We start from the raw sequence: 144,179 nt of genomic DNA on the forward strand, positions 1-144,179 counted from the left end.
TTTCTTCAATAACCCCCACATAGAGCGTGATACCAGGAAAGAACCTGGGACACCCGATACAGTGAAGCGCTATATGGACAAGATTCCAAATTACTTTTTCATAGTGTAACTCTGCCAAAAAGCAACATGTCAATATATTGCACAAATCAAATAAATAGATAAATAAAAGACAGAGTAATGAAAAGGGTTGTAGTTAATAAAAACCCCACATAGTTTGTGTGGGTGTACATCTTCATCATTACTGTACTGGTAAAGGGACTACCATGGTAAATTCAATTCTTTGGATTATACCAAATATGGAGAAAATGTGATTGATCATCAGTGTTGTCGCTCTCTTGGATCCAGAAAGCATCCAATCCATCACATTATCAAACAGATAACAGCTCACGTTATCTTATTCCCATGTGATGACAATAATATTCACTTGTAGGTCAGGCCAGAGCAAGATCAAACCTCACTTTAAAAGTGGTATCTGTGTGTAATGATATGATATATGATATGATAGGATAGGTTATTTATAACATGCTTCATACCCAGAGGTTTCTAAGAGCAGACCTGTTCAAATCCAGAATGTCAACAGTCTATTGAACAGCAGGAAGAATATGCTCCTTCCTAGTGCGAAATTGTGTCATTTCTCACACCTGTTTTTCTCCCAATAAATGTTAAATCAGGAAGTTCTCTGCTGTCACTAATCCTATCTTCACTAGTTGGTTCGCTTTACTTTTTGCATCTTTCTCATTACCATGCACTTCGGAATGCCCCCCGATCTTCTTCCAATAGTTGGCCATCAGATTCCTAGTAACAAAATCATGAATAATATGAAGAAAGATGACAGAATCTGCCATATGGATGTGAGTAGCTGTGCCTTCCATGTGAACAAAGAAGGATACACATAGGAGGAAATTATGGCTTATTTATCCTCCATATCTGATGTCTGACTTTGTGGTTAGTGCACAGTCATGGATCACTGGTAAGACTTGATCTTTTTGTTTCTGCTACATTTGATCTCTACCCTACTTTGAAACCTTGCATGGGTTGAGCCATTACCTTATTCTAGACTAAGACAAGTTAGCTATTTAATTACTTCTTTGGCATGTGTGCGATCTTAATAATTACCCATTTAACTTTTACTGTACAGTGTGAATGTTGTAACACCCAGACAGTGGTCTGCTATGCCTTTTCATATTCATTGAACCTCCTCTCCACTTGTGAAAGTGCCTTGCTATCATAACCTATTACTTAGTTGTCAGTCATGTTTTTGATATAGTGATGTGGATACAAATGTCTCAGAAAATGCATTCCCCTATGATGGTATGGTTCAGACTAAGGTTTTTGGCCAGACTCTGTTTGAGTTTTGCTGCTACCTCACTTGTTTCCAGCCCCAATTCCTGATACAAAAATGTCATCACTGGTCCTGCAATCTCAGCTTGTCCACCCAGCATATTTCTCAAATGTCTCTGATTTGTGGGTTCCTTCAATTTCTTATAAGTATTCATTGGACCTACTGTGACCTAATACCCCAAGGCACTGGATTTTTCTGAACATCATTGCCATTTTGCAAACTTTTGCCTTTTGAAGTCTGGTTAGTACATGATGCTCTTGTGAACGCTAATAGTAAGTTCCCTGCCTTTGAGTAGCATATTAGCCACATAGATGAATACCCTGTGCTCTGTTCCATTGGGCATAGCCTTATGAAGGGAAATCTCAAACTTAATTGCACTACTTGCAAACCCAAATGGCATGCAAGTCTATGAAAATTGACAACCTTTGAAGGTGAACATGAACACATGTTGAAAATATGTGGATAACAAGACATCAATATGCTGTTTGCATGACGAATATGGTGAAGAACTATGACTTTTGGATGTCTAGTAATCTCTGATCAGTGAATCACAGAGGCACCATAACACTCTTAATTAGCTCTCTCAAAATGACCCACAGATGTGAATGATCATTGTATTTCATTTCCCCAATATATCAGTGTTGGAAGTGCTATGCAAAGGTCTAATAATCCCCCTAGACCCCAGGTTATTGTATAACCTCTGACAATGGGTCCAGACCAGCAAATTGGATGTTTTCACTGTCAAACAAAAGTACAACCTCATAATCTTCAGGCAATGTAGTAACATGTGAATCTTTCTGCCCACAATCATAAGCATAATAGGCAAATATGCTTTTCAAATCTATGAATATTTTCCTAGTTAGTTATTCAATTGCTCACTCAGTAGAACAAGCATTCACCAGCTGAACCTGCTCTTCTACCAATTGTGAAAACTCCAGTAAGTATTCTAGTGATGATATTTCTGCATTCTCTAGTGATTGGGTGGGTGTGACTTAATGAAATATCCCTCCTTATCATTTTTGTATTGAAATACCATGTTGATATTCCATGGATGACATATCACATACGTGGCCTCATTTGGCTATCAAGAGATGTGATGTAAACACCTCTTCTGGTTTGGAATTTCTAAACTCAGGGACATTGTCCTCTTTGACACAAGGTGCTTCAGGCATGTTGCATATAGCAGCATTGCTTATTTTCAATTGGTCATGTGATTCATGGTTCGGCATTCCAACTGGAGCTCTCTAAGCTTTACGAGTTAGAACACACAATGCTAAATATTTAGAGGGACGTGTTACTTAGCAATGTTGGGACATTTCATTGTTGTATGTTTGTTAGATCTATATCCCAGTCTCATACAGAGTAGGGATCTACCCTCCAGTTACTTATAACATAAAGAGAATGGCAGATTAGCATGCGTAGGACAAGTTATTGTAAATATGGCATTAATAGAGGTTTAGAGGATATTTCTCTGATGGGATGGATTTGTCCCTGTTTTCAGGTTCTCACCAATTTGTCTACAACAAAATACATCAACAAAATTGTTATATGCATGAAAATACTATTTATTGAACACATTAATATCAAGTGTTTTCAATTTCTCAATTTACAGCTATTGGTTCGGAAGAACAATCTGGATGTTGCATTGGTTTAGTAGGAGTATTAGGAATCTGTGCTTCACGATGCGCACGGCAATGCTCCACAGGAGCATGCAGTGTGTGCTTCAACCGTTTCCACAACATCTTCAGCTTTCTCCAGCTTCACCTGCCCTTCAGCCAGGTCCAGAGAGGCATCTGTAAACGAAGAGAGCAATGCATTACAGGAATGGAAATCGAAATCAGTTTTGAAATTCATTAAAATGTGTCATTCAATTAGCCTTAAAGATACTGTCTCAAATCAGTAAAAGCAATTTTAAGTTGAAGCAAGATGAGATAATTTAGAAAGATTAAAAGAAAAGTTGTCATTCAAAGTGCATTTATGATTGTTTATTAAACAAGCCAAATATCTTAAAGTTACGATGCGTATTGAGCCATGGAACCGTTCCAGCATGATGGGTGAATATACAAATCACCAATACATAATTAACACTATTGTTTTAACAGAGAATTACATTTTCTAAACTTCTCTATAACTTTAATAACTATGACTTTGTGGAAGTCTATGTTACGGGAAGTATGAATGAAGCTCTTCAGGTGAGATTGACTGATTCCTGCTTTGCCATTTCAACTTTGAAGCAGGATTTCTTTCAGGAGGAATCCTACATGCCATTCTTTGGAAGTGTCATTCACCCCTCACCTAGCTGCCCTGTGTTTTTGATACATTTCTTTTGATGAAATTACAACATACATCCATAAAAAGGTATACAGTTATATACTCAATGGAAAAACTATAGTTAAGGAACAGTTAAGGTGATCAGACATAATGCAACAAATCGACATAATACAAATGTAAATAACATAACAAATGAATAGATAAATATAAAAAACCCTTGAAATTCAGCGGGTGTGGGAAGTGATGATTACCTTAAATTGGTGTCCCCCATTGAGGACCACTTGGATCTAATAATGTGTTATATATAGCGCTTATGGCCAAGCACTTTCCATAGAACAAATCTAGATACAAAGTTACCCAACCAGAGTTGGTACTTATTTATCGACTTTGGAAGGATGAAAGGTTCAGTTGTATCTGTTGGGATTCAAACCTGCAACCTGTATATCACACACAGATCGCAGCAGCGAGCGCTCAACCCATTGGGCTATCTTGCGGCCCTCAAATTTTGTGTGTCATTATGAATCCAATCTGTTATGTATGTACTCATGAGCTTTTCAACAGGGTGGATGCTGAGTTAAGATGATCATCACTTCGCACATCAGTTGAATTCGAAGGGTTATGTTGCTTTAAATCTTATCACCTTAACTGTCCCTTAACTAAATTTCTATTCAATGAATTTCAAGGGTTTTGTTATACAGTAGTTTATTCAAGGGCCACTAGCCATGGTTCTCAGTCCTGGCCACTGTATATGTTGACCAAACAGTTTTCTGTAGGGCCCACTAGCCGTGCTTCCGGCCATGCCCAATTTATATTTTAAGACACTAGGTTTCTTTCAAGCTGGCCTTCAGCCATGGCCGCTGAACATGTTACACTTTTGGTCCCACTGGACAGGGCCACTGGCACAAGGCCCCATTTCGCTCTACATTGTAGATGTGATCACAACAGATGTCCCCCATTTATTTATTTTTCCTCAGTTTCCATTCCCCCGATAATACGTTCCTTCCTTTTCCCTAGGTCCCCCACCCACCTTACTTGATTTTTACCTCCCTGTCCCCCTTCCATTATTCCATTTCGCTCTTTGCTTTGTGTGACGCATTTTTGTTTTTGAGCGCGTCATGCGTTAATACCAGAGTAATCACGTGAGATTCCCCTGGGATTTCATTGATAACGCGAAAACCTCTGAACTGTAAATGGCTCCACAGACCACCTCCAACTCCCTAACTTCACATGATGTCCTCGTTCTCCCCCGCCCCCTAGCCTGATGAGATTTCATCCTTTCTCTTCCTCCAAATAGGTTTTTTGTACTTGCTTGTATCGAGCAAAAATAATAGCGAATTTTTATTTCTGAAAATCGTCTCTGCAACAAAGTAAAATGGGAGAAATAGCTATATTTTTGGGAGAATGGTGCCCACCTTTCCCTCAAATATTTTCAAATCTACTGGACAGAATAACCCAAAACCTGTCCCAGAAATTAACTCAACACTTCGTGCCTAAATTGTTTCTAATTTGGTCCAATTCCCTCAAGCAGTTTTTGTGCTTCTACGTGATACAAATTTCGATGTTTTCCTCTATGGGAAAATTAATGGTAATGGGCCAAAAACAGCGTTTTGCTGCTTCCTTAATAACCTTTTCATTTTTTGAAGAATCTTTACCAAGATTTCCAGTCTGGGGATGAGATGACAAACTTTTTGTTTGGAAAATGTCAGCCAAATCCTTCAACAGTTATTTGCAATCTAATTTTCGGATTTCCTAATGCTCATGTCATACGCCTTAGCTATAGTTAGAAAATCATGTGTCCTGCACTGTGAATAAAGTATTTCAGATGAAATGTAAGCTAATCAACTTAAAGCTGGCAATTCAAGTGAATTGATCGACATGGGTCAACTACTAATGCACCAGGCTACCTAGAACTCTTACAACTGTATGACTGTAAACTCACAGACTTTGCCTCAAGGAAACCCTGAGACCTTCATCAATCAAGTATAGATTACCAGTGGTCCATTTACAGGGTAGCACTCTTATAAATTAGGCAAACTATAAACTTACCAGAATTTAGGCAGTGGAAACCAACAGATACCGGTGCAGTTCTGATTGGAGAGCATCCTTTCATGCAGCGCATAACTGGGTTAATTGAGTAGCACTTAGAATTCTCTCCATTAATGACAATGGGTTTTTCAAGTTTGACAAGCGTGCGCTGTAGTTTACAAGCTGAAAATAAAAAGCAGAGTATTAGTCATTATATGTTAAATGTAAGGGGACACTTTATCAGACACTGATCTATGTTCATGCCTCATATTGGGAGCAAAGGATCATTAAAGTGCACCAGACTGAATTAAAATTAAACATTTGTGTTTATGGAATGTATTCTGTGACAGAGTGCATTTCCTGCCATATTGAATAATGAAGTGTGTAATTGTCTTCCATAAATTTACCGTAATAAGGCCTATGCTGCGTTCCCTCTATAGATGTCAGCGGGGATTGACCTTTGAAATTGATGACTGTGTGCATGAAGTTCTTACATACATTCAAGTACCAAAAGTGAAGAACGTGTGCTGGAAATGTGGGTTCTAGGGGTACTTCATAAGAAAAGTTGCAATGCATTATACCTCCAGAGCAGGACTCATCTGAAAGAATCCACGCATGGCCGAAGCTCTCCTCATCTTTCGCAACAACACCATCAGGCATCTGATATTCCTGTTCCGTCTCATCGTCGTGGTGACCACAAATTCCACATGTCTTTCCCTTCATCCACAGAGCTGTGGCAACCTTCATTAGGACAAAGCAAAGAGAGATCCAAGATATGCATGTCTGTTTATCATCATGTGAACATGGCCGACCTGTGGGTGTTGATAAAGCATTAGAGTACCTTGGCTGTGAGTCCGTCGTAGTACAGCTTCTCAATGCCATAGTCTTTTGCTATTAGTGACAGGGCATCGCCTTCCTTTTCAATCATCACATGAGGCTCTGCAGTTGAAAGAAGAGGTGATGTCCTCTTTTACCAGAAAGAAATTGCTCATGCAGCCCATGTTGGAGAGTCGGCATAATGTACATATGATTGCATATCATATATGTATGTAATTATGTAGCTATTTGTTTGTGTATGTTATTGTGCTTACCTAAAGTAGGGTATACAATCCAATTAAATTCAAATTAGCTTTATTTCAGCACTAGGCCATAAAAGCATACAGTTCAAAAACATCATTTAAGGGTTAATACACACAATAATTTTAATTAATTTACAGCTAATACACATTTAAAACAGTATTGGCAGTATGTGGCCACCACTTTTTAAAGTGCGATTGTTACCGTGCAGTTCAAATCATTTAATCATTTTCCCCTGCAGGCCTTTTGTTACCCATAGATACGAGTGGAATTTTGTTTATCAGTAATCATTTGGCAAACACATAAGGCACATCACATTTCATGGGTCGTCAGATTTTAGATGGGCGTGGTAGGGGAATTATGCTTATTGGGTTTCAAGGGCCCCTCCTTTCTTGCCTCCCCCAGCCTTCATAACCCATAACCGTGTACACCATGCTTGGAACAGATAGGTTGCCATGAAGTATACAATGTGAATATTTTGCCAACAACAAAATAACAGCAAAACGTCCCTTGTGCGACGTGTGCCATCATTATTGCACAACAACTTTAGGTACTTGTTCTTCTGCTTGGCATACCTCCGGCAGAAGAACAGGAAATGGGACTGAGTCTTCTTTGCCAAGACACAAACTTGATAATTGTCATTTCGCGCTGCATCCTATTTGCATGTACGATAGATTTATTTGTCCCTTCCTACATTTCGTATACACATAATGTGCATATGGGGGGATAACCACATCGAAATAGCTCTCAATCCCTGGGAGCAATTTACCCTCCCGGTAGAAAGCCGGCATGGCCAGCCTGCTACAAGCATTCCATATTTGATTCTGTATCCTTCCGCACCATGCTTTTCAACCTAGTAGCTAGGCCCGCTGGGAAATCTGCATGGTTATCCCAGCAGGCCTCTAGGTGGTATTTCGCCAGGAAAGTTTTGATGTGGGCAAACCACGGCAGAGATTTGCTGCCCTGGTGCTCCAACACAAGTATTATAGTGCTGCAATATATCTTGAGCTCTGGGGTTGTCCATACCGTGACGCAAAACTGGCCTTAGGGCAACATCCGCACTTATTGGCCTGCAGCCCAACTCTAGGTAAGTTTGTATACCCAGACTCGAAGATGGCAAGCCAAGCAGGCGTTTGAGAGACCCTCTCTCTACCAACCCTAAATTGTTAGCAGCTACATATCCCCAAATCTCTGCGCTGTACTTTGCCATAGACTTAACTTGGACAGTCTACATGGTAAGGGAAGGTGTAATAGCCCCCCGACCTTGTGCACAGTAAAGTCTCCATGTTGTGCCACTGTATTTATCTATGGTTGCACTAGATTTAGCCAAATGTGATGTCCAGCCATCTCTGTCATAGAATCTAACACCAAGGTAATCAAAACTGAGCACTTGTTCTATCAGAATGTTGCTAATGTAGAGTTTGACCGTGGTGAATTTTTTAAATTTGGGTTGCAAGACTAGTGTTTTTGTTTTCTCTCAGTTAACCTCCAGTTGGAGTTCTGTGCACTTTTCGACAAAGGATCCCAAGGTAACTTCCAGGCCCCTGATGGACGTGGACAAGAGGACTGCTCTTGGATCTGACATGGCGTATGACTTTGTCAATATACAGCATAAACAACAAGTGGGCATGGACACACCCCTGCCTCACCCCTCTTGTTACTTCAAATGGTTGAGACAGTTCCCCTCCCAGGCCCCATCGCACCGTTGCTGTTTTACTTGAATTCAATTGAAAGATAATTTGCAGGAGATTTTATGGGATCCCGCTATCAGCCATGATGAACCACAGCGTGTCCCGTGACAAGTAGTCAAAAGCGGTCCGGAGGTCTGCAAAGACAGAATACAGATTCATGTTCCTCAAGGCCATATACTTCTGCGTGACCAGGGAACGGAGCAGGACCTGATTTGTAGTACTTATTTTAGTGATCAATAAAACCCTCCTGAACAACTCCTGTTTGGAGATGCTCATATACATGTATCATGGGGAGGTCTGTGGAATCTGGTATATGTCTAAGTGAGTGGGAGATTTTTGTAGCAAAATAGTGAGTGAGTGAAACCATGAACGAGTGAGTGAACAAAAGATCAAGACAAAGACACATTGAGATAACAAGTAAATGATTGAGTACACACCTTGCTGTAGAACACTACATAGCTCAAGGTTCTATGTCATTTCATCACTGTATATTTCAATGGCATTTAAACGTGTACATTGTAACGAAAATGTTCATCTAATAGTTTTTTTGGGGGGTGTCCCCCCCACGGCCCACCTTTGCCCACCGATTTTTACCTTTTCACTAACCACTCAAACCCTTATCTGCCCTTTCCCACCCCTCTAATAAACTTGAAAGACATTTTCATTATAATGTGCACATTTAAATGCCAAACTTTGAAATATACAGCGATGAAAGGACAACATACTGTGGTCTTAAAAGCAGTGATATTTAGTTCTGTTGGGGCGATTAAAGGACATTTTATGAGATTACAGACACCAAACTACTGTTAACAATGTTTGCTTAGGCTATGCTGAGTGGGCTTTGTTGCCCATTACTTTTTTACTCTCTTTAATGATCATGTTATGTAATTATAATGACACTTTACTTAACAATATTAAAAGTACAGGACTTGGGATCAGGTGATTCTAAAAGCTTTTCAGTATGAAATTAATGATTTCTCAAAAAAACAATCCTTTTGCAACTCTTAATACAGTGATGGTATTACAGTATATTTCTTTTCATCTATATTGCTACTGTGACAACATATCATGTTTGAGGTTAGAAGATGGGACAGAGGAAGCCATGGAGGGTGCTGATCAACAACCGCTATGTCAATTACATCCTGGAGGATGTAAAACAGGGTCTCCCAGTCCATGACTAACCTTTTATGTTATGTGGATGTGCTGAAACAGACAACCTATTGCTAATTTCAGAGGGACCCTTTACCCAAAGATGTGCTAGTGATCATGTCCTAAATGTGCATAGCAAGGTGGACGTATTTCCCTGTGACCGCCAGCACAAGAAGGCATATGAAACCTGGAAACACAAACCAAATACCAAAGACTTTGATTGGAAATTGCTTTGGCAAGACTTTCTTAAGGAGAAACAAATGTGAGTTCCTGCTCCTCGGAGACTGTACTTGTGTGAGCATCAGGAGCAGCGAAACAGACTGGCAGCGATGAAAGGAAGGTACAGGACATCAACATGGTGGATAGCAATAATGAGAGATACATCAGGGGATCTGGGCGCAGCCATGGAGGAAAGTAAAAACAGCTTCAGACGAAAAATGGGGAACCAGTCCCTGGGCTTAGATCAAAGAGGAGAACAGCTGTATAGAAGTCTTCTATTTCAGGAAGGTATAAGAGCTCTGAAGGAGCAACAGTGAGTAAGGAAGAAAGGTTTTGAGGTTCAGTGGGAGAGAGGTTGCAAATCAGTGCAGTGAGGAGGTAGAAAAGCAGTGAAAGAAGTAGGAGGTCGAGCAGGAGGAGAGAGAGAGAGAGAGAGAGAGCAGAACTGGTAGCGTACACTGAGGTGACGAAAGGAGAGCAGAAGCAAAAAAGGAGTTCAGAGCAGGTAGAAGAGATCAGGAGGAAATGGAAAAAAATGAGGACGATGGTAAGCAGAAAGGCAGATAAAGAGTGGAGGAGTTTGGAAAGGATCAGTTAATACTGTAGAAGAATTAGGGGCAAAAAGGAGCTGGAGGGGAGAGAAAAATTGAGAATGTTGTAGGTGGCAAAGAGGGGTAGGAATTTGATGAGGTCTAGGAGAGGTAGCTGAAGCAAGCAGTGGATTTGATGGATGGCAAACTAACAGGGAAAGTGTAGGAGAAGAGATGTTTGGAGAGGAGAAGCAGGTGGTAGGAGAGAGGAGGGAGAGTTACAAACAGATGAAGAGAGCTAAATCATTGTGGTGCTTCACGGAGGAAGAAGTACAGAGCAAGAGACTGGATGAGGAGAGAAAGAGTACATGGTTGAGTAGATGGTGGTAGCACTCAACTGGTGGAATACCTATCACCCGGTGCTGGTGAGTCTGTTATAGCATCTGTCAATAACACAAACTGGGTTCCACATTGTGAAATTCGCCTGCCCCAAGATGTCAAGTCCAAGGTGTTCCGAGTCTGGAGGTTTGTCCCACGATCCATGGGCCTCATGAATACAAGATGGTGGAACCAGCTACTAAGAAGAGCAATAGCCTGACAAGTGTGGCAAAAGAACAGCCTAAAACACATGAGAGGAAATAAGGGTCATGGGCACTTAACAGCCCCAAAGACTGACTCGCAGAGCAAAAGGGGAGAGAGGGATGAACTGACAAACTATAGTCAGCAAGCAAGTTAGAATGGTTCTTTTTTTGTTTTCATGAGTTCCCTATAACTTTGGTTCCAGTCTACCTAGAACCCTTCGCCAGTTTTTATTTGTAAAATACCTTCTTTGAACTTTATATTTTGTTGATATGAGTTGTCTGTTAATCCAATAGCCACGACAGTACCAAATTTCCTTCTAATAAAGGTTGGTTGCCATAACAACACACAGTCTCAGACGGATTGGACTTTCCTTCTAGTGGGTAAATACAAATTGGAGCCTCAGCTTGAAGCAAACCTTGTGCAAGACATTTCATATGGTACTAAATGTCTAAATGTGCATGTGTACAATTAAATAGAAATTAAAGTTTAGTATGTTGTTGCTATATATCTAATTCAACAAACTGGATGTTATGAGCCTGTAAACAGTTGCAAATGTTCCATATTTTTCACCTGGCTCTGGAGACCTTATTATTTATAATACATTGCATAAAACAGGGGGCCTGCTACAGCTCCATGAATTACCAAGTCACTTTTTGCTAATATAAACAAACATGTTTAGCTGTTAATCATGAGAGATATACAAATGCATTGTCCAAATTTAAACACACACATTGTAATAAATATAAAGCTAGTTGGACACATATCTTTATATCATATCACATTTGTTAACAGTTTCCTGCCATAACAACTGCTGTTTTCAGACATTGGGGCTCATTATATGTTTGGTGGTATCCCACCAGTAAATCCGGTATGATACCACCAAACGGAATTACTGTTACCGGCACTTGGTCTGCCAGAATTACCGGCGGATTACAAGTACCAGTAAGGGTAAATTAAATCCCCATTCCGTAGAGCCCCATATGACTCTATTGGGGGATTGCTGGCATTACCAGAACAGGTAATCCCGGTGTCAGTAATACCAGCTGCTTTTTGTCAGTGGGGTGCCTGACTTGCCTCCGGCTCTTGTCAGGAGGTAAATCAGGCCCGCCACTGGCAAACTCGGAGTATGCTGGTGCGGTAACGTGCCAATAAAAGGAAATACCGGAACGTTAACACTGCAGTGGCATTCTCCCAATGAGGCCCAATTTTCATTGGAATTAACTAAACCCTTTTGTAGCTATGCATGCTTGACAGTTTTACTGGAAATGGTGGTATTTAATATAATTGTGTGCAATCAATGTGATACATGGGTGTAGTACAAGGCATGTGCCGTTCAGGTTCTCATTTAACTTACGTTTTATTAGATTTTTAAATAATATTTTTAACCAACAGTGAACTTGGTCCGTATCATGTATTCACGTACCTGAATGAGACTGATAGGGCAAACTTGTGACTTCAATTCCATTAATCGTCACCTTCTGGGAGTCACCGGATGGCGACATGGTGATGTCACTTAAAAATGAGGAATTCACAATTGTGTTAAGCATTGTCTTTGAGTTTGAGATACAAGACACCCGAATGACTCAAGCCCTGACATGGTGAGCTAATCAGGAGAAAGAACTATGGAAACTTATCAGGGCTACGAGCGAGGAAACGTGTTCTCCAGTGATGCTAGGGAAGGCAAAGCAAAGAAGAAGAAGAGGACAGAGAGATTGAGGTTTGTGGATGGCTCATATCTGTTAAGATGTTCTACATATCAGAGAGTGGATAACAAAAAAGGACAGAGAATTTAAGACATGCCCTGAAGGAATAAATATTAGATGCCAGAAAACATAGGATGACAATGAGCCCTCAAACCACTGCAAACATCTGTATGCATAGTACATTGTGTGCTAGCTGGAGCCCTTTGCCTCCTGTGAAATTAGGCTGTGAGTTATTACTCTGATGATAACACTGACCACCAGGATGATGTGAACATTTGGTCTCCCATTTAGAAGACAACAGGCAGTAGGTACAATAAAAACAGGCAAATGCGGCACAATCTAGTCCGGGGATCTGCCTACTCTCACACATTTTGGGTGGTGTTATGTCCTGCACATTTTTTAAAACTTTTCCAGAGGTTCAGCCAAGGGTATAACATCAAGGCCCTGAGTGGAATGGAAGCAGAGCACACAACACCTTTTTTTCAATCTTATGCACTCCTGTGTTGGCAATGTGGAAGTTTCTGAAGAAATGTATATTCCACTTGCCAGAGGAATGCTGAAGGCATTACTGGCAAGATTGGAGAGAAATTGCTTGTCTACAGGGAATATTATTTCCACTGCTATGAAATAGACATAGTAATTTTAGCATTTAAAATAGAAATATAGTATAATGTCCAACAATGTACACTAATCCCACAATAAACATCAACTTTATCCGCCTAGCGCCTCTAGTCTTCCCAGAGTAAACACATTATTGTGTGTTCATATTCACATGTCTGTTTATAAGGGCACTTAGTCTCACACAATCAAATAATTATTCCTTTTAAGTCCACCTTCACATTAGTAAACACAGAATGTTATAAACCTCTGTCTTTCGTATGAGGGAAACCAGATACAAAATAGCCTGAGCCACATCATACGACTATACATTATATATTTCATGTTATGTTAAGGTGTGTATTAAACTGTTTGGCCAAATAGAGTTTCTTGATCTCTTAGAATATGATGTAATCCCACTCTAAAAATATCTAGGAAATGTGTTGCTTGATCCATTTGGGAAGGTCATATATAAACCAAATTTAAAGAAATCAATGCATTAGATGCAATGGCATTCTAAAGTCTACAAAGCCAGAGTTCCATCTTGCAAGTGAGGTGCACTGAAACTATTTACTGCTAAAAGCCGGCTTAACTAGGATCTGTATTTACCAACCTCTCCAGGAGGGGGTCAGAAAATGGTGACTCTCTGGACGTTCTTGACTATGACTCCTGCGTTCCCTCACCGTTGACTATGCTGGCTAGTGTTGATGAGAGTTATAGTCCAAAATATCTGGGGAGACAAAGATTCCTGACCCCCATGCCCAGGGTGCGGCCAACTCTTTGATGACTCCTTCAATAAGTGAAATGTGTGAGGTAATGTAAAAAGCTCAGATATTTTCAGAAAGATAGAGCCAGAGATAACAAGTTTACACTAGCAGACAGAGACGGGGCTGGCCATTGAGCAAGGTTCATGGATATAATTATGCACAGGCATTTGCTAAACAGGCGCTGACATATAGTGATAAATGCTGCTGCACAAAATAACTGGAGCATGTACTGTACTCCGGTGAAACTGTATAATGTAAACCAATCATGCATGGCTGGAGCTGTGCTGGGGCACTTGTAAGATACGTGCACATGCTCCTTCTTGACTGAGTGATTTGAGAGAAAATGTAATAACTCTTAATCTAAATATTCAATTATCTCTTGCTGTGGAGCATTGTTTGATCATCTCTATTGATTTATCAGAATGTAAGATGTGAAACAAATTGGCAAAGCTCTACTTAATTGACGCAATTATGATTAGGACGACAATAGCACTGAGCAATCAGAAGGGTAATAAATCACTAAAATGTACATATACATCTATGAATTACACCAACTAACATTGCTTAAGTGTACATTATTAAGCCAGAGGAGTTCAGGACCTATTTGACAAACATTGATGCCCCTTTATGGAAACGTATGGTTTAGATTCCTGACACCAGCACATTGATTTCTTAAGAAACATCAGTATAAGCCCCATTAATGTTATTTTCTATAAGAAAGGTTGTTTGATCTTATGGTACACTGCCTTCATTGCTTAAAATTGTGTGTGACATTGTTGCTTCTCAAAAAACTATTAAATATTAGGAAAAGGCATACAATCTTGCCTCAAGAATATTCCCCGGAAATTGATCTTTCTTTTGAATTAATTTGGTAGTTCCTACACCAAAAGAAGTAAAGAAATGTTCTACCAATGTTGATACATTGAATATTAAATAGGATACATTTGTGCTGTCTTGCATTTATGCATAGGTGATTTCTACTGCTTGAAAAAGCATTACCCATGTGCTGAGAATTTAAAGGCTTATTAGGAGATATACAATGTGAACATCTTACTCAATGGCAGTGATCTTAAAATTGTGGGGAAGGACCCGAAAGATGGCAAGGGGAGTGCAATGCTCTTCCAAAAGGGAATTGATTTCAATAGAAAACATGAGCAGATATGGCATCTGAGGTCCGGCAACACTATTTTTCATCAAGGGAGTGTTTGACATCAAAATGTTTGAATACTACTGCTCTATGGTATTGCTAAGATCATGGCCCCCTCAAAAAGAATGTACATATCAAGCAAGATGCTGGGCATGCTACCACTGCAGACATTTATGCACTGTATGATAGCTGTGGCAACGGACATAGAACTGTCATCACTTACTAGCTGCCAAGCATGACATTGATGGACTTATGTTCTGGGGACTCTTCCGCTGTCTTCATCATTACCAAGAAGTTCAGCTCAGGGCTACAATCCTGGGCTAAGACATGATAGCAACTTCCAGGCATTGAGTAGTTAAATGTAACGTCGTTGAAGGTTGTGATTCTATTTTGTGACACTGTGCAGTGACCTAAAATAATAACATGCATTATTTGCATTGACAAATATTGTTGTATACATTTCTATGTGAAAGTAATGTGCTATTCATTGTTAGTGATCTTTTCACATGTCCAAATACTAAAGCTCTTTAGTGGTTATATTTAGAGATCAGAATATTCATAGGCTGAGCCCAAAGTAAAAATGTATTTTAGTATAACATTTTTCCATCTATATGAATGTGTACTTGATTAATATAATATCTTTTGTCCGGAAAATAATTAATTGGTTACGGTTTTGCAAGTCAGATCTATTGAACATGCTATGAGCTATGTTCAATCGAAATTCCAATGGAAATCATACACAAGAGGACGCTGGTGAATGGCCAGCATGATAAATCTCATTGCAGGCAATGACTTGTTACTTACCTCTCAGTTTGTCTAGCAAGAGGTCAGGGACTTCAGTGAAGATATTCCAGCTGGGGGATTGAATGGCAGAGGCCTGGATATGTGGACCAGCAGGAATCGCAACTGGGAGCTCAATGGATCTGCGATATAGTGTGAGCTGCAATCGAATGAGAAGAAATACATCATGAATGGCTCTAAATGTTATCCCAGATGGTAATGCGCTATCTGTATAGGTTTTAATAAAGTATTTACCCTTGGCACTTGGATTAGGGTGTCCATCCTTCTTGACGAGCTTAGCGAGAGGATGACCTTTGCTTCTTTATGGGGATTTTTCTGGAACTTTTCATAGAATCCCACCATAAATGCTGCTCCTGGAATAAATTGGGCAGCCCTGCAAAATAATGTTCTTCTTAAGAGTGCATATTTCTTATATATGTTTAACACAAATGTTGGTCATGAAATGCATTTGTGATCATTTGCATTTGAGTATTAGTATTGCGGAAGGATGTCGTATACACTGCTCATATGCCCTAATGCTCAAAAGAAAATTGGTAAGAGATGCAGGAATTTATGAACTGGATAATTGGAAGATGTATCAATTGCACTCATGGCTCGAACAGATACATTTGGAGTTATCATGGCTATCATCATTAATACTCAACTATTTGTATTTACTGAAAGCTGTGTTATGGATTTGGTTGATGAATTGGAACATAATCTTTGGAGGCTGGCTTGATTGTATGGCTCAGGAATGTCCTCATTTTTGGGAAAGTCTAATATAATGAATCTCTCCTTTTACCACAGACCTCTAAGAAAATTATTTCTTTCCTTCAGAATTTGGCCCTTTGGTAAATTTCTAGAGATTGTGGGCATTCCCTTCTCCACGCACTCTACTTGCAGTCCATGGCATCCCGCAGGGTTTCCATGGAGAAGAAGACTGTTTGCCTACAGAATATTGTAATAGGTGTATATTCATTTGAGGATGTATGGTTATATATGTTGGTTAGCTGTAAACCCCTCTTTATCTTGAAATGTTCATCCTTATAATGTGTTTGCATCTTTGGAAATGTTTTTTGCGTGAATTAATTCAAAACCCTACACCCTTTCGAGTAGATACCTTGTTATTTTTGTTAGTTGTTTGTTAAATGTAATTATACTGATGATAGCCTAATGATCGTATTGTTTCCTTATTAGGGAGGTAAATGGTATGCTAATACTGAAAGCATTACTTATCTTTATTTTCTTTCCAAAAATCAAATATCCATTATTTATGACATTGTATAGCCGTCTCCACTGTAATGAAGAAGCCGCATGAACAATGAGGCTCAATAGAAATTATTGGTCTCATAACAAATATTATCAATTCTAAATGTTGGCAAATATAAGGGCCTCTGTTAATGCCCCATGCAATGGTTTGTTGTGTCGTTGTGTTTTACATGACAGAGGATATTGGTGTAGGGAATGTCCTGCAAAGACTGTTTGCTGACAGTCATAATGTTCATTTGAACAGTCATAATGAGCAGACACTAAAAACATAAAAAGTAGACGTGTTTTGTCCATTGCTTTCCTCTACATCAATTGACCATGCCGATCACTTAGAGGTAGGCACTGTATAAGGCCTTCATTACAAAATGAGACCTCAAATGCATGGGCCCATAACAGGATTGGTGATATCTTGTGGTAAATTCACTGAGATGCCACCCAACTAAATTACCATTACCTCCACTTGGTCTGGCGAAATTACCACTGGATTACAAGTGATGGTGTTAGTTTCCATTATTTGGAGTCCATAGGACTCCATGGGGACTTTGGCAGAATTACCGCAGGCAGTAATTCCGTCAATGTTGCTGTTTTATTTGGCAGAAATGTGGCGGATTTACCTCCAGCTCTTAGCTGGAGATTAATCCTACATCTCTTTGCCAACCTCATAGTATGGGTGTGCGGGAATGCAACAGTAGCATGGCAGTGACATAATTACCACCACATTACCACTGAATTTGCCTGCACCGCCATACTCGTAATGAGGCTGAGATACTTTTACTTATAAAATGTAGACTTCTCAGGTCAGATGAACAAAGGGATCTCATCCCATTGAGAAGAGAAAAATATGGGCTTTAAAAATGGGGACACCGAACAGGGATTGGTCTGGACTCTTAGATCAATGATCTGAGAATGTTGTATTGACCTTACCCCTGGGGGCGAATTGCATTTTTTATGGAAAGACAGCCCAAGTTCATGACATGGTCCTACAGCCACTCATACATTGACAGGGAATTTGCCGGAACCGCGCTTTCCAGCGAAGTGGTACACTTAATGTTAGACATCGGATTACACACAACGAACAGAGAAAGCACGCCCGCGCACAGGTAGGAATCCTGATTGGGTTGTAACACGCCTACCGATACAATAGAACAGTACGCATATCAGTTTACTAAATATACTGCATATTTCTAGGAAAGAATCCCCCTTACTTTCGAGCAAGGCGGGAATTCATACGTCTTCCGTGACTGGCCCTCACAGTAAAACACCACAACTAAGTGAGGGTAAGAATATTTTTATTCAAGGAAAATGCATGAAGTCAGATTGATTGGTGTGTGGTGACAGGGGGACCCAACGCTATAGTAAGTGCCTGGTCCCTCTGCGCCACACGTATAACTACTCCTATTTACATTGATATATATTTACTTTTTAGTGATCATATAATCTCTATGTGTAGAGATTTCCTGATTGAACTCCAAATCCAGCACTGAGGTTTGTGTTATTTTGCACCTATACATGATTCAGTATATTGATTAAAGCACGACTTCCAAAGAATATTCATTTAGTTTTTTTGTCATTGATTGCAGGTGATAATTAAAGAACAGTCATCCAATATTTAAACCTGAAGAAGGGCGGAACTCGCCCGAAACACATAGTTAGATGAGAGGACTACTGTTACAACGATATCAGATAACTGATTCCTACTCAAATATTAGGACTTGAATACAAAGCTTTATGAGAAATTTTCTGTGTCAACAATATAATCAAGTGATGTACAAAGAAAACAATTTATGTTACAACATTGAAGTATATTTGTATTGAAACAAAATCTGTGTATGGCATTGAGAAATACACGAATATTATGATTTCAAACATATTTTACAGAAAAACTGATTTTTTGCGACTCATGAATTATTTAAACTAGCTATATATCTATAAAATTAGTGCAATTTGTTTGCTGGTTGATGTGCCCCAGTTTATTCATCGTGATTAGCAGTGAATCTCCCGAGTTTCTATGGTCCTACAGCTTCTCTAGGATTCTCACTGCTCTTTGTTCATTCCCGACAATGCTTATTATACTCTATATTCATCCCCCACAGCACTGAACCCACTGGGCAATGATTAAGCCCATGGACACTTTAGACGAGGATGGCACAATATTTAAAGATTGAATTAGGATTCTTCAGATACAGGCGGCTTGCACAGGTATTCTGGGAGATATGCATAGCATGGAAGAATACACAATATATACTCAACTGCAGGGGAGGCATAGTTAGATGTTAAAGAAGGGGTGATGTACAGCAGTGAAGAGGAGAGCAAGTGGGTCTGAGGGAGAGACTTGATAGATGAGGGTTTTACTTTAGTTCCTCCCTGAAAGTCTTAATTGCGGGAGTGAGTCGGGTTTTTTTTTTTTTTTGGTAACGTGTTCCACGATGAACTCCAGGGTCTAAGCATGGAATCCATCTGCTAGGTGCTGTCTTGCTTCCAAGAAGAGCATGTTGCCCCTGAACTATCCTCAGAGCTTTAACGACTAAGCACAATCCTATGTGTGTAAATTATAAGTCTTATAACTGTAGGTGAATTCTTTAACAATATACTGATGTGTGTCTTGGCTAAACTGGTGCAATGCAGGCAATGATGCATTACTAGATATAGTTATCCTTCAAAATGTTGACACTGTGTGACAGGGCAGCCTGTCATAGGTAAACAGCTGAACACCTTTACAATGGCTTTTAAATGGCCATAAATAAATAAAATACTTATAAAAAAACTGTTTCTATGCATTAGTCGATTTCTAGTAATTAGGCCATCTCTTGGATTTCGGTGTTGACTAGAAACTGGCCAGTGTGCAAGAGAACATGGCACATAAATGATTAGATGATTGTGTGCCACATGCTAATGGACAAATAACAATATCTCTGCACCACAAAGTTTCCACATCTAGGCCCCATATGTTCCATGCATTAAGAGGAAGGAAACATGAAATATTACCATTTCCCAGCTGATTTCAGTTTGGAAGGGATTCTTGGCCACTCTACTTTCACCCTCAGGGCTGGCTGACTGCCAAAGTGGCCAGTTTCAGCCTTTGCAGCAATTTTGTAGTCCTGGCAATTCTGGCCCCATTTCAGAGAAGCCTACATCATAAGATAAAAAATCAATTCAGTAAATGTAGATGGTTGGAGGAGATGTAATTTTCCTCCTCCCCATGACTTGTGTTTCTCTCAGAGCTCTTCTTTCTGCCTCACCTGAGCCTCATGAGAGTTGACGACCACAGCATTAGCGCAGGCTCGCCATTTACTGGCACCAGCGATTTCCACCACGTAGGCCTGGATCTGGGGTTTGGAGGAGTGGTAATTGGCGTATAAGATCACCTGGTACCCTTGCTTCTTGTTGTCATTTCTTACAGCCTGAGCGGTAATTGCCAACATTGGGGGCTTGTTGTCTCCCAAAAACGCAGGCTAAAATATGGGAACAAAAGTGTAAATATGTAAATATACATATATCAAAGTCAAATTTCCATCAGCTCAAGCTAGGAGATTTATTTGTTTATATATAAAAATCAACAGGTGAGCATCTGAGCACTTTGGCTTAAGAAGTATAGAAGAGCTACCAATTAAAAAGCCTTCTCTTTATGACCCTGCAGAATTTCAAATCAAAGAAACCCAAACAGAAAAAGCATGGTCCATCTACCTGGCACTTGTTCCTGAAAAATTGCAACCATTCTGTACTAGAATGAGCATAGCTATGGAAAATGATTGGCCATTTTGTCAGACATAATTCTGAGGCCCATTCCATGCAGAGCACTTTTGCAGCACCAATCTGTCATGTGAGTATGAGACCAGAGCCTAATAGGCCCCCACAATACCTAACCTGCTCTACTGGATTAGGACATGCCTCTAAGGCCGCTAGCCAATACATTGAATTCCCCATGCAAGTTCTGTGGCCAAAGACAATAAGCTCTGCTTCTGATGGAGTCAACTTCAGCCTATTCTTGGCCTGCCAGTCAGCTACCTTTGCATGCTTCTACTGAACGAACATGTCGAGAGCATCTGATTCCACTGTGAGTGGCGGAGGTTCTACATTCCTGGAAGGATAGCTCAGGGGCAACACTCTGGTCTTGCAAACAAGACTACTCTGGTGAGTCAGAACAAGGACGAAGACACTGGGTGAACATTTTCACTTGTTATTTAATAAATAATAAGAAAAAGGCCTCTAACTTTCCCTATTGCTATTTGGGTGTTCACTGCCTATATAAATAACTAAGTTGCTCGTCTGTCATCAGAAAGTCATCAAAAGAGAAAGTCCACTGTTCAAGAAACTAATTCTAACTGACCCGCCCACTGTTATACCAAAGTAAGGTCAGGAGAATGTCTCCCTTCACCTGATTGGCCTCCTGGCAAGGTTTCCCCTTTTCTTCAGACTTTTTGTTAATAGGCTCACTTTAAATAGTCTTTTGTTACCATCTGTACAAGTACTTGTAACACTTTCACAAGCTCTTTGGTTTTTACCTCCTCTTCAGGTATTTTCTTCCAGGGCTCCCTTTTAACTCTCTTTTTGCTCTTTTGTTCCATACTGATATTTCTTTTGTACTTCTGTAACTTATATTTTCTTAGATGGGATATGCTTTCCTGGTGGTTAATTCCCCCTTCCCACTCCAAGGGTGGTTGGTGTTTCGTAATGTTTCTCTCAAGGGGTTTGCTTTCCCTTTCTTTGTAGAATTCTCCTTCTTATTTGTACCGTCTCTGCCTCTTAACATATTTGGCACTTTCCCCTCTTTCAGGTGTATTTGCGCTCTGCTCTTAATGCTCCCTCTCTTTCATGTTTACTCAGGGTTCTCTTTTTCTCATTAGAGAATTTTCCCTCTCTGATTTAGACCCACTCTTCAGGTATTTGTGAGTTACTTTCCCTTTGCAGGGTATGTGTGCCCCACTCTGAATGGTCTCTTTTCCAGCTTGCGTTGTGATTCTCTTTCTCACATTATTACAGTTCCATTTCATCAACTTAACTGTCTCGTCAATTTCACTGGAATTAATTTCTCTTGTTGCATAACGATTCCTTAGCAGCCTCGCTAGCCTCCAGATCTCCCTGTTACCTTGAAATCACCTGGAGATGTCTTCAGGGCCTCGGCTTGCTCGGGTTCTCTTCCATCGTTCCAGTTATTTTCTCTTCTTGTTTTCTCTGGTGTCCCGCTTTCGGTCATCTCTCTCTCTGTGCAAACCAGTTACACTGCGCTTAAGTGGATGTTCCCTTATTTCTCTGCGTAGTGGTTTTGGCGTTGTTGGACGGGCACCATGCCCACCATGAAGTCGTTTTGGCTATGACACAACCAGAATCTAGGTTCTCTTCTCCTCAGTTTCTCTCTCCATACCAATGCTGGGCATCCAGCATTTCGCTCTCACTTTCAGAGTAGTTCTGAAAGTTGCAGGCACTGTGGCTCTCCTTGGCTCCACCTCTCTCAGGTGTGATGCAATCATAGGGCTTCCCCTGGTTGCGTATGCATCTCTCTGCTTTGCCTCCTCTCAGTATGTGCTCTCTTTGTAGCCTCCTCGTCTCAGTTAAATGGGGGTCTAATTTTAAAGAGACAGATCCTCTTTCTTGTTTGTAGCAGTATTTTTTAGTTTTGTCTTCACCTAAGTCTCTGAATTTTATCCTGTTCGTCACCTCTGATAGTCCCATGCCACCATGGGGAATGGCTTAGATGGTTATTCATAGGAACAGGAGCCTTTGTCCCCAAAAGTGGAGTCTCTCTCAGTAATGTCCCACTTGCCTCGACCCCTTGGGAGGGTACTCACCATCCCTAGCATCAAAGAGGGGCTCCTCTTGGGGAGAAGGGATGAATACCTGCAATTCGTCACACTACACTGAGCAGCACAGGTTCCTTTCCCAGTCCCAGTACATGAAGCGCAATATAAGAAATAGATTTCATTTGTAGACAAAATTGTTTTACTTGTCAACAATGGACATGTTTAATAGGGGCAAACAAAGAAACAATCTCATTGCAAGATTGAAAAGAAGGTACAGTGATAAGCTGAGATCAACCGTCCAGTTAGACACGGCAACTGATCAACATTTCCGGAAAGACACTATGGAGGATTTAATGGAGATTATTGTTAAATTCTATTGACATTGTTGACACAAATAGTGCGTACCCATGTCCAAACTCATATTATCTTGGATGAATACTTTACTTTTATATCCCCCTTGTAGATAGATCACTCTCTTGCAAAGTTCAGCCAAATTTCTCAATTGTAAAAGATCTATGCATGTTTGCAATTTCTATTCTCATAAGACAACCGTCACTCATGTGGAGCTATGGAAATGATTCTGCATTCTAAGCAGGACCCATGGGCCAGTAAGTACAATTTTGAATCTTGCATAATAGAAAAGACGCAAGAGGACTTCAGGACGTAGAAGAGGCTGAGAGTGGCCTTTATTGGCAGCATGTCCTCTACCTACTGCAACCCCAAAAGGACGTCATATTTCTGCACAACACTAATGTGAACATTAATCCAACAGCACTGCAAACCGCTAAAATACAGAAGCAAGGGTTACATTATTATTTATTTATAGACATATATTACATGTAACATTAGCTCAATCATCTTGTGAGTACTACAATGGATATCATAGAGACAGTGAGAGAGAGAAAGAGAGTGAAGACCCTGCCGAAAAAGTGCTCTCTTTGGTTATGATGAAAGTAATATTTGGCCAATCTGGAATAGGTTGTTGGCATACTCAAGCAAAGAGTTAATTGGAGATATGACAACAAGAAGATGTAGAGTGTGGGAGTATTTGGAAGGGAAGCATTCATGTAAGGTGAGAAATGCACAAGGAACACAAGTTTGAAGCAGTAGAAGCTAGAATGAACCCAAATAATTTGTTTTCTGGGACTAAAGGTAGGATTTATTCTTTGGCAGTGTTCCCCTTCCACATATTGGTAATTTTTAGCGTTTACTGGAGAGAACGCATAGTGTTTCTATAACAATTACTGTTCTAAGGAAAAGCAAAATGAGGCATGGCATTCCATTTACAGTGTGATTTGTAATGGTGAATAACATGATTCAGGTAGTACATGGGGATAATATAGTTATGTGCTGAGAAGGGCAAGGTTAGAGGTTAGGCTGGAGGGGTGGTGCAAATGTAGGTCTTTGGTGCCATGTCCCTGGATTGGATGTGCTTTTTGACACCAGTCTTAATAGCAAAGAGTAGGTCATTTCTGTGGTAGGGATCAAGAAGTGGGAAGTAGCGGACGCATGATAAAGAGCAGGGTGAAGCGGGACTAGAGAGGTTGAGAGGTGCTTTAGAATGCAAAGGAAGAACGAGTCGGGAGAGGTAGAGATGGCCAGGTATTGGGTGGAAAGGATTTTGAGACAAAGAGTAGGAATTTGAAGACGAGTGTTGGCAGCAAAGGTGATTATTTCTTTGCCTGGCGCAAAAGAATAGAGGAGAGTTCCCAGCAGGAGATTGAATCATAGCCTAGTCTGGTGAGGCCAAGAGTGGAAATTAAGCTTGTGGGGGTGTAGCAGGTAAGATGGGGATGGATTTTGCAGATGTTCAGGAGGTTAATCCTAGCAGCTGTATACATGATGGTAATGCACAATTGGAGTTTAAGGACCACATTTCGGAAAACCTTCAGGTATGGTGTGAGGAGTTCTAGTGGGAGGATATAGGAGAGAGGCGAAGGAGTAGGGCTTTCACAGAAAGTAGACAGCTGATTTCAGAATTAGAAGAGTTTAGCATTAGGCAACAAAGTGCCAACTAGTGACATACGGCAGCAAGCCAGATAGAAATATGAGGGAAAGGTTCGAGGATAATGGAGTGGGAGAAGAGGATTTGTATAGAATCTTAAAAATGTGGTAGAAGAAACCAAAAGACAATGTACATTTGTCTAGTGGGGAGGTGCAGGGGAATTCAAAAACAGACAGGTCCTGAACCCTGATGGACCATCAGCCGAGAGAGGGTTGCAGAGTGGGTTCCAATGTTCCAAGAGATAGAATCATGGTAAGAAAGAAAGTAGAGGATCCGGGCCATGGCAGTGCCGTGAAAGGCAAGGATAGATATATAGGAGAAGAATAGGATGGTCCACCAAGTCATTGGCCACCGCTGGGTCAGGAGTATAAGCACAGAGGAGCTTGCAATGGTGAGCAGTGGTGAGGAAGTTAGCCATGTGGCTAGGTGTTGTGCATGTGTAGTGACTACTAAAGACCCCAAATTGAAGGGAATCTCAGGTGCTGTTGCACTCCTGGTACTGAGTGATGCAGTTAAACAATACACAGTCATGAATTCTGTAGTAGTGAGGCAGATGCAGAGAGTCCGGAAGTAAGACTACATTGCTATATCAGCTGAAGGGTTTTTCAATGATATGAAGAACAATAACACACTGCAGTAAACATGAAGATTCATTAAGTAAATGATTCAAGAATAAAGGAAAGAGGATGTAATAGGTGCCAGTTTGTTGATTATTTTTGTTCAGTGAGATCATACAGGACACAGCATAGCTTGGAAACATAAGGCTGGGTGCCTGTTAAGCTAGGGTGGTGAGGGGAAATGATTGCAGAGTGGATTCAGTGGGTGTGAGGGCTAGTGGAGTGGAGGAAGAAGAAGAAGAAGGGATGGTGGTTAAGGATTCTAATTGTAAAGATTGATAGGAATATCTTATTCAGAGTGAGCCAAGGGGATGGAACAAGGCACCAGGCAGCATTTTCTAGAGTGTGTGGATGGATGAAGAGAGTAAAGAGGATGGAGAAAATATAAAGAGTTTGCAGTCTATTGAAGAGAAGAGGCGAAGAAGAGTTTCCTTTTATAATTCATAGAAGGCAAGACAGTGTTTTAGTGCCACAATGCCTATGCAGTCATATGGTCACTTAACACTTTTCGTTCAGAATGTTGTTATAGTTCGGGGTGAGGGAATGACGGAATGAGCTAGATTGTGCTAATCAAAGGGACTGTGAACCATAGAGTATGTTGGTGGAGGGAGACTTAGACAAAGGCAATCAAGGTTCTAATGTACATGGCAGAGTTGAATAGCGACTAGAAATAGAATTGCAGATCAGCATCAACCTGAAAAATGTATTAACAGGCCAGTAGAAAACACAGAATTTAACACAGAATTGACATTATAGGTCAATTTAAACTACAGAAAGTACTAACAGGCCAGTATGGACCATGAGAGTTAACATACAAGCTGGAACCAACCACAACACTTAAATCACAGGCTGGTAACAACTAATGAATTTAAATTACATGCCAGTAGTGACCACAAACGGGACCCTAGAGTCCAGTAGTGACCACAGAAGTTAGATTACAGGTCGTTAGTGGCCACAATTCATTATTAGCAACAGCAGGCTTTAAATTAAAAGCCACTAGCGTGTATAGAAATTAAAGTACAGGTCAGTTGAGAATACAAAGGTAAAATGATAGGTCAGAAACGAAAAAAGAACTTACAAGAAAGTAGCTACAATAAACATAAATTCACAGACCAGTAGCACATGGAGTGCCACACCAATTACACCAGCTTGCAATTCGAATCTGGATAAGGGTGATGTCAGTCATGTCGGTGAGGGCAAAGGTGTGTGGGTGCATTGTACAGGTTAACAGGTGTTATACTTGCATGGCTGCCAGTTGCCTGCCCTGTTCTTCCCAACCATCAACTCCCAACTTCAGGAGAAAGGAAGGCCACATACTTATAGGTAACACTGGGCGACATTGGCCTGGGAACGTACAGGAAAGGGAACCATTTCTCAAAAGAGAAATAAGTGGCAACATGTAAAGGTTGAACAGGATATGAGATAACCTGGTGCCTAATGGGACATCATGTGGCACTGCAGTAGTATCAGCAACCGTAGGAATTTAGAATGTACTTTTCAAATGAATAGATTAAATGTTACATTTTAAGAATTGATTTTTTAAATTCCACTAGTTCTGAAGACTGATGCTGATCAAATCCAATCATTTTGTACCTTCCAAACAGCCAAGTGTCATTCCATCAGGTTTGGAGAACTTGAACAAACCCAAAAAAGTGTGATGCTATGTCACAGTTACCATGGCAACCTTACCCGCGATGGAGATCTCCTGTTTCCAGAGTTACTGCTGCTGCTGGAAGAGCTGGAGCTGGACTGGGAGGAGACTCTTCGCCCTGAGGTTCTCTTGTTGGGATTCTGTTAAAAAGAAGTTGCACATGCTACTTATTTAGAAAATACTTTAAGCTCTTATGATAGCACAGATATTGGATTATCTTTCAGACATTAAATTAGAAATCATTGAGCTAAAGTCTTTTGGAATGTATTGTATTGCAACTGATGAGACCCACAATCAATACTCCATCTTTCATCCACTTATTGCTGTAACCTTTACATAATAACAATACATTTCTATTTAATATTTACTTCCTTCTCTGCCAGTTTGTCTGATTAATAGAACCACTCTTGCACCTAGTGTCTCTGACCTCCTGTTGGGTGGTCTCCCTATTACTGATGGGTAGCTTGTGCTCTCTGTAGCCAAAAAGAATGTTCTCTCTTCTTTCACAGGTCCTTCAGTTATTTATTTTTATTTTTTTATTTTTTTTGGTTTGGCTGATTAATTCAACCTTTCAAACAGTATAGTTTACATCATCAACAAAAGTTTCATACGTTTTAAATCTGATTAAAACTAGTTTTGACACAAAAGAAAAGATAAAATTGAATATGTACAAATGTGTAAATTTACAAAATCTTGCATTCTTAGCTTAATTGCTCAGGGATCACATAGTTAACAAACTGAACCAACGCAATTTGGACAGAGGAATCCGTATTGGTCAGTTATTATGTTCTGTGCTATGGAAGGTGGTTTAATTTTCGCTGGACGCCTGGAGAGACGGTTGCTAAGGCAGGCCTATCTGTGAAGCAGCTATGTGGGATTAATTTCATATATCACCATACAATCTCTTGAGTGGAACAGATGTTACAGTTGCATCACAAAACATATAAACTACAGAAATGTCCAAAGTAACTTTGACTCTGCCACGACCAGGCACTCTACATGGCATTGCACAATGAGCCAACTGTCATGGAAAATAAACTTTTCAGAATAATCTTTGTGATGTTCTTGGGCCCGGTATTGTGTTGCCCATAAAAACAGATGAAAGTAAAGCTCAACATATTGACCTAGTCTATCTGGAGTACTATAGTGTTTCTTTAGCTGTGTATGTTGCTGTGAGAACTGTGGAATTGTGCATGTTATATATGATGTTATATATTCAGCTTCATGCGCAGTGCCTGATGGGGTCCAGGTTATGGATATCCTGCTAACCACAACTGACAAAGGTCTGTTTTTTAGTGTTTGCAGGCACTGCAGGGAAAATAGTGACGGTTTTTCAGCTAACAAAGGGGTTCTCAGCATGTAATTGTTCTAAACTGGTTTTGGAGGGTGCAGAGGTTCAGGATGTACTCTCAGGTTTGTGAGGGGTTAGGAGGGATACAGTAAATGGTACCTTGGGAGGTCCTGTTGTGGCACCCTGGCATCTCCCACCTTTCAACATGCTTACATGCAGATGCCCAGGCTTGTCCCATTCCCACAAATGTATATGCCCACCGAGTGTATGTTGCTATGTGTTTTCTCAAATATTACAGTCAGAGGCATTTTTAAGGAAACAGAATGATATCATAGGTTCGAAAGCCAGACACATGGAATTTGTAGAGCTTTGGGCTGATTTGCAATGCCTTCCATTGAAGGCTTGGGGTTTATTTTTTCCACATCCGTCCAGCATCTTGAGTAATCTTCACCCTGGTGTCTCTGTCTTTATTTCTACATTACTATATGCCATCCCCCTCCCTTTCTGCAAAATTGTACTATTTCCTTCTCTTACATCAAAAGATGTCTGTTTATTTCATGGTGAAACATTCCTTTGCCAATCCATGAATACCTTCTTTCTAAGGAATTTCCTCAGGACACACAACTAGTGAGTGGTGGGATAACACATCTTCCCATGACAGTGTTTCATGTAACCTTCCAAGCAAACACACACTGTGACAGTGGGTACCTTTGCAGCAGACCACAGTCTGTTCCTGTGCTATGCTGCATGGTGCTAAATTGAGCTCAGACCATGCTGGTGCCGCTCGCCATTACGAACAATGGCTGGTTCTTCTTACTGCACTTGGCATTGGTAGTCCTGTACATCCTCTCACATGCTATTAACTAAAAGTCGCAAAGTAGAGCATGGACTCGGTCAGAAAATGTGCTTATAGCCCTTCCCACCTTCTGTGTGCCTGGAGCAGCTGAAACCATTCAAAGTACCTGTTCAGCGCCCCACATGATTTACACTATTAAATCCCAAATCAGACGTGATTCACCCAAATACATGTTGAATGAAAACTTACCGCATTTCTGTTTGTTGGGTTGAATCGAAGCTCATAAATCTCAGGAGTGTTCTGAATGCAAAAAAAGAAAATTGTTATTGTTTTAGAAGTGTGTGAGGTGCAGGCCATCTAACAAATTCTGCAGACTTAAAACCAATTTCCATGGGGTCGGTAAATGAGCAAAGGTTCATGAATGCTGGCACATCTTTTTCTCTGCACAGGGGAGAAACTGATCAGCAAGTTAATGCATCTGTGCTGGGAATGGCACAGGAACATGTGACTCCGCAGGGTTACGTGCCTTTCACCATAAAGGACATAGGCAGTCATTGATGATGTGTGTCATATAACCATGCACATGGCCGAGAACTGTAATGGATTCTGCCATGAAAACCATGGTCAAGGAAATCTGCAGAAATCTAGCTGGTGCACAGGGAACAGAAGAGTGATCCCCAAAGAACAGCATGAAGATTCCCCACAAGGTGTCGTACACTCTACATGGAAATATGGTTCATTGGTTTCACAGTCTGTATTCACACATACTGAGCACATATCTCACAGTATTGCACTGCTCTTAAAAGATGGTAGCCCAAATGCGGGCTATCCACACTCTGTACAGGGCTCCGCTGCTCTCGAGCTAGGCCCGCGCTTTGAACAATAAAAATAAAACTTTGCAGGAAATCATCATCGCTATAGAATGTGTCCATGCATTTCTTACACCTCCACCTCATTCAGACTGAAAGCTTTTGTGTTATAAATAGGTGTACACTTACAATTTCACAATATTTGATGTCACATTTTGCCTAACCCCACAAAAAATAAGTTCAAGCACACTGGAAGAATTTCCTTTCACAGTATTATTGTCTCTAGACATCCCTTTTCCTCTTTATCACCACAAAATGCAAACATGTTTCTTCATTTGCCGAGTCCACTTATACTCCCAACAGTTCTTCCTAATAAATTAGCGTTCATTTTCAGTTAATGCCTGAGGAAGAGGCCATCTGATCATGAAGGTTAGCAGATGCAAATAGTAATGAACCTAATCAGGTCATCCTCTATGTAAGATCTTGCACCGTTTTTGATATTTTAAAAAGAAACAACAACCAGGACTTTCACAGAAATTAGGACATTTAAACTTAGCTCATGATTTGTTTATAAAAAAGCCTACCCGTTTCCTGGCAGACTCGTTGCTGCTACTGCTGCTGCTGCTGCTGCTGGCACTGCTAATGCTCCATTGCTTCTTACGGTCCTGCTGGTGCTGCTGTTGCTTTCCATGGCGAGCACTTGTTCTATGACCTCTGTGTCTGCTCTCATTGCTACTGCTGCTGCTGCTGCTGCTACTGCTGCTGCTACCACCCCGATTGCCAGGAGTCCTTTCTTTGTTGCTCTTATTTTGATGATGCTGATTCCTGTTTCCATGACGAGCACTTTGCTGGCTGCTGCTACTACTACTGCTACTGCTACTGCTGCTGCTACTGCTACTACTGCTACTATGGCTACTGCTACTGCTGCTACTGCTGCTCTGTCTTCGGTGCTTATCTGCCTCTCTGTCATTTCGTTTTTTTTGCTGACTGCTGCTAGACGGGCTGCTGGATGATGATGAAGAGGAGGAGGAGGAGGATGAGGAGGAGGAGGAGGAAGAGCTGGATGAACTAGAGGAGCGCCGCTGCTTTCGATTCGTTGCCACCTCTGCCACATTTGGTACCACTTCTTTGTGAGGTTTAACGTGTTTCTGCTTCTTTTGCTTTAAGCTTCCATTTCTCACCTGTAAATAAAATGCCAATAGATTATCTTCCGTTACCTCTGAATAAAGGTGAACATTATATCTACTTGTTTTAATCTAGCTGAACTGCAGAAAACCTCATCTTTAATTGCTCTAGCAAACAAGATCATGTTATGTTTCATACAACATATTTTAAAGCGTGCTGTACAGAATAACATAATTCAAACTGAGCTTTAAAAAATAGGTTTTAGAGATTCAAACTCAGTGTTAGAGCAGCTGAGCATGTCTCACATTTTCCAATCATAATAGTAAAGGCCTAATTTGAAAAATACCTAATTATTAGTTGAGGTGTGAAAATGTATCACATCATCATATATGCAATAAAAATGTATTTCTTGAGAGGTATTGCCTATTTTGGATTGAATTCAAAGGTGCTAGTCTGTCTGGTAGTAAAGTATTGCTGTACAAACCTGCCTTAAATTAGGAATTTTATCTTTAAAAATCTGAGGACAGAATTATCGTTTTTAAGATTGCCTTTCCGAAAAGCTCCAATATTTATCAATTTATTAAATGTAGTTTGGTAATTATTTTGTTTTACAAAACGTAACTTTCACTTTCATTTGGTCAAGTGTAAGCTTCCTCCACAGGACTAGTGGTGCAGATGTGGTCACAATTCTTTTTGTTCTAAAATGCATTAATTTGCAGACCAGTTCAGGCCAATCCTAATTTATTCATGTAAGGATGTGTAGTGATTAGCAAAATGAATCCAATACAGAAAGGTGTGACGCAAATACCCTTATGGCTCTGGAAATTGGCCTGACAAGTTGATGTTGATATTGATATTTTATTTCTATTGCGCTCGTTCACAAGTGTTTCAGAGCGCGACAAGGCAAGGGAGGGGAACAGGGGAGAACAAAAATAACGATCTTACTAGGCCCAGTGACATTGAGAACGCGCAAATGCACAAGAAAAGGGGGAAAGTGCATGGAAGGGGGAGAAGTGGAAAGTGCGGAACAGAGGAGAGAACAGATAAATAATAATAAATAAATAATAAGGCAACAAACAGTGATAGTGCAGCCAGCAATTCACAAGTTCTGTGATTAAGGCAGCAGACAGGGTAGGTCTGATAAGTGCAGGAGGAAAAAGGGGGTGACTGTATGGGTACAGATACAGACACCAGTGCAAGGGGTAGCCCGGAGGCAGTGTGGGGGGGTGGGTGACCGGGTGAGCAGGTACCTGGGCCCAGAGGACAGAGGGTGGCCAGGTGCACGAGAGAACAGATCAGCAGGGGAGAGGGGGAGCGAAGGCAGAAGCAAAGAGGAAGGTCTTCAGGTGCTTCCGGAACCGGAGATGGTTCTCCTCAAGTTTTAGAGTAGCAGGGAGGCTGTTCCAGATGGAGGCCCCAGCCAAAGACAGAGCTCTACCCCCAGCTTGTTTCTTTGAAAAACGACTGACCCTGAGGGAGTTAGAGGTAGAAGAGCGAAGAGCTCGAGGGGGGAGGTATTTATAGAGGGATAACTGAAGGTATTTTGGACCCAGGCCCCAGAAAGCCTTGTGGACAATTCAGAGGGTTTTGAATTTAATCCTTGCATCCACTGAGAGCCAATTGAGAGATATCAGAGATTGAGAGATACGATCCCAGGGGTTGAGGCCAAGGGCAAGTCTCACATTCCTGTTCTGGATTAGTTACAGAGGGCAGAGAGTAGAGGCAGGTAGATTTACAAAGAATTTGTTACAATAGTCCAATCTAGAGAGAACCAGAGCTTGGGGGCCATGAGCTTCTGGGGGAAGGATAGGAAAGGAAGAGTACCTCTGAAGAGGTGCAGTAGGAAGTTTGACTTTTTAGAGACCTCAGAGATGTGGGCGGAGAAGGAAAGTGTGGAGTCAAAGAAGACCCTGAGGTTCTTAGCCTTGCGGGTGGGCGTAGGAGGAGGGCCATGTGAAGCCGGCCAGAGAGTGAGGGCAAAGGATGGCGAAGGAGTGCCGATGAGAAGGATCTCTGTCTTGCTGGCATTCAGACAAAGATCATTGGTGGCACACCAGTCTTGAATGGCAGTTAGGCAATCAGAGATGAGAGGAGGTTGCCGAAGGCAGCCTGAAAATGAGTTGATTTTCATCAGCGTACCACTGGAAATCTTAGCAGAAAATGGCAATGCAGTGGGCGAGTGTTGCCAGGTATTGGTTGAAAAGCCAGGGCGACAGGGTAGACCCCTGGAGAACACCACAGGTAGAGAGGAAGATAGATGACAGGAAGGACCCAAGTTAGACGTGGGAAGGTCGATAAGAGAGGAAAGAAGTCAGCCAGGCCAGAGCCTGATCAGTGATAACCAGGCTATCACTGAGACGGTTGAGCAGGATGGTATGTTTGACCGTGTTGCAGGCAGAGGAGAGATCAAGGAGGATGAGGACAGAGGGAATGTTAGAGTCAAGGTTGGCGAGCAGATCTTCACGGATGTTCAGGAGAGCAGTTTACGTGCTTCTGGAGCTCTGAAGCCAGATTGGTGGTCATGGAGACAGCCAACAGAATCGGAATGAAGGTTAAGCTGAGAGATGGCCAACTTTTCCAGCAGTTTGCCAAGAAAGGGAGTAATGGAAATTGGCCGATAGTTAGCCAGACAAGAATGATCAGTTGTGGGTTTCTTGAGAAGAGCATGCACAAGGGAGTGCTTCAGAGGGGAGGGGAAGGATCCTGAGGTAAAGGAGTGGTTGCAAAAGTCAGCAAGGGCAGGAGCGAGGGTGTCAATGTGGTCCTTGATGGTTTTAGAGGAACAGGGATGAACCTGTTTTGATGAGGCTTTCATAGATCAGACTTGTCTAGCGACCTCATCAGGGGAGAAAAGAGGAAAGGACAAGAAGGAGGGTGGGGGGTGGCTGAAGGAGGGTCAGCAAGCACAGACAGAGAAGGGAGAGGAGGAGGAGGGGTGGAGAGGGTGGACAGGATGCCCTGGGTTTTTTAGATAAAGTGATAGGCAAGGGCATTGCAAAGAGCCTGGGTGGCAACAGGAGGGTAGAGTTTGGCTGAGTTGTTAGATGCCGCAGAGACATGAGCTTGAATGTGGACTCTCTTCTTGGTGAGGACAGAGAGTCGGTATTGCCTTTGGAGCAGGCAACAGGCCAGTTTGTCAGAGGATGAACAAGAAGCACTCCATTTCCTCTCAGGTGCCCTACACTTACGTTTAAGTGTAGGTAGGTCAAAGTCATACTAGGAATTGCACTTGGCTTTGGACTTCAAACAGATCCTCATGAAAGGGGCAAGAGTAGAGCAGAGACAGGACTGTGTCAGGATGTGAGACAGCCAGAGGTGGAGGGGGGAGAGAAGGTGGCCACAAAAGCCTCAACTGACACACGCTTCATGGGCCGGAAGTGCGAGAAGGTAGGTGGCAGTGTTCGGGTAGGCTTGGCTTGGGGAAAAGAGAGGGAGAGATGAGAGGAGAGGAGGGAGTGATCACTCCAGGAGAGAAGAGTGGTCAGAGGGATGGAGAGGGGGAGGTCAGAGGAGATCAAAAAATTTAGTGTGTGCCCTGCAGAGTGAGTCGGGCCAGAGGGGAGGATGGACAGGGAGAGGGTGTTGCAGAGGTTACGGAAGAGTACAGTTAAACTCAGTTAAACTGGGCAATCAGTTCATAAACTTCACCTGGGTGAAAGTCACAATGTAACATGTTGGGGCTTGAACATGTGACTCTGAGCATGCCCAGAACTAAGCACTGGCTCCTAAACCAGCTGCTATAGTTGGCTTCCATAACTAGCCAGTGGTTGTAGTGGCGGTCCTGGCACATGTAGAGACCAGGCTGAATTGTGGATTCCTAATACCACTGCACACTCTCTCCTCAGCTATGGTTCTGCAGTAAGTCTCTACAGGAACTTCACTGAATGAATAGAGAGTATTCACAGAATTAGATCACAAAGCCTCAGCTTTGACAATGATTCCAGGGAATATTAAAAGTCATGTACAGAAGACAAGTGGTTGTATGTCACTAGGACAGAGACCAGTCAGAAGAGAATTCCTTTTTGGACAGTTCCTGGGAGATCCTGCAAGGTCAGCAGCAATCGATGTGGATGTAAAAAGCATTTACCTTATAATCCTCGTCAATTCCCAGAATCTTCTTCAGCTTCATTTGAACCACAGAGTCTTCAAGTTCTTCATCTTGGTTTCCCTCCATGGTTACCATGGTGAGAATCTTAGATGCTGCCTTTGGTCCTGCCTGGATCTCCAACAGTATCTTGTCGATGGCAGCTTCTGTGCGTGCTGGAAACAGAATGAGCATTGCATTATGTCATGCTCTACTACCATCAGCTGCTTTCATGCTTTCCAGGGTTCACATAAAGAATGAAGGAATGTGGATTTTCTTTCAGCAACAATCTTACCTGGCTTTATGATGATCTTAGCTTCATGTTCTCCAACTACTTTGTAGAGAGGTGTATTGCGAAGGAATGCTGCACTTTGTGCTTTGGTCTCAAGGCAGGTTTGGAAACCAAAAGTGGTGACCTTGGCACATTTACGATAGGCGATTTGACTCACTGCCGCAGTACGGTGACTTCCTTCCTCCGTAGAGTAGGCATACTTCTTGGACATCAGTTCCGAGGATACATCCTGTATTAAACAAAGACAAGGACGCTCACAGGTTAGACCTTTTTGGTAAAAGATATCAACCTGCTCAATATGTCTGGTGGCTGTTTTTGACATTATGATGTCTTTGGACACAACTAGAAGACCTCTGTTAAGTCTGTAAAGAGAACATCATTATTGCATCAGGTCACTGATATTTGCGTCTAACGTTTTCTAATACACTCTATTGATATGCGTACAAACAGCAAATATCTGTAAGTAAACAGAGTAATAATAAACACAGTACCCTATGTTGCCACCAAGGATTTAGGTAAACACAGTGCATTCATTTTGGCGGGAGGGGCTAAGAGGTTCCCAATCACTTTTATCTGGCTGTTAAATAGTCTGCACCTAAAGCATGCAGAAATGCAAGGAGACATGTCAGCAAATGCATAAGCATCTGGAGACATGCAAGGCCAAATCTCTTTTGCAGCACAAATGCAAGATTGACATTCATTGGGTAAAGCAAATGGTACTTCTGTGCTGCAGCTAATTACCATAGGAATACTGCGTTCTTCTGAGCACTTTCCTACTACAGGTAAGAAAAAGGGACAGTGTAAAGTACAAAATAAACAGGTCATGATCTGATAGTTGAAATAGAACTGCCGGTACTTCATTTCTCAGTTTTTCTCTTTTTTGCTATTTTGATGCATGTGCAGAGGACGGCAGGGAGTTGTGTGTCCGACATACATACAACATAGGCAGCTGTGTCACGAGCGTGCATCGGAACTGTCATGGCTGCAGCCAGACACTGTGCCACTCATACTATATTAATAGGTGGGTAGCACAACTGCGTGCCACTGCTCATAAAGGAACTAAGCAAAGCAAAAGAGACACTTTTGGTAAGGAAATAGTATGGAAGTGCACACTCCATGTGCTGACTGTACTGCTGGGCCTACAGTGGTGGTAAAAAGGCATGTGAACAACAATAATTAAGTGTACTTTTAGCACTGGAAACTATGAGCCGTGATGAGTTGAAGTAGCTATGATGCAGATTGGAGTTCAACATGACTGCCTCAGAGAGAGCTTTAAAATCAAATTGTCTGAGGAAGAAGAGCCTTTAGAATAATGTTGCATTAATCAACACTGTGGGGGGTGGGATTTGCTGGCAATGACTCGCCCTCCTGAGCCATGGTAGGCCTAAGCAAAGCCAGGGCTTCAGCGCGGGCATAGGTCCGTTACCGACCACCCACCATAGCACTGATTAATGATATTAACAGTGCAAGCATGATTATCTTTGAAAAAACAAGATGGTCACCACACAATGTAGGATAGGGTATAAGTCCCTTTTCAATGTTGATGCCCACCAGGCAGGCCCGGACTGACCTACCGGGACACCGGGACTTCCCCCGGTAGGCCTCAGGGACCTAGGGCCTCTTTTTCTTTGTGGAAGGATACATAAATTCAATACTAACATAATGATTCATTGAGGACAGTCGGTTGAAGCCTGGGTGGTTCGCTGCCTGCCTGATTCTATCAGGTCCACCTGTAGCTCGCGCTTGCTCCTTGTGTGGGGGCACTGCCAGGGCATCACTGCACGTGCCTTGGTATGCACGCATGCGCAGGTGAAGCCCCGCCACCCAATTCCAACCTGCCAGTGCTCCAGCAACGACGGAGTGAGAGCTGCCGCCTGCATCAGTTCCAGTTCCACAAAATGGTATGTGCGCTAGCTGGGGGCGGCTTGCACCATGTAATGTATTGTGCAAAAGATTAATATTAGACAAAACGTGCGCTGCAAGCCCACGGGCGTCCCATCGATCTCTCTGGCTCTGTCCAGCCTTTGGTGCCAGTCCTCTAGGTATTCATGCCCAGGCTATAGGCCAGTCCGAGACTGCTCACAAGGAAATTGGTGGTTCGTGGTGGGGGCGCTGAATGCTGAGCAGTTAGGCTCTGGTTTCAAAAACTGGCTTAAAGAACCAGGCCAGTGAGCATGGAGGAGGAGGCAGGTCTAGGTCTGATGATTTAAAAAGCTGCTGAAACCTGTCATGACGAACATTTTAGGTTTCGTTGCTGCAACACTTTGAGTAGTGGCAGAAAATAATGCCCTGTGCTATGAAATGATAGTGGGGCCGCAATAGAGTCCTGCTGTATTTAGCAGCTTCTGGACTGCCATGCCAGTGCTGGGGGTGACCTGAGCATGTTTAGGGTCTGGCACTGGGGGACAGGTGGGGGCACTTCTGGCATGGGAAAAGAACCCAGAGCAGGTGAATTGCTATAGAGCAGGTGCTGAATAGACATGCTGGGCAAAACAAGCAATTTGAAGTAAAGCCTTATGCAGCCGGTGCTACGACTAAGGACCTTTTCCCCTTTGTGGGCTGCTAAGTAGCAGTGAATGCGAAAAATGTGTCACTATGTTTTGGTATAGCTCCGGGCTCCATTGGCAGCCTTCAAACAATACCGAGGGGAGAGGGGCAGGGGGGAGGGGGAGGGGGGAGCAGCGCGAAGCATTGACATATAGGGGAGTTCTTGAGGGGATAAACCGAAGAAAAGAGAGGGAGAGAGAGGGGCGGAGTTGGGGAGAGGAGTGATAGTAGACAAATGGGACTTGTAAGCGATGGGCGGGAAAGGAGGAAGAGACGAATGGAAAATGAAAAGTGGCGCAGAGTGAAAGAGGGAAACGGAGGAAAGAGAGAGGTCAAGATGGCGGCAAGTAGGAGTGATAGAACGAGACAAGGCAGGGGGAAAGGAAAAGAGGATATGGGGAAGCAGGAGGACGAGTGAGAGGATATGGGGGAAGCAGGAGGACGAGTGAAGATATGGGGGAAGCGGGAGGACGAGTGGTTATGGTAGGGAAGAAAAGGGATATGTATGGCAAAAGGACCCAATGGCCGTTCAAGAAGCAATGCAAGCAAGTCATTGTACAAAAGTACTGATACATTCGCAGAGCTCTCACAATACACCTCTAACCTGGACTATATCATTCACTGGTCAGGACTGATACGCCCACACAACTCCCACAATGCACCTCTATCCTGAATTTTAACATGCACATTTAACGCTGCTCCCATATTTCTCACCTTTCCCATACATCGCTGAGGCATAATAATTCATAATTCGCCTCTGCCTTGATTGCCGTGTGACCAGTAGAGGGATTTATAGAGCTCCCATAGTTCGCCTTCATCCTGATTTGTTATACCCCACAGGCATTATGGGAGCTCTTACCATTCACTGCTACCTTGATTTCCATTGCACCCTGATTTCCAGTCACGCAGTGCATTGACAGAGATTTAATAATTCCCCAGCAGCTTCACTTGCAGTGTGTCCTGGTATCCCAGTAGAGACATTCATATATGCCATAAAATACACGCATGCACTTATATCAAACTTGCATCATGGACTGAATACAAGTACCGAGCCACCATGCTCCATTTCCTCACCCACACTGCTAGGGCACCTCCATTACTCAGCATGCACCTATATATACCCTAACCTGCAGTGCACCTTTAACCCAGAGCTGAAACCACCACAGAACCATCACAGCACACCCTGGCTCGCATTGTGCACCAGCATCTCAGCACTTTCATAGTCAGAGTATCCTTAAACATCTCATGTTCCAGTCCCAGGAATGCAGGGCTGGACTGGCCTATAGGGAACTCTGGAGATTTCCTGGTAGGTCTTTTCACCCTCGGCCTCTTTTATGTGGTCACCTATTTTATTTTCACTTTTCCCTATAGAAAAAAGGGTTGGGCTTGCTAAAAATGTGAATATTGGGGCCACTTTGAAAATTACTTCCAGGGCCTCTTTTGGTTCCCAGTCCACCCCTGCCACCAGGAACGGGAGTCAGAGCAGATGGCTAAAAAGGTGGCAGAATCATGGTAAGTGGGTAAGTGCTAAATTGGGATGGTAGAGATATTGGAGGTGAGCGCATGGCAGAGATGGGGGAAATTGGACAGGCTGAGTACTAAATAAATGGTGTTATTGGGTGGGCTGTGGTGCCAGAGCTCTAAAGGAACATGAGCTTATGCCTTTGGTGCAGGTTCGTGTTTCTAGCCTCCTAATTGGTTGGGGCCATGCCCCTGTGTGTTACATTTTCCATCATTAACCATCAGTTAATTGGGCCGGTGAACAAATGGTTGGAGACTGAAGAGGTGAGCATGGGAGAGTATGGTGTGGATTTAACAATCAAATCTATATTTAGAAACGTGTCCCTCTTCGCAGCAGACAGCTTTCTAACCTGGTCGAAAAGGGACAGATGCTGGATAGATCCACCACCCACTATGGAGCTTACCATCATGCTGGCAGCTTCCGCCGAGGACTTTCCAGTTGTCTCAAAGTGTTTCTTTAGAATGTTTGGCACTGCTCCTTGTGGTAAAAGGGGGGTCTTTTTAGCTGCATCCAAGTCTTCTACGTTCCTCGTAACAGCAAACACCTGAGCCCTGAGAATACAATATTGCAAATAGGTCAAAAGGTGCCCGGGACATTTAAGACATTCTTATTTGGGCTTCTCAGACTGACGTCATTTTTAGTAAAATACAAAAATGTTGGGTTTGTCACATTCATAAACAACATATCCCAGTTAAACAGGGACTCCTGAAACAACATAGCTGAGGAACTATATACTAACAGACATCATAGAGAAAAATGCCATAATATTGAAACAGAACTCTTTGCAAGTTTATATACATTTAAAGTGATTGCCAAGTGCATGAGGTGTCCTTTAACCCCTTAAATGCTAAAGGTGAATATGCTTACCTTGCAACAAAGATTTCATTCTCCTGCTGGCATGGCGTGGTCTCCACTTTGATGTTTTGGGATTTCATGTCTATCTTGGCTCTGAACCTCATTGGGGCATTGGTGCGGAGTTTGGCATGAACCTCAATTCCAGTCTGGATCAGGTGGGTGTTGATTCCCATCACTGCCACTGTGTGTGCAGACATGCTGAAAGAGACATTCAAAGCACATGTGTGATATGGTAATCTGATTTGCATATAAGGAAACTATATGGTTTAATTTTGGTGGGCTGTGATTAACCTACAACATAACCATGTCCAATGATTGTACTTTCTGGTTATGGTGATGCATACTTCCCAAACTCTCTAAAGTACACCTGTGTTGAATGCCATATCATTCTGTATGGATAGGTATCATATCACTGCATACTAGAGCTTCAAACGAAAGTTAGGGCACTTTAGAATTGAATGAGTAGGGCTGGGCGAACTTCCCCAAAAGTGAATCTTGAATATTTTGCAGGTTACCAATTCAAACCTTCTGTTATCTGCAAATATGAATCTGTCATTCTAAGAGCCCCTCTGCGCTCTCCTAAAGAACCCCTCTGTCCCGCTCTGAACGCCCCCTGAGCTTCCCATGGACTGCACCCAACAGCACCCAAAGAAGAGTTTTTATTTTATTCCTTTTTACAGCGCAACCGAGCTGGAAATAGTACAAATATTTTAAATGTCCCTTTTTCCTCTGTGGGTCATGAAGGCTCCATTTATTATTTGTATTATTATTATGGTATTTATTGAGCGCAGACCTGGCTTCGAGAAGCAACATAGCGCTTTAAAAAGGTGTACAACAGTACAGATGCATAACAGAGCACTTTACAGAGGTTTACAACAGTACAGATGCATAACAGAGTGATTTCCAGAGATAACAATGCAGATATACAGTGGGGGGATTGGATACAGATGGGCACATAAGAGGGGTACAGCTGTACCATGTGGCGGGGAGGAGAGGGGCAGGCGGCCTCTAGTAAGTCGATGGCCCGAGGGGCGATGTGATGGTGTATGTGTTGAGGCAGAGAGATTCCCTGAAGAGGTAGGTCATGAGTTATTTTCTGAATTGTAGGAGCATTGGGGCCAATCTGATGCTGACAGGGAGGAATTTCCATATTGTTGGGGTGTAGGCAGAGAAGGCTTGTTTTCTGGTCCTTTCCTTTTTGCAGCTGCGGATTTCAAGTCTGCACATGTCCTGGCTTCCTGGTGATATGCTGTCCTCCGGAGATGCTGAGATTCTCGCAAGGTAGCTTGGTGACTTATGGGCGACTGCCTTATAGATGATGTAGCAAAACTTGAAGGTGATTCGTGCCTGCAGTGGGAGCCAGTGAAGGCCGAAGAGGGACCAGGTGATATGGTTGTATCTGTGTAGGCCCTTGATGAGGTGTGCAGCCGTGTGTAGGACACTCTCAGGGGCGCAAGGGAGGACGGGATGCCTTTGAGGGGTGCACTGCCCCATCCAGGTGGAATAAGACCAGTGCTTGAACGGTGGATCTAAAGCTGTATGGAGGGAGGAAGGTCTTGACTTTCTTACGGGAGGGAGAGCTGATACCAGGCTGTCTGAGTTTTCTTAGCTATGTGTGTCTTGAAGGAGAGGTGTTTGCCAATATGGAACCCTAGGGATTTGGTGTATGAGGTGAGCTCATGTGTGAATCCCTTAGAATTCATGGTTGATAGCCAGGGTGTTTGGTGTTGTTGGTGAGGAGTAGGAATTTGGCCTTGGAGGGGTTGAGTTTCAAGTATGCACTGGGCATTTCTCCCTTGTAAGGCCCTAATTTCTTATCCTATTTCCTCTGACCGTTTTGCACAGGCACACACATGAGCTATTCAAACCACAAAGTGGCAACGACTGGGCACCTTTTCATACAGAACAGGATGCTACTTCAGAAATGTCAAACTAATCGTTTTTCTGTTCCTAAAACCATTTCCCAGGCCACTTAATGATATTCAAAGGAAAGCAGGTCACTTTTTTTATGCTGCACCGAGTGGCGCTACAAAGCTTCTTTTGAAGTATTTTTTTACAGAGCATCAGAGAAGAGAAGCGAGGCACCTGAGGATATAGGGATTTGAGCACAGGTTTTCTGATCCAACAACCATCTCTTAGACATCAGACCACATCTTGGCTTATTGATAGAACACATCATGGGCAGTCACGGGTGGTGTCCAACCTATGGTTGGCTTGGTCATCATAACTGGTGAATGTGTCTGCTTTTTATTTTTTGCTCTGAAAACAAATCGTTATTTCAAGTGAAGGTTTTTCTGTGAATTTTTAAAATATTATTAAAGAAGGTTATCTATAACTCGAGTAGGTTTTTTGTTATTTGTTTATTTTGATTTAATGATCTACACTAACATACCTGCAGTGGCCACTGTAGACACTTGGTCTGGGGCATGACCTTTGGCCATGAAGAGTGTACCTCAAAGAGTCATAAATTACCCACTGGATCTGGCCGTTGGCCATGCCCAGCAAACCCTTTGCCAGTGCGTGGCATCTGGCAATGCCCTGGCCACCTCAAAGAGAGCCAATGTGCCCACTTGTAATGGCTAGTGCCTCAGGCACATCAAAGTTACCCAAAGTTCCCACAGCTATGCCCGGTGGACACTATTCCAGGGGAATAACTGTGCCTGGGCCACTGCCTATGACTATGCTCACAGTACAACAAACACACCCCCATTGACCACCACCATCTAAAAGACAGGTTCACAGATCCTGATCTGCAGAATTTAATTGGGGTCATAAAGCTAAGGGTGAAGACCATATTGACAAATCCGCCACCTTTCCATTAAAACAAGTCAGATTCTAGTGCAGCCCATAACCCGTTGTGTGAGTGACCCAGAGTGTTGGTCCATGCCCGTTTCCCAATCACTTTCAACATAGTACCTGCAAACCCCCAGGTGAAGTCCTTAGATCAAGATGGCAGCCAACTAAAAATGTGCAGTACATCACCAACCAATCCGAATTGCTTTCTTTAATTTAACCAAGCTGCTTCTAACTTCTGTCCACTTCAGTTCATCGATCTGCCAATCAAAATGAACTAACCAGGCTCTGCAATAGCAGCATGCACTTCTATGGGCTGGTCAGTGAGCTCAGAATTTTTGTGCCTCATGTTTTCCCTTTTTTGGATAGCTTTTTAAAAAAGAAATGTCTAAGGGAAAAATGTAAAGAAACACGTATTTAGGGAATGTTTGGTGTCACTCCATCCAGCATTTTGATGAAGCTGAGTACAAACATTCCCTAAATACGTGTTTCTTTCCCCCGGAAGGAATCTCTCAAAACGTTCGAATAAATGTCTCTCAAATAGGTTTGGTAAGGGTTTCTCTTTGGAAAGTTTGTTTTCTCCTATGTCGAGTCCAACCTAACCACAACTATAAGATTGCTATCTCCAAATCTAATATATATCATCAGAAACATTCCCATCAACCTTGGTTGCCTGGAACATTCTGAGCCTGTACCACGGATAGGTTGCCATAGGCTACCCAGATCACAATGAACTCCAGGCCACTTAAACAAATACATTGCAGTTTGTATAACACATTCTTGGGTGACAGGACAAAAGCCACCATTCATATTGCATACATGCCAACCCTCCAGATGTAGGAGGGAGACTCCTGATCGTTCAATTTTAAAATATTGTTATTTTTCACTTTCTCCCACCTAAAATAATTGTTACCCCAGTGCAATCCTGTGGGAAAATGTATTTCTCCTGCTTCCCGTGATGGATTCTCCCCTCTAGCTGCATCAAAACGTTGGCATGTATTTATTGGTCCACATTTTTGTCTGCTGATTTATTTTATAGCTATGGTTCATGCCAGTATTAACCGAACAGCCAATGGAAGACCCGCTGTCTATGCAAAATTATAACTAGAGCGGACATCAGGAAATGAGAACAGCCTGGATGGCTCTACATTGGTACAGTAGAATACAATCATGACTCGATCAAGAGTATTAAATATATAGGAACCATATCAGGAAGTGTTAATTTGCATAAAGGTACAGGCATGTAAAGGCTCTCATTGGAGAAGATCGATCTCCCATTTATTACATTGCCCATCAATGCCTTGATTCGCCATATAATAATATTTAAGCCGAAAACTAATTTACAGTGCAAATCCTCCATGAGAGTAGGGCATTGTTCTTGCTTCCTCTAGGGGTGGATACATCCTTCATCAATGTCTGCAGCAAAGAGCACTTTGCTCAGCATATGGAGATGAAGTGGCTCCCTATCGTCATCTCCATAATGAATCTTGGGATCATCGTGGATTACAAGATGGCCTTAGATTAAACATTCATTTTGCCATGAGGTTTCTGAGATTAATGCACTAGTTTCAACACAACTCAACTGTGTTGGTAACATCTACCATGGCCTCCTTAAGTAGCCATTGTTTGGCTTTGATAAGTACAGAATAGTCTGCCAAGGTTTGTGATAACATGTTGGCAGAGTATTCATTGATCAGGAACACTGACCATTTAGCCTCCATTCTGAAATCTCTCCACCTGTGAAGCAAGAAATCACATTCAAGCCCCTTTGTTTTGCATACAGAGCCGCCAGGGCAATGGTCCAAAAAGTTTTGAGATTTTACTATGTTATAATTTATCCCAGCCCTTCTGATCTAAATATAAATGAAGCAGACATGATTAGAAATCGATTGATCTGGAAGTCTGTTACCCAGGGCACACTCTGGACCCCCCAGCTGCTCAACCATCCAGCGTTCCATACAGGCATGAAAACAGTCATATTACAGGAAAGGGGTATTCATGTATTGCACCTGTAACTTAACAGCAACGGAGACCGCATGGACAGTCCATAAGGGTTACACCCTTCAACCTCAGTATTAATAAACTTAATTCTTCTTCTCAATTCCCACCTTCACACCAGACCTATTCTCAGAGGTATCCACATGCTCTCAACTACCTGTGTCTCCATTGTCTAATGCTGGAAACCTCTCAAACTGAATTCCTTTATCTTCCAGCCCTCAATGCCTCAACCCCTGTTTATTACCACCTTCTTCCCCCGAGCACCTCCCCAAGTGTTCAAGGCTTGCATCTTTGGGGTCCTCCAACAATAGCAATCTAAAGCTCCATCATTTCACTGTCTCTGCTACCAGAGCTGAACAGATCAACCTGCTACACATCAGGAAGACCCACCCTCGTCACACCTAGCACTCCAACAAACTGCTCATCTGCATCTTGACGCTGCCTGATCTTTCTTTTGAGCCTCCCTCATTACTCCTTTGCCCCTCTTGACAAAAGTCGCAATTTGTCCACTCATAAAAGTTATAATCTCTCCTGCTCATCACCAACCTCTTCCCCACTGCCTAAATAGATCATTCTCTATGCCCAACCAGCCTGTGTACACTTTTCTATTTCTGAAACTCACCTTCGTCTTTTCAAAAACGAACCCCCCACCTGACTGCTTCTATCACTCATCAGTCTCCCCCTAGCACCCTTCTCAATCTCTCTTCCCCTCACCAGCCCCGCACAGCCTTTTGATTCTGCTTCTGCTCTTTCATCCCCCTCACCACTGGAACTCTATACACCCTGCTATTAAAAACACAATCAATATTCATGTGGTCAAGTCGGCCCTCAACCACCATCTCTTCTACTTTAAAGGTGTTCCCATAGTATCCAGGAACTCTTCTTTCACCCCTTGATAGCCCCTTTGACCATAACTGCACTTACATTAATATGCTCCACAGTGGATGGATGTTACTCCTCTCTGTGTCATTCCATCTGTTTTCATCCCAACCTGTGTTCTGCTCTTCTCCTAGCATCATCTCATACAGTGTCCAGTGTGCATTACACTAGTTGAAGGCGTTGTGTCGCAGGGCTGCCCTGTCTACTATGTGCATTTCTTTAAGTGTTTCTGATTGACACAATTTATATTTATTAATAAATGGAAGTTCAAAATCCGAACCTGACTCAGAAAACATACACCTTTGCTAAATCTTTCGGAACAAATGGACAAATGGGCCTCATTAAATGTTTGGCGGTCAGGAAACAAGCGTGCCAGTAGAAAAGTACAGGCACCCTTTCTGGACCTGCCGGGAGTTCAGACACCTACCGGCAGTGTTTTCACTCAAGCGCCGTTAGCAACTGTGCCGGTACTTCATGAGACTCCACAGGAATGGGGATTTACCGTTCCGCCACCTGGCATGATACCCCGATGGCACCGGCGAGGCAGGTGGCCGAAACAGTGTTACAGGGTTGCCGGTAACCCGCCGCCTTCCGGACGGTTTTACCGGCAACCCTGTAATGAGAGCCAATGTCTGGCTTTTCCACTATTGGGGAAAGATCCCGCATTCTCTACACAGTCACTATAGCCACTGACTTTGCGATCATCTAGTCAATACAGGACTGTGAACTGAATAAGTATTATGTGCTGGAGCCATAAATAAACTCCATATTAATTAAATAAATACATTAAAACGAGGTTCAAGTGATAAGGCCACATCACCCTAGCTTACCCTAGTGAACAAGACCCTCTGCACTTCACATTGCAATTTTCAGTGTCAAAGGCCCAGTTTGATTACTGATACATGTAGTTATATCTGTCATAAACACTAACTACACCAGCTTATCCATCGCCATATAGCACCAATGGATCTTTTTCAAGTGGTTGCAGTGCTTAAAAGAGTAAAACTTGCATATTATATACACAAGGACAGCACTTGTCAGGGAGACTAGAGCTGACATGATGGAGATTAACTAGACGTGGATAGCATTTTAATCTTCCAGCTAATTATAATGTGCTATGTTATGTTGTGTTGTGTTATGCTATGGTATGTTAATGGCGGTACTTTTAGAATTCAAGTGGCCTCATTGCACTAGGACTAAATTGTCAGCTCACATGCAATACAACTGGGAGGTTGGTTCCTTAGCTATAATGCATTGGGAATTAGTAGGTTATTCTTGTAAGTAGGGCAGATCCCTATGTGTAATCGGGGTTGAGTTACATAGGCATGGAGCCAAATAACGGAACATTCTATTCTACCCCCCTTTGTGAACTTGTTAAATCTGCCTATATTTATTGTTATAGTTTTAGCAAGGGTGGAGTTAATCGTGGCGGGACTCCCTTTCTCCTGCGCACCTCCTCTTTTCTTGTTTCCGAATCTCAGCACACGTATTTCCGAGAACGCTCGCACGCAACGAAACCGCCGGACCCGGCCAACGATCGGCTATCCAGCCCCCCTGGCGCCCTTATCTGGGAGGACCAGCCTACAGTATCTTGAAGCCCACCCCATAACTCAATTGGCCTTGAAAAAGACTTAAGTTGAAACGCGCGTCGGCTGTGTAGCGATTTACCATGTCAAAAACTTGTCATTCATTTCTACAATGATGTTTTCTTTGGTGCTAACTAATCAAAAATAAACAAATTAATGATTAAGACCTGACTGGACCATATAATTCATCAAAATCGCTCAACAGCGACCACTGGACCATCATACCCTACCAGCACCCAATTGATCCAGAGTTTGTCATTCCCACACTATGTTTATTGTTAAACTGCTAGCTTATCTTAAGCATTTATTAGAAGAATACATGTTAAATCTCTCCTAATGAATGACGTACCCCTCTAAAAGGCTGGTAGGCGATAAACACAACCATAAATTACCCCTTTATTCCAGTGGCCAGTGGGGCATCATCTTCCTAATTAGTCTTGGCTCCCAAATTACTTTTGAGATTGCAAGTCACACCTGAAGCAGAGAGATGCCAACACGCATAATACAGATGAGAGGGTGGAGAGCACATGGGTTTAGTTCCTTATGTCCATCAGAAGGTACCTCTGTACAGAGGCCATGCTAAGACGTTGAGTGCTCCTGAAATATGCTCAAACCACACTTGCATGTGCTACAGACTAACTCCCGAGAGCAACAATTCAGATTCCTGCAGGTTCACTGATCTTGCCACAACATATCGATGACTAGGAAAGTGGCCACCACCTTGAATTAGCAATCACTTGATCCTACAGATCAGTAAAGCTGACAAAGATGGCGTCTTAAATCTGCACACTCGCAGACCCAAATTCAAGTAACTCTCTCCTGGTAAAGGGGAGAGGTGTGTGGACCAACCTGATTGGTTCATGAATATAACTCTTTCTGAAGTCATGCAAAGCTACTCATGGCGTGATTTCACATTCTTTGAAATTAGTTCATTATGGGCTGCCTTACATTTGGCCACATCAGTAACAGCTGCAAACATGCTTCTCTTTCAGATGCATAGCTTAAGTTGCACATCATGAAACTCATAACACTCAGCAAGTCTGGCATCTAATGATCTAGCCGTAGCTTCTTATATTGCTTGTCTAGAAGGCTCCATATCACGGACATGTTCCTGAAATGTAGTCCCACTAAAATCAACACCCATGTAAATCCCACCAAACCCTCTCTTATCCAGTCCAATGCCTCAGTACCCTTAAGCTCGCTCATGTTCCATTGAAAGAGTTTAAAGATGAGCATGTGGTATGTCTTACTCTATTTCCAACCTGTCTTTGGACTTTCATTCCCATCCTCTATAGGGTCATTCCGCTACATATTTAGGAACTCAAAGATGTGAATCTTATGGAGACAGAATTCCTTGAATTAGCTCCTGTGGCAGTATCCTAAAGCAGCAGCACACCCACACAATTGTGCACAGAAGCAAAGCAATGTAGACGAGGTGGGGCTCTAAAAAGTCCATAACATAATGTCAGAACCAGGTCAGTAGTTTGTTCAACAGCAGTATGTGTACCTAAATATCACTAGATATTTACTTACCTGGGAGTAATATCAGCATGAACTTGAATATCAGACTCCAGAAGCTGAGCGGCACTGAAATCCGAGGATGGAGTGGGTGCCACCTTTACATCAACTGTGAAAGACAAAGATCCACATTAAATAAAGCACAGCACTGCTAAAATGTTAACAATCTGGGATCTAACACAAAACACTCTCCTTCTCAAATCAAGGAGAAAGCACATTTCATCAGACTACCACTTTAAGAATGTGAATGACCATCCAAATTGTGATAAATCTTACTGTTAATAGCAGCATTGGCGACAGCAGCAGAATATAAGCTCAATTCCATGGGTAGACCAACACAGGTGGGAACGATGTGGCGGAGTTCAGCTGCCAAAATTGGTTGGGAGTATTGTCCAGCAACACCATTGAGAAGTTTGTTCATGGCATTCTTCACCATGCTGTGTCTTGCTGCTGGTTCATAAAGAGCCTTTCATGGGTCAAACAAACAGAGGGGGAATTAAACCAGAGGAACGAGTGGAAGACCAGCAATGGGGGGTGTTAAAATGTGACATGTGTTACCTTGATTGCACTCTGAATAGACTCCTTGTTGAGGTCAGCAAAGCAAATCTCCTGGCCCAATAGTTTAATGTAAGCAGAAATCAGAGGAACTTCTGAAGGCAATCCTTTCCATTGAAACAACTAAGAACATGTGAAAAAAACACAGCACTTATAGTGATATGTTTTTAATTATTGAACAAGAAAACAAATCTCCTATGTACAACATAATCATTAAAGTTGTGAGCATTTATTTGGATAAAAGGGAATCGTCCTGATTGATGAGTTAGCTTGGATGTAAGAGGTAGTAGTGAGGAACCTGGGTAGATGTATATTATCTCCAAAGTGATGTAAGCTGGTGCTACATTAAACTGCATGTACTGGAAAGGTTTCCATGTGTTCATATCACTGCAAAAATATATTGTGATACAAAAATATCAACATATTGACCCATGGACCCTGCGGGGGGCACCCCCGCAAACCCCGCTTCCACAAAATATCCTCCCCAAAAATATCGCTTTTGCGTGGGGATATTTTGTAGGGATACCTTGCAAAGGCGAATAACGCTAGCAAATACACTACGTAATGGCATGCCTAGGGACAATATATATTGCTATCTACTTCAGCGCATAGCTTAGTGGGCTACTAAGGAATGCACAGGAGTAGGGTATGGTAACTATCTTGAGGAGGCAGCTCCACACATTTGGTTGCCTCTCAGCTTTACCGCACCTTGGAAAGCAGCGACGTCCTGGTGCATTACCAGGAGGACCTACTGGCCCATACAGTCGTACAGGCTTCTTTCCTGGTTGGACATACAGCGGTCTCATCAGTTGGTTTTCAGGGAAGCAACGATTCTGAACTGAAAAGATCCACAAGACTTGCCCATCTCAAGGAGTCCAGTGGTGGAGAGCCAAGAGATGCTATAGAACGAGTTAGCAGCACTGAGCCTTTTCTTAACAGATAATCATACCAGAACCATCAAAATACAAGAACACATCCACACATAAGGTAAAAAGCCACATTGAACTAAAATGCAGTTGAAATTGGTAATAAATAGTCTATCCTCTAGCCTCAATTTTCAGAATTCCGGTATTTAGCTAATTTTCCCATTTATGTCACCTTTGATGCTTTGCTTAGTGAAATTTTTAAAAGCCTTTCACAACAATTTCATCAATTGTTTGCTTTAATAGTTAGGATAAATGTGTAACAAGTAAAGAAGCTTTATTACGAGTTCCCTGTGGTATTTCCACAGACATACTGTTAAACTTGATTACTGCTCTCATCACTTGGTATGATGGGTTTACCACCGGATTAGAAGTGGCGGCATGGTGCTTTTAATCCCCATTTTCTGAGTCTATATGATGCCATTAGGAATTTGGCAGATTTACCACAATAGGTAATTCTGTTGTGGTAAATCTGCCAATCTTTGGCCTTGAAGAGGAGAATTTACCTCTGACTGCTGGCTGGAGGTAAACACTCTGCTTTGTGGCCAAACATGAATTTTGGCAGTGCTGTAATATTGCCAGTGATTCCATTACCATCCAAGAAAAAGAGGGGTAATGGAATTACCACCACTACCTTAATGCATTGCCAAACTAGTTATGAGGCAAATGATTTGCTAGAGTGCATGCTTTGGTTCTCTGTCTCTATGTACTGTCAATTGTGAGATGTGCCACAGTCAGCAGGCCACACACCAGCAAGGTGGCACTCTTCCAATGCTATTTTTGGGAGGGACCTCTATTTCTTTCCCTACCCATTCTCAATTAGCTGCAGCCTCGCTCCACTCCATGTCCCCCCTCCACGTCCCTCCTCGCCCACCTCCTTCCCATTGAGGCCCACTTATTGTACTTACCATGTCCCCTGTTTGCACTCGCAGGCCGCCAGGGTCAGCCCACACACAACATTCTTTTGTGCATCAGGTTTTACCCTTGCGACCTCAATACGGCAAACAAATTCTTTGGATGCGTTATTCTAAGTATTGTCAAAGAAAACACCAATTAAGCACTCTCATCACAAAAAAGTACACTTTTTGGAGGCAGGAGTGGTTGGGGTCTCATTTGTATGTAACTTCTTAGGGAAAAAACATATTTTCTTCATTTTAAAGAGGGAATCATGCATGATTATTGGTTAAATTCAAAATGTATTGGTGTGAGATATGACAATCATGTTTGTTAGGTAGCAATGCTAGGATAGGTGTGGATACACAGAGAGAAATCTTACAGTTTTCGCTATCTGCATTATCTTTTTGCGCATTGGGTACTCAGCAAATGGGACATTCTGCTTCCTCAGAGTTTGTTCCAGGCCTTCGGCTCGGAGAGCAACCTAATGAGACATAGGAAAGAATTTCACCTTGGACGATTCCATAGCAAAACATTCACGTAGCAGCTGGAAGACCACTATATGTAGGCAAAATTAGATTAACAGTTCAGAAACATGTTAAAATATTTATTGACTAATTTCGGGGTATCTAAGAATATAAGATCAATGAAGATATTATATCTTTTGCCTCTCAATGTGTTGCCAAAAAAAGTGCCATTTTCCTTTTCCTGTGGACCTTCCAAGACAAGCTTGGATAGCTTACAAAATGGACAAAGTTTAGTCACAGTCAGCATGAATTCACTCATGTATGAGTCAAATGGAGGATGCGTTTAGAAATTTAGAAATATCTTTATCTCTCTTTTATGTGAAAGATTGCAGTGACATCAGTGCGAGAAAAGGCTAAATTCAACTCTCTCTTCTTCTTCAAGACCCAATCAGCCCCCAAAACACTTCATTCAAATAATGTACTGACTGTGACATGTACTACCCACATTCAAATGTTAATGTTGGCTTTCCCTTTGGCTAACCTGGGAAAAGTGAGTGATGTCGCACTGACATTCATGCTAGAATTGTATAGATGGTGTGATTCTAGCCCTGATTTTAACATGGATGTAGCTGAGACAAGCTGATGGTCAGGTGTCTGATAGTCTGATAAGAAGTCCATCCCCTTAGCCAGCATGATAAGGTAAAACATACCGTCATGGAATTCCTTGGAATCTTTGTCAGTTTGACTTTTATAAACAGGCTTTGCTGATAAAGGTCACAGGCAAGCAGATCTGAGTGAATGATGGCTGCCAAACTGGGGATGCAAATTCAGCTGATCTCATAGCGTATTGATCACATAATTCCAAAGTAAACTTAAAAAGTTACATTCTCCCACTTGTAACATACCCTCATTTGTGCGGACCCTATGTATATGTTACCTCAAGCATGTAAGCTAGAGGAAAGTGAGGGTATTTGGTACTATACCAAGGTCGGCCAGCAATAGTGTCCAACATGTTCTGAGTAGCATAAAAGAGAAGGAACATGCCTTAAGTTAACAACTCAGTGAACATTATCTGTGGCCTTGGATAATGTTCCTGCACTTGGAAGCAGTACATTGATTCACTGAACGATTCATAGTCTTTACCTCAAAAAGGTCAACCTCCCCACCAGTGAAGTACCCTCGCATCTTAGAAGAAGCAAATACTGGAAACATAGTGTTGGCACTGTTCATTATAAGGATATCAGCAGCTGCGCCACCCATCAGTGGATCTAAAAAATAAACAATAATTGGACATTTTCTTCAAAAATGTTGTTTTACACTAACATAAAATTCTCAACAATTGCTCTTCAATGCGGAAGACACTACATTTAAAAAGGATGTTTCCATTTGCTTAATGTATATTTTAGGTCCCTTGTAATGTAGAATACAACCAATACATATATACATATTTGAATTCCATCAAGTTGCATAAGAAAGAGTATGCTTGTATATATATATATATATTTAAGGAAAAAACTTTACTTGCATGGACGTTAAGGTGAGAACATAACGCAACAAAACCCATGTAATTCAGCTAAAGCCACCTTAACTCCGGGCCCCGGTTGCGCAGCCGATGACCACAATCATAACATCACAACTATTACATTGTATATAACAGATTACATCGATAACGGCATTAAACATAACGTGATTAATATGTTAGCACATAAAAACTTTGATTTTCTTAATATCAATTTAGGCCATGGACTTGGCCATGACGAAGGCTGTGGTCACTGGCCATCACCAAACACTGTAGCTAGTGGTCAGTTAGTGTTGCAAGGTGGAAAGCTATAGTCAGTGGCCTTGGCTAAAGGCCAAAGCTAGTGGCCATTAATATGTCCGAATATACAGTCGGCACAGCCAAAGTCCATGGCCACTGCCTAGTTTTGTGTTGAAGACCATGGCTAGTGGTTGGTTATCTTGCTAAAATATTTTGTTTATTTAAACAAAATACAATGCTCTCAGCACCACGGGTTACCTAATAGCATACATACTCTATCTGGCGTGCTAGATCGGAAGTTATCGGCCCAGGACCCCTCATTAAAAGCCCTCGCTATGCTTGGGCCTTAAAGACGGGCCCCGGGCCGATAACTCCTAATCCGATCTGCTTCTTGCTTCCTATTTCAATCTGCAGGTAAAATCGAGCAGCACAACCCGTAGCATGAGCAAGTGAACAAGTGAGATATTAAACAATCAATGTCAGTCCCACTTAATGTTCTTCGAATGGTTGCAGTCTGCGTGCAAGAATAGGCATGTAATGCAATTGAAACAAATGCACATTTAAAAAACCTGTAGCTGCATGCATGTTTATATGTATCTATGTATGATAGAACGGCGGTCGCCGCCCTATAGTTAAGATGAGGCAGACTCCCATAGGAAACGCAAAGAAATGAATTGCTAATAACTTTTGACTCCTATGACGGATTTGACTGAAATTGAGAAGACAACTAGGTACGCACAAAGCCATCATGTTAGAGCTGAGGGGAGGCGCAAGAGGAAACCATGTGAAATGTGGGAGTTGTAGAGGAGCTAGAGGAGCTAGGGACAAAGTTTGGAACACGAGGCTCAAACATTTTTCCCATACCCCATTCCCCAGTGGAATCTTCGTTCAAAGGGTAAATGTGTGTTGATCGTCCCCAAGTTTAAATTGAAATCTGGGCTGGGCAGTTCCTTTTTGGTGCAGGCCCCCAGCTTGTGGAACAGTGTTCCAGAAACACTCAGAACCGTTACCAACCTTACTGTTTTTAGGAAAGGGTTGAAGACTCATCTTTTCAGATGATGAACTGGGATACGGGGGATTATGACCACCTCATGGCTTAGCGCAGACGTTTCCTATTGTATTGTTTTGTTTTTTGTTGTTTGCCTAAGCGCCCTGATGCCCACGGGCTATCGGCGCTATACAAAAAATAAATACATACATACATAAATACTCAAAGCAATCTGCGTCACAGAAACACTGTGTGTCGTGGGGGGAATGGGAGAGGGCCGGGGAGGTGAGGAGGTCATCAGGAGTGGGAGGAGCTGGCACAGATGAGGGGGACACTTGGCGAGGGCCTGGGGGGCAAAAAAATGTGTTTTGCGGCTATGCGGCTATAAAACTACACACAGCTGCTGCTATCTGTAGTCCATACACTGGAAACAGGCTTCTGAGACTCCCATCCATGCAGTAAACAGGAGCAACCATGATTAGCTTCAAAGCCTTAGCACAAGTTTCCAGACCACTTAAAGCGACATGGCCTGAGGGGACAGGTCCCGTACTCGTTTTGAAGCTAAGTAGGGTCAGTCCGGTTACTGCATGGATAGGAGATAGTCCACAGTCCTGAATTCTGTGTGTTTTCTTAGTTTTATATATCTCATAACACACAAAAAAAAGAAATAAACCACAATATTTGTTTTAAAACCATGCTACTGTCAGTCTTTGAATGTATTGCACTCTAAAGGGCAAGCTGGCCAATTACCGCGGATATCTTGTTACCAACATTATAAACACAACCCCTTGTCGGGACTTTTCAACAAAATGTATTTCATATGTGATAGCATCAGTGATGTCATCAATGATGAGGGGGACACTTGGCGAGGGCCTGGGGAGGCAAAAAAATGTGTTTTGCGGCTATAACCCAGGCTATAAAACTACACACAGCTGCTGCAATCTGTAGTCCATACACTGGAAACAGGCATTGTAATATCATCTTTGATGTCCTGGGTGTTAAGTCTTAGCAGTGCATGGTGGTAGTGTGAGTTATGGTTGCTTAACTTACTATAACTGGTGAATTTCTGGGGGGGGGGTTCGGTTTTACTTGTAACCATTATGTCCCTTTAACAAAGTGTATTCACTGAATATATATATTTATATGGTCTGAGAGACCATTTCTGTTGCCTTTTGCTGATTTGCATTCTGGTATTTGTAGTCTCCCAGTCAAGATGGGGGAATAATACCACAATTGTACACTTTTTGCCTAACATAGTTCTATATGGATTTATATTTTTGAGTGTCACTATGGTATGTGTACTTTTCAAGTTATCTTTATAGAACAGAGTATTGTTGACATTCGGGTGAGGAGGAGAAATAAAGACAGGGCAAGTAAGGCATGAGTATTTCCTCAGGATGTGGCCAGAGAGGTTGGAATCCTGGACAGTGGTGCAGTTATTCTCCCCTGAGTCTGGCTGCTTTTCAGGGCCGAAGTAAAGGACACAAGTCGGTGGACAGCAGAACATTTTTTGAGAGGGCAAACACAACCACTTAGTTTTCTTTGAGTTTGGCAAGATTGCTCAAGTATTTGGCTACCAGGAGTTTACTCAGGTTGTCATGTTCCCATTGCAGACGCTTACCCACAAAACCAGAAGCACTTGTCTCGTATTGGGATTTTGTTTTCTTGGGATCATTTCACTACAGATTGCTGGGTTTATAGGTTGAGCACCATTTATACTTTGCCCGGATATTTATTTGAACATTTCCTCTCTAAGGTTCTTTTTCTGGTGTTCATCTCTTTTTTTGAAAGTCCTATGCTATTTTGTCTTGCACTTTTTCTTCTAAAGGGAAGATCAATTGAACTACATTTGTATATTTCACTTTAAGACATATGTTCACTTACTGTGTGCACATTCATAGGTGTCAGCTTTTGATTTCCGCTATGGGAGCAAAAAAGCCTGGGCATATGTTATTCTTGCAGCCAGTCATGAGAGATATTACCCTACGTTTGTATGCAATGTGACAATAAAAGAATACGTGTGTGTTTACAGTTGAAAAAACAGTCATCTGTGATTGTTTGAAGTAGGCACATGAGAAAACACTGATAAACAAGGATTCAGAATGTTTTGAAAATACCAGAAAAACACCCGAGAAGTAAAAAATAAACACTAAAAACAGGAAACCCTAATTATAAATATATACGCGGCTATGGCAAAAAAGTAATTAAAAAGAGTTTCATAATTTTAACAGATACAGAGAGGTCGGGGGTGAGAACTCACTGGCCATTCAGCTATGGCCAGTTATCTGGTAGTGTTCTAAAATATACAGTGGGCACGGCCGATGGCCAGTGGTACAGAAAAAATCCACGGAATAACGAAACCCTTCAACTTCAATTAAAAACGTTAGTTAAAGATCAGTTAAGGTGAGAAACTTACTGCAAGTATACCGCTGAAATTCAATGCATCGGGAACTCAGGACCAGCCTTAGTTCCCATTCATATCCGCCCTAATGCTAGATCCCCCATAATGCTATTTTGTATATTATTGTGAATCCTTCCTCTTATAATATAGATGTACTCTTGGGCTTCAGAACCCAAATGCCCTCAATTAAGCAGGTCCTGAGTTCTTTTATTCAAAATATTATATATATATATATATATATATATATATATATATATATATATATATATATATATATATATATTATTTTATTTTTTTTATTTTTATTTTTTATATGTGTGTATGTATATATATGTGTATATATATATATACATATGTATAGTGATGTTTAGGGGTGTTGGTTAGGTCCTGGTGTGATTGCGATGGGGCATCAATTTTGGGAATACCCAATTGTTTTCCAATCTATGTATATAGATACTTGCATACATTCATACGTAGCTAGGGAGCAATGGAACTCTCTAAATAGGACATGGGGTGGCTCTCTGGAGGTTACAAGTAGAGTGCAGGGTAGCAGAAGAGCCTGGATGGTAGAAGGAGCAGGATGGATAGGAAGCTGTAGAGGGTGAAAAGTAGGGTTGAGTGGAGCGAACAGTAATTGATGAGGTGTTCTTTGAAGAGTAGGGTCTTCAGGTCTTTCAGGTAGGGTCTTCAGGATGGAGGGGTCCACTCTTACTAGTATTGCTCTCTTTTTCCCAGAGACAGGGTGCATATCAGGAAGAGGCCTCTTTCTTGGTTAAAAAACGTGCATAGGTGCGACTGTACAAAGGCTTTAAACCTAGAACTCCACCATGAAGTCTTGCCATGATTTGTTCGCCTCTTACAATTTAAATGAATTAAAGAATATATTGGTACTAATGGCACTCATAACATTTTCACTGGACTTTTTCCGGTTTTCACATTTATAGTCCGAAATTCCATTATTAATCTCCTTTTTCAATATTTTCATCAATGGCATAATCAAATTTAAGAGCTTCATTAATTTTAATATAGAAAATACTGGAAAGAACTGAATCAAGGAAACCTTTTGCTTTGAAATAGACTAACCCCACTTCACCCTCCTTTATTACTCACATTTGAACGTATCCATATGCAGAGCTTTGCTGTAGCGATAGCTCATTCTGTCGAGGGCCGGGTTGAGGATCTTAAGGGCAACACTGCAAGCAGCTGCCCTATTTGGGACGAAGATTAAACAAATAAATGAATTAATCCAGAAATAAATCATCAATGGTCATTATTCATAACTGCATATTAGTACATGCGTTGTACTTACAGTTGGTGGAGCTCTGGGACGCGACTTTTGGACAAGGCCTTCATTTGCGAAAACACAAAGCTTGCGAGCTGGAGGTTCACTTTGCTCTCCTTTGATGCAATGTTGGCAATGGTTGTCACTAGGGCCAGACGAGGCTTGGTTTGAAACAGGACCACACAGGCCATCATTCGGACTTCAGTGCGAACTCTACGGTCCATGAAGACTTGGAGCAGAATCTCCTGGACCTGAATAGAGAAAACACCAAAGCACTGACATGTCTCTATTAGCAAATAGAAGTCCCCAATTGCGGTTGAAATATCAGTGGTGATGTTTTATGAATGGAGCACAGGAGAGCAAATCCACCGACCTGAAGAGTGATCTGATTTGGAAACACTACATAAGCATTCTAAGTCTCTGTGTGGGAATCCTCTGTGTGTACATGTCTTTCAGATGGTCCCCGGATGCTAATGATGTTACCTCTATTTATGAAACTTATGAAGGGCTCCACTTTGTGTAAATGTCTTTAAGACTGTCCCTTAATGCTAATAATGTGGCATATATTCGGGAAATTAATGAGGTGATCTTCTGTGTATAAATATCTTTAAGACGGTCCCTTACTGCTACTACTACACTACGAAATCCCTAATATCAACATGCAGCCATTAGCTGTGCTGCTGGTGTGACTGCCTAGACCAAAGCAGATTCTGTTTGAAAATATGGTGCACTCAGATCTGGGCCAGTTCTGCACTTCTTTACCCCATGCTTAATCTCCCATGTGGCAGGTCAGGCACTGATGAAAGCCCAATGCTCACAGGGATCTTTCCACACATATAGCAGCACTGTTTGGACAAATATGGAAGTACTCATGCCCAGCATGAGCGTCACCCTCTATATTTTCCATTTCCACCCTGATGCATTGAAGGAACAGGAAAAGCTGTGGTTGCAGTGATGTTACCTTTAATGTCCATCGCTGCAAATGTACTTACTGACCACAGGTATGTAGGGGGTCTGTTCACTGGACCCTACAAGGTGCCCTATGGAGCTCAATGCATGTATGAGTGCCTGGATATCCTACAGCACAAAGATATGCATAGAGGGCCGGGCACAAGCCTCCTTTCACCCACAGACAGTCGCTTCCTCTGCAAAGAAATTGCTGTTACGAGCCAGGGATTTTATTGAATAGAATTGTGCTCATAGAATGCATGGCACAAAATTCATCCTCCATTTAACTGTGTGTGTGTCTAATGGAATTATGTAGGGTTGTGAATTGATTATTTGTCATTTAAAAATATTTCCAATGTGTAGTGTTTTTATTTAAAGCCACGTGCACAATAAAAACACATTCATCCACCATGTATTCTTTGTATGGTTTTGTTAATTGGCTTACTCGTTGGCTTGCCACTCTATGTATATAGGAAACATGTTTTTCTCTTGCCTATATCCTGCCATATTTCTAGTAGAGAGGTAAAATCCTTGCAAATTTAGCACATCTTTTGCCAATTACCAATCCAATCATTTTACTAAAGCAATTCAGGATAATGTATACTTGTGCGCAGTTAGTATGATTTAAGCTTTCCTGGCATCACATTTTGCCCAAATTGCTAGTAGGAACATTTCAAATTACAATATCAAGCCTATCTACGAAACGCTACATTCTGGTTTTAAAATAATTACATGGGCATCAAAGGATCTTATCTGCCAATCCCAAGCCATTATTTTCCAAGGTAGGAATTGATTCTTTTGCCATGCTGGGACTTACCCTCTTCGGGTCCTCCTGGGCGATATTCCTCAGGGCCATCACTGCATCCGTCTGGATCCTGACTGGCAGCTGGAAAGCGCTGGCAGAGAATCCTGGCAGAAACTTCTGGATGCGCTTGATGCTGGCGGGCTGTCCTGCATTCCCAAGGGCCTTCAGGGCCAGTGCCATGTCATCTTGATGGCCACTGCTGGCTGCCTCTGCTGCTAGATCATGGAGAGGCTAGAAAAGAAACACACTTGTACTGATCATGTGTTTCTCCAATAATGATGTCTTTCGGTAACTTTGGAAGACATCAATGCAATCTCAATGTATCATCCTATGTATCTGTCCTTTAAAGAAGCAGCAAAAGGTATTGTCCCACAATATGAAAAGTGTGCAGGTCGTGATACATACCATTACTGTAGGGAATGCAAGACGCGTACCGTTACAGGGAATGTGCACACAAAGTGTGCATCCCATGAAAGCATGTTCCCTACAAAGAGTAAGAGTTGTTATATGTGCTCCCCTGGTAGAGGCTCAGAATATCGAGTGGCAGACTTCTTCCCTGCATCTTATAAGCTTGTAGACGTGCATAGTGGGTCCTGCAGACCTTCAGAAAACGCAAAGTGGGGGAGGAGGGTGCAGTGAAGCACTGAAAGCTCCTCTAGCCTACGCTGAGTGACACTGTAGCAGACTCTGTCTCTGCTGATGGGGCAGTGCATGCTGCATCTGCCCGCTACAATGGGGTCTATTCGATGAAAGCAATAGGTATGCCCTTTGAATTCTGACCCTAGCGGTGCAATGTGACCGACCATTCGTCTCATCTACAGCAGTTGCTTAGAAGCAACGATGCAGGTGCGGAAGTGCTACAAACTGTTGCAATATATTTGTAATACCACGGACTGTCATTTAATGCATGTGCATTTTGCATGTCACGTCCATTTGTTCCTTGTTTTTTGTCCGAGCATTTCCCCAAATATCCAACCATACGGAAGACACATACCACATGTGTCTTAAAAGTAGTTACTCTTCAACCCCCAAGAAAAAGGAGCATTCCACCCATTATACCCAATAAAATACTCAAGAGGAAGGGTCATTAAACAGAACTTAGATTGTGGAAGTCATCTCATAGTTCTGTGGCATTGAAGCACACGCCCTACATAGCCAGGCGCTAGGTGGTCATCAGCAGTTTCTTTCCACTGACATGGTTCTGGTGACACTGCTTCACTTACTGTGGACCCTCAGTTAAAATATCTACATGATTACTTATATAATATATGAATTGTAAACAACGGTCAAGGTTTACAAGAAAAGTAGTGAACCTATATTTCTCACAGTTTGGTTACCTCGATCCCCTGGCCCCCTCTCATTCCCACCCACCCTTTCCTTCCCCCAATACAATCCCCATAACTGGACCCTGCCTTTCTTCCATCCCCCCACACGTTGCTTTTATGAATGTACTAGCGAGACTGAAAGAAACACATTGAAAAAACATGCATATTTAAAGAATGTCATTAATTCAGTCATTGTCCCTGACAGCATGCAGCTTTCTATGCCCTCTCATTTATAATACCCACTGGCCACACCTCTTATAGAACATGCCAAAAACTAAATCAACCCCCACCCCCAGCCACCCATTACCTATATCCACAGCTGTGCCAGCAGCAATTCCACCTTAATCATGCAAGACAAACCTGATCACTGCAGGTGCAGAATTCTTGTTGAATTCAGTTTAGGAATGGATTTTGTGTCCCAAGCAGGCTACATGCAATCTAGTGTCCGTGAGAGAGCTCAGCAGGATGTGATATAAAATCAGCCCCAGCAGGGTCCAGGTACACATCCCCAGTGAGAAAGCAGCAAAACACAAAAGTACCCTTGGCTTGCCTTCCAGGAGCAGTGATGAAGTCACTGGCAGTAAGGGAACAATGGGTGACATTCCCACCGAAGACTATAGGAATGCTGTACCCGTTAGTTATCGCCCACTTCAATCTCTGGTTTTAAAATATAATGCAGCGCTTGAACAGAAAACAAAGCAGTAGGGAGTGATTCCCTGGATCTAGACGTGCTCATAAATCTGGAGGATGGCATGACCAGATTTTAAAAAATGTAGCAATTGCAGGTATTGGAGATTATATAATGAACAAAGCCCTGGATCTCAAGTGTAGCCCCTGCATGCAGGTCCCGGTCTTAACCACATGTGGTGTAGGCATGACAGTCTGAGAACTTAAATCATTGGACCCAATTTACTAAAAAGCTCAAACCGTGAGTATTCCAACATTAGTTGCTTTGGTAAAGTGTATGGCTGCGAGTCTGAACTTGTTTTTTCGAGTAGAAAACACTTTTGATGATTTAAAAAGCTTCAGCTATATTGAGACATGGGTCTACATTCAGGACTTTCATATCATCTTGCAGATTCTACTGGGATTTAATTAAATTAAGGGCTAATAATAATTTGTTATGCATATTGCGCATTCCCCAAAGCATTGAACATAGAACAGTTTACATAAAATTATTATTACCCAGCCAAAGATCACTAACTGAACGAAAGTGTGAGCTGGCTTTGCTGGGATTCAAACCTGCAACCTAAAGATCACAAACAGGTCTCAATGCATGCACTTCACCCACTGGGCTATCTTACCAGCTAATCATGTACTTGTTCCAAGGATCATTCCTTTACTTACACCCGGGGAGGATGAGCCAACTAAATAAGTGGCTGGAATACCAGGCGAGAATATACAATCCATGCCTGCTGTCCTAGCCACCCAATGCCCTTCCCTGGGTGGGGCTTTTATTTTCTGTTTTTTTTCTAAAATCAGGGGATTTTATCAAGAGCCTCTCCTTGTTGCCTATTCACACCCCCACCCCAAAATCACCCGATTTCCCTTCAATCCCTCATTTACCTGCAGGACCGAAGCCTTGCGCTCCGGTCCCTGAGCTCCTCCTGTCTGGTGCCACTGTTGAAATAGAAAAGGGACTAAGTCCCTTTTCAGATGGCAGCTGCAATTTTGGATCATGTTTTCCAGGGCTGCCGTCACCCAAAAAGGGACCTATTCCCTTTTCAATTTCAATGGCAGCAGCCATTTAAAAAAAAAAAAATCTCTTACGGGAAATGTGCTCTCGCTGAGCTAATCTCCAATCAAAAGAAAAAGAAAAACAATCTGCACTCCGGTAAATCCAGAGGCGCAAATAGCTTTCACACCCCGGTGGGGTGATGGGGAGGGGCAGAAATGGCCATTATCGGCCTTCAGCTTGGGCCTTCCAAAGCTCAGGCTATTAAAGCCCATGTGCTCCCCCTCGACTCTCACCGGGGCATGAAAGCTATAATTGGAATCACATACATATCGCTAAATATTTGTTTCAGTTAAAAAAGGACAGCAATTAAAATGGATCCACTTCACTGGACATACAACTGCCAAACAGGTACCACTGATATATTTTATTTAAATCCTTGTAGAATTATTCAGAATTAATTGGGTACGTAAGTAATAACATGGCCACAATGCTTGTAATACGCTATAGTGTCACCTTTGGGATTGCCAATTAGCTATACATTTTTTTAATTTATTTTTCTAACTTGCTATGCAGCAATCAGCTAAATTGATTCACAATTTCTTTTGGATTCCTTCAATGGTCACATATTAAGAATAGAAACCCTTTATTAATGCTTTTGGTTTAACAAGTTGCAGTCGTCGAGTCTTGCCAGTCAACGCATGCATAATTTAGGCTTCCCTTTGATTTCTAGTTCTACTTTGATACAAACAGAGACATATTAATCTGAGTAACCCATACACTTTTATTAGATGAGTGAGTTGGTAAGAACAATAATGCTGTTATTTTTAAGGGATTTTTCAATCTTTTTTTGTTACGTTATTGATAATTGATATTATCTATGTATTTTTCAGCTTAAAAGGTTTATGCATTTAACCCAGGTGAAAACTGGTATCCATTGATTAATTAGCCCTAAAGAAACATATATGGCAAAGCACATCAACCCAAAATATCTGATGAGAACCATGCATGAAGTACAGGCATATTTATGACACCCAAGTCTTATTGATTGTGACCTATGAATGTGTAAGTTTCATGAAATCGGTGATTTTCATTTCATGAAGTATTGTGCACATGTGGTTGCCCTCTGGCAATTCTATTCAGAATTAGGCTCCTGGGCTGTTTCCCCACTACCCAAGGTTCACCATCAGGGTTGAAGCATTGTACCAATGAACACAGCCCTACTATGGACTGCTGCCCCTAATGTGACATTGGAAGTGAGAAGGCGAGTAAAAATATCAACATTCCAGTCCAAATGAAAGCGTCTCTGGTAATATTCATAACGCGACTATGCATACTCACTGCAAGAGCTGGGTCGGGGCAGGAGGAGTGCGCCCCGCAGTACTTGTTCACCATGGACCCGTATCCCAGGACTGCAGCTTTGTACACGACGGGGGATTTCTGATGTTCCGCAACAGTCACCAAATCCTGCAGGAGGGAGAGCAAGAGTTAGAACTGAGATATGTTCCTTATTGTAGCATACTCAAGACGTAACACCTCATTACCAACTGAACAATGTATGATTATCATTTGCGACACTGCAATTAGACAGACAAATTAGGGGGATGACTCGAATTCCAACCACTGTCCTCCTTGACATTCCTTGTAATATCTGCAGATAGAGGAGTGCATCAGTTACTGTACACATGACCCAAGACGTCACTAGATTAAGAATCAATGGCGCTGCTCCCTGCACAGCCAATCACTGGCATTCCTGTTATGGAATGAGCCATTGGCAACAGGGAGTCTCTGCTGAGCCTGTGGCTCACTCACAGGGGGCTGTATACTGTTACTTCTATCTCTGGGAGACAGAGCATCTTCAGGAGGCATCCAGCAATGTGGCTCCTGGGCTCGCAAAACACCCTTCAGTGGGCGCACACAGTACACAATCCCAACAAAAGTAGTCCTAGCTCTGGCACATGCCCTCTCTCGACACAGGCACTAGTTGCAAAGAGCATTCCCTTGATTCTGTGGGGCCACTTCTTTAATATCAATGCGACACTGGCATCAATGCATGGGGAGGATGCTCTGTACCTTTAACACACTTTATGTGATGAATAGGGCAGAGTGATGGAAGTGTAGTGCAGCTTCGGGCCACTGAATCAGCAGACATTTCAACATACAAATGTGGTGTGGCAGGGCCTCCCACTACAGATTATTAAAAGAGGATTCATTCCTCTTCACTCTGAACACGAGGCCCTCATTTTAATACTGGAAGATTAGAAGAGAACGTCATAAGATTGGAATATTTCCAATCATGCTACACATTACAAAATGCAACCGGGGCATGCAACATGGCAATGCATCTGCTTTTAACCCTTCAGACCTAGAGAAAGCTGGAGTGATTGGATCACACTTCCAGACAGTAATTAAGGAAAACAGAGATCTCTGGGATACTTACCGCAGCTATTTTCAAGCTCTGCTGATCAGCCTTCGTGAATTGGATGGCGAGAGCTATGGCCTGGGCTGCTTCACTAGGGCTCAGCTCCTCATTGTGGACCTTCTGCTTGATAACCTTCAGCGCATCAACCGTTCCTGCCATTGAGATTGCGTTTCGCAGCCAGCGCCTGCAGTCCACATTCAAAGGGTTACACAGATACATGTCCATCATGACAGCATACGCCTATGTCCTTGTGACCAATGCATACCTGTATTGAGGTCTATCTGCAAACTGCTTGCACAGGGCCTGGATGGTTTCATAGCTTGACGCGCGCAAAATCTGGGTGAGCTGCAGGAATTTGGCCGGTGCATCTGCGTGTACCTGTTGCTGGTTATTCTGCACCAAGTGCTGCAGGGTTTCTGATATCTAGGACAATAAACATAAAATTAAATGTTAGTCTAAAGTAGGCATTTTATTTCAGGAGGGACATCCTATAAAACAAAGTCTGTATACATTGGAGAAGCTGTGATGAACACTTTGAAGTTATAAGAAAAAATATCTTAGGATGGTCAGGTAAAGTCCTAGGCATGTTACTCATGTGCCACTCTGGATGAGGGTTGAAGAAATGGGCACTGCGCATAGCCTTCTGGAAAAGGAGAGATTTGTCATGGAACAACCCCTAGCAGAGAAGAAGGGTCACAAAGTGGTTGGAACTTGCTTTTTTTAATAAAATAATCAATATTAGCACACAGGGTGCTAATTCATTCAACCGGACGCACGCGGCGTCCCACTGAATGAATGAAAATACTTTTTTTGCCCCCCAGGCTAATGATTTGGTAACTCGGGGTGCTAATAGCATTAACCCCCTGTTCCAAGGTTTGGAACGAGGTGGTGGATCTAACGGCCCAGTGACCTTCGATAGGCCCTCGCTTAGCTCGGGCAGATAACTTGGGCTGCAGTGCCGTTACTCCCGTTCCAGCCCTTGGAACAGGAGAGGGGGCTAACGCTATATAATTCTTTAGGGAACGGACAGTGGTCATGTGATACAATGAGGCAAACTTGAACACAAGGATGGCCGTTCCATCATGCAATTGGTTACAGAGCCCTCAATCTGAAGTTTCCCATCCCATGGGGAAGAAAGTGACTAAGTCTAGGTTTTAGTTTGCACTATACCTATAAGCTGAAACTATTGTATTAGTGTACAAACTACAAGTAGGGAGAAATGGCATATGAGGAGGAAGAGATGGCTTCTAGGTGTTATTTGGTTATTTGCCCGCCCGTTGACTGCCCATGCACTCCCCACCCAAAATCACATTCGCATCTGAACTCTTTCAGCTTGCTTTAATCAAGCCTTATCAACAAACTTTGCACTCAAAGTGGCTGCCAATGATTTTTCCAAGCAGTCTTCTGAAAGTTAAAGATTTAGGCCCTGATTCATGGAATTATTTGGGTATAAAACTGGGATTTAATTGGAGCTGTAACTTAATAGTGATGTAATGAAAATCTTAACCAGGTCTACCTTCAGACCTTGATTTATAAGCACTATCTCTGTCTACTGAAGAAGTTCTAGTAAAAAAAAGCACTGGAAAAGCTAACAGTTTTGACTTGGGTATAAGTATTAGGCATTTGCCAGGCACTGCTATTAGATGCCCAGGAACTCGCACCATTTTCCACCGGCTGCCATCAATGGCCAGCCAATACCACAACGGCCCCGCCTGACAAGTGCCTTTCCCAAGCCTACACAACAGCCCAAAGTGTTTCTATTGCCCATGGCTGTTTCTTTGGATTCTGCAACTTGAAGTAGTACATTTAAAAAAGAAAGCCAAAACTACAAGAATTCAAAGAAATAAAAAAAACGGGACTGGATCGCCTTCCCACCAATGGCAAGGGGGGACTTGAGAAATCTGCAGTTTTACAGTCCATGGTTGAGACTGTGCCCCATCTCTATAATGCGGATGTCCAGGAGAGACAGCTCGATTTAGGGACTGCAAAGGACGGCTCTAAAGATGACGAGGTACAAGGGCACCACGTGGCATTGTGGGAGCAAGTATAAAGGAGTGCTGGTTGCTGCCACACACATACCAAATTACTGAGCAGTTAATAATAACCGTGACCACTAACATAGCGATATCATTGGTGAGCAATAGTGCCAAGCTCCAGGGAACGACCAGGCAGAGGTTGTGTGCCGCAGACCAGGCAACAACTCAACATCTAAAAAAAGGGGGGAGTGATTTGAGCTGCGAATTACGTTGCATATGTGTTGGGCACTGTAACGATTGTAGTCTATAGCCCAACTACCAATACATTCAAACTCAATACCATTATGTCTTTAATTATAATGTCATTATTTCAGTACTATCTTTATGTCTTGTGGCAGTCGGAAGACACTATTTTACCTTCACACACTATTTCCAATCTGCGAAAATATTATTACATTGAGTGTTACGCACCTGTGCCTCAGGGCTGCGGGTCTTCACCAGATGAATTGGCATCTGGAGCACTTCGGACGCAAACCGGTAGTGGAGGCCGCCCCGGTTCTGCAGTTCCGTCTGAGGGGCGCTTACGCGATTGCTTTTAGTTTCCACAAGGGTGAGCACTTGCCTGAAAGGGAGCAGAGAAACATTCATGCATACCATTTAGCACATAATGCCCAAATGTGTCTCTGCCGTGTGTGAGCGCGTTGGGTGAACGGGTGAGCATGCGCGTGTGGTTGCTTGCACTTTGGTGTCTCTGGTAATACACGGGTGAGCACAGACGCGCAAACCCTTGGACAGCTTTACAACTCTCGCGATTTAACCGTCCTCACGACTAATCTCACAAAAGCATGTCAGGTTTGCTTGATTAATATCTGCACTGGCCTGATTTCGATCCATGTGTATGATCATGTTGCGGTAGCCCAGAGGTTTGAGAAAGCTGTGCTAGAAATGTTGACCTGTTCGCATCACCATTAGGCTAAAAGCCTATTTGATGTCACATACTCTGATGAGTTGTGCATCAACGGGCAAGTGACGTAATTTCCACTGGCCCCATGTCTGTGTTGAAGTGACACCACTGGTCTGAAGTGAGGCTATCAGCTACATGGTCCGCAGATGGGTGTAGGGTTTCTTTTGATCTCAGGGCAGCATATGGCCTGAAAACAAGTCCTTTCTGCCTGGTTTGGGTTCTCTTCTATAAGTGTGGGAATCTGCCCGTCTCTTTTAATAGCTTTCTCTTGCTTCTGGCAGCCGAATCCATCCCCACTGCGCAGGCGCACATGGGACTCGAGACCCAATGTACTCTCGAGGATGGTTAAGATCTGACGGCGGAACATTCACAGTCGGTTCTAGAGCAGAAACTTTTTCAATTCCTATTTTATTCACTTTTAGACTTAATTTAGCTGTGGTGTAGAATGTCCAGATTTTTCCAAGACTGTCCAAGAATTGGACCCTCTGCCCACCCCCCCCCCCGGCCCCCAACCTGAGAGTGTTTATTATATTAAATTTAAAAACTCCAACTCGGTTATGGGAAAAGAGTGGGTGACCATGACATCTGCAGCAATTATTAAACAATATAACACTTTAATAATTTTGCACTGCAGGATGGGCTGTACCCCTCAACCTGACAGATACCAGACACCTGCATTAACTAATTGTGGCACAGAGACAGGTTTCGAAACCACTGAGTAGCAAGGCCGGTAATATCAATCAAAAGCACACTTTTTAGCATTATCCACAATGAGAACTGCTGGAAAACTGTGGGAGATACCCCCTTCATGTGTTTATTTGGTTTATTTGGTAATCAAAAAAAGAGCATGCCTATAATAACGAAACAATAATAATGAAAAAGTATCGATTTAAAAACAATATATATATATATGGGGTGGATTAAGGGGTTAAAACAGGTGAGGCTCGGTTTGGGGTAGGTTCAAAAGCAAGGGGCAATGGGGGTTTGGGAGGGTACCCCCCAATAAAAAGGAAAACAATTGTATATTTTTCGTTATTAAAGTAAAGTTTTGTCGTAAATTCATTCTCAGTAATTTCATTCGTTAAAATCACATAGAACCATGTATTTATGTATTTATTGTGTGCAACTGTTTACATATAACTTTCACACATCACAATTCACAATATTTCCTCACATTTTACTCATTTAAAACCAACCATAAGAATGTTAAAAAAAAAGCGATGCTTAATGACATTTCTTGCGCATTCAGAATTTGATACCAAAAAGCCTCAGTAGTTAAAATGTCTTCATAATGGACACATTTACGCAAGAGTTCAATATGCAGAGGAGTTAACGCAGAGCAGTTAGTGAGAAGGTGCTATAAATACTGAACCTCAAGTGAACAGTATTGACAGAGCCTCTCCAGCCTCGGAATATTATTTCTTGAACCTAGAACTCCTCTAGTTAATAATACATTACATTTCATTCTTAAAACATCATTTTAAAAGATTGTGATGGATGTTTTAATAAATACAATGGAACCGTATTAAAGATGTGATTTCCATCCGAGAATGGTGAAATATATGATAGCTGATTATGCTGATTATTGAGGCTCTGTTCGCTATCCAATCCATTTCCAACACTTTCTTTTTCACTTTCAGAGGTTGAGTTAAAAGCTCCTCTCTCGTAGAATAATGATTCACTAACTTGGCATCATATTTGTCCCTCCAAACCTGTAGAACTTCACATTTACTATGTGTCAACTCTTCATGTAAGCTTGAAAACAAGCTCTCTGGTGGAGGAGATAGCATCTCAGTAAAAAGTTGCAGGAATGTTCCAATTAATAAGTGCTTGTATCGAAAGTATACCAAGTTCATTCCTAATAATGCCCATAGGAACACACTGTGGAAGAGTTCAAGTTTTCCTCCAAATTATTGCTTGAGTTCTAGCCCAACCCGGTGGATTAACCATGCTTTCTGCTCCATACGAAATGCATGGCACTAATTTCTGTTGATAATAACGTAATAAAGGCAAAATCGAGAAAAAAACATAAGAGGCGCAATTGTGTGGCTACCGCAGTAGCAGCTGATTGCAAGGAAGTAGTAGGTGTCTGTTTCAATGCTTTATCATAAAAGATCACGCCCAAATGCTTAAAGTGATCCACCACCTCCAATTGTGTGCCGTCAAGGAACCAGTTGAATTTAACTTTTTTTTTGGGATACCATGGCGGCTTAATAATTAATCATTCTGATTTTCCGATCTACTAAATATCTATTTATAGCCGTCAAAGATCTTTGGAGCCCAATCCATCATATCACACAAAATTATGTTGTCAGCATATGCTAAATGCTTAAGGCTTAAATTCTCTAAATGAGTATGATACGTCTGAACTTGGATGAAAACGTTTCTTAGATCACATATGTAAGCATTGAACAAAAATGGAGCCAGGACACATTCCTGGTGCAAGCCTCGGGAGGTTCTCATCCATTTTGAATAAGTACCTTGTTGATCCAACCTTATTTCACCTCAGTTTCAGCATGTAACGCAATCAGGATACTCAATAATGAGGGGGGCACCCTAATGTATCAAGCTTATGCCACAATTTTGCCTTGTTGGCACAATCAAAGTCTACGAAATATCAAAACACACCATGAATAGTGCCTTTTTGGTATGAAAACAGTTTAAAGAGGTGCCAACTCCCTTCTTGAAACCTGATTGACAGTGATCTAAGCCGCCCACCGCAGAAGCCCACAATTGCAATCCTCTTATGCAATGTATATTGCGCAAATGTGGCACTCATTGCAATTATACATTTCACTGTGAACAGTTGCTGGGTCTACAGTCAATGCTTTGGTTGGGGTATTTTTAAATATCAACATCACGAGTCATCAAATGTAAATAAAGATAATATTCATATCTTTAGATTTGGCCCATCATTTAGTTTACCTATCAAATGTATGTATGTCTGTATGCGTAGTGTTGATAAAGGGGGCCCCTAGCTGGGAAGCAACAGAGTAAAGTACATAGGAACACACCGAACGTGTTATGGGTATTGGGCGGGGATAGCTTGGTGTGCTGGAATGGGGGGTGAGGGATTAAGGTAGGGTAGGCAGCGCTGCAGGGGTTAGAAGAGAAGTAGGGGTGAGTAAAGCAATCTGTGATTGTCCAGCTCAAAAGCAATCTATGTGATTAGTAAATTCCATAACTGTCTACCTGGCTTCCATGACGCATGCGCCAGATAGCTCATAGAATGGTGAGTACTGGTACACCTGTCGCGCAGTAGCCTCAGTGATCAACGCGCCTGCATCTCTGTTCTTCATCTTGTAGGTGAATGTTGAGGCTCCCCTTAGGTTCTTTGCCTTCTATAGGTGAAACAAATACAACATTATTATTGGCACTATTGATCATGGAACAATGTTTAACATTGGACAGGACCGATATTTAAAGTGATCAAACCTGCTGACAAGAATCGCATTTCTCAGCGTAAGCCATGCCGATGTTCTTGTCAACCTTATCCTGACAGTTGTTTAGGTCCCGGGATTTGATGACAATGATTCTATCTGTTTTCTTGTCTTCTTGAATGACATACCTGGTGTGGCAGACACCAGTGATGCCAGTCTGTTGGAATCAATGGAGAATAATTACAGCCATTAACATAAACAGGTCACCAGAGGTAGAATTTTCCAACTGTTGCATGCAATGGCGGTGTGAGTGTGATGGATCATTCACACAAACAATTACACATGCAGGAGGAGGGAAAGACGTGCAGATATTGGGGCTAGGAGGCCTGAAGGGGCACAATATTATTGGTGCCAAGAGCCTGGACGTCAGCTTTTAGGAAAGGACCAGAGGAATTGATGGTGATGTCATAGATCTATTTACTAATACATATAACCAACCTCTTGTAGGTCATAGACGTTTTGGGTCTTCTTCATGGTGACCTGCAGCAAGTTCAGGATCCCTCTGTGCATGTTGACCACGGTTTCAGAGACAGCGTCTGAGGCATAAATGTCTGCGACGCGTCCATTGCTGTACTCAAACTTCACAGGTTTGCTAAGCTGAGCCGCGAGTGCCTGGGTCAGTTTTGAAGAGCGGGTGAATGGATCCTTAGGCCAGATGCCATTGTACTCCTTGATTTCCGGAGCTATGATCTGAAGTTAAAATTGAAAGAACATGATTACAAAATCGGATTACTATCAGTGTTCTTTACAGCACAATTATCTGCCACATGACTGGCAATGCATGAAGGTAAATCCGTGAACAATTTTAATAACACATATGACTATGCACACATCAAGACCCGGCAAAGCCTTTGCCCGCAGACTGTACTTTCTATGCATGAGGTGGGCTAAGATTGGTTTTATAGAAATCCTTTCTGGCGCCTGTTTAAAATGTAGATTAACAATCAGCCTTTGAAAATGTAACACAGTGAAACAAACCACATACACAGTGATCTGGTGATTTGTGATATTTGCAAATCATTTGGTGTTATTTTTATGATAGGCAATGCAATTTTGTTTCGAAGTATCAATAATAATGACAATAATAATAATCGTTTTCCAGTAGATTTCTTTTGTGACCATTTATTGTTAAAAATCAGATGTATTACAATTACTATTATTACTTTTAGAAACTTGCCATCGTCAGCATACATGGAATGAATATGTTACACACATACACCTCTCCAAGGACATTTGAGTTTCTGTATATTGTAGTAAAACAAAAGGGGTGATGGCTGGACGGTTAAGAACTAATCTTAACCTCTGGCATTGCTTTGGGCAACCCTCCAGACCACCCTTCTTCACCTGTATATTGTAGCCTGTACCAGGAATTAGTATTTTACAAGCACATTTCAAGTGAATAGATCTGTATAACATTAATGCTCACTCACTCAATCTTTTCTGGCTGTCAATCTTAGCATTATGCTAATGCTCCCGAGCTTCATGCTCATTGGTGTGTAATGCTGAAACAAAGCATTTGCTCCACAAGCGTCAAACCAGGTTCAAGGGAAGGTGGATACTCAGCGGTGAACCCAGAAGACGTCAATCCTTTGTCAATTAGTATTGCACTCCCTGTGGGATGACCCATCCAGGGCCCAGATTTGTGTGCATCTACAGCTAAGGTCATGCAGCTGCAATTTGTGAATTACGATATGCACAGTGTGCAATGTTTTTAAAATTACCTACACAGCAAATGGTTTGTGAATTCTAGCGGGTCAATGTGGTAGGATCATATTTGTCTGATATTCCAGGGACTCACGCATCTCAGCATGTGAGAGTCCCTGAGATGATCCTGGTATTTTTGCAGGGAAGAGCAGCTTTCCCAGGACTCCCAGATTTATGATCCTTTGGTAACAGGAAGGCATTACTTGCTTCTTATTAAGGAAGTAGAAAGACCCAGAAGCGATTAAGGAAGCTGTTTTGTGAATGTGAGAGAGTTATTTGCACTCGCTAGAGTACTGCATTGCAAGAAAAGGAGGCCTGCAAAGAAATTCGTTATCACTGCAAACCATATTTTGGTGACTGTAATGTTTCCAAATTGTTTTAATGTCACGATAGTCTCCGATTGCCCTGCAATCCATCACATTATTCTTTTTGGGTGTGTGCAAGATCAGTAAATACATTGATCTGAGTTGCATGCAGCAATCTGCTTCTGTGTAGAATTGGACCAGTAACTACTGCATGCTCTGCCTTGTCCAAGGATATTGTGGGAAACGGAAAAAACATCTATGAAACCATAAAACAGTGTTCAGCCCAAAATATTCCTTATTCCTTATTTCCAAGAACATATGTCTCTGATTGCAACTCATCCGAACTCTGTACAAAGGCCTCCTCACCTTGAGAAGATAAGACTTCTGCGCAAACCCGCTGATCTCCACTTTGCAGTTGAGTTTCACGCCAGCTCTGGCCAGGCCGCTCTCTGGGAGTCCATTCAGAATCAGGGTCTCGTAGTTGTAAACGTAGGTCTTGCTTTCAAGGAAGACAGGTTCTGAAAGAAGACAGAAAAACTCTGATGTCAGGTGTATACAGCGTTATAGGTTAGTTCCAGCCACTGACTATGAATTGAACAAAAATGCAGACCACATGACTTGAACCTACCATGGTTGTACTGTTCGCTGCCTGTGGGGGAAGAGAGCAAACAGGCATATTAGAAAGCGCGTCACATCAATGCCCTAGACAGAAGGTCTTTCTCTACCAGAATCCTCAACTCATCACAAGAGGAGCACACTTACCCACAAGGCCAAGCAGAAGCGCTAGGATGATTCCCCTCATGGTGGTTGTGGATGAAGACCAGGGGACGTGCTACTGCTTTTATAGCACACGCAGGCACTGCATGTGGCCACTGACACAGGATTGTTGGCCAACTCATCAATATTTCATAAGACTATACAAACATTGCTTCCCTGCATGCTGACAGCTAGCTTTCACTTGAAGTTTAATGGACGAATATGTCAGCAGTCATGCATATGTGCCAATTATTATAGTTAAACATTAAATGTATTCACTTTTCTTGGAACAGGCTATTTTAAACGTGTGTCCCATTTTGTTATTGAGAGATGTTCATTGATCTTGGCAGGTCGCACTGTGGATCAATAAGAGGTTGTGGTAACTCTGTTCTGGTTATGGTGACATGACCTGGACGAGATCCTATGAAACTGACAAGGTTTTAAAAAAGAATTCCAGCAGAAATAAAAGTTGTGTTCCAAAGAGTATATTTGCTCCTGATGACACACTTTACTTTTCTATTTTTATGTGTATGGATTTTACATGTATTAAAGTGAGACCACTACTGTATTTTTCTAAAATCTAATTAATTGCTTTGACAGTAATGCACACACTTGCACTCACAGCCCAGCGCAGCACCCGGGGTCACAGGATGCAAAAAGCAGTTGTCGTATCCCTTTCTCTTTGCACCTGATTCCACTGGCCCCCAAGTGAAGTATTCGTTAGGTGAAAAGGCATGTTCAGTAAATGGTTATTTGCAACGACCAAAAATTTGCTAAAATATAGGTGTCAAAACTTCCCAAAAAAGTCTTTGAAAATTGCCTCCAATGAAGTACAGGTCTTGTGTTCATTCTCAGTGGGACCACTCCGAATGATTAAAGTTACAGCATTCCAGAATGGTCTCACTCCAGTGGCTACTGGGAAACAGATACCAGCTGCCATAGGCATCTTCTGTCTACAATTAATACATGAAATGGCTGTCTACAATTAATACATGAAATGGCTCACTTTTCTTAAATTCAAAGACACATGAATGTGCTGTTTTCAACGTTATGGTTTACCATTGTATACAGAACATTCAGTAACGTTTTACCATTATTTATAGGTAGGGTTTGCAGCTCTCACGGCAGGCCTGCTGGACAAAGTCTTTCTCTCAGTGTTCAGTTTGGGCGTCACATGCAGAAGTGCCTTTGGAGGGTTTGCACCCAACTAAATAAGTAGTACCATTGTGCAGGTAACCTTGCTGTGCCCACTCACCACACATCTACCAACCATCATGTCACCATTTCGGCTACTGTTACTGGATAGTTTGGTTTTCATGTAACCTAAAAGTAATCCAGGTTTTGCCGCTATTAAACATGGCTTATACTGACCAGTCTAAACTGGTAAATGCAAAGAAAAGTATGCAGCAACCCACAAGCAGTGCCATATCATGTCCCCACACCTTCTTCAATCTAATCATGAAGCCAGGACACGCAAGTGAGTTATCAGGTGTGCGGCTCGTGAGTGATGCCCTGGGAGTTTTGAATGGACAAGATGCCAGTTTGTTTGCACTTCTAGATCTCCCTGCTGTATGCTTCTTTACCAACCACAGGCCATTCCTACTCATCATGAATGCTGGCGCTGCCATTGGGGAATGAGCGCTTCAGTGCGACTTATCAATTGGGTCTGGGTACTTCCAGTCAGTGCAGGTGGTTACCGCCAGATTCATCCAACTCCTTGTACTTTGCAGCACGCAACCGGGGTGTTAGGGAGATTTATCCATTTTATGCCAAATCCCCTCTACCTGTGAGACCACCAGCACTTTTTGCTGGACGTCTGGGCCGTTTTCTTGTTCTCATGAATGAGGGGAGTCTTTTTCCCTCATTCATTCTTTTTGCTCTGACCATGGGAATCCTGTTCATTGTGTTTTTACTTGATTTTATGGAGTCATACTTTCCTCCATGCCTTTTAAGGACATCTGTGTTTCACTTTTGCAAGACACACACCCCTATATGCATTGTTGCTGGAAGCCCTTTGGGCTCTTTTTCTTATATTCTTTTATTTTCCTTAAGAACTACTGTTCTCAAGGTTAGGGGATATTTTGTATCCTTCTTAGCTTTTTCTTTTCAGAGATCAGCACACAACACCCTATGTGGCATGCTCAGGGGTTACCTAGTATCCCTTCCTCTCTGCTCCTGTAACATATATGTTACAGTGAGAAGCATACAGTTAAGGCTGGTGGCAGTAGACGTCTTCTACCAGCTTTTGTGCAATTTGTGCTCGCAAGTTTTGTTCACAGCTGCGGCTATGCACAGAAGGGTCACCATTGACCCATCTGGTGGCGTCATTTCTTGTGTAGTTGTCCTTTATTGGTGCTTCTTCTACCATCCTGCATGGGGGAGGTTCTGGTCTTCAGCAGAAACCCTTTGTGTAGCCCGCTGAGGCTTCATTGAGTCCTCGAGGACAGAAAGCATGGAAGTATCCTGAAACTCTGCTATCCTTTGTCCTCTGGTGTGCCTGAAAGGAACCAGGTCCTATTGGGGGGGGCTGGCTGTCCTGATTGGACAGCCACCCACCCCTATCTGTAAGCTGCAGGTAATGTTTGCAGAGGCTGAAACACAAGTCGACCACTGGAACAGAAGATCCAAAGAAGAAGACCACTAGAGACAACTGCAGTCCCTTCCAGTAACCACAAAAACACCACAGCTAACCCGATCCCATTTTCAAATCAACAGAGGAGCTCCAAAGAGAAGACTCTGTCCCGTTGGCTGGTGGGATCAACTGAACATAAGACAACTTGTAAGACGAGTCATCTCATGACATGTTGTGAGCTTCCTGTGCTGCAAACCACCAATACCCTAGGACCACCCGACCATATTGCAGTGCACCATCTTCCCATGAACAAATCCTCCCAGAACATTGGTGAGCTCCAGTTGGACCTCCAGAGACAATGGGGGTCATTATGAGGTTAGAGGTAATGGAAAAACGATGCCGGTAAAGGATTACCGGCGTCGCATACCGCTCCGGGCTATTCCAACCTAAGACCCCGGTATTAGAGGCACCGCTAATAACGTTGCCTCTAATAGCGGCAAGGGCGTGGGCACGCGGCCCTTCAGGCCGGCAATACTGTTATGCCGCTAATGGGAGGACATCACAAGTCAGGCGGACATGCAAATAAGGGCATCATGAAGACGCTAATATCGGATACCGGCATGCCGTTAATACCGGCATCGCGAAGGACCCGTAAACTGATATGTGCAGTGTTCCAAACTGCCACAGGTGCACACAATCAGCACAGGTGGAGGCAATGGAGTCTGGGCCAGCACAAAAGGAGCACACCCACACACCACACCCCTTCCCACACCAAAATGATTCCACTAGTAGTAGCAATACTGGGGCTGGAGGACATGCTTGCATTGCTACACCAGCAACAACAACAACAACAGCAGGCACCACAGAGGAGACGCAGGAGGAGAAGGAGGGTGAGACATGCCCAGCATGCCCCACCAGTGCAGCCAGTGGTACCACGCAGGAAGCCCCCAATCCCTTGCATCAGAGCCAGTTCATTCAACCTAACCCCTGAGCAGATCCACACCCCGTACCATCTGGACCGGGACACTATCACCACTATTGTGGACATGATACACAACGACATTGTCAGCCTCACTGAAATACGCATCACCATCCCCCCTCTACTCAAGGTAGTGTTGGTGCTCCACTTCCTTGCCACAGGCACCTACCAGCACACAGTGAGGCACATGCATGGCATATCACAACCCTTATTTTCTTACATGCTGAACCAAGTACCGGATGCCCTCATGAAGCACACAAGGGACTACATATCCCTACCACGGACTCCCCAGGCGATTTGTGATACAAAAGTTGGCTTACATGCACTGGCAGGCATGCAGAATTGTATAGGTGCCCTCGACTGCACCCACCTGGAGTTGGTGGTCCCGCATGCCATGGAAGCGGTGTACTGCAACTGCAAGCAATACCACTCCATCAATGTGCAGATGGTATGTGACGCCAGCAAGATCATCACACATTGTTGTGCCTGATATCCCGGATCAACTCATGACTCAATGGTCCTGCAGAACTCCACGCTACCACACTACATGGAGCAACATGCAGGACGACGTGCCTGGCTGCTTGGTAAATTGCATGACAGGCACATGGCAGTGAAATGGGGGAGAGAGATGCACACACCACCATGGTGTCATTGTTGATGTGACAGCACAATGTGAACATCACAAAACTCTGTGCCCCAAAGCATCCCTAACTGAACATGACAACCAAATCACATAGCAATGAAGTTAGCTGGACACCTATCACAACATGCCAAACTTAAAAACACCCCACATGGCGCAAATCTTCCAACACCAATCATCGTACCTCACCCTCAGTATCACAATCCAGCAACATGCTGTGAATAATCACTATGTAAATGTCAGCAGCAAATCACTACACAGGACAAGCATCCATGGGAGTGCACTGAACAAAATCACCAAGGGAATCCACAGCTTGTCACCATCGTAATAATCAGTGCTGAATGCCTAATATTGCAGAGCCTACTCCCAACGCTGCCAGTTAGAAAATCATACAGAACAAAAACATCACAAATTTGACACAAAAACAGCAGTATGCATCCACAATGCATGAGCAACATCAAGGCAGTGTACACCGTGTATCATTTTGGAGATGCAACCCACACCATATGTCCATGGCACATAACACATTGAGGGCATTAAAATTGTGTGCATACAACCAGGGACATGTGCATGTGACCAGCGATAATCTGCAGGCATGTGTGACTAGTACAGCTGTCCATCATTATTCGACTGACATATACCTTTCATTGCCTCTCATGCAGGTGATAGTGGCTATCCCTTGAAGCCGTGGCTCCTCACCCCTGTCTGAAACCCACAGAACAGGCATGAGGAGGACTACAATCGTTCCCATACCCGTTCCCATGTGGTCATCGAGCAGACCTTTGCCCTGAAGGCACGGTTTTCCTGCCTTCTCCAGTCGGGTGGGGCACTCCACTACAGGCATGAGAAGGTGGCCAAGATCATCATGGCATGTGTCATGCTGCACAACATGTGTATCCGACGGAACGTGCCCCTGCCCCTGACATTGAATTGCAACCACCTGGTGATGATGAAGGGGATGAAGAAGATGTGGGTGCACATCATCGCAGTGCCGATGCACAGGAGGGACGTGCTGTGCGTCAGTCAGTGATTACATATACAATATTTCTGACACACCTGGGTGCAGAGGCTGACATGAAAGTCGGCCAGAGGGCACTGGGTGTTGGAGTACATGTACTATATGCACTGTATATCAATAAATGACACATATGCAATAAGGAATGCTCACTCAAGAATTTGTTTTCACACAACGGGTGTATTTAACTGCCCAAAAAATATTAAAGTGCTGAAACCCTCCACCTCACACACCCTCATCCCCTCACCCTCCCTCTACAACTCTCCCACACACCCTCACCCCTTCCCCCTCCCCACAACTCCCCCATACACCCTCACCTCCCCTCCCCTCCCCCCACAACTCCCCCACACACCGTCACCTCCCCTCCCCTCCCCCCACAACTACCCACACACCCTCCCCCCGCTCCCCCCACAACTCCCCCACACATGGTGTCCAAGCAATTGTCTATTTCCTTCATCAGGCTGCCCGTCTACATACTGCCACTCCCTGCACCAGGTGGCGGCCTGTCCGAGCGGCACAGGGTGCGCGCTGACCTGCGTAGCTGGCTGGTTTGTGTGGAGCTTGAGGAAGATGGGGTGGCCGCCTGCTCCATTCTGGGGGCTTGACGCTCAGCCTCCATTGAATCAGCAATGCGGGTGAGGACCTGCCTCAGGGAAGACACCACCTCACACAATCTATTTGTGCTTTCCACGATGATCTCCCTCAGGGAGGCAGTGTTGTTGTGCCCCTCCTGCCTTGCTTGGGCACTGTCTGTGACAAACTGTCTCACCAGGGCAGTGAGTTCCTCGTCCCGCTGGGCAGTGTGTCCTGCCTGCTGCACCCCCGCCGGGACACCAGTGGAGGTGGAGGGTGCATGTGTTACATGGGCAACTACATTTGGGACCTCTATGGGACTCATGCTCCCTTGAAGGGACTCCCCCCAGACTGCTTCAGGGTGGTGTCATAGTATGAGTCAACAGGTGTGAGCTGGGGGGATGGGGCTGGACTTGGTGTAGCAGGTAGGTCGGAGGAGTCGTCCTCGACAGGCACACACACCTGTCCCTGCACGCCATCATCTGTGAGGGGTGCTGTAGCTGCCGCATCCCCAACAGGGCTGTTATCTGCAGATTGTGGACCTTCAACTGTTTACTCTACAGGTGCCATAGGTGTTGTGGGTACTTTGTTGATGGGCCTTGGTGGCACCAGTGCCGTGGCATCCAGGGCTGGTTTGGTCTTCGTGCCTGTTGTGGCTTGTGTGGGGCTTTGGAAGTGGAAGGCATGTTGCCTTCATCCCTGGGCCTCTTCCAGGGTGTATTCACCTGTGGCGGTGAGTCCCGGGCCTCGCTGTCAGGATCTGAGCCTGTGGGGGACGAAGAGAGGGACGGCATGAGTGATGGTTTGACAAGCATCATGCAGACATTTGTATTATTGCTCATCTATACATTAGAGGGGAATGGGCAGTGGAGTTTTGATGATTAAGTTGCTTGCTATATGGGTGGATCATGCAGGCATCCGTCAGGGTCACTCATGTTGGGGCGGGCGTATGCTATGTGACATGCATTTCTGTTGTGGCCTGCGTGCAGTATGACTTATGCCATTTTCATATTTGTGTGGTGTGTGTCAGGTATGGCATTGCCATGCTGTGGGCATGTGCATGTGTCTGCGCTGCAGACAACAACTAGGCTGGGAATGTGTATGTATTGGGCGATGCCTTGCCTCTTTAGACAGAAAAATTGGTGGACTGTCATCAGACTTTGCATTACAGTGTTTTCTTATGCAACACACCTCCCTCTGCCGATGACGTGGCCCACACTCCATATCGCCCACTCCTTCGATGGCCTCTAATCACAATCGTGCTGGCACAGATCTCCTCCCACCAATCAGCTTTATTGGTGAACTTGCTCCTCCACCAGTAGCCATGGCCTGGCTCCTGTTTGCGGACAGGATGTTCCTGACTCGCAGGCGCTGGTCATTCCATCTCTTACGGACGTCCTTTGTGGTGCGGGGGGTGTTGTCTTGTACTGGAGGGCGGAGCGACTCTGAACGGGCCCATGAGATTCAGAGCTCACCCTCCGGCGCCTTAAGTCGAGATAGCTGCACCTTGAGGAGGATGGGATGCAGGATTCTCTTACTCCACCACCACTCAATAAGGAAAAGTCAAAGGTTTGGCAAAGGGAAGTCCGTTTAATGACAAGTGTAAAAAACAGGGAAACAAATGGAAATCATCAGAGCTGCGATTGCCTGTCTCGCTTCAAATTCTTCATGCAAACAGTAGCAAATTCTCGTCATCATTGAAGTGTAAAACTCATAAGTTTGACATGCAATTCTATTGGTTGGAAAAGGTAACTTGAGTATAGGTACTATATTTGTATATGGCAGCAGAGTGTGGGGATTGGATAACTCTCATCGGGTGGGCGTCTATGCCCATCCCTCTACATCACTCGTGATAGACGTCACTAAAAGTACGACGTTTCATTGGTTCTACTAGCTATGGGACCCTAGATTATTTGGTCCATTGTGATTGGGTGGGTTACACCCCTAGGCATAAATCTTCACTTTAATTAGAAGCATGAAGAATGGTTGGCTAGGTGCGGGATGGCCCAAGATTCACCATGCCTCCCTTCCATCAATCACTACCCTCAGGCCCATGTGTCAATTAGTTGGCTGAGGATGGCCTCGAAACTGTAACTTCTTATCGGGGGAAAGTTATGGCATCCTCCGGTTTTGGGTGACATCAGACGTTGGTACCTCTTCGCGCTTGGCTGGTCACGTGTCAGTACACTGCGAAGCTGCTACAGTTTCCATCTATTTGCATATTTGATTCTTTGTTCGGCCTCGCCACCTGCCTGGGCCTCCTTATCTCGACCTTCACAGGGCAGGCTTCTATGCTGTTAGGTTTCAATTCTTCGGAGTTGCTGCTCTCCTCCCTTCCTTGGGTTGACCTTGAATTCCTAGCCATGAGCTGCTTCTTGCTAAGTTTCGATTCCGCTCTTTCGTCCGACTTTGTGCTGGTACATGAGTCCTGTCGTGTTAGGCCCCTACCATCCTGGGCTTAATTCTGCTTTCGTAAAATGGAGTCGCACTTGTATAATGTGCTTCTTGAGGTAGACATATAGTTGGCGTTTGCCGTTCTATCCTCCTACTAAGCATTGCAAGCAGTACCGTTTCCTTCGCTTCTTGCGTTCCAAGTATATTTACAAGCATTTGGCCAGTTAAACATTTCCATCCTGCTCTCAATGGTTACGTTTCTTTAAAGTTCAGCATTGTTTCTTCTTCTATGTCCATTACATCATGGTTCGCAACATTTCATCTTTGTTTTATCTCCTTTTTGGTTGTCATTTCTTTCATCTGACCGTCTGTCCGGCCATTGTGTTGTCACCATTCACCTCCAATAAGAGCCCTTTGGGTCTCTTCAGGGACAGTTTGTAAGTGGTCTTCATTTCGCGTTAGCTGCTGGTATGGTTTTATTAATGGGTACCTTGCAGTCCATGGTTGTCTGGTTATTGGCGCTACAATAGGTATACAAGTCCTTCTGATGGGTACTGGACAGAGCCCCACTGTGGCTCTCTGTTGGTTCATTTGCTCCTTATACGTCAGGTATCTTGGCGAGTATGCTTTTGGTATCTCGAAATGGGTGGCTGGAGTGCAGGCCATATTTGGGACCTCCTCTACACACTACCGTGCTGACCTTTGGGCGACTAGTTTCCAAATTTCCTTCTTCTTGAGGATTGCAACCCTCTGGAGGCCGTTTGCAAATACGACATCGGCATAGTCAGCCAGGGTCTCAGCCAACATGGTGAGCTCATTCTCATTAAAGCGCTCCTTCCGCTGGCGGGATGCACCTTTTTTAACTGCTTTGGGCATTATATATTTGTTGGAGGTTGATCTATGTACGCAGCAATATGCTCCAGGTCCTGGGTACTGAAGTTGTCAATGGATTGTGTTTTTAAAGATGGCCGCCGTGTTCTTTCCCGTTCCTGTGCGATGACGCTACTTCCGGTTCCGCTTATTTATGGACACCGCTAATAGCGGTCACCGCTCTTAACCGTCACCGCTAATAGCGGTTCCCGCTAATGCCATATCCATTGATGCCAGTAGTGCTGTCAGCGCTTTCCGTGATGCCGCTAAGGTCCTTTTTTTGGACTTTAGCGGCATGCCGGTAATGTCGTTACCTGCATGACGCAAAGCTTGTGCCCGCGAACTCGTAATAGCCCTCTATTAGCGGGCTCTTTACTACACAGACAGTTACTTACCTCCAAACTGGTAATGAGGCCCAATATCCGCTAACTCACAGTCCCCTCACTAAAGTGTAGGGCTGAAGAATCGAGGCTGATTGACTGGGCGTAAACCTTCCCTCTTGGTGTCGCTGAAACATCACCAAAACCGCAGACTGATATTGGAGCACTAAGAATTATTTGCTGGGAGTCCTTTCTCTCAACTGCTGCTCCAACATCCTTTTCAAAGTCCATCCTTTTGTCACCACAACCAAGGAACAGGAGACCTGGTAGACCACTGTTGCACAGTGAAAGAAACCAGGAGCGCCTTCTTCATCACTCCTCAGGTACTATGGAACTCATGGTAGTACTTACCTCAAGTCATTGTGTCACGCCTGCATTGTGTCACGCCTGTACTACTGAAGTGCTGATTCTGGTGTTTGGGTGTTTGCCCATACTGTTTTCCCAGGCCTAACGATTGTGCACCTATGGGTAACTTTTCCCAATGTCCCTGAAAAATGTTTTGACCCACAAAAGCATCTTACTTACTTGTAATTGAAGAATCCTCTGGAACTTTGTCTTTTCTGCTGCTCTGCCTTACCGTCTTTCCTTCTAGCCTGACTTTGAAGAACTCATACCTAGATAGGGATGGACTGCTAAATCCTTTAGGCCTCTGAAAAGTATGGCAAGTCTTTTTAAATATTGAATTGCTGATGTTAAATAACCTTTTTATTCCTTCAATAGAACACTTTCTGAGTTGCTATAAAACGTGAGTTTACTTACCATTGAACTGTGTTCATGATCTGTATACCTCCCTACTTTTGGTTTACTCACCTGAAGTATTGCTTGTGTTTTCTATTTTGTTGATTAGTTGAAATAGTACTTACTCACTGGACTATCTTTACCTTGTGTATATAGAACAGTAGCAATAGAACCCGAGGAGGTGGGGCAATACAGGTGGTGTAATCACAGGGCTTATAAAACTGAAAAAATACAAACTTCATGAATTCAATACTGACAGGGAATATAACTGTATTAATATTTTAACACAAATTGCACTAAAATGATTTGCAGGTGCAATGCTGAATTTCTAAAAGTAGAGGGCAACAATGAAAAAACTACTTTCCACAAAATGAGTTAATGGTGAAAGTGTGAGAAAATAAATAGATGAAAGAGGAATTATAATGCGGGAAACCAGGGCTTCACAAGTGGAGGCCCCCAACAACAACAACCACAACCTTTTTTAGATCCCCGCCAGACTCCAGATATGTGAGACGAACCGAGGCAGCTACGCAGCAGCCGACCCCATTAGTGAATCTTTCCTCGTATTTTCCAAGTGTGGAAGAGGTCAAATTGATTAATAGAGGTTTTGGGTTTGTCCCCACTGTCAGCTATGATAAATTTCGAACACACACAGAAATAGAACACTTACTGCGCAAAATCTATTTTCGACAATTCTTCGCTGACCAAAAGTTTGATATGGAGAAAAATGAAAGTAGTTTCCATAATAAATCATCTTTTAATCCACCTACAAGCAGTTATACCCCCGAAGCGGTGGTGTTCGCTAAAAGAGTGTGGCACGATTTACATCAGTTAGAGAGTTAAGGGTTAAATAACCCGTTTCAGAATATCTCTAGGTTAGAAAGAACAGCCCTCAAAAGCCTTGCTACAAATACCGACATTATTCTGCGGAAAGCAGATAAGGGTGGGGCAATAGTTATGCTCAACCGACAAGATTATATCACTGAGTGCCAACGCCAACTGCAAGAAAGACATTTTTATCAACCGTTAGAGGTTGATCCGACGAAGATACTTGCAACCTTGATTAATCATAAGGTTGCAAAAGTCTGTGCTATAGGCTGGTTCTGCCTGCAAGAAAGTGAATATCTGATGGTGAGGAACCCCACCATACCCAAATTTTACATCCTGCCCAAAATTCACAAAACCATGGTTAATCCACCTGGCCACCCAATTGTGTCTGGTACTGGTGCTATACTTGAGCCTTTATCAAAATTTGCAGATAGGTATCTGAAACCTTACGTGCATACCATGTACTCCTTTGTGCAGGACACCACTGAAATCATTAACATAATCGAAGAAATGCAGTTTGACCAGACCACACAGTTACTCGTAAATTTAGACATAATATCATTGTATACCTGCATCCCACAACAGGAAAGTTTGCAGGTGTTGCAAGAAGTGCTCCTCACTAAAGAACTGAAGGGAACACACCGAATAGTTTCATTTTGTGGTGTGCAGAAATGTAACTAAATGAGAACTACTTCATTTTTCGACAGACAACTGTTTCAAGTTCATGGCACAGCAATGGGCTCCTCAGTAGCCCCTTCGGCAGCTAATTTATTTGTCGAAAGCTTTGAACGTAAGGCCATTTATAATTCTACCAACCCATTCTTTGGTAAATTGGTGTTATGGCGTCGTTACATTGACAACATTCTAATAGTGTTGGATGGAACTACTGAGGAGTTCGAAGACTTTATGTCTTGGATCAATGGTAAGAACCCGTACTTGAAGTTCACCTCCACACAGAGTAATCTTGAGATCAATTTTTTAGATATTACAATCTGGGTTGATACTGACCGGAACATCTTACAAGTCAGACCATTCCACAAATTAACTGACCGTAACTCACTTCTAGAGTTTGGCAGCTGCCATCCCCGACATACAAGGGAGAACCTGCCAGTTGGGCAATTTTTACGGTTAAAGCGAAATAGCTCAACGAAAGAAATTTTTCTTTGAGTGAAAAACTGACTGCTAGAAAATACCCAGCTAAGTTAGTACGCCGCTCGCTAAAAAGATCGAAAAACAATGATCGTGCGGGTTTGTTGGAATATAGCACCAGAGTTAAAGAGCAAGATAGTGTTTGTAAGCGCATATACCCCTCAAACAAACCATGTCATTAATATTGTTAAGAAAAATTGGAGGATACTGACAGGGGGAGAGTGTCCACTCGATCCTCCGTTATGTGCATTCAAGAGAGGTCCCAATTTGAAATATCTTATGACAAAAAATGACATTTCAAAAAAACCGATACAACAAATGAGCATTACAGAAACATGGGGTCTCCCAAAAATGTCAGGCCATGCACCGTGTGGCCAATGTGTCAATTGTTCTCAGACTAGCAGGACCACTCAAGTAGACATTGGGCTGGATAGACCTTGGGCTCAAGTGTCTTTCAGCAACGGCAACTCGAGTAATGTTGTGTATGCGATATGGTGTCAGTGTGGCAAGTTATACATTGGTGTGACCAAAAGGAAAATCAAGATTCGCATTTCTGAAAATAGGAGCTGTATTAAAAATAAGGTCATTACAGCCCACATGGTCAGTCATTTTATGATGATGAACCATGGTCCAAATGACTTTAAGTGGACAGTCTTACTTCATATCTCCTCGAGAAGTGAAATAGACATCTCAAAGAAATTACAGTCAAAGGAACAGTGGCTCATCTTTTTGTGTAACACAGCTGTCACCGGACACAATGAAATGGTGGATTGGAATAGCGTGCAATAGTATTTTAATTATTTTTGAATAGTGTAGTTGTGACTAAACAATCCCATTTTATCAGGATACCCCCTATAACCTTTGGGTTACTGGACCGGTAAATCCATTTTACCGGACGTGGGTAGAGACGTAAGGTCGACATCTCGTAGAAAATATCGGTTACAGCTCTAATTTATACTTTGAATATTCGTGGTGTTTTTAGTGCTCTTTTCAACTGCTTGTGATACTAAATAACCTCGTTTGAATGTGAAATGTTTTGTAACACTTGCTCTCAGGGAATACATTTTTTTTTAAAAAACAGCCGACTGAAGTAATTTATGACAGCAGTGTTTCCAACACTTGTCATTGGTTCGTGTTACACCGTTCTCCCCCCGCCCGTTAAGGGAAGAATGTTAATTACAGGCATATGTGCTGTGCGCACTCCACCTTTAAAAGAAAATGGGAAAATGCCCCTCCCTGTACCAGGTAATTGAGGCAACACGCACGCGAACACGGAGGACACAACGCGAGACGTCAAGATAATTGAAATTAAGTGCAGAGGCTTTTTGACTGTGGAACGCTTACCATTTCAACTCGCTGTATGTGATTACATTCAGGAGTTGTAAGATTTATGGCATTAGTTTGTGTAAGGCTGACAGCAGATGCACGGTCCAGGCGTGTTGTTGTAGTATTTATGGAATGTAACGCTTCACTGGTTTGTTCACAGCCATTCACTGCAGAACAGTGAAGCGGTTCCCAACAACAGTGGCAATCTGACGCCGTAGCAGAGGGGGTTATCCCCGCTACAAGAATTAGCGAACTCGGGTCAGCAACCTTCGCTTTTCAGTGAATTTATTACTCTACATGTAAGTGCTTTTCTCGCTGTAATTTTGTCAGGCATGGCTATTACTAGGAGTTTAACATTTGTGCACGTTTGGGAGAATGCTAACATAATGCCATTAGGATAATTTAAGTGCAAGAAAGAATTCCAAAAAGAATGCCAGATAGGCGCCATACAAACAAACTAAGTCGCTTAACCTTTGCCTTTAGAGTAAAATCGATGTTTCACGCGGAAGTGTTTCTCTCTTTATAATGGTTTTATTTACGCCCATGTTAATGTGTATAGCATTTTTTACACGGTCGAGTGGTTGTGAACACCATTTAAATAATATTCAAATAAGAGAAGGAAAGAATGTATTAAAAGAACGGGGTAAAATCTGCTCCACACTAATGAGTGGATGGGCAGCAATGGCCCAATGTGGGTCTAGTGTCCAGATGTATTCTGGGGAGGGCACGAGAATAGACTGAAGCCACCTATTAAGGTGGGAATTTTTAAAGTATCTTATAGGCTGTCATCAATAGTTCTACTAGAATAAGATAGGTGGTTCCTAAAATGACTCTTTTTTGATGAATTAAAAATAGTGCATGCACAATGATGCTTGATGAGCGACATTTAGAGTTGTCGTGTTTCTTTCAGTACTCTAGCAGGACTGTGACACCTGCATGCATGGTAGTCAACTACAACGGTGGATTGTTTGATTTTGGAAACAAGCCTACGTAACCGGGAACGGATTAAAATATTGAAGTTACCACGGTGAGTCAACCATGGGAGATTTGGCACTCGAATGGTATGACCATATGTAATTAAATAGCAGCGTTATTTATAGCTGTTTTTTATGCTGTCCCCCACAGGATCCCAGAGGAACATTTCCCCACAAAGTTTAAGAAGACCGAGAGAACCTGGTAGTCGAATTTCCCCTGAAGAAGTTCTATCACTTGTCTTATATCGTTATTAGAATGAAACATGTCGGGCATTGTGGTTGCCCTATTAATAGGCAACTTTACATAAAAATGAATTTAATTAATGAGAACCTTTCATTTAAAAGGATTTTCGACAGTAGTCTATTTAACTTTGTATGGTATGTGAGTGAGGTTTAATATAGGTATGAGAGGTTTGTGAGTAACAAGCAAGTACGTTTGCACCCTGAGATTGCTTCGTAGTGTTACGAGTTTTAGAGGTTAGAATGTTTATATTAAATAGTTTTTTAGTAATATGAAATGATTATATGAATTGTTTAATACATTTTTAATAGATTTATTATCTTAATAAAGTCATGTGTTATAATGTACTACTTTTTGAGTGCCGTGGTGTGTTTTTAGCGAACAAGCACAGGCTTTTTCTTGTATAGTGTCCCTCGCACTTCCTATGGGGTCCAGCGTAAAGGCAACAGGATTCCTAAGTCTTGAAGTTTGCACAAGCCCATGTTAGGGGGGATGAATCTTGGGGCCATCTAATAATTTCCCCTCAATCTTTTGTTGTATACAGGTAAGTGGGAACAGATTATCATTTAAATTAAAAAACTGAATGCAACAAGAAAAAAACACTAACGGCACAGTGGTATATGAAAAAAGGCAGAGCACTTACTGTGCAATGATCAGGTGTCACATAATGGGAGGGTAAACCACCTAACAGATCCAGCCAATGAGTAGAAGATTACGGCAGCATACAAAAAAAATATGAACTGCGGTTGTGGAAATATATAACAAAGAAGTGTTCATTTGGCATGGAAATACATAGAAAACACTAAAAGAGAGTATGTTTTATTAATAGGGTTACTGTGGAGGGTGATTAAATTGAACATGTCCATGAAATGTGAAAGAACAGTTAGCGAATTGAGGATTAGTGAAAACATTAGTAAAGGAAGTAGAAGAGGCAGTAGAAGAGGCAGTAGTGAGGAAAGTAGAATCGGAAGGATGGGTAAAGTTGAGTTGTGGATTCGTGGAAGCACACTCTGTAGGAGAAGGTGAACTGGCATGATGTAGGATGGATGCCCATTTATGACGTGCATTTGCAAGAGGCTTCCAAAAGCTATCAATAGAGGAGGCACTTCTATGACCAGTGACTGACATCATTTGGCGGGCTTCTCAACCGGCATTGGCTAAACGTTGGACAGATGTTGCCCGAATAGAATGATTAGTGTAAATTGTTGGTATGTTAGCGGGTTTCCACATTTTGGGCATGAAATTACCAAGAGTGTTCTTTCATATAGGACGGTTGGTGTACCAGATATTTCAGTTGTATGCTCTTTTGCTTTGCAAGAACGGGCCATGACTAATAAGCAGGGAACATCTGATGCTAGTTTAGAGATATAAAACAAAAGAGATTTCACCAGACAGTCAGGGTCATTTGGGGCTTCATACGTTCCCCCTCCCAGGTCACTTCGGTGATGTTCAAACAAAGGGTGATTATTTTTGGTGACTTCTTTGTGGGACACAGTGGCATACTGCATTACATTTTCATCAGATCAAATCTGCAAGGCATGAGCAGGAAGCAGCCATTGACCTTCTCGTCCACGTCAAGCGAAGTGCAGTTGTATGTCGAACCACACTTTGAATTGCAATGTGGTAGGATTATTTGCATTGAAAATACCAAAACATTTGAGAAGGTGCATATAATTGGGGGAGATATGAGCTTTATGCATGGATAGGTCTTTGCCTCCACGGTGGAGACATTTAATAACACTGATGAAGACATTTTTGACACGGATGAATTGTTCATTAAGCATAATGTTATTTTTCCGGGAGTATGGAGAGTTGTTCAAGTGACGGTTTATATCCGGAGCACAGAGAAATGAGAGTTTGTGGTTGATATGATGCGCCGGATACTGAACAGACTTTGGCATAACAATTTCGGAAATAGGTGGCAAGTGTTGCTACAGATGCATTTTCAAAACATGGTGAGTACCACTTTTAGTGGCAGATTGTGTTTTAATTTCTTGTTTACACAGTTCAGTTTGATCCAATTCACAAGCATTGACATTATCATGTCTGTGGTTTTTAAGCATGGAAGTCAGTTAATTGAAAGCAGGCAATTGAGGTGAACATGAAAGCAGGACTTCATGTTCCTCTGGGCTGTCTTCAAGCTACTCTTCTATAGTCATTTCACCAATGACTTTGATGTTATTTTTAGGTGACACTTCATTTTCAAATGACTGATTAAATGAAGTGCCTGCAGTTGTTGATTTAGTGTCCATTAAATATGTTGCCACTAGATTGCGCGTTCCAGGAAAGGGAGAAATATTTTCGGTGATGAGCGATCGAGCGGACACTGCTTGTTACTCAGTGCAAGACTGCAGCATTTCCGGAGTTTAGAAACAGTTGTCGGAAATTATGTGTGCAGCGCCCATGAAAGGAAGATGCAGCAGCTTTGTTTATTGGTAAAGTTCTGGGACACACGTCAATTGATTTTGCCTGAAAAGAAATCAAAATGGAGGATGAGGGCTCGGAAAAAAGCAACTTGCATGGATAATGCAGCATTTATGTAGTGCATGAGATGCAAAATGTAGTGGAGCATGAACAACGTCTTACCCTTTCAGGTAAGGACCGGATGAGGGTCAATCATGTTGCAGCTACAGACATGATTGTCCCTCGCAAGGTACTAATAAGAGTTGGGACCCGTATACTGTGAGAAACCTGAAGGTGTCTCTCTCACTAGTCCCCGGGGATCTGTCGTCCAGGTGGCCAGGATATGGCCATCGCTATTGCAGTTCCTGGGGGTGGACCAGTGCATGGGACCCTCCCGCGCTGATTGCCAGGGCGGGGAGAAGCGGTTGCCATCGTGGTACCGTCCTTTACTCCAGAGGCATGAGACACCAACAGAGTTCAGCAGAGCCGGTGAGTCGGAAAGAGCTGATAATAGATCAGACTGTGTTCGGCTCAAGGTTGTGAAAAGCAACATTGTATGAAGAAAGAAGACTAAAGCACAAAGGTCTTTTGTAAGCAAAATAGGTATCCGGTGCCATGTGGACGTTCAATCGAAGGACTCTGACTGATGCCCCTTTCCTGAACAAGGAGAATATGTCGAACCAAAAAATCAAAGTAGTCATACAAGGGTCAAGCCAAACCCCTTGTACAGTCGAAAGTCTTCGGTTGTTGTTGAAACTACCAGTACCAAGAGGCCCTAGTGGAGGCCGGCGTGAGGTATCAAAGTAGTAATACAAGGGTCAAACCAAACCTCTTGTACAGTCGAATGTCTTTGGCACGTTGCGGAGGCAAATGTGAACCCAACCGGGGGATATAGACAGTGAGTGGTTGGCCTGAGCCCGACTGAGGGAGGTTAACGTTGAGAGAAGGATCGGAGCCCAGCTGAGGGTGATCCAAGGGTGAAGAGTAATCACCTGACATGAAGATAAATAGAAGGTACTTTTGTTTTCGTTGTTTATGATAAATCAAGCCCTCTGAGGCAAGAGACTGATGTATGAAAGAGACTTGGACACAGAAGGTGCTGATATTGAGAAAAGGAACTGTAACCTCATGCTGGCAAAGCCCAGATGTGTGCTGTGCTCAAGAGCCCTGTCTTGTCCCATGCTAAAAACGTGGGTATGGGAGACCCCAGCCATAACATTCTGACTTATCATTGTGTGACCACTTCTTTCTTTTGTTGTGAACACTATCCCACACTATTTTGTAACATAGCAGTAAGGATTGGCAATAGGTTTTTAGTATAGGCCCTGTTTATTTGACTAAACTTCACCAGGACTGTATTATTATTTGATGGTCACAGCTTGCTCCATCTTAGATTTAGGTTTAGATTAGGCATTTATCTCACCCATTTGACAGTTTAATAAACACCCTTGAACTGTGATCACTTGTGTCTGTCTTACTTTTATACCATATCTTCCTTACACATGGTGTCAGGAGTGGGATGTGACTCATTTGAAACAAATTGGGGAACCCTACAATTTCAAAATCTTAGTCATAGAGCTTCTAGCCCCTCTGTTGCCATGAAAGAATCAATATGTTTTGATATCTGCAGCAGTATGCATGTTGTTATCCCCCTGGGAAAAGAGGAATGATTCCTACAGATTTTGTTTTGATACCCCCTCCGGCGTGTTACATAAGGTTGGCCACAAAATCTGGCCTAGAATGGCAGTTCAGTATAGACGTTTTAGCAGGCATCATCAATCCCAACTTCTGGGGAGACGTAAAGGTTCCCTTACAGAATTATGGTGCAATCCCATTTGAAGTACATCGTAGGGATCAAATTTCTCAAGGAATTCTGGAAAGGGCTCTATTTCCTCAGTTTAAAGAAAGTGAACCAGATGAAACAGAAAGAGTAACATTAGGTTTTGAGGAAGCTGATAAACCTTTTAACATCAAAGACAGTAAGGAAGAAGAGCCTACCATCTATCCCGACCTAGCCTACACCCAGGAAAATGATCCAGCTCTCGTGGAAGCTTTCCTACAAGCTATTCTGGAAGGAGAAGGTATAGAGAAGGGAAGTCCCTTTTTCTTCTTAAAGCAGGGGTTGTTATATAGAAGAGAAACATCTACAAAAGGGTTAGTAAGGACACAGTTAGTAATCCTCAAGACCTACCGAAAGATTGTACTGGAGATTGCACATTTCCATCTGGGGGCACATACGACAATCCAAAACCCAAGCACATATCGGTGGGACGTTTTAGGTATCCATGCTGATATAAAGACCTTTATTCAGATGTGTGAAATATGCCAGAAAAACCAGCACAGATATCCCATTACCTGCCCCTCTGAATCCTTTCCCAATCATAGAAGTCCCTTTTTCAAGAATGGGAGGGACATCATTGGACCTTCAGAAACATCCAGACGAGGAAACAAATATGTCCTTGTGATTGTTGACTATGCAATTAGATACCCCGAAGCATTCCCAATGCAGAATAATACCACACAGCAACTCCTTAAACACCTCCTACTGTATTTTTCCAGGGTCTGCTTTCCCAAGGAAATACTAACCGATCAAGGTTCACATTTTATGAGCATGCTTATGGCGGAAGTCAAAGAGCTACTCCACATTACCACCTTGAGAACTTCTGTGTACCATCCCCAAACCGATGGCTTGGTAGAAAGATTCAATAAAATGCAGAAATTAATCCTACAAAAATGGGTATATAAGGATGGGGAAGACTGGTACCAAATGATCCCTTGGGCACTATTTACAGTGAGGAAAACCCCACAGTCCTCAACAGTTTTCTCTCCTTTTTAACTACTTTATGGTAGAGAGCCCAGAGATGTTCTGGACATCTTCAGGAAACATGGGAAGAACAAGAAGAGGCTCCCATTCCCATCTTGCAAACCACTACCAGAATGCAAGAGCATGTGAGACTTGCTCAAGATCTATTCTGCACCCATATGAAAAAAGCCCAGAACCAACAAAAATCCACTTATGGCAAGAAGGTGAGCTTAAGATCGTTCTGCATAGGACAGAAAGTACTGGTCCTCTTACCCACCTCAGAAAACAAACTTGTCTCTAAGTGGCACAGGCCCTATGAAATATTAAAACGAATGGGAACCTGTACTTATAAAGTAGCCCAACCGGACAGAAAACAGAAGGTCCATTTATATCACACAAACCACTTAAAAGAGTGGAAAGAGATCCCGTCAGCCACCCATGTCAAAGTACTATCCTGTTTGGTTCCAGAGGAAATAGAAAGATTTGACTTAATTCCTCCAGAGCTATTTATTCAACAACAAGAAGATCTAAAAGATGTAGTTACATTGTTTCCAGATGTATTTTCAGAAAAACCTGGAAGAATAAAAGGCACATATCACTATATTAGAACACCTAAAGGAAAAATGGTTCAACTAAAACCGTATAGACTCACGTAAGTCTGCAAACAGACAGTAGTTGAGGAAGTAAATAGAATGTTGAACACAAATATTATCAAGCCTACCGCAACACTTAAGGAAGATAGAATCTTTGACAGTTTTTAGAAAACAATTTAAAACATATCTGTTTGAGTAAGATCATGTTAGCAGTGACTGATGCTTCATTATTTCATATAAGATCTACGTCTAGATGTAGCTTGCCGCTAAGTTCCCCCAGGGGATTTGTGCTATACAAATTGAAAATCAAATCAAGCCTTCTTCGAGCCCCTGGTCCTGTCCTATCATATTGGCCACTAAACATGACCATTCCTGGAGGTTTTGCATCAATTTCCGTCAAGTTAATGCAATTTCTAACTTCAGTGCCTAGCCCATGCCACACATCGATTACCTAATTGATAAATTCAAAACTGCCACCTTTCTATCGACCCTAGACTTAACAAAAGGATACTGGCAACTCCCAGTATATGGGCCTGATAAGGAAAAGACAGCGTTTTCAACGCCCCTAGACCTTTTTCAATTCAAAGTACTCCCTTTTGACTTCCACTGCGTGCCAGCCACTTTCCAACGCCTCATGTATAAAATATTGCACCCTTATTCCGATTTCTGTGGCACTTATATTGACGATATAGTCATTTATAGTAAAACCTGGGAGGATCCTCCTTTCCACCTTTATACTGTAATGAAAGTCCTCAGAGAGGCTGGCCTAACTGCTAATCCATTCAAATGCAGACTAGCCCAAACAGCCGTGAAATAACCTGGCTTCCCAGGGTCGGAGTGGGGCATAAAATTGTCTTGGGCACCAATGAAAAAGTGGCCCACAGTTGCGAGTGGGAATTTATTCCTTTTGAGATGCTGTTTGAATAGTACCAAAAGGGGAGGTTTGTGATAAAATGTGAGGCAAATTTTAAAGAATATTTATTCACCAACACTGGTCAAAACTATCAGCCGCATAGTGAAGTAACTCAGCAAACTGGCCCACATTGACCCAAAAAACTGGCCCAGACAAGCATTTTGATTTTTTGGTTTGGCCCTGGGTCTATTATCCTATAAGCCATTCCGAGCCTGCTTCTTTGCAGGGAATGGGAATGTACAGCCACAACATGAGAAAGTGAAAGCCGTCCTAGATACACTCACAGCTTATTTTATTTTTATTTATGTATTTGTTTACACTGTGTCAGAAGCCTGGGAGCATCAAGGCGCCAACAAAAACAGCCGAGACAACCATAAAAAGACAGGACAATTGATTGCAGTCATTCAGGGGTCAGGCAGTTTAGAGGCTTAGTTGAAGAGAAGCGTTTTCATGGATTTCCTGAACATCCAAGGTTTGCTGCTTGCCGGAGATCAAGGGACAAAGTGTTCCAAGATTTAGCTATTCTGGCTGGGAAAGATATTCCTATACCTCTTGATTGCTTGAATGTTGGACAGCATATCAGCGACTCAGCTGAGGAGCGTAGGATTCTGCTTGGGGTGTACAAGGAAACCCAGGCTTGTAAGTATTTCGGAGCAATGCCAAAGATGCACTGTGCAACGTTGAGTGATTGTAATGATTTTAAAGATGACACGCTAATTCACTGGGTGCCAGTGCAAGGCCCTACTGTGCTCAGTGATGCTGCATCTTCTTGAAATCTTTCTTGTGATGTGAACAGCGTCATTCTGCATTGTCTGACATTTTCTCAGGTTGCTTGAAGAAATTCTGATTAACAGGGAGTTGCAATAGTACAATCTGGACAAAATGGTTGCCCTGGCAACCGTGGCACAGTTTTTCTCTGAAATAAATGGGTTCAAAGTCCTAAGCAGGCGCAGATGGTAGTTACAGCTGAAAGTCCGCTGGCAAACCTGGGCATCAGCACTGTGAGTGGATTCAATCTACACACCTAGAGTTTTTACCTGTTTTAGGACATTTATGGTACTTTGGCCTAAATTGAAAGCTGTGTAGTTAGGGCTCAGTTTTGTTAAAGCCAGCTGAGAACCCAACAAAAGTAGCTCTGTCTTGTTTCCATTCAGGCAGAGCCAATTAATGGACATCCAAGATTCAATGCAGTTGTGTACTCTGGTCTAAGTGACTAGGTCTTCAGCGTAGTCCTCTGTTAACTTAATGACCTCCTGGGTGTCGTCTGTGTAGTTTGTAATTACCAGGCCCAGGCATTCGAGGAGCACACAAAGAGATCTGATGTAAAGGTTAAATAAGAGTGGAGAGAGACAAGCCCCCTACGGTACTCCACATAAGATGTAAGCGAAGGAGGACTAGGCCTGGCCCCATTTAACTCTTGACTCCCTGGTGGTAAAAAAGGAATGGAACCATCCAATAGCTTCCTCTGAGCATTGCCCTAGATTACGGAGGGTGCTGAGGAGGAGATTGTGATCCACTAGGTCGAAAGTTACTGACAAGTCAAGTAGCATTAGCAGACCCGTTTTCCCCTCGTCAATAATTCCTAACTGATGTGTCTGCAGGTCAACTAGAGCAGTCTCGGTACAGAAAGATGGTTGAAAGCCAGATTGTCTGTCATGCAAGATGGAATGGGTTTCGACAAGGTTTTGCAGCTGCAACGTGGCAAACTTGTCAAGGATTTTCAAGAGGAAATTGCAATTTGTGATTGGCCTGAGATTACCGCATTCTTTTGGGTCAAGATTGGGTTTTTTCAGGAGAGGGGTAACAGTAACAATCTTAATGGAAGCGGGCACCTGACTGTCCCTAAAAGAAGAGTTTACAAACCGTGAAAAAAAAGGCGCAAAACGATCTTTGTGCTCTAGAATGATCTTAGGTGGAAGAATATTTTCAGAGCAAGAGGTAAGGCGCATAGATGAAAGCATTTTTATCATTTCTGCAATGGTGATTGGGGAAAGACTAAACTTCCTTTGTGCAGAAAGCCTCTGTTAGAGTGCATCCTCCAGATGGAATTAGATTGACTGATTTTACAGATTTTTTATTTTGTTTCTATCATTATTGACTTTAGCCTCAAAGGCCTCCTGAACTCTCATGCAGTCCTGATTCGTTGGATAAAATGGGACCTGCGAGGCCTTAGGTTTTTCAAAGGATTTGAGGATTTCAAAACTTTGCCCATCTGATTGGCCGATTTGTCTATCTGAGAGTTATAAAAGTCTTTTTTAGTTTCCTCAATTTGTAGCCTGTATGTTTGATCTGCCTTTTTACAAACAGTTTTGTTTTCCTCCATAGGGAGCTTCAGCCACCTAAAACTAAAAGAAATTGCAGATCCTTCCTAGGGTTATTAGTGTCAGGATCAGGATTAGGGGTTGGGGCAGACGAGGGGTTTTGAAGCATGTGAGATGAATGGTTGGCATTGCAGCAAGGCAAAGGCTGTATAGGACTAGATCAGACTTTGGAACTGCATGTACCAGCAGCATTGGGCACATTTTGTGGTTTAGCATGTTTGCGTGTTGTGGCCGCTATCCGCCCATGCCAGGTGCACATTATTTTGTGTGCATGGGTGATTATGGTGGGTGAGCAGAGGATTCCAGGAAGCAGCAGTGGCACGCCCAAGGACTGGGTAGGAGGAAAAGGATTCCGGGCCATGCGACGCGGCGATGATTAGAACGTAGCCCGCTCCCAACGCTCAACATCTTGTAGCCCGGGTAGTCCCGTGGGGCTCCCGGACAAAAAAGCTAAGTGCATGGTGCTTGCTTGAATAATGATATTTGTGTTGTGGCCAGTGTCCCGGCTGCAGGAAGCAGTTCCTCCACCACTCCTCTAATGAGGGATGTGCTTGTTTCGTTTTGCAAATAAGTTACGCTGTGAATCTATGACAGGGTGGTTGTTAAACCCTTACGTTCCGAGGAGGAACATGTTATTTCGTTTTTGCAAACGATGATCGGAACTTGTGTGTGTTAAAGCCATTACGCTCCGCGTGAGGAAGGAGCACAAACTTGCAGGAGGTTGTTTGGTTGGAGGGAGCAGGGGATTTTAAGTTACGGCTCGGACGGCTCTGCAAACACATGTCAGATCCACACAAACAAATTCAGACACAATCATGTTAAGGCTGGGAAGCTGATTTAAGTTCATGACATGGTTGCTTTTGCCTGCCCCTGGGGCCATGTGTTTGTATATTCATTTGGGAAAATCTCCCAGTCTGTCTCATTTTGCCTGCTAATTATTGTCATGTTTCCCTGCTCATCTTGTTTCATGTTACATGTTTGAATTTCCAAAATATGTGCAGTCAATAAGAAGTAAGGTACAGGTTATGGTAAGAGTTTATGGTTCATGAGGTGAAGAGCTCAGTAGGGGTCAGGCTGGAGTAGGGTTGCAGGAGTGTGTTAGGTTCTTAGTATGTGTATGTATTTTTCCCTGTGCTTCCCCTTAGCTATCCCAACACGTTTTTCCTACACCTCTTTCCGGTTTTCCTAATCTCCCTCTCCCTATCCACAACCTCTCCCTAATCCCTTGTTCCCCCCATTGGCTGCCACGTGGCTACCTGTGGGCGTGACAGTCAGGCACCCGATCCAACCACGGTGGGAGGGTCGAATCCATTCGGCTTCTGTGGTTCGGGGGAGAGTGTTGCTACTCTTTCCTTGTGTATTTGTGACAAATAAGATATTACCGTAGGCTTATCCCAAACTATTCGGACAAAACAGCAAGGCTGACAGATTAACTCAAAACACCGAACCCCAGAAACTCCATTGGACTGACGCAGATGATATATGTTATAATACCTTGAAGCAAACCTTGTGCCAAAATCCTATCCTAAAGGTAGTAGATTTCTCTACAGATTTCATATTGCAAACTAACGCCTCCCATGCAGGGTTAGGAGCAGTCCTATCATAGATTTGCGATAGACTAGAACGTCCCACCTTATTTACTAGTCACAGCCTTTTCCCATGCAAAAAAAAATACATCGTGCTGGAATTAGAGGCCCTGCCCATCAAGTGGGCCATTATCCATCTTAGATACTACCTCTAAAGAAGAAAGTTCACACTCGTCACAGACCATTCTTCACTAATTTGGATTAGCCAACGAAAAGACTCCAACTCTCGTGTCATGCGATGGTTGTTAGACCTGCAACCCTATAGTTTCACTGTGGAACACCGAAAAGGTAAAGACCAGGGGAATGTAGATTTCCTTTCCCGGTTCACGTGTGAAACAGTTGCAGCTATATCGCATGGAGGAGGTTTATGTGAGAAACCTGAAGGTGTCTCCCCCGCTAGTCCCCGGGGATCTGTCATCCAGGTGGCCAGGACACAGCAATCGCTATTGGATCCAGTTCCTGGGGGTGGACCAGTGTGGGAGGATCACCTGGATGAGGGGTCTTTGGGGAGTGAAGTGGGGCACTGAAGGGTGAGATGCTGTGCACCCTTCCTTATGACACCTTTTCCCCATCATACTCTGTAGGATGTCTAGAAACTCAGCCCCCCCCCTCTTTCTTGACACAAACACTTTCTCACGGACCGATTACCATGAAAGACGACGGATTAACACCAAAGCTGTATACCTGACATGTCCCAACACACGGGTTAGGCAGAGTCAGGCAACTGCCGAGAATTACACACATCTGACTTCTCTTCGCTTTCCCCATAGGGATAAAAGGCAGAGCACGAAAGCACACTCTGAGCAAGGCCAAATGCATGAAGAAGCAGCTATTCCAGGATGGCACTTTAAACGGAGGAGAAAGGTGTTGAGAACTGAAAGGACGACAAGGGGGGAATTGCCCTTGCCCTTTTCAACCCAGACCTGCAGAGCCTCTGAGAAGGGAAACGTAAGAGCAGGAATTGCAGCTGGCGAATGGTGTGAAGGATGCCAGCGGTACATGGGACCCTACCGCACTCATAGACAAGGCAGGGTGAAGCGGTTGCCATTGTGGTACCGTCTTTGCCTTCAGAGGCAAGAGACACCAACAGAGTTTGGCACAGCCGGTGAGTCGGAAAGAACTGATAATAGATCGGACTGTGTTGGGCTCAAAGTTGTGAAGAGCAACATTCTATGAAGAAAGAAGACTAAAGCTCAACGGTAGTTTGTAAGCAAAATAGGAATCAGTGAGAGTGGTCCGGTGCCACGTGGGTGTTCAATCGAAGGACTCTGACTGATGCCCCGCTCCTGAACAAGGAGAATGTCTTGAACTGAGAAATTGAAGTGGTCCTAGGAGGGTCAAGCTAAACCCCTTATACAGTCAAAAGTCTTTGGTTATTGTTGAAACTACCAGTACCAAGCGGCCCTAGGGGAGGCCGGCGCGAGGTGTCAAAGTGGTCATACAAGGGTCAAGCATAACCCCTTGTACAGTCAAAAGTCTATGACACGTTGTGGAGGTAAATATGAACCTGACTGGGGGATATCCACAGTGAGTGGTTGACCTGAGCCCGACTGAGGGAAGCTAACGCTGAGAGAAGGATCAGAGCCTGGTTGAGGGGCATCCAAGGGTGAAGAGTAATAGTCTGACGTGAAGATAAATAGAAGGAACGTTTGTTTTATTGTTTATGATAAATCAGGCCCTCTGAAGCAAGAGACTTTGTATGAAAGAGAATTGGACACAGAAGGACCTGATATTGAGAAAAGGAACCGGAGAAACCCAGAAGTGTGCTGTGCTCAAGATGCCTGCCTTGTCCCATGCTAAAAACTTGGGCCAGCGAGACCAAAGCCATAACATCCTGACTTATCATTTTATGAACACTTCTTTCTTTTCTTGTGAACACTATCCCACACTATTTTGAGCTAATGGCCCTTTAGTAACGTGCATGCAATGGATGGGGTTGCAGAATAACTCTGACCCCAAATAATTGAACCAACTCAGGAAGATGGCAAAGATACTGTTAACAATTATCTAAAACAGAGACTTACAATGGACATCAACGGACATTGGCTCAAGCTCTCCACGATTTTCTCATAAAAACATCCTTATATGCAGAAAATACACCAAAGGTGATGTCCTACTACATGGCAAATAATAGAAACCCTATCAAAGGTTGGGATTGGCTAAGGGAGACATCTAAATATAATTTCTATAGGGACTAGGTTTGTAATTGGCTGGCCACTCTACAACATGTCATGTTCAACACTATTAAGTACACAGTTTATCATTGGTTTTCAAACTATAAGGCCCTTCGTTATACAACCCTCTACAACTGTTTGGCATGCTCGTGCCATGTCTGTAACATTCAGTTCACTTAGCAGCACACGTAAGCTCAGGCCCGGGTGCCAGGAGGTGGACTTGACTTTACCTCCCCCCCCCAATTAGCCCAACATCTCTCATCACCCATGCCTTCTGCCATAAAGATTGTCTTTGAACTTGGCCTTGCAAAATATCCTTGTCTCTGGGAATATATGGGAGTGCAGGCACTCACTATCGTTGTTCTAGGACTCCAAGCTCAACTCTACTTCCATCCTTGGTTCACGTGACAGGAGACCACGATTTGGTCCATTTTGCAGCATTTGAATGTCTTAAATGAATATAACTTGGCACACTTGGTGTTCTTTCTTTGTACCTTAACAAAGGGATGATTAATTGTTTGCACGTTCACTGCTTTCAAGAGTAGATAACAGACCTTGGCTGCTTCAGTTTTGATACCAGGCCAGACAGCCTCACCATGCACTTCCACGATCCCAGCTTATTCTTGCTGCAACACAATTCTCTTCTTTTCTCTCCATGGGTCCTGGCTTACTAAATTCATGACACCGATGTCCAGCTCCTATACAATGGCGGATTTGCCTTCAGTCTATTCACTAATATAGCCAGCTTTTAAGATTACTTAATCTACTTGCGTTTCAGCATCTGTACAATTATTGAACGGCTGATTTTCTGCAGCACATCGCACAAGTGCAATCTTCTTTTCGTATATGAAGGTTTACTCGATTCTTAACTTCGTCATCAATTTCTGTAAGATCCATGCATTCTCTTCAGCCAGGATTCTTGGGGCGTCACGCATGTTTCTTGTGACATCACTGGCTTCTCTCTTTGCTCCTTTTCATATTCCTTCAGGGAGTTCCTCCCTCAGATTGTTGTCTTTTTGCAATACATTTGATAGGGTTTTCACAGTGGGTACCTTCTTTCGAATATCCGCCACAGTATTGGCACAACTGCTGGTGTGAAAAATGGCACAATCTCAGGCTTCCAACATATAGAAGGTAGGGGGGTGGTATTTCCTGCAGAGGCATGTAACTGTTCCTCTAGAATTTTGTAGTATAGCAGTAAGAATTAGCAATACGTTTTTTAGTACAGGCCCTGTTTATTTGACGAGACTCCACCAGGACTCTATTATTATTATTTGATGGTCATAGCTTGCTCCCATCTTAGATTTAGGTTTAGATTAGGCGTTTATCTCACCCCTTTTACAGTACAATAAACACCCTTGAACTGTGATCACTTCTGTCTGTCTTACTTTGACACCATGCCTTCCTTACATTACCAAGGGATAGTTTTGTAACATCTCACCTAAGGTAGACTTTAGTAAAAATCCCCTAATACTGGTTTTACAGCTGGTGGGATTGAATAGTGTTGGATTACATTGACTATCAGTTGTACCATTGTCCAGCGAATCCATCCACAATGCTAGTATTACCTAAACTGTAACTTCTATACAGCTGTATCATGGAAACCTTAAGGCTCTGATCAATCTGATAGTAGAAAATTATAAAGATATATGTAAAGATAGAGGTCTCATTTGTAAAGGAAAGAAACGTGAATTGGTCAAAGGCTTGTTGGATCACCAAACTACAGTGAGTAGGCCTCTAACCCCTACTCCTAATATAAATAAGTTTGAAGATGATGTGAGGTAAAGTATAATTCTTAGTCGTCGCTTACCCGTGGGGGATGAGTCTGAAGAGGAGGATGAAATAAGAATGTCTAGTAGTCCCCCTCAAGCTCTTCAACCCATACAAATCCCTTTTCTTATCATGGCACCAGAGGTTATTCTGGAAATTGAAAAGATGAAACTCCAATGGAAATTCAGAAAACTGGAAATACAGTCAGAACTAAGAGAAAAGAACTCCCAAAAGATCTGCAACTCAGAGAGAAGGAGATGCAGCATGAGTATGATAGGAAAAGATTGTCGCTTGACTCCTTTCACCTTTCGGAGTCCTCACTGTCTGATGCCCCCAGGATCAGGAAGCTTTGTCTACCCAAAGATTTGGTGAGTGTGTAGGATGCGAAAACTGATCTTCTGGATTGGCTGGGACCTTTTGAGTTTACATTTAAGGTGAACATTATATGTGACAATGTGCTAGGCCCCTGGGTCCTCTGTAGGCTTCCCCAGAATGGTTTTGATGTTGTGATGGAGTTGAATGATGCTAATAGAGAATATTACCATTTGGTTATGTTAGCTCTCATAGTCAGGTTTGGGAACACCCCTTTCCAATACGTGAAAAGGTTTATAGACCATAAAAAGGAAGATGGTGTATTATGTGTAACTTGGGTGTGTGGGAGCATTTTTGATGCCTGTTCGCCAGAGCTGAGACAACGTCTGGCTGACTCCAAAGAACTTGGTCCCATGAAGCTAGCAGTAGTTGCTGACTTGTGGGTAGCTAACACGTCTACTCACAAGGGGTCTGGGGCTCCTCACAAGAAGGAGGAGGTAAAAAAGCATAGGAAAGATGGGAAATATCACTCCACTAATCCCCCACCAAATGAGGCACATAAACATCATAAGATTAAATTCACCCATAAACATCATAGGGCTAGTGAACCCTGGAGCCATAGGGTGAGCGGCGCCGACTCACCGAGCAAAGCAGCAGCAGGACAGCGCGCACAAGCAACCCGTTTGGTACACGCGATCCACCCGCATTCATTTCGGGTCTCGCCCAAAAGCCATCACAACAGCCGCAGGAGCTGCAGTTTTCTCATCTAAAGGGCACCAGCAAGGAGTGCCGGTGGCCTTTCTTCTTTTTAAAGCTGGAATCTACAGCTCCATTCCCTCCCGGGGCACAGCAATACAGTGCTGCGGTCTATTAAACAGTGCGGAGCAAGAACACACATAAATGGGAACAATTAGCTTACCCACATAGGGAGTTGACACCCCTTGGTTATAAGCAAAAGTCCTGATGAAGATGACCTGAAGAAAACATGGTTATGAAACCGGTCGACCTCGATACAGTATGAGCTGGTCTCATGCGTTTTTATGATTTGTGTACAGAACAACTGGGCACAGACTCACTTAATTCAATTTGACCTGTGATATATACCGGGTCCCAAAATATATACCTTACCTGTACATTTTTTAGATGTTGGAAAAGGACCTTATAGCATAGGGTCCTTTGATGTATTGTGTGTTATTAGTACAAATCAATAGACTTTTCTAGTGGCTGGCACTACATTGGCCAATAAAGTGTTTTTACACATTGTCTTGCAAATATAGCCCTATAAAATTCTAAGCATCAGGCATTATCTAATGTAAAATGCCTATTTCTTCTCAAACATTTGGGATTGATTTTTAATTGTGTAAATTTGCAAGTGTATTAATAGGCAGAAGGCTACTTTCACCAGTTTCCTTTTGGCTATTACTCAGTGGTGGAAGGTCCATTGTTGGGATCAACACACTAAAACATAAGAGAAATAAACAGATATTAAAACTATTTTTTGCTGCCTAATGTGATAGATCCTATCAGCACACATATTGAATATGTTGAATAGAATAATCCTTCTACAGACCGTGATTGTGTGTTGCAATGTATTTAATTTCTCGGTAGAAATGTAAAGCAGACCTCTTTTAGGTCGAATCAGCAATACCCTTAATGTTACAGCCCCATGGGGCCAAACCAGAGGGTGGTTACCAAAAAACCTCATTCCAAAGGACCTTTGGCAAATGTGTGGTTTGTAGGTTGGGTGACCATGTGAAAGGGGATCGCAGATTTGAGTGTAAACCTTCAGGGATCCCATTTGTCTCCTTAGCCATCATCCAAGAGGAAGACGCTCCTATGACCGGTGCAATCTTTCACACTACAGCTGAAGAGCCCATTGTGTTCAAGCTAGAGTTTCTTTAGTGTCCCTGGGTCTGGGGGAACAACAGAATATAGATGTCTATAATTCCATCCCTGATAATACTAAGGAATTTTCCAGGTTGATTAGGGCTATCGGTGAAATGAGCTCGGGAGTTTTGGGTCTTTTCCTGGTTTGGGAAGATGATCAGTTTCACTTCATTCATTGAGTCTGTGATGTCGTTGTATAGCTTTGTCATTTTCGGGGCAAGCACTTCCCTATACCTTTTGTAAAAGTCGTCTGGGTATCCGTCTGGGCCCGGTGCTTTGTTTCTCAGGAGATTTTTGATTGCCTGGAGTACTTCTTCTTTTTCTATGTCCCTCTCTAATGCCCTTTTGTCTGCATCTGAAATCTGGGGGAGTTAGAGGTTGCCTAAGTATGCCTTCTGATTGTCCTCTATGGGTGCTTCTGACTGGTAGAGGGACTGATAGTAACCTCTCATTATTTTTCCCAAATCCCAAATCCTTGTTAGTTGTTTTCATCTGTCCATTGGTGTCCCTTAGTTGTTGTATGATAGTTTTGTGCCCCTTCTCACAGAGTTGTCTCGCCAGTAGCTTGTCCTCTTTATTGGCGCTGATGTAGTACTTGTGCTTTAGACTTAATAAGGCTATTCATGCTTTCTTATTCTGTATCAGTCCCGATTGCCTTTGTATATGCCTCAGGGCTAATTTCATCTTTTTACCAGGGTTTTTTTCCCCTTCCAAGTCCTCCTCCCACTTTCTTCTTTGCTTGTCCCTTTGTGTTTTCATTGCTATCAGGTCACCTCATAGCACTGCTTTAAAGGCATCCCATACCACCCTCTGGGGAGTTTCCCCTGTATCATTTCCTGCAAAGTATTGCTCTATCTTCCCCTTAATTGTTTCCGCTAGAATATTGTCGTGAAGGATCGCTACTGGGAATCTCCAAGACTACACCCCTCTCCCTGGCCTGTTAATGCTAAACCATGCTGTTAATGGGGCATGGTCTGAGAGGGATATTGGACCTATTTCTATATCAACCACCTCCCCAACTAGGCCCACAGATGACCACACATAATCAATTCTGGATTGGGAGCTGTGCACATGTGAAAAGTGGGTGAATCCCTGCATTTCCCCCTTCTTTGCGCACCAGACGTCCCGGAGCGCTAGAGTTTCGAGGGCTTTCTTCAGGGCCCCTGAAGGGGCTGCCCCCCCTGGCCGCATCTATAAACTTCAGTCCCACTGGGAGTCCCATGCTATGTTGAGGAACCCCGAGTATTATTTCCCCTGTGGCGAATCCTTCAAGTACCCCAAGGGTCGTTCTCAGGAAACCCTCTTGTCCCGTATTGGGCACATAGATTGAGGCTATGGTAAATTGCTTGCCTCCTATGTTGACCTTAAGGAATAGGTAGCACCCCTCCCCATCTGCAAGGGATTTTGGCACCTGAGCATTGAGTCTATCTTGTATAGCTATAAGGACCCCTGCTCTTTTCTCCCTGTGTTCGCCTGGTAAACTTGGGAAGCCCCCCTGATTTTGACCTGTGCCCTGTTTTTTTTCTTTATATGGGTTTCCTAGTACGATATTGTACCTGCTTGCAGTCTCCAAGCCTGACGCTCAAGGTTCTTTCTTTTAATTGGGTGTTCATTACCCTAACATTGTATGATAGGGCATTTATCAGCGTTCGGGCCCCCGCTATCCATGTTCCGCTAAGTGGGTTGGTGCGTTGTCCTGGTGTCCATCCCCCTCTATTCTATTTTCTTGACCCGGCCCGATCCCACCACCTTCCCCATCTTCCCTCTCCTCCTTGTCTCCCCCCTACCTCCTCCCTACCCAAACTTCCCCTTCACCCTGATGAGTGGCTAGTTTCCTAGGAGCGCTCAGACGTAGTGTCCGTCAATGTGTTTCAGGTGTGTGTGATTGTGACTGAATGTCTACCTGGCCTCATTACCGGGACAGGATCATTGCATATTATTAGGTAATCTTCATAATTTCAGTCTTCCTCGTCTCAGTATTTGGCCTGACACAGAAAGGAGGGGAAATATGGGAGTTGTAGTATCCCATAAAGGTAGAGGGAAAATGCGGTAAACAATTGGTAAATGGGGGATACCATGTCTCGCTTTCCAGTGTTTCTTCTCCGCTCCCAAAAGACCACCTACTTGCGATGGCCCTTCACTGGCCACCAGAATAATGGATCCCCAGGGCTTGAGTAGGGAAACACCCTAAGGTTTTTCACACTAAGGAGATAATATGCGACAGGGGTCAAACTTTATGCCCCACTACATGCAAGCCATGTGGAACACCTGTTAAGGATTTCAATCAGGCGACACACACCTTGGTCTCGGCCTAGTATGCAGCGCACGACTGAAATGCTTATCTTTTTTATGTTATATGGATTCCATATTGAGATGGTACACCACTCATATCTCACCCCTTTTTCAAATACCGCGGGTCACAGTTGACCATAAACCAGGCTGGTTGGTATAATGCAGTATTTATTTATTTATTTTAAAATTCAAAAGAAATTATACACTTTTAATATGGGGCAGCAATCACCAATGGGGTGATAATTACAATGAGAATGTGAGCAATGCACTGTGTTTAACCTTCTAGTGGAACATATACACAGTACAGCAGAATAGGAGCACTTTTTGATTTAGGAAAGACAGCACCCAAATTTGAATTTCCCCCTGCAATGTTCTCTCAACCCACAAATAATCAATTCAGAGTGAATAAACAGAAGCAGCAGGTAATCAGAAATAAGAAACAGGAAACTGAATTCAAATCTGACCTTCTCTCCCCAAATAAGAGAGAAAAATGGATTTTAAACCCCTTGCAATGTTATGAAATGACACTCAGAAATGGACAAATAAATAATGAATGTGTGTTAAAAACCTTGGAGCAAATATAATTCCTCACTAAAGCAACAATGCAAAGACGCTAATAATGACAAATAATGGATTACCAAGAGCATACAGTTAGAAAATGAGTGGAAAGTTTAAAACAGATTGCAGCAAAATGACATGTTGGAAACTTTGCAATTTTTCAATTCCCGCCTGAAATTACCCAAATGTTTTTTTAATAAATACGGGTGAAATAATACACTGATTTGGAGTGCGTTTTTTTGGTTGGGGTGTAGAGGTATATCCTAGGGGTATTCTATAAGTGAAGGAGTTATACAAGACATAAAAAGGTGTGCTTTGAGTAAAATGGAGCTGTGAAATAGGAAAGGAAATCAGTTGTGACAAGAACAGTTTGACTTTACACTAGAGTATTCAGGCTAGGTCACCAAAGAGGGACACAGTAAGAGCCAGGGTTGATTCGCGATTTCAACACCGTCACCCCAGCACCCAACCCTGGCGGAAACCAGTCCGATCACTCAAAATAGGACTAATGACTTAGGATTACACAAAACAAAATTACTAAAGAGATGGCGCTAGCACTAGAAATCAAGGGCAAGATTGCAGGGATAATTCTGACAGTTCTAACAAGTTACCAGGATAAGGATGGGATGGCTTAGAGAGTGGGATAAGGACAAATACAAGATATGTTATGGGTTTCTATAGGGTGGCGATTATACTCACAGTCCACATTTAGTTTGAGATTTTTGGACCGTCAACCGTTCTGGTCACTACACGGCAGCGCGCCTTGCAAAAATTTGGGCAATTCTGGTCACCGGATGGCACTGGACTGGAATGGCAATTCTGGTCACTGGATACTAAAGGTCAGCTGGATGGCAGGATGGCATGCAGTTAGTGGTATCCGGATTCTTCCCAAAAACCCCAAAGCTTTCCCCTTTTTAATGGGAGATTAGTGGATTTTCAGATTTGAGGCCTTGCTGGGAAAAGGATCAGCACTGCTTGGGTTTTGCAGTGGGCCCTGGAATAGGGTCAGCAATGCTTTGGCCTTGTGGTTGGGATCTAGAATCTGGATGGATAGAACAGGAACGCAGCGCAGGAACGTCGGGAAGAGTGTGTGTCTAGAGTCTTGTCAGGGACTCTTATTTATAATGCATCGTGACATCATAGACTATATTGCTGGGCCGGCTTAGCTAAACCCGCCTCTAAACAACTGGATTGGACAATCAATGTTGGTTCCCTCAACTGTCATGTGACTCACTTCAGGAGATTTCATTTTATGATGTAAAAAGACTTCTTACAGAACTTTTTGCAAATCTGTCACACCAGAAATTACACATTTGTACAGTTGTGGCACCTTAATAAATGAGATAATCAGGTTACATAATTCCTCCACATGTTACATTTGCAATACTACTGAGCCAAGGAACTTGAGAAATAAGGTCAGTCAGATTACCTCCCCTGACTTGCACTGGCTCTGTCCCTGTAATGAGGCCAGGCAGAGTCAGGCACGTAATCCTTACTGTGTACATCTGCCACTTGTTAACACACCCGTTCAGATGAATAAAAGGTGGCGTGCACAGGCACACTGAGCGAGGCTGGGTCCAAGAAGCAATAGCTCTTTCGGGGCTGATGCAAACCAGGCAATGGAAGTCGGAACTCCAAGGGGCTGATTTGAAGTTATGAAGATCGAGAGACAGCCAGGCGAGAATCCCCCACATTCGGGAAGCCGTAAGCATTCCAAGACTGAAACTGAGTGAGCAAAAGAAAGAAACCTTCAAGGTACTTGAAAGCAGCCTGCCACCCTCCCGGTGAATGACAGAGTTAGAGAGGAGCAGAGGAGGCATTGGCCACGGCCAAGACTGCGGCATGAACAGCGTTGATGAGGGAAGGCTGATTAAAACAACTAGTGAATTATCGAAGGCAACAAAAGTCTGGTTTGTGTTGAAAACAAAAGTAACTGTAACTTCAAAGTTGAAGGTTGCACGTATGTTGATAAAATGCGTAATGGAAAGGACAATTGTTGAATTGCAAGAGGAATTAATACAAGCTAACAGAGTGGTCCTGTGAGGGGAAATCACACATTCGAAAGTCTCTGTGAAGTGTTCTGAGTTGATTGGGAATCAAAGGCAAGAAAGCAATCACAATCCTGCAAGAAAGTGGAATGACTAAAAGTCAAAGTATGTGAACACTGAATATGCCAAAGGGCAAGATGTATGAACTATGAAAGAAGCAAATTAAAAAACGAACAATACCAAGAAGTGTTGGTGTCACATATTAATTCTACAAAATTAAAGAAAATAAGAAACTACAAATACCAAGACGTATTGGTGTTACATATGAATTTGGGAAAGGGCCAAGAAGTGGGCAAACCGAAGAGAATAGAAATCTACAAGTACCAAGAGGCATTGGTGTTGTATGAGGAGGAAGATTGTGGATGGTAGAATTATTGAAAGAGAGAAGTGGTCATGCTTAGCTCTATGTAAAATCCTTGCAATTTCAAAAGTCTTCGACAGGCAACGGAGATCTGAGACAAAGCGTGGGGAAGGAACCCCCACAGAAACACAGACAGGCTCGAGCCCGACAGAGGGAAGCCTGTGCAGAACGGTGCAATAAAGTGAAAGCTGAAAGACAGGCTTGAGCATGGGAGAGGGAAGCCTATGCAGAACTGGGTAATGAAGTGAAAGGTGAAAGACAGGCTCGAGCCCGACAGAGCGAAGCCTGTACAGAAAAGGTCCAAAGTGGAATGTTATATTTATGACAAGGCAGACAAAGCCCAAGGAAGTAATTGAACTACCAGAAGTTTGAAGCTAATGGAACTGTAAATTATGGCAAGGCAGGTGAAGCCCAAGGAAGTGATTGAACTACCAGAAGCTTGAAGCCAGAACTGTTAAAATTGTACCAGTAAGTCAAAGTGTGCAAAACTGAAAGAACTGTGCCATCCACCTATACTTTTTATGAAACTCTCTAGACCCTGTGGTGGGAAAGGGAGTTGTTATTTAGAGCCTTTCTGACTTTCTTTTGAGACACTATTTTCCTTTTGAATTCCCTTAACACGTTTGTCATTTTGAGAAGGAGGGCAAGGTTAGGTTTTCTTAGTATAGGCCTTTTTATGTTGACTGGACTGACTGGGAATGTTTTGTTATTTATTTAATGGTCGAGATTACTTCCATTTTAGAGTTAAGGCCAGTCAGGAATTCTACCAACCCAACCAAATTACCAAATAATGGTTTTTGAAACTTGTATCCATTGTGTCTGTTTCTACTATTGATATGATGCCTTCCTTACAAGTGCTTAGTGCATACTTACGCACCCAATACATGAATTAGGGCAGTCTTGAGCTAAATGGATGACAAAGGCAGGGAGCAGCCCATCTGCTTTATCAATAGAAAATTAGAAGATAGAGAGACAAGTATGTGGGAATGCTTTGCCATTGTGTGTGCATTGAAGAAGCTACAACCGTACTGAAGTATGACCGACTGGAACCAGAGATCCATCCAGGAGTGGATTAGATCCTCCTGTCCCTCAGTCTGACGGGGACGAGTGTTAGGGGGATTAGAGAGAGTTATCAGCTTAATGTCAAATCCCCTCAATCTGTGAGACCTCAGCACTTTTTGCTGGACTTCTGTATTGTTTCTTGTTCTCCTGAATGAGGGAAGTCATGTCCTCATTCATTCTTTTTTCTCTGACCAGGGGAGCCTTGTCTATTCATGTCGACCATGTTGTTACACATCTATATTTAGCCAATGGAAAATTAGGTAATTAGTTTGAGTGTCTCCATCCAGAAGTGCTCTGGCCTCACTCAGGTTTATATTAAAGTTCCATCATGGGTGGACATCAATCTCTTGAGGGACTGCATGAATGTCACCAGAAACAGGATGTCCGGTCATGGCCTCAGACTCAATCCCTCGAATACAGAGTGTGTGCCTGTTTTTTCTTTTCCATCCACACATCGAGTGACACAACTGGATCTTGACTCTTTCTTCCTTCGATTTAATTCCCAAGTAAGCATATAGCACACACACTTTCGGCCTGATGCTGGATCTATCCTTATATTTAAATTGCAGATTTCTGAACTAGTTCACTCTTGAGCATGCTTTTCTCTCGCTTCAAAAATGGATGAAACCTTTTTTTAGCTCTCCCTATTGTTGCTACACTGTCCAGGCTCTAGTCATATCTAGACTGGACATGATAAACAAAGACTTCACAGGTTGTCATCATATTCACTCGGTCCTCCAAAGAGTGTTCTAGACATGTATATCTTATTTCTGCTATCACAAAGTCCTGTGGCCCCTATCCTCACAAAGTTGCATTACCAACCAATACCCTCACAAAATTAATTTGAACTTTGTCTGCCTATCTTTGAAAGTATTGGTCAAAAGTACTTTTTTTTTTTTTGTGGAAAATTGACCATCCCCAGTAATGGGTCTATATTCCAGGAGCCATCAAAGCAGCAAAATTCTGGAGAACATTTTCCTTTGCCAGTCCTAGAGTCTTGACTTCTTTGCCATCAGCTCCCCATTTTCTTCCCAGCCTCTTGCCTTTCAGAAAAAAAGCCTTAAAGACTTATGTAGTGTTCCTTATATTGCCACTCTACCTAAAAGGTGATGAGTCTTTTTGTTATTTCTTCAACTGTTTCTTGTTTAAGGAATTGATTTTCATCCCTGCGTGTGTTTTTAGCTTTTTGGTTTATTTGTATTTCTATTGTATTTTTACTCCCGCTTCACAATGCCAGAGGTTTTGCAGCTGTGTTATGGGGGTAGGCTGCTTACTGCTGTAATATCTAGTGGAAGTATACCTCCTTCTAGCCCTTCAATAACTCTGATGAATAAACCGTGAGAGAAAACTACTGCCAAATATGTGCTCATTGGTTCCGATACCCTGGTCAATTTAAGAATAAAAAGTATATTAAGTCTTACTCAATGTTCCTGTCACTTAACAACTGATGACTCCCAATTCCCCTGCAGGCAGCTCATACCAAGTCCTCCCCCGGGCCAAGGAACAGAAAGGTAGCAGACATAAAAACAGGACTGACCTTTCACTTATGAATCTGCTTCTTTCTATAGAAATAAACTGCCACGCTGAAATGTTTGGGGTTTTACACACCCCCGGTCCTTCAAAACCCTTGTGTCTATGGGTTTACCACCTCTTTGGGTACACACAATAGCATGTAACATTTATCATTCCACAACAGTGGTACATTCCACCAATGTTGTGCATAACACCTTGGATTAATTACTAACACTGTACAAGTAGTAGAAGACCCCTGAAATCCTCTTCTGATAGCTTCCAACTATTCTCCTGGCACATCGTAACTCAGCATTCTCACCGGCCTTACTTCTCGTTGAAATCGCCGCAGTTCACAAGGTCAGGGACGTCATTTAGTGGTTGCCAGAGGTGTCAAGAGCGACTGCTGCTGATTGGCCAGCAACCTCTGTCAATCTCTTGCGACCTCTGGCATCCGTCCAATCAGAGGAGGGGGCGTGGCCACAGCTATCTTCATGCCGTCCTGCGTGCCTTTACTCGTCCTCCATTTTGCACAGGGATTCTGCGTGGCGCTCCTGAGCTCAGCTGCTCCTCTTGGCTGTGTCCAATAAAGGCCCGGCCGTGAGGTGAATACACAGTTTCGGGGTGGGGGTGCGAGTGGCTCTGTGTGAGTCTGTCCGAGAGGTGGGGGGTGGGCTGGTGTGTGCGTGGGTGTTGACTTGCTGCAGTTTGTGTGTGGTCATAGGTGATGCCTGCCCAGCCGTCGCCTGCGGGTGCGGCGCCACCACAGGCCCAGGCTGAGGTAGCTGGCTGGTGCAGCCATCTGAGCTTTGTGAGCCCTCAAGTCAGCAAAGCACCAAATGGCTGCACGTTTTTACAGCCTACTTCATTGGTAGTGGCCACTGAAGGCTCTTATTCACGTGCAGACATTGCTGTGATGGTTTTACGTGATGCTGACATAAGCAATACTTCAACGTTCCTAGATAGCGCTGAATGGTCTTTCAATCCTGATATTGAGGATTGTTCTTCCCGTGTTGGCATGTTTGATGATCCCCCCAGTGTTGCTTGCTCTGCTGACATTTCGCTCCTCGGGGAGAGCAAAGGCAGCTCTTGGTTGCTCAGCGATGACAGTATGCAGATGCATCAAGCTGAACAGGGCATTCCAAGAAGATCTCCAGCTCCCAAGTGTGGTGTCACTAAATCAACACAGTGAGCCTGTACAGCAAAATCTTCCTACATACCCTGTAACTGGTTCCTGTACGTTTAACAGAGACTACAAAACATATCCTTGGGTGGAGTATTCAGTTCTGAAAGATAAAGTATACTGCTTTGCATGCAGACGTTGTGGTTCTACTTCTGGAGGAGGGGGGCGTCCACGTGGCAATATTTCATTTGTCGACATTGGCTTTGATCAATGGGAAAAGACAGGTTGCGTTTTAAAGATGCACTCAGATTCTGATAAGCATAAATCTTTGGTTGTAGCTTCAGCAGACTTTAAGCGTGTACAACAGACTGCAGGCCCTCAACACTCAATTGTTTCCATGCTAGAAAAGGTTGGGGACCAAGAGATTGAGGAGAATCGTCAACATGTGCTGCAATTACTAAAGATTGTATGTCTTTTAGGTTGTCAAGGACTTGCTTTCCGAACCACAGACGAATCACAACTGTCACCCAATAGGGGAAAATTCATAGAAATATTGCGTTTGCTGTCTGATAATAATGAACTTCTTAAAGTAAAAAATATATCGACACTACACATCTCCTGAGTAACAAAATGACATGATCTCAGTTGTGGCAAATCTTGTACATCAGAATATCGTTAGGAAAGTGACAAAGCACTTTGCAGTGTTGGTTGATGAAACCAAAGACATTTCACATAAAGAACAGATGAGCTTTATGATCCGGTTTGTTAATAAACATGGGAACATTCAGGAAAAAGCCATGGGATGTTACCACATGGAGAAGTTGGATGCCTCCAGTTTAGCTGCATCCATTGGCAAATCTGTATGCATTGCTGGCCTTGACTGGAAGAACTGTGGGGCACAATGCTATGATGGGGCATCAGTTATGAGTGGCTGTTTCAATGGAGTGCAAGCGAAAATAAAAGAAATTGCTCCACAGGCAGTTTACATTCACTGTCATGCACATCGTTTAAACCTCGCGTTAGTGCAAACTATCACTAACATACAAACAGTGAAAGATTTTTTCTCAACTTTGCAGGCTGTGTATGTGTTTGTTTCACAGAGTTCTCCTCGACAAAAACTCTGTAAAAGCTCAAAAAGAAAGCGGTCTGGCAGTTTACGAATTAGAAAGACTTTCTGGCACTAGAAGGTTTTATTGGTGCGCTTGTGTTAAAAAAATACAGGCTCGATTTGAGACCTTTGTAGCTGTTCTTAATGCAGTAGAATCACAATAACGTGACAAGCAGGCTTGTTCAGAAGCCGGAGGACTTCTCTGAAATATGCAGTGCTTTGGGTTTTTGCTAACTTTGCTAAGTATGTCAGCAATTCTGAGAAAGATTCATGTGTTATCTGAAGAACTTCAGAGAAAGGATCTTGATTTGCCAAATGCGAGTGAACTAATTCAAGTGACAAGAACTGCCCTCGTCAACCTTCTACAAGAATGCCGTTGGGTCCAAATAGTCAATGGCGCAACGGAATTGGCAGAAAAATGTGCATTGAAACAGTTGAAGACCACGACCAAAGAGCTTTACCATTAAGGCAGCACCAACTGAGCAGCAAACTAACAGAATACTTTGTTGGTACTACTATAGGGAAGAGGCCTGGACATTATGAGCACTCTGAGGATAGAATGCCACAGACTGAACAGTTAAAGCGAGAGGTATTTTTCTCCACCTTGGATAGGTTTGTAAGAGAGTTGGATGCTTGTTTTATAAATGACATGGGGCTCATCAAGGCTGCTGGCATGTTTAATCCAAGGGCTAAAAATGTTTTGGACGACTCGTCTGCAGATGTTCTTGCTGAGCACTAACTAGGGCCCCAAGTAATTTATGCTGCATTGCATTCAGGCATTGACACCGCAAGGAGCTTTTTATCTGACAAGACTTTAGCAGGTATTCACTCTATCAGGTACTATCTCCATACAAAAACAGGAGGCTTTTCTGACGTCCTAAACCTGTTGGATCTGGTCCTTGAATTGCCTATTACAACTGCAACAAATGAGAGGTTCTTCTCCTGTTTGAGAAAAGTTATAAACTATGTGCGGAATAGATGTGGATACAAGAGACTTAGTGATTTGTTGACAATGGCATGTGAACCTATGGAGGTTGACGAGGTACATTTTAGTGATGCCATTGACTGATTTGCTGACATGCGGCACACAAGGTATCCTCTGAAAAGATGAACCATTATATTCCTTGACACTGCTGAGTTATAGCTCAGTTTTCCAGTTAGGTCCCTCTTTTCAAGTCACGCAGACCTAATCAGCACCACATACAGTCTTCAAAACCATCTGCTACTCTCCTACACTACCAGGCTCTTCTCCTCATGAAGTCAGCCATGATACATCGCTCATGCACTACATCCAGTTTGTGTCTTACCTTCAAAACACTGCATGATATGCTGTTGAGTTTTGTCTGCATCCTATTATTTACCAGTGAGCTAAGCAACAATGGACCATTACATCAGAAACATCCCATTAAGAAGGGCACCACATACACTTACAGCCAGTCATGTGTGTCCTCAAAATGGAAGCATCTGCCACACTGCTGGCATCCTACAGATTTTCAGTCCAATCAACAGCGAGACATTCAATTAGTATTTTCCTGTGAAGCCAGACAGGCACTACTAGTAGCACAGCCACAAGCATCTGCCAACTGCCAGTCTCTTAGAATTTGAGTAGCCTCCAACAGCATCTTCTTGACAAGTCAGCCAGAAGCTGCAGCACAGCTGGAGTTTTGGGTTATGAAACCATTTGCTATCCCACCTGGCTCTTCTTCATTTCCAGTCAGTGAAGCAGTGATGTACCATCTAAGCAGCAACTTCCTTTAAGCCAGTCACCAGCTGCCCCACAGCTACAGTTTTGTCTTCACAATGCCAGCACCGTATCCTTGATTTGTAGTCAACCGAACAATGATGAGACACACCCAGTCAGTACTGGGCCTCATTACAAGTCCGGCAGTAACCGAGCTGGAAAATCCGGCAAGTTACCGCCAGACTCGTATTACCATTCCGCCTCCATGATTCCCGGAATTACCGGGGCATTACGACCCTGGTGACCCGGGAATTCCTGAGGCGGAATTGTGTAAGTGCCCATTCCCATGGAGTCCAAAAGGACTCCATGGGGATGGGGACAATGGAAACACTGGTTCCGTCTGTGATGGAGCCGGTGTTTCCATTTCCACCTGAAGGTGGGTGGTGTAAAAGCCGCCAGGTCAGACCGGGCGGGAGTGACACCTCCCGCCTGCAGGACTCTTAATCAGCCATTACGGAAAGAACAGTGGTGGCAGTTTTACCACCACCGTTCTTTCCGGACCGGCAGGGTCGTAATGAGGCCCAGTGTCTCCTCTTAAAACCAGCCAGGCACCATCCGCATCACAGCCAGTTTTCTGTGACATCAAAACAGCACCTGCCATACTTGCTGCCTCTTCTCTGCCAAACACCTGCAGCTCAACTACCACAGTTCTGTGTCTTGATCTGTTGCCATTGAACACTCGCAGTCCTCCTCTCTGGTTTCCGGTCACCTAAGCAACAACCTGCCTTCAAGTCAGAATCTCTGCCTTAAATGAGGAAAGGCATGCACCATTTTTTCTGCAGCCCAACTGTTTTGCTATTCAAACAGCAGCACTGGACACGTCTGTCAAGCCATTGTTCTGCTCAATCTGGTAAGAAACTACATTTTAAGTCTTATGATCAGAGTGAAGGAAGAAATCTATACAATAGTACTAATTATTGGAATGTGTACCTTTATTGAGAGGTGCGGGCTGTAGAGGACAATGAACATATAGGAACAGAAACCTAGGCATATAAAGAGTGTTGGTGAGTGTGGAAGTAATGCAAATTGCAGCCAGGATTCTTTTCCCGTAAAATATGGGCACAGGACTGAAGAGGCTTTTGGTACTGAATTTGGCATCACTCAGTAATGGACTGTATGCCTTAAACATATTTTGAACTATTCTTTTGGCAGCCAAAGTAACACAATAAGAAGTGTTACACCAGAAGCCTCACGAGAGAACAAGGAGGAAGATGGAGTCTTGATCTCTTTTTTCTGGATCTGAGTATAATACTTACCCATCCTTAAAGTGTGTGTTGGACACGGCAGGTTTGCACGCAGAGTACTCCAAGTGCTCTCCTTTTCAGATTTTGGGTAAGATTTTGGGTAAGGATGCAGAACTAGAATGGCAATGCAGAAGCACTGCATAAGTGGAATAACAGGTTTCAATGTTGGTAATCAGGTTTTGGAACGCACCAAACTTCTGCATACCTTGTATGGTAAGATGTGTACCTGAAACAAAGAAATGATACTTGTTTTGAAAGTGAGTGCGATGGTAGTAATGTATAGAAACAAGAACTTTAAATGTTTTTTCCTCTTGACTAACTACTAAGTACTTTGAAGAGATACAGGAAGATGATCAGGTAGCAGTATTTGCCAATGTACACATCAAACCCATTGTAAACTTAGCTCTAGGTTCTGAAGGAGATGCTAATTGGAGACGTCTGGCTATTTGGTGCAGAAGTAATGAAGTCCATGAAACAACTGCGAACAGTACAACACAACGCTGAAGGTAACTTGTCAAATCAGAAGAAAATGGGCTAAGTGCCTATATCATCAAAGACTGTGGATGCCATTGACTAGAAGGATACATGTACTTTGGTGAAATATTCTCCCTCTCCCCTTTTATCCTGGCTTTCATCTATCCCCATACCCGCCTATACGCCCTGTCCCCTCCGAATGTGATTTCGCTCTGTGGTCCTGTTGAAATAACAGGGCGGATACACATAAAGAGGGGATTTGGGTTCATACACTTCCCGTGGCAACATGGACCTTGACACTGCTACATATGATGATCCATTCTTGTATGAAATGTCACAATACAGTGATATTGTAACCATATTTTTCTTAGTGTGCTGTGGGATAATGCTTTATGAGGCCACTTCCTGTAATGTCACGTGGGAACGTGGTCAAATGACATCACCCCATGTGATGCCATGTGGGGGTGTGGTCAAATGACATCACTTCCTGTGATGTCACTCTTGGGGTGTGGTATTGTGATGTCACTTCCGCTACCCCTGGCATTTTGGTGAAATGACGTCCCTGCACAAGGTCCCTCTGAATGAACTTCAGATGTATCTTCAGGGAGTTCTATTGAGTCAGGTGGCTCAATCTCAGCCTCCGAGCTGATCTGTGGCAATTGTTCCCCAGAGGGCATTGGGAAGAATTCTAGGACACCATCTGTGGCTAGCTCTCCCCGGTTCTCAGTTTGTCTGAAGAGAGCTGGGGTTGGAACCTCTAGTCCAATCCAATAGGCCATGTCTGAGTCTTCAGAAACATCCTCTTCCTCCTCGGCTATTACCTTGGATGGCGAGTCAGAGGGTGCAGGTGATAACTCAGAGAGTTTAGGCCATTTATTATCCACTATGTTCTTGTCTTTGGCATTGGAGGCCACAGACGGTATAGTATTTGGTCTATCGGTGAGCAAGGCTTACCCATGGCTTCTGTCCAATGCTGTAGATCGAGTGCTCCTCTTACTGGGGGAAAGAGGGATTTCACCAGCAGTCAGAGCCATCTCCACATCATCCCCTATAGGCAAGAGGGGATTGCAATGGAGGGTTTTTACATCCCTCTGGTGCCGTCTTTTCTCAGTCGGAACACTGGCAATCCAGTCAACTGTCTCTCGATCAGGTATGGATGCGATTCCCATCGATCTCCAAGCTTGTTTTGCCCTTTCTTCCCTAAACGTTTGATGAACACTCGGTCATCGGGTTGCAAGTGGTGAAACCTGACGATCATCATACCTTTGCTTATTTTGTTGTGCATTTTTATCTGCTGCGGCTTGCACCAGCTGGAAAGCTTTTGACAATTGATTCTGAAGGTCTCTGGCATACTTTCTGTAATTGTCAGTGCCCGTCCCGTCTGAGGAGGTCCCCAAGCTGTCATGGCCACTTGCCCAGGATCACAGGAGCAGCACCATCAGGTGGAGGGAGCAAGGGGCACCAGGGTTCACGTACGTCCCTTTGGGATGTTTATAAATGGGGGGCCCGGTTGGACTCAGTCCTGGCACCCTTGGCGCCAGGCTCATAGTAGAACATTAGCAAGACTCTCTTTATTATGGGCAGGAGTGCTTGAAACAGGAGCAAGACTCTTTTATTGTGGGCAAGAGTGCTTTCAAGAACTTTCCACTTGTGTGTAACTAGTCCGGGTGTGGCCTTATATCTTCAGCTGAACGTGCAACTTTAAGGAGTGACAGCGTGTGGCCAGCAGGACTGAGCTAGTGGGCATGGCCTTTAGAGCTCAGCTATAAAAGCCGGCCCAACCCCAAGGCACACGATTCGCGTTAATCTGCATTCTCATGCAGCGTAACACTCACCGCTGCCTGGGTTAACTAGCACTTACCTTGGGATTCCAGTCTCCTATTCCTAGCTTACACCTGCATCCATCTTCCCTGAGCTTCTGGATCGCAGGACTTCAGCTCTGGGCACGATATCTTCTCCATCTCCAGCACGCAGAACACCAGATCCTGGACAGCCACACAACGTCTTCTTCATCTCCGGCACGCAGAACTCCAGCGCTGGACTGCGCAGCACGACATCTTCTTCTTCCATGAAGGCGGACCCTGTAAAAGGACAAAAGACAAGGGTAGACATACAAACCTGCAGTTTAAGGTTGCGTTTGCAAAATACTTTGCTCTTGTCCTTAAAAGCACACTTACCTGCTGCCGGACTGCCGCGGAATGCTCCGCTCCTCATCTGGATCCACTTCGTGCTCTGTTGCTCTGCTGGACCACAATCACACCTATTTGGGGAGAAAGATAGACATTGGTACAGAGCTGAGAACAAGACAAAATCAATACTTCACGACAAACAGAATGCAGAAAGATACTTACCAGAAAGGCGTGGAATCGTAGCAGCTGGACTGGACACCCCGTATAAAGGACCAGTGAAGGAACCCAGTCCTACATGCGCCCCTGCCAGAAGTAGCAGGACAGAGAGTTCACCTTTAATAATCTACAGATGAGCCTTAATGGGACGATGCATACTCACCACACTATGGGAGGAAGATGTTGAGAGGGAATTTGCTTGCAGGCCAGTAAACCTACGTCCTTTCATATCTACGCAGGAGCAGGGTTCCAATTCATCGCAGCAGCCCACAGACTATTTGCAGTGGGAGGGTCCTACTTCCTGGGAGGGCTGCAACCGTGCCCCAATGTCCCCGCAGAGACCAGGTGAGCGCAACAGAACGTGAAGCCTCTACGAATCTCTGCCTGGACGTTATGGATACCTCTGAGACTTACCTATTGGCACAACTTTTGGGTGAATTACGGGCTGAAGTTCATGCTTCCAGGCAGGAAACTAATGCCTTAAGAAGGGACCTTATTGTGATCCGAGAGCGCACTGATGGTTTGGAAAGACATTTACTCCAGGCACAAACTTGCCAGTTCCATTGCCAGGACCTACTCCCACACCACAGCAGTCACCACCAGTCCAGGTGGTTCTTCCAGGAGCAGTTCCTTTGGCCCCGCCTAAACGTTTCACAGGCGACCCCAACAAGTACACCATACTTATGAACCAATGCTGCTTACATTTTTTGTGCAGACCTAGGGTTTTTCCCAACGACCAAGCCAGAGTGGCATTCATACTCTCATATTTGGGAGGCAGTGCAGCAGACCGGTCTATACCTTTGGTAAATCAAGATGATCCTTTGCTCTGAGACCTAGGGGGTTTCCAGCATGAAATGGAGAAATTGTTTGCACAACACACTCAAAGACAGGCCGAACCCATGCAACTTGGGAGTCCTCTAACCAAAGGAGAACGAGACAAAAGGAGACAACAACAACTCTGCTTGTATTGTGGAAAAGCAGGTCATTTTCTTCGAGAATGTCCAGTGAAACCACCCAGGAAAATAATCGGAGCAACCAATAAGGAAAAAGAAGGAGAACAAGACTCGGAAAACTCCAACACCCGCCAAGCATAGGGGTCCACTTGTCGAGCAGTCAAAAGAAACCTGTACTGACCTCACACCTAGTCATTCCGGTGCTCTTGGTAAACCACAAACAACCGTCAAAAATACATGCTTTGGAAGCATACATTGACAGCGGAGCTGTGGGAAACTACTTGACCAAGATCTGGCTATCCGAATAGGCCTTTCTCTCCGACAAAAGCTGAAATCGAAAAACGTTACATTGGTAGATGGATCTCAACTTTCATCTGGCCCAGTAACGCATTGTACTGAAAAAGTCAAGCTCTTGTGTCAGGACGGCCACCAAGAGGACATTGCCTTCGATCTCATTGGTGCTCTTCACTTCCAAATGATATTGGGAATGCCTTGGTTGGAGACCCATAACCCTAAAATTGACTGGCGGAAACAAGTTCTGACCTTTCCCCAAGACTGTTTTGACACTTGTTATGCTCAAAGGCCTACCAACTCGAAGACTAAGAAAGGAACTGTATTGGGTCTCACTGGCTCCTTGGCACCCGAATACTTAGAATACCGATGCATGCCATAGAGGCATATATAGATAGCGGAGCAGTTGGTAATTACCTAGATCGAGATCTGGCAACAGAAATGGGACTTGCCTTATGCACAAAAGCAACAACTGAAAAGGTAACTACTGTTGATTGTACAGAAATTGCTTCGGGACAAGTAACCCAATGCACAACAGAATTAACCCTTCTGTGTCAGGATGGACATCAAGAAGCAATCACGTTTGACCTCATCAAAGCTCCTCAGTTTCGGTTGATCTTAGGGATGCCATGGTTAGTAACTCACAATCCCCACATAGACTGGCGTGCAAAGAGACTGACCTTTTCTGACGAATGCGCCCATGCTTGCTACCCGAAATCTATACCACAGCCAACCTGAAATCTGTTCAAGGAAGAGCATCGGGGATCGCCTTACCAAAAGAATATCAGGATTATCAAGATGTTTTTCAGAAGGAACAGGCTAACACATTACTGCCACATAGGCCCTATGACTGTCAGATCAACGTGATACCTGGCACACAGGCTCCTTGTGGCCGAATTTATGCACTTACGGAAACTGAAAATCTCCACTTGAAGTCGTACCTGGATCAATACCTGGCTACTGGGTTTATCCGCCCATCAAAGTCACTGGCAGCCTCTCCCTTATTCTTCGTACCCAAGAAGGAAGGAGATTTGAGGACTTGCACCGATTACTGCGCACTTAATCAAATCACAGTAAAAAAATGCTACCCTTTGACTCTTATCCTAGAACTGTTGGACCAAGTCAAGGTATGCCCGAATCTACACCAAACTAGACCTCAGAGGAGCATACCACCTTGTACGTGTTAAGAAAGGGGAGGAATGGAAAACCGCATTTTGCACCAAGTATGGCCTGTACGAATATCAGGTAATGCCTTTTGGGCTGTGCAACGGTCCTGCAGCGTTCCAAAACTTCATGAATGATTTATTACAGGAATTAATCAATGTCTGTGCCCTGGTCTATATTGACGACATCCTGATGTATTCCCCCTCTGAAAGAGATCATGTGGAAAATGTTCGCTCTGTCCTTGCAAAACTTTGCCAGCACAAACTGTACGCTAAACTCGAGAAATGCTCCTTCCATGTCACTGAAGTTGAGTTCCTCGGTTTTGTTCTCTCGCCAAAGGGAGTCAAGATGGATTTACACAAAGTAGATGCCATCCTTAATTGGCCGTCACCTTCTTCACTTAAAGGAGCCCAAAGCATGCAGAGCTTTGCAAATATTTATCGCCGATTTATCCAGATTTCTCATGGATAGTCCACCCATTCACATTGTTACTGAGAAAAAAACAGCAAAAATTCCAATGGACTGAGGAAACAGAACAGGCCTTTCAAGAACTCAAGAAAAGATTCACCTCTGCGCCAATTTTACGACATCCTCACCCTGATCTCCCCTATGTAGTGGAAACTGATGCTTCCAGTGTAGCTATGGGAGTAGTTCTCTCTCAAAGAGATCCAGAGACAGGCCAATTACACCCTGTGGCCTTTTGGTCACGTAAATTCTCACCACCAGAACTTAACTATGCAATTACAGACAAAGAATTGTTGGCAATAAAATCAGCCTTCAAAGCCTGGAGGCAGTATCTATTAGGTGTCAGACATACCAACACAGTAATCACAGATCATCGAAACCTTCAATACCTAAAGTCAGCAAAAGCCCAATCGTCACGAAAGTTGCGATGGGCTCTATTCTTCGCAGAATGCGATTACGTAATAACATACTGACCGGGAGTTCGGAATGGGAAGGCCGATGCCTTGTCTCGTATGGGTGTTGAAGAGAAAAAGAACAGTACACTGGACCCTGTTGCCATCATCCCAAGTGATAAACTACTGGGACTCACCACCACATTGACTCTGAGTGAACTTCAAGATAAGATTCGAACTTTAATGAACCCCGAGATCTTTCAGAAATGGAATTCCCAAAATGAACATCACACGGTTCTGGATGGATTACCCTACTTCAGGGAACGACTATATCTACCAAGTAAAGATCTGCAAGAATTGGACATTTCTGGTTATCACGATTCCCTGATCAAAGGCCATCCCGGAATTGCTAAGACTCTAGCCAATGCTAAACGAAATTATTGGTGGCCAACCTGGAGTAAGGACATTGCTCGATTCGTTCTATCCTGTGGGATATGTGCACAGAATAAATCAGAAAAACAGAAACCAGCTGGCCTCCTACAACCACTGGATATTCCACCGGCTTCCTGGCATACTCTTTCTCTTGATTTTATTACGGACTTACCTCCCTGTCAAGGTTTTAATACCATTCTGGTGGTTGTAGACCTGTTCTCTAAAATGGCACATTTCATTCCATTCAAAGGACTTCCTAAAGCTACCGGTCTGGCAAAAGCATTTCTTGAACAGATTATAAAACTGCATGGTTTCCCCTCAGTCCTAATCTCAGATCATGGAAGCCAATTTGTATCCAACTTCTGGAGGAAATGTTGTATCATGGAACAAATCGATGTTCGTTTATCCACTAGCCATCACCCTCAAATGGATGGAGAAACTGAAAGAACAAAGTAGACATTAGAACAGTATCTACGTTGCATGCTGCATCAAGTGGAAGAGAATTGGAAAGAGTTGTTATGGATAGTGGAATATGCATACAATAACTCCATACACACCAGCACGTGACAAAGCTTGTTCTACACAATATACGGAAGACATCCACGTACCTCTGATCTAGACTCCCCCAAGACCTTGGAAATGCCAGCGGTAAAGAATCTACACACAAGCATAACCCAAGCCTTCAAAAGGGCAAATGAACATTTACTGCGAGCCAAAGACAGACAAAGAAAATTCTCGGACCGGCATCGAAGGAAAGCTCCTGATTACCAAGTTGGAGACGAAGTCTGGTTGGCATCAAAACATGTGCCCATAAAAGGTACCCGGACCTTTCGTCCAAGATATCTAGGACCCTATACCATCGAATCGGTGATAAATCCAGTGGCCGTCAAGTTATCCTTAAAACCGAGCATGCAAATTCATCCAGTGTTCTATGTGTCACTTGTAAAACCTGTACAACCAGGAACCCACGTCTTAACACCACCAAAACCTGTGCTGGTTGATGGAGAGCCTGAATTTGAAGTTAAAAACATCCTGGATTCGAAACGTACCAGATCTAAGCTATACTATTTAGTGGACTGGAAAGGGTATGAGCCTCAAAACAGAACTTGGGAACCAAGTGAACATATTCACGCACCATGTCTGATTAAGAGGTTTCACCTGGATAACCCCACCAACCCGGACCGGACAGGAAGGATACCATGAGAGGGTCCTTGGGGGGGAATTCTGTCATGACCACTGTGAGGGGGAACAAGTTGTGCCACAAGCAGGCTCCCACCAGAACCCTGAGGGCCTTAAAACCACTGCAAGAGGGCTCTTGGAGCCAGTCCTGGTGCCTTTGGCACCAGGCTCATATGTAGGAAGGAGGGGCTGTTCAAACTAGGTCCCATTTATGTACATGGGCCTTTAAATCCAACTTGGAAGCACCCACACAGTCTAGTTCCATGAACCAAGCCATGCGGTCTAGTGTTTTGGGTGTGGCAGGCCTAGAAAACCTTCCCTGGTACTACTTTACCTGGGCTATATAAACCACACCCTGACTGCATAACACGCTTTGTGTTATTCTACAACCAGCAGCATGACGCTCACCGTGTCCAGCGCCTGGTCTTCAGCATCTTCCTGTAATCCTGCAAGAACAAGAACAAGATTATTCTGTCTTACCTGAGAAAATACCATCCAGCACTCAGCATCTCAACTGGGCTGCAATCTGTGGAAACCGAGATAAGAAGAAACATCACTCAACTGTGAGTACTAGCTGAAGCTTGCATGTGTGATGGGCCTTGAGGAAGGTTGGCTGGGGCGTGTCCCCTCATGTCCTTACCTTGCTCGGAGCTCCTGGAAACACGTCTGCTTCTGTCGGACCTCTGAGCACAAGCCCCGTGCTTCAGCTTTGTAGTCCCGATGTTTGCTGGGAAAGGTAGTTTGGAGGTTCCTTTTCCTGCAGAAAGGGTATAAAAGCCTTAAAGGCAAGAACATTTTCTGTGTGTGTGTCTTCATGCTGCTTGTTAATGGGCCATGTATGAGACCTACATCTGACCCCCTCCCACACAACCCCAGGTTCTGTACCCTGGCAGGTAGAGCTGGAACTTGAGTAGAAAATAAACAAAGAGGCTGGCACAACTGGATGGTTGAGCTGAAACACAATCAATCCTTGATAGCGTGAAGAAAGAAAGGCAGAGACAGCACAAGTCTGGAAAGGCACAGAGAATGCGAGATATACGGAAACAGCTGACAGCAAGTTAAGAGCCACAGCAGTTGAATAGCATTGGTAAAAGCCAACAGTCAACATAAAAGCATGGTTGTAATAGATGAAAGACAGGAGGAGCGACAGAGAGATGCAGCTGAACAGAAGTGTTCTGAGGCAAACCGAGGTAATGTAAGAGTACGTGGAAATATCTGCACGAGAGACGGGAGACAGATCTGCAACAAGGACAGTAGCATGAAGAAGAACAGGGACTAAAAGCACCAGAGTGTGGAAAACAAGTAAAAGAGCCGTAGTCCAGTAGGAAAACTGCGCTGTCAGGCAGCATCAAAGTCGTAGAGGGAAGACAAACACAGCCTGGTGTCCAAACAGAACGGAGTGCAGTAGTAGTATAGGCGGACATCTCAGGTGAGGACTGGACCGTGAGTTGTGCCTCTAGGGTCACATTCCTAATGCATCCTCCTTTGCCACAATCCCCAGGGGCTGTACTCAACATGTACCAACTTCACATTGTCACCACCCGGCCCCCTCCCACCATCAGTGTGACTATGACAGCTAAAGGGTGCAGGCTATCGTCTACAGCATGAAATGCATCAAGCACGTATACTGGCAAGAAATGAACATACATCCCAATCAACATCAATAAATGGACAGTTCAATAATGTACTCACCAAAATTGATTGCAGACATGCCGTGGAGAAAACATCCATTATCCCCACTAGGGGTGTTAACACAAATAGTACAGCAGCAGATATGACAAAAGTCCAATGCCCTTCTGTGAATGGTTGTCACACCAAACCATCCTTGCGAGCCCATGGATCCGGGAAGCAGGAGTGGCATATGTGAGTCAGGACCCCAAGCTGCAAACACATACATGAGACAAGCTTGAATGGGCCCAGCTGGAACAGACAGTTGGTGCTTTCAAAAGCACAAAGCACCACACCGTCACATGAATGCACAATAGACAAACAATTTAAAACTATATTAACTAATTAAATTAACTATAAAAATAAAAAATGGCTACATATGACCCGGGGGGAGGCACCCAGGAGGGGGGAGGTACAGGGTGCACCTCAACACCCACATGCGATGATGATGAGATCAACAACAAAAAAACCTCCATGAGCTCAACGCATGGATGGCCCAAATTGTGTGGGAGATCAGTCATCGTCCGAGTCACCCTTTGGATGGAAAGCAGAAGGTGGACATGGCAAAGTACCCTGACCATGCCTATGCGCATCTTGCCCCTCATCTGCCGCAAGTCTGTGGGACTAGTAGGCCTGGTCCTGTGCGGCGATGACACATAGGTCAGCATGCAGCACCTCACATGATACGCGTGCTTCCTCTTGCAAGGTAGCATGTGTAACACGGAGTTCTTCCTGGCATGACATCTGGAGCACCTCCTGGCAAGCACACAGCTCAGCCGAGATGGTATTCTCAAGCTGCTCCAACCTCTCCTCTGTCCGCTGCCTCTGGGACATGTTCAGCACACCCGTAGTAGATCTGAGGGATTTATGGTCATCCCTCAGGGCCTCCCTGTGTGCCCCTGCGTGAGCAGCAAGTGCTTGACACAGAGACACCATTTCAACCCGGCATGCCCTGTCTGAGGCCGCCATGCCCAGCCTGAGTGAGTGGGCCGCGGACTGTGCTGCCCACTGCTGGAGATCCATCTGCCAAACAGGGGGGAGCATGGATTGGGACACACGTTCCATGCTCTGAGTGATCTTATCAATTGCTGCCCCCTGTTGTTCAGAATTGGCAACCATGGCTTGCTCCCACTCCATATACACTGGTGGCGCACAGCCACTACGTTGCTGGGCTTGACACCCACAGGGCCCAAGGAGCCACGGTCCTTGTTGGGTTGGCACTCCCCGCGGCTACAGGACTGCATCCCTCCATTGACGTGATGCCCCAGGCATAACAGCAACTGGTGTGGAGTTTGACAGTGCGTCCCGATCCACCACAGTCGGAGGTTCCAACACTGTCTGGCCCCTCAGTGCAGGTGTCGCGGACATAGGATCGTCCACATCAGAATCACTCACCGTCGATGAATGGACATGACGCGCATCCAACTCAACATTGTTGTCAGAGAGATCATCCGAGCTAGACCCATTGCCAGCCCTGGACATGATGATCTGCATCACAAGTGGGTTCTTGTGGCCTACCACCCCATGACCCCCACTTTTGCCCGGTTGCCGATGTAATAGCAACCCCACATCAGGATTGACATCAGCATCCTCAGGCTCCATTGCCTCATCATCTGTAATGTTGAAAAAACAAACATAAGTACACATCTCAGATGCACATAACGCACACACGCACATAGACATCACATCAACAGCCAAAACATGAAGCAAACATGTCACACACAAATGAAATTCTAGCATGCATCCAGTGGCAGTGATATGCAAATACATCCCAAAAGCAGAAATGGATGTGTGTAAATAACGAAGCCTACACATGTACTGAATGTAGTAAATCACCTCCATCACACACCGCCTCTGTCAGGCAGAAATGACAGATGGCAACAAAGAGATGGCACATACCATAAGCATGTCTGAACTGCCAAATGGCCACAGCTGCAAGTGAATCCAAACACACCTTGGCTCACGTAATATGCATGTACACATGCATCACTAAATCATCATCACCAATATTGCTTCATCCATCTGCAGCTCGGCCTGTACCGGGTGTCATGGGTCATGTAGACATAGTGAATGTCCCGAGCAAAGTGAGGGCCTGCAAACAGGCATGAGGGACCATAACGCCCAGTACAGTCCGAGCTGCCGGCCATGACACCTCCAGAACACCCCTCAGGGCCTGATTGAGCACATTGTGCTATGAATGTGCCCTAAACCATTAATCAGTGTTTCAAATCATCACGGCCAGGCCCCACCAGATTAGCTAAGTGGGCCCGGCCGTACAAAAACTGTACAACAGTGCACCTTCAGGATTGTGCCATTGAACATAATGGGCGCAAGGCTGGAATCTCACCAGCATTAACGTCAATCAACTACATATTAGTCAGTCAACAAAAAAGCTGCAGAACACACATGTGTAAATGAACACTTTCACACACACATAAGTGAGTAGCCGCAATGTTGCACTACTCAGCGTTGAAGCTGCTTGCATATGTACATGTGAAAGTGTTCAAAAACACTTGTTTTCCTATACACCCGTATTGTGAACATGAACAGCAACAATTATAGCAAAGCAAGCAGCTACAACGCTGATTGCTTTGATGTATGTGAAAGTGTACACATACACAAGTGCAGGCAGCTCCACTGTCATTACAATCCGATTGTCAGGCTACAGTCAATCTGCGGCCTATTCCAGTTAGTATAGGCCGCAGATTGACCTATCAACTTTGCTAAACACCCACTAGGGTGTTCCAATACTGAGTACATGTGTCACAGGATGCACCTGTGCCTGTGCCTTTCATGACAGTGAAGGGATGACAATTTGACCATACATGCCAGGTCACTTTGACATTGCAACAGTGATTAGGCATGTAGAATGGTTTAACATAGCTCAGAAGTGGGTTGGTGCAGTGCAGAGTGTTAGGGAGAATTCTCTTCTAAGGCTAATTTCCCTTCCCTATAGAGTCCCCCAGCAGCTTTGTTGGATTTGAGGGGTTTAGTGAGACTCTTTTTCCCACTCTTGGACACATTGCTGATGTGTGTTTTAGGCTATTTCTGTGCTTATGGTCTATGCGGTTTTTCTCACCCTCATAGGTATCATCTTTTTACATGTGTGTTACACCGCACCCTCAGTGCAGAAACACAGGGGTGTCATAGTGACTCCCAAACATAGACTCCACACCCTGGGACTGACTACTGTCTCCCAGGGCATGTAAAGTCCCCATTGACTTTACTAGTCAATAATTATGAACAAACCCAGTACAACCCATCTTACAATGGGAGTACTGGAAAGGGTTAATAGTTTTTCCCTGGTGTTCATTTTCGAGAGGGTACCGTCCAGTCCCTATCTCCAAAGTTTCTGGCTGGTGGCAGTGGTTACTACTGTAAATATTCGACTGCGAATATTTCCCTATGGGATTTTCCCATTGTTCGAGGCTACCACTTTTACTGACAGCCTCTAACATACCGCTGGTTTATTTATAATATTAACTTTACTCTGGTAGGTTTTTATTGCCAGATCTTTGATATTATTTCTTTCTCGTGTCTTTCTCTGAAATCCTAACCCAGGTCTGGGATCCTTTGTTCATCCTTTTGGCGGGCTTCTGCACAGAAGCCCTCCTCTCGGTGCCACTGAGACTGGGGTAGACAGGATGTGTGGGAGAGGGAATAAGCACCTTGGACAGGGTTACCTAGGCAACCCAAGTCTCACTCTGCCCTAATAGGCTGGGGGGTTATCCCGCCAGGATAGCCACCCCACTGTGTGAGTGCCAGCTAGGCTGTATGAATGGGGGGTTTCTGCATAAAAGCAGGGCTCTGAGGGCTGGAGGACAAGACGTCAACGCTTGAACTAAGAAACACGAAGAGGAGAGAAGCTGAAGACATCTGCAATGACTGAAACACCGGTAAACCCCTGCTGCAGATCCTCACCACTTTTCTCCAACGACTCGAGAAGATCTTCACCTGCAAGAGTCTTCTTCCCTTGAGCTAGTGGGGCCAACCAGTTCGCCAATCGCCTTCCAGGACCTGCCTTGGTCGAATCGCCTGTGCCCTGCACTAGGAGAACGGATAGCCAGGCACCCGTCCACCACGACCGTGATTTAAAGGAGCGTACCTTTTATTTCATTGTGGCAGCACCGTGGCTGGCTTCATCCCTGGGCAGTACAGTAACTCCAACCTTCCTCCACAAGGAGAGCCTCTCTTCCTCTGCTGGATCTCCCAAACTGCAGGAACTGCCAGGAACTACCGCCACCGCAGGAGCCTCTTTCACTTTCAAGGTACATTGTTCCGCCAGGCCTCCTGTTTCGCTGGGTATTGCTAAAGGTGCTTTAAATCCTTTACTTACCTTCTGGGTTGGCCACCCCTATTGTCTAACATTATCTTTTTACCTTCTGCAACCGCCTTTTCAAATCGTTAAACAAAGACTTGACTGCAGCTATAGAACCGTTTGATCCTGGGCACTTTGCCTTGTACCACTGACTCTGGCACAGGCCTATTGACTCTGGCTAAATCTGTTACAACTGCCTTCTCTAGATTGCTTTTTATCAAGAAATGTGTTTATGCACGTAAACTCTTATAAGTACCTTTTTCTTCCCTTTTTAATATTGTGAAGTGCCATTTTGCTCGGGTTTCACCTAAGTATTTCTTATGCTAAAAGTACTGCCTTGCCAAACTTGTTCACAATCCACTTGGGAAGTGTTGCTGGTGTGTTTTATAGTCTAAACCTGTATAACTTGTCCTTTCCCTCCCCTTAGAGAAATTGTTAGAGTGCCATTTCTGCTTGGTTCACACTGTGCCGTTTTGCTCAGTTTTCACTCTTGCTCAAACTTGTCTACAATTTAAATAGGGAGTTGTGTATACTTTTCTTGACTGTTTTAATTTGCTTTAATGATCGTGATTTGTGTTTGGAACTTAAGAGTGTGTAAAATAAATATATATATATATATATATATATATATACATATATATATATATATATATATATATATATATATATATATATTCTTTTTGATATAAAGCTTTGGTCAGTGTTTCCTTTTTCCATATTGCTGTAGTCCTATTGTGTAAACCCGGAATACTGCTCTTGAGATAAGTCTGACTGCTCAGCCACAGCTACCAACTAAATCTTTGTGGTACAGACTGATACCAAAGGGGATTTATTGCATATACCTGTAGTCCTAATCTTCTGTAGTGCTCCCTAAGGGAACTGCATAGGATCCTGCCTAACACTGGTGTACAGCGGTGAGGATAAAAGTATTGGGTTTCTATTTTAGAGTGCTGCTAGTACATTGGTTCAATTAACCACAATCACTAAAAGTTAATTTTAAAAAGTCAAAGAAGGAAAGCTATAGCCAGGAGACCCTCCTTACAAATACTGCTGATTATTTAAGGGATCTGTGTAGACAGAAAGGTCTTCGTGTCAAAGGCAAGAAATCAGAAATGATTGAAAGATTGTTAGAAAAACAAAGTCTGGAGAATGGGGCTGTAGTGCCTACTCCTCAAGCAACTGTAGTAAATATTGAGGATGATAATGTTGAAGATGTTATTGTTGAAGCAGATGAGGAAGATGAGGCTGACAATGTAGCCCCCTTTGGCCCTCTGCCTGCTCAAAGGCCTCAAGCCTTGTCTACTGGACCTGTGTCAGGTCCCACATTAAGTACTGAATTTATCTCACTAGAAAAAATGAGGCTTGAACTTGAATTCAAAAGAATTAAGGCCCAATCTGAACGGAAACACCAAGAACTAAGGTTCAGATAAATTGAGCTCAATCATGAGCAAGAGATAAAGAAATTGTCTTTGGAAAATGCTTCTCTCCCCGGATCCTCTAGATCTTCCAGTCCAAAGAGACTCCGGATGCCTAAAGAGATTGTGGATATGTAGGAACCTAAGTTGGATGTGTTAGATCGGTTAGCTCTGTTTGAATACAATCATGGGCTCCAGGAAATAATAGGGAATCAGTTGCTTCCCTGATTATTCTCTAGGCTGCCCCCTGTTGCATCTGATGTGGTAATGGAGTTCGGGGAGGTGGATAGGATGGATTATGAATGTGTGAAGCTAGCTTTAATTGCTAGATTTGGGAAGACCCCTTCCCAGTACCTTAAGAGGTTTAGGACCCTCAAAAAGCATGATGGTACCCCCTGGGCTACCTGCATGAGTGAGTGTTTGAAAAACTTAGAGGGATGGATTAAGGGTTACAGAGTGAACACTTATGAGGGAATGAAAAATCTTGTCATGTTGGAGTCTATCCATGCCTGCTCTCCTGAGCTCAGACAGCACTTGGCTTATTCAAAGGAAATAGATTCCAAGAAACTAGCTAAGGCTGCTGACTTGTGGGTTGCCAACAGGGCTATTCACAAAGATTCTGGGGTCACTCAGAAAAAGGATGAGGGAAAACAGCCTAAGAAAGACAACAACGAGAATTCAACTAATTCCAATTCCAAAGCGGAATTCCAAGGGAAACCGAATCAGGCTAGTGTACCTTCTGGTCCCAGACCAGAAGGAGGTCAGAGCAAGCCACCATTCATAAAGACATTTGGAATATGTTATGTTTGTGGTTCAACTGACCATGTGAAAGGGGATCCCAGATGTAAGGGTAAACCTTCAGGGGTCCACTGTCATGATTCCTGCCCCTCATGTCCCTAGCCCTCCAAGATGTCAGGCTGGAGCCAGGCCATGATCACCTAAATGGCCCTCAAGGGCCTCTCCATCCCTCCAAAGACCCACTTGGAGTCAGACTTGGCACTTGTGGCACCAGACTCACTCACTCCCATAGGATAACATTGGGGATTGGACTTGTAGTGCATTGATGGGGACAAGGTGGCTGCTCCCACATATTTTGGTTCCCAGAACTGCATGTGCAGTCTAGTCTTCTGGGTGCGGTTCATCCCAGAGACACCTGGGAAACCCAGAGACTATTTAAGCCACGCCCAGGCTGAGAAACATGCTTTGCGTTTTCTGCACCTGAAGCTTGACACTCACCATGTTCGGATCGGTCTCCAGTAGGCCTGCATCTTTCTTCTGCACTCAGCTCCTGCAAGAACAAGAACACTGTTAGGAACAGCCTTACCTTGCGGCGCTTCTGCCCATCATTCATCACTCCTTCTGTTCTGCGGGCATCTTCGGCGGTGTCATCCCCATCCCAGCACGCCGCTTCCTAAGGAAAAGGGAAAAGAACAGAAAAAAGGCATTAGTAAGCATTCAGCAAATCTTCGCTTATTTTTAAAGACTGTACGAGCTTCAAATGCTTACCTGAATCCAAGCCGCTGTGGGAGAACTCTGTCTCCGGAACTTCTCATCCATCTGCAAGAGGGAAAAGACACTCCAGGTTACCGTGGAAACATCTAGAGGCGCTGCATACCACGCTTACTCACTGCATTTCTTCTTCATAACCGGCATCCATGCTGAAAACGTTGCGGCACCTAAAAGACACAGAAAAAGAACTCAGTTCAATAAAAATACAAAAGGGTCGCATTGCGCTCTCACTCACCTTCAGCGCTACTCATCTCAGCAGCATGTCGTCATCCCCAGATGCCGGCCATCATCTAAGGAAGGAAAGGAACGAAGTTAGAGAACTGTTTAAAAGACTCATTATGCTTACCTGTCGGACTCTTGCCAGTGAAGTAACAAGGCAGCAACGAGCCCGCATCAATCAACGCGCCCCTGCGCTGAAAGCAGGATGGAGAGTACACTTTCCAAGAAAACAAGGTGAGCTGTCGATCAAAGGGAAGGGTTGGACCCCGGGGAAAAAGGGGTTCAAGCACACAGAGACAATAGGAAGTTAAACTCTACCAATCCTGTGTTTCAGGCCCAGTCTCCAGTCGAGTAGACTCCAGGGAAGGGTTCAAAGTCGTAAGAGGTCAGAACAGGCTGAGTGACGTCCTCGTGGATTCCAGGTGAGCGTTATATGCACACTGGGCCTCATTAGGACCCAGGCGGAAATTGACTGACCGGACCGCAACAGCGTAAATAGCGTTTCCGCCATTGCACGAAGGAGCAAAGTGCGGCTAATTACGACCCATCGGGCACGAGCATTACGCCATGGCGGAATCCGAAAGGCTGCGATGGCGGAAATGACCCCAAAACGGCCCTTACCGCCGCCGTACGCTGCACCAGGTGCAATACCGCCACCCATCTTAGCGGTCACCGTAATGAGCGGGCACCGTAATGAGCGGCCACCGCAAATTACGGGCACCGTAAATATACGGAAACGGAAGTAAAAGCATGTGGCCGGAACGGGAAACAGCACGCCGCACAACTATAAAATCCGAATCCCAACACAACCATAAAAAATCCGACCCTGACACACATCCCAACCCGTTCGCAACCCCAGTTAAAAAAATAAATATGGGAAAGGTAGCCAAGAAAGCGTGTGATCGCAAGCGGCAGGTCCACTTCTCCCGAGAGGAACTGACCGTGCTGACCGAGACCCTGCAGGAAAATGCCGCCGTCGTCTTCTCCAGTCAAATGACCAGGACGGCCCTTGCCAACAAGAAGGCCATATGGGCCCTTGTGGCACAGCGCGTAAGTGCGGTGGGGACAACACCCCGCACGCCACAGCAATGTCGCAAGCGGTGGGACGACCTGCGGATCCGCGTACGCAGCATACTTTCTGCGAACAGGAACATCGCCACAGCTACCGGGGGGGGATCAGAGTCGCCCATCAAGTTGACCCCCTGGGAGGAGATCTGCGCCTCCACCATAGGAATGGAGAGCATAGAGGGAGTCGGAGGGATGGAGAAAGGAGTGCCGACATCCGGAGAATCAGGTAGGTTGGCCAAGAGAAACAATGCGAAATCCACAAACCACGAACATGTGCAGTACCATGTGACCCCATAGTGCAATACATACTTTGCCCTGACAGCGCCCTCTAAAAGTCAGAATGAATAAACAAATTTATCAAGATGCCATAAACAACCCCTACATGTGCAGCATGCACCCCCTAACTGCAGGCAGCCAAATGAATGCATCCTCAACCCACACGAAAATGAGACCACCTCCAAGGCCCAGTCCCAAATCACCCTCATGTACCACCCCAATGCATTTGATACGTTGCCATTCCAAATCCCACAGACCCATAACTAACGCTCGCCCCTCTTTACTCCACCACAGGGTCCGATACCAACGACGAGCTGCAGGACACCCCTACCAGCACGCCTGCAAAGAGGGCCAGGACCAACGTCCCAAGAGCCTCCACCTCAGGTGCAAGGATCAAGACACGGCAGCAGCAGGAATCAAGTGCCAGCACACTGGAGGGGACTGCAACAGGCACCCCAGCAGCCAGCAAGTCCACAACCCCAGCACCACAGGTCCCCCCAAAGAACGTATCTGATGGCACTGCCTCTGGTGGTAGCAGCACCATAGGTGACACAGCTGTCATGCCAGCATGCTCCGACACGGAAAACAGTGCTGGCGACGTAGGTACCATCCATGACCTTTCCCAATCCCCCTGCATGTCCCATCCCCTACACCATGACGAAACCACGCAGGGGCACCCAGAAGACGACGACTGGCCAACCCCCACAAGTCCTGTGCCAAGGCAACATGTGTTGAGCAGCCCCCCTGTCACACCACCGCAAATGTCCATGGCCCAGCAGAGGCAACAGTCCCTCGACCTGCTGATCGAGCAACAGCAGGAAGTGTCCACGCTACTCAAGGACCATGCGAATGAATGCGGGGGTTCCAGGGCAGCCATGGAAACATCCACCGAGACACTCAGGGCACAAATAGAGAAAAGTAGTGAGAGCCTCAGGGGAGAAATGGAGAGAAGCACCGAGAGCCTGAGAGCACAAATGGAGAGAAGCACCGAGAGCCTGAGAGCACAAATGGAGAAAAGCACCGAGAGCCTGAGGGGGGAACTAAATGCGACGTCCAAAGACGTTTGTGCTGAACTTGCTGCTGTGCGCCGTGTGCTCTCGGAGCTCTCACAAACCCTCAGAGACATGCATGGACGCGAGCAGGCAGAGACGTCATCCGTGGCAAGTTCCGTCCAGGGCAGCCCCCAACGCAGATCTGGCAGGAACCTGCGCTCCACGGGCAGGGGTGCCCCTGATACCCGTAGAGGGGGCTTGCAATAGCGTCTACCCACGGGCAGCATGCATATTTGGACACTGGTGTTGGGGGGGGAGGAAGTAGGGTGGAGGGGGTGTGTTGGGCTTCACTGGGTGGCGGGTCCATAGGGTGTATGAATCAAATCACATTAACAATACAGCACTTCATTATCATCCAATGACATGTGTGGACATTGATATTTGCGTACGAGGCCTTCATAGGCGTACAGTCCACTATGTGCCTGTACTACACACACACAGTGCCACAGGTCCCCTTTCCGTGTAATAGGCACCATGCGTGGTTGCTAGAAGCATGCATCTATGATGCTCTGTCGGATTGCACGTGCATCCTGTGCCTCATGGACTCCTTGGGGTGCCTCCACATCCCCACCCTCATCATCATCATCTTCAGGTGCATGCAGTACAGCGTCAGGGGGCATGGGCACATTCCTACGTATGCACATGTTGTGCAGCATGACACATGCCATGACCATCTTAGAAACCCTCTCATGGCTGTACATGAGTGCCCCGCCAGACCTGCTGAGGCTGCGGAAACGAGCCTTCAGTAGGCCGAATGCCTGTTCAATGACCACACGGCTACGTGAGTGGGCATGGTTGTAGTCCTCCTCATGCTGGTTCTGTGGGTTCCGGATTGGTGTAAGGAGCCATCTCTTCAGTGGATACCCGGCATCACCTGTATGGGACGAATAAAGGGTGTCAGTGGAATGATAGTGCTAAGTAGCCCCCCCCCCCTCCTGCAAGGTCATTGACGCATCAAATGGGCCACGATGTCATGCATGGAATGAGACTCACCGAGTAGCCAGGATCTGTGCCCTGCGTGTCGCTCCATGTAGCGTGGTATTCTTGAGTTCCTCAGGACCATAGAATCATGGGTAGATCCTGGAAATCTGGCACAACAATGCGTAAAGATCTTGTTGGAGTCACACACCATTTGCACATTGATTGAATGAAATTGTTTCCGGTTGCGGTACTGGACCTCCATGGCATGTGGGACAACCAATTCAACATGGGTGCAGTCGATGGCACCAATGCAACCCGGGATGCCGCCAAGTGCATGGAATCCCACCTTTGCGTTGGTAATTTCCTGGTACGTGCGTGGTAGTGTGATGTGGTCGTCGGCGTGCTTCAGGAGGGCATCGTGCACTTGGGAGAGTGTCCGTGAGAACAGTGGCTGTGAAATGCCATGCAACTGTCCCACTGTGTGCTGGTAGGTGCCTGTGGCCAGGAAGTGGAGTACAGACACCACCTTCAGTAGGGGTGGGATGGCGGTTGGGCTATCTATCATGCTCACGAGGTCAGCATGTGTCATGTCCACAATGGCGATTATGGTGTCCCGGTCCAAACGGTAGAGGGTGTGGATCTGCTCAGCAGTGAGGTTGAACGGATCAGCTCGGAGGCGTGGGATTGCGGGCCGCCTGCGTGTTGGTAGTGGCAGTGCTTGTGGGCCTTGCTGACCCTGCCTTGCCCTCCTCCTCCTCCTTCTCCTCCGTCTCCCCTGTGCGCCCGGTTGTTGTACCTGTTGTTGTTCGTCGTCTTCTTGTAGTTGTAGCACTTGCAGTGCTATCTGGTGCCCCAGGCCCAACATCGCTAGTCCTGCCGGTAGCATTTTGGAGTGGGAGTGGTTGTGGGCGGGGTTTGGGTCTGCTATATATGTGCTGTCGGCCTGTATGGCCTCCACCTGTGCTGATTGAATGAATCTGTGGCAGATGCAATCCCTTCTGGCCGAGCACGTCCCGCACGTAAGGCTGCATTTGGCCGCATGGCATCTTGGGATTGGAATCATGTATCGAATCCCGATGGCAGTGTGATGTACTTTGACTGATTTTCATGCTATGCTCCCATTGTTACACATGCTATGATTGCAGCCGCTTACATACCTGTGAAGAGTCAGTGGTATGTAGGGCTCGATCGATGGCCGACCCTCATGCAGCACAGTATCGTACTTCACCGACGGGCGTGGCGTCCCATTTGTGATTGCAGCCAGTTAGCATTATGACACACAGCCGCACTACATTGATGTAATTGTGAATGCAAGCGTTCACAGAAGCCTTTTCGACGTAATGTTGCAAGTGAGGAATTCGAAGGCCAGCATTTTTGGTTGCGAAGTAGCGGTGAGGAGACGCCCACAGGTCTGGCTGGAAATGTAACGTTCTATTGTTGAATGTCCTTGGGACAGGGCCCATAACGAGCAAGCAATGAATGACATGAATTGAATGGGATGCGCAATAGCGTAGTGGACGATAAGGCAGGACGTTCCCAAGTCCATCTAGCTTCACGACACTACAGATCCGGCCAGGAGCACAGTGGTTTTTGCAGACTGCATTACGCACAGACGCGATGGAAGTTTCACATATTATGTGAGTGAATGTTCATGCGTTTTCATTGCGGGATGAGGGAATGATGAATGGATGCATGGACAGATGATTCCATTTAGGGTCTGCCATGTACATGTGTTTTTTGATTCAATCCCCTTCCCCTGCGCTATGTGATGCAAGGCTGCCATAGTGGGACTTACGTCTATCTGCCCTTGTCGGATCCTCCCTGTCTCGACGCGCCTTCATACACTTGTGTCTAGGCACGTTACTAATCCCATGTCATGGGTTCTATCTTGACGGACGCATGCACAGTAACCGACGTTGCCAATGGTGTATTAACCTCGATTGGTTTCGTTATGTATCGATACTGATTTAGGGGTGTGTATATTCCTTTGGAGTGGGCTAGCATGCATATGGGTGTGGATTTGGTGTGTTGAATGAAGATAGTGATGCATCATGTGTCCTGTAGTGCAATCGGTTAATTTGTGTTTCATTTTGGTGACAGGTATCTCCTGCCCTATTGCAGATGCCATCTGTACGCCACTCCTCCAGATGGATTTTACTCTCGACACCTCCAGCTTCGGGTGAATCAGTGGAGCACCATTACGATCTTATGGGACGATCGCCAATGGGCCACATGCCCTTACGCTGTTCTGGTGGCTAGGTGCAACATTTCGGCCTTTCAGCTGGACTAGTGCCTGCCTCATGGGACGGACCTGCGGTTCTTGCCGCTTCCATGTTGCCTTTTGGAACGTTGATGTTGGCCCTGTGTGCCATGATGGTACAGGGCGTCACACAAGTGGAAGCTGGTCAATTATTGCAGATGCAGCCCTCGGTGATGATGGATGTTTTGGTGTTATTTTACAAATTGCTGTGAGGCCTTTGTCATTTGGATGTGCATTTAAATTGTATTCCGATATTTGGCGTGTTGCGTTATTCTTTGCAGGTGATGTGGCGATTTTCGATTTTTGGCGGTATGTATTGCGAGATGATCTGCATTGTGTTCCGCCTTCTGAGTTGAGTTGTGTGGTACAGTACTGGCCGCTTTTGCCTACGTAGCACAGTGTGGTCACGGATAGGGGCTGCCATTGTGACTGTTTACATGATGTGCTGTTCAGGGGCGGGGGATTGGCTTTTGGCCGACTGGTGCCTGTCAGCCAGGTCGATTGATGGTATGATGGGATGTTCAGAATGTGGCTGGTCACAGGTGCCTGTGTTTGCGTGCGTTTGTTGGAGGGGGACTGGGGTCATGTCCATTGGAATAGCTTATGTATTCATGCCATCTGTGCCCTGCAGCTCCCATCGGCCCCTCTTGGGATGTGCCTGGCTGCTCAGTCACCCTGCCAACTTGTGTGGTACATGCTTCTGCTGATGGTTGGTTTGTTTACTGGCAAGAGTACAGGGCTGGTGCAATCCCCCTCAGGATGCTGTTTTGGATGTTGCCTTGCGCTGGTGGCAAGCGATGGGGGACTACTGTTGTTTTGTGTCATGTGTTCTTGATTTCCATTTTGATGTCTTGTACCTTCACATGCCTGTGCTGCATCAGTACGGCTATGGTGACATGCCGTACATGGATGCCCACTCACGGGGCGCTTTGAACACCTGCATGCATTTCTACGTTGGCATGCATGGGTGAATTGTAGATTTCACTGGTTGCATGGTGTGAGTACATTGCGCCTGCCAGGAGTTGTGCAATGTGGCCAGGGAGTGGAGTACAGGCACTCAGTGGGCCATTTACGGTTGGTTCACGATGCCGTATTTCTCGCCATGGCGGAATGGTCCATTCCGCCATGCCTGATGGCGTTAGGTACATGTCCGCTAGGGTCGGAATTGGCGTACCGTTGCACCATGGTGGTGTTTGCGGTTTGGCATGGTGCGCGCGCGCGTGCTTAGTGCAGTTAGCGTTGGCGTTCACTACGGTGTCGCTAATGGCTTCGTACTTTGCGGTGACGGGTCATAGTCGCACCGAGCGCTTTTCGATGGCGGTATTGCATTTCCGCCATCGTTTTCCCCTTTCCGCAAGGGTCGTAATGAGGGCCACTGTCTCCTTAGCCTTCGCTCCAGAGGAGGAAGTACCAATGGCCAGTGGAAACTTTCAACTACTAGCTGAAGACCCCATCAGAGTCTTAGCTAGTGTATCTTTAGAATCTGTGGGGTTGTGGAAACAACATCATTTAGATGTGTATAATTCTATCCCAACTAATACTAAAGAGTATTATAAAGACAGTGGGCCTCATTAGGACCCAGGCGGAAATTGACTGACCGGACCGCAACAGCGTAAATAGCGTTTCCGCCATTGCACGAAGGAGCAAAGTGCGGCTAATTACGACCCATCGGGCACGAGCATTACGCCATGGCGGAATCCGAAAGGCTGCGATGGCGGAAATGACCCCAAAACGGCCCTTACCGCCGCCGTACGCTGCACCAGGTGCAATACCGCCACCCATCTTAGCGGTCACCGTAATGAGCGGGCACCGTAATGAGCGGCCACCGCAAATTACGGGCACCGTAAATATACGGAAACGGAAGTAAAAGCATGTGGCCGGAACGGGAAACAGCACGCCGCACAACTATAAAATCCGAATCCCAACACAACCATAAAAAATCCGACCCTGACACACATCCCAACCCGTTCGCAACCCCAGTTAAAAAAATAAATATGGGAAAGGTAGCCAAGAAAGCGTGTGATCGCAAGCGGCAGGTCCACTTCTCCCGAGAGGAACTGACCGTGCTGACCGAGACCCTGCAGGAAAATGCCGCCGTCGTCTTCTCCAGTCAAATGACCAGGACGGCCCTTGCCAACAAGAAGGCCATATGGGCCCTTGTGGCACAGCGCGTAAGTGCGGTGGGGACAACACCCCGCACGCCACAGCAATGTCGCAAGCGGTGGGACGACCTGCGGATCCGCGTACGCAGCATACTTTCTGCGAACAGGAACATCGCCACAGCTACCGGGGGGGGATCAGAGTCGCCCATCAAGTTGACCCCCTGGGAGGAGATCTGCGCCTCCACCATAGGAATGGAGAGCATAGAGGGAGTCGGAGGGATGGAGAAAGGAGTGCCGACATCCGGAGAATCAGGTAGGTTGGCCAAGAGAAACAATGCGAAATCC

At 43.9% G+C, this 144,179-nt stretch overlaps 1 protein-coding gene across 1 annotated transcript; it reads right to left on the reverse strand.

Moving 5' to 3' along the window:
- Window positions 1-2,883: 2,883 nt before the first annotated feature.
- LOC138540824 (vitellogenin-A2-like) lies at window positions 2,884-74,928 on the reverse strand. The gene is made up of 35 exons (XM_069641712.1): window positions 74,851-74,928; window positions 74,717-74,737; window positions 74,455-74,606; window positions 72,518-72,769; window positions 72,075-72,236; window positions 71,832-71,980; window positions 68,147-68,297; window positions 65,965-66,122; window positions 65,718-65,883; window positions 64,619-64,744; window positions 60,290-60,508; window positions 58,552-58,775; window positions 58,353-58,450; window positions 53,238-53,362; window positions 52,010-52,111; window positions 49,814-49,933; window positions 49,532-49,721; window positions 49,271-49,364; window positions 40,494-40,679; window positions 40,030-40,177; window positions 35,561-35,786; window positions 35,269-35,441; window positions 30,641-31,237; window positions 29,497-29,547; window positions 27,199-27,300; window positions 20,389-20,601; window positions 20,135-20,277; window positions 16,136-16,274; window positions 15,905-16,040; window positions 15,324-15,510; window positions 12,310-12,398; window positions 6,480-6,577; window positions 6,220-6,379; window positions 5,660-5,821; window positions 2,884-3,135 (listed from the first exon to the last, which is right to left on the reverse strand). Exons 1-35 carry the CDS (start codon window positions 74,888-74,890, stop codon window positions 3,020-3,022), a joined length of 5,475 nt encoding a protein of 1,824 aa, XP_069497813.1. The 5' UTR covers window positions 74,891-74,928; the 3' UTR covers window positions 2,884-3,019.
- Window positions 74,929-144,179: the final 69,251 nt, after the last annotated feature.

Source organism: Ambystoma mexicanum, chromosome 1q (assembly GCF_040938575.1).
Source record: "Ambystoma mexicanum isolate Mex_15411 chromosome 1q, UKY_AmexF1_1, whole genome shotgun sequence".
Classification (NCBI taxonomy): domain Eukaryota; kingdom Metazoa; phylum Chordata; class Amphibia; order Caudata; family Ambystomatidae; genus Ambystoma; species Ambystoma mexicanum.

Excerpts from the sequence above, each read along its gene's own strand:
- LOC138540824 (XM_069641712.1), bottom strand. The coding sequence starts at position 74,890 with ATGAGGGGAATCATCCTAGCGCTTCTGCTTGGCCTTGTGG. Across the intron at positions 16,041-16,135 it reads CCCTAATCCAAGTGCCAAGG|CTCACACTATATCGCAGATC; the intron begins GTAAATACTTTA and ends ATTCGATTGCAG. Across the intron at positions 6,380-6,479 it reads ACGACGGACTCACAGCCAAG|GTTGCCACAGCTCTGTGGAT; the intron begins GTACTCTAATGC and ends GTCCTAATGAAG.